The sequence below is a fragment of the Arachis ipaensis genome, chromosome B7, assembly GCF_059453495.1.
Source record: "Arachis ipaensis isolate K30076 ecotype BB chromosome B7, ASM5945349v1, whole genome shotgun sequence".
NCBI classification, from domain to species: Eukaryota; Viridiplantae; Streptophyta; class Magnoliopsida; order Fabales; family Fabaceae; genus Arachis; species Arachis ipaensis.
In genome coordinates this window covers 121697198-121840661 of record NC_142442.1, presented here as the reverse complement: position 1 = coordinate 121840661, position 143464 = coordinate 121697198, and the positions used below count along the sequence as shown (strand labels likewise).

Here is a 143464-nt window from a genome sequence, read left to right as displayed (position 1 = left end):
TGAAACTGTTAGTGGTCTGCTAGTGAAAAAAGGCTTTGCATATCAGATAATGGCACCTGATGATCTCCATGTCTTCTCACAGTTATCAACAGCAAGCATTGCTCAGAGGATCACCATCCCTTATTCAGGTGCCTTTAGTATTATACAGCATAGACTAAAACAGATATATGAGAGTGTGGAGTCCTCTGTGGATGAAGAATCTGGAGTTCCAACATTGCAAGTCCATGAGTGTGTGACGGTGAAGCATGAGTCCGAGAAGCATGTTTCCCTGCATTGGTCATCCGATCCCATCAGTGACATGGTATCAGACTCCATTGTTGCTCTAATTTTAAACATCAGTCGCGATGCCCCAAAAATAATAGACGATTCAGATGCCATAAAAATTGTAGAAGAGAATGAGAAGAAAGCAGAGAAGGTTATGCATGCACTTCTTGTCTCGCTCTTTGGAGATGTAAAGATTGGAGAAAATGGGAAGTTGGTGATTAACATTGATGGCAATGTGGCAGAGCTCAATAAAGAAAGTGGAGAAGTTGAGAGTGAAAATGAAGGCCTTAAGGAAAGAGTTAAAACCGCATTTCGGCGGATTCAAAGTTCTGTGAAGCCGATTCCTCCTTCTGCAGCGTAGTTCATTCCTCTTGTTGTAGCATGACTAACAGGAACTTAGACTCACCGTTATTTGCTGTTATTTTGCGGAACTGAAGAATGTCAAATGTTTAATCATTACCTCTAAATTTATTTTGTTATTTTGTCCTTGTCTCTTTGCTGCTTCGCTAATCGCTATGATACTTGGATTTAGTTGAACTTTTTGTTTGCATATTTTAAATTTGATTGAGCCTCGTGCGGTTCCCTTCGTTGAGTGATATTGAATTGGTTACCAACTTGCATAGAAACATAATTTGCAGTATAGACATAGCTTTTTGAAATGAGTTTTGGCTGAAAAAATTATTTTAATTTTTGTGAATAATTAAGGTGGGGAATAGTCACTTTCATGTTGACTTTTTGGAAATTCTGATTAAATTTAAAGCTACTACACTTGTATATATACCGTACAGTTCACATACTGTATACAACTCGCTGCTATAAATAGCATCATTTTTTTTCCATAAAATAATCACCTTATATACCATCTTAGCTGATACTTTGTTTTAAGAAATGTAAAGTATTTTGAAGTTCCACACAGCATCATCATCCCAAAAATCTAGTAACTATATATTCTGCAATTGCTAAACCCGACGTTAAACCGGGTGACTCGATTCCAAAAAGATTAACAAGACCAGGTATTCCGTGAATATTCTCCCCCTGCATAAAAGAGAGAAATCAATTAAGCCAGAATGCTAAAAATTTTGTTCAAATGTGGAAAATGCCCTCAACCTCGTGTACTGGTGTACATTACATCACAACAGTGAGTAACTAATTAGAGTAACAATGCATGCATGCACTAACCCACAAGCAGCTCAATCATTATGTTTAGTTTGTAGAAAAATGAAGAGAAGGAAAAATCGAAGCTGAATTGCTTAAGTTCAATAATTTGAGAATAATCATATACACCCATCAGTACTATACATTGATCAATGGGAATTACACTCTATTATTGTCAATGTCATATTCTTATCATTCCTGATACCATCCATAATCACATCCTACAATTACATTAGACACGTGTGTCAATTTGACACTTTCAAATCCTAAACTCTATAAAGATACATTGGGAAACATACAAATGCTGAATATGACAATAACGACAACACAATTTTACTGTCAACGATATAAGTCATTTTATCAGTTTGCCTTCTAGAGATGGTGAGTTTAAAACAATATACAATATACTATAAATACAAAATATGAGCAAGAAATTTCTTGATGGTACTGGTATTTAGCAAAATGTTAAATGGATACTAGCAATACATGAATTAAAGAGGACAGAAATCTTTTATGAAATGGTTTATGCAAATGATAGTTTTTGGACACTGATACCAATGAAAGTCCTTCCCAAACAAATTCTGGCATATGAACTTCAGCCAAAAGATATTAACCTTAAAGTGGCATAAGTCAATGGGCTAATTTGGGGTTTACAAAATAGCCATAAGTAGCACGAGGTAAACTGCATGTATCTAATGGGAGAAATGTAACATTGAACTATAAAATCACACAGAATATGATATCTCTGTTTGCAAACTTTGAGTCAGATTGGTCAACAGAAAGGAAGGGGCAAAGAAGAGTCTTAGACATAACCTGTACTACAAAATCAACAGGTGGCTGGCCAGGTCCTGAAAGTTTTGGTCGGATCCCTGAATATCCTGGCTCAAGAGACCCATCCTTTAGATTTGGGTAGTACTTTCTTATCTCCAGATAAAACTGCTCAGCGCGATTTGCATGTACTGAATAATCAAACCTAGCATCAATGTTTGCTTAAGTAAGCACCGAATCAATTTATTTATTTTATTTATTTTTATGCACGCATAAAAAAACATACCACGAAAGAAATGACAAAAATGAACTGAGTTTTATGACAAGAAGTTTCCTATTTACTAATAAGACCCATTATCCGGAAAGAAATTAGAGCACAACAATCAATATGAAAACATAATTTATGGAGTGAAGAGAAGCACTAGAGTAAACTAGAGCAACATTGTCTTGAAACACAAAAGTTGCATCTGGAAATTGTTTCTAGGGTATAAATACAGAGACAGTCAGTACACAGGCCTAGACATGTACAAAAAATAGCAAAGTCTTTCTTTCCTGGCATCTTGGAGCAGAGAAAATTTCTGTATTTTTGTCCCCCAAAAAATGGGGATATTGGAGACAGGACATTAAGACAAATTTCACATTTTTGTCCCTATTTCTATCTCCATTTTTGCGGTCTCAAGTGTCTCTATACATGTGTCCCAGATACAATTCATAAACACTACTGAAAAACACAAACCCATACTAAATGGTACAATAAATCCAAGCTGGACATTAGTTTCATTGATAGGGGCAAAAATTGACAGACAAAGCCCATAAAATGTTGCTGTAGTGGAGTGTGAAAACCCAAAAAAGAAGAAAGTGCACGATGTACATGGTAATGAACAGAAAACCGTATCAATGATTCACTACAGATACAACCAACATATGGAATGAAGTACCCCTGAACCATGAGATGTTACTGAAAGCATGCACCAGTAGGACAACATATGAAATATGTGTAGATCAACATTTATAAACAACTAATTGTAAACCATGGAATGGAACCATCTCATACAAAAGAGTAGACATGGCCAAGGATAATAAGAAGTGGGAAATGTATGACATAGACTAGATACCAGAAGTAGTCAAAAGCAAGCAAATGAAAGGGCATTAAGAAGTACTTATTCAGAAAACTTGAGATATCATCAATGCTGTCAATCCATTCAACATCCGGACCAAACTTGACCTGACCATTCAAGTCGAGAGTAACATGCATGCCAAGGCCACCATCCTCCGGTATAGGATGTATTAAATGTTCGAACGGAGTGGTTTTAGTGTTAGATAATGTGAAGTAGCAACCACGTGCATAGTAGGCTGAAGGAATAACTTCACTTGGCAAGCCAGTAAATCTTTTCGCTAGTGCGGGGGCACTAAGGCCTGCAGAGTTCACTACAAGGTTTGGAACTAGCACTAGATCCGGGTTCAGAGCTGTTGATGTCCCATTCCATTCTTTAAGGCTATTGGTTTCTGATACATGAACACAAATCTGATTTCCTTCAAGATGGCCACCAATGACTGCTGAATTATATGTGAAGGTTGTTCTGTGACTTTCGGCTTCCCCCTGGACCAGCATGTGTTTTTATTCCTGAGAATGTACAATTTAAACTCAAAATAGAGAAACTGATTAATTACGAAAGATTGAATTCAAAATTTAAGAAGCTACAAATGTGTACCACTAGAGCAAGCATTAAAGAATGGGAGTCAACAATCCCAGAGACAGGTGATAATACTGCTTTCACACATTGCAACTCTGGTTCCATTTTCATGGCCTCAATCCCGTCTATCATCCTCAAACTATCAATCCCATTTTGAATTCCATGGTTTAGAATGTCGTTTAGCTTTGGAATCTCTGAAGACCGAGTAGCCACTATAAGTTTACGAATTTGTTTATGTGGAATTTCGTGTTTTGTGCAGTAATCATATAACATATCTCTTCCCCTTGAACAAAAAATCGCCTGCAAAAATGGCCAACACAAACAGGTATACAACATTATATTCTACGCAATGGCCAATGAAAGCATTAACCAAACATCACACAGCGTGAACCTTCACTTTGGGTTAATAGTTTAAGACAAACAAAGGGTGCACTTCAACTTGGTCTTTCAAATTTCAATTGAAACACATTAGTAGTTAATTTCAATTCACGTGTAAACTTTGAGAAACCAAATCGATAAATGATTTACCTAATAAGGAAGAGTGACTTGCCTTCAAGGAATTGCGAGGGTAATAGATTCCAGCGTGGATAACTTCACTGTTTCGAGAACTGGTGGCTGTGCCAAAAGTTGAATCCGATTCAACAACGAAAACCTCTCTGCCCTTGAGTGCCAGTGCTCTTGCGATCGCTATGCCCACAACGCCAGCACCTATGACCAAGCAATCCACTTTCTCCCTTGGGACAGAGTACGAAGTTGTTGTGGCGGTTTGGGTGCTGCTCATCATGCTTCTCATCACGGTGAAATTGCTCGGTGAATGTAAATATTTCCATTTGAAACGAGCGTCCCTTCTTCTTGATGATGACGACGCAAATCCTTTCAAGCTTCTTCTGAAGCTTTGAAATGTTCGCTTCAGCATCGTTCTCCCTACAATTGGGATCGATGCAGGGTGAAAGTGGCACTGTGGCAGACTGGCAGGGCCAAAGCCCAAACTAGAATAAAAAGTAAATATGTTTAAAAAATAAAAAAGATATATACTCAACTGCAATTTTCTTGGCCTAAGTTGATGCTCAGTTACCAATTTGAGTTAGGTCAAATGGTAGTTGAGTGTATAAGTTCAAATCTTGCTTTGTGGGTATAGTAATTTATTAGCTAATAGTAAATTTTTTAATCAAAATTTTAATTCATAATAGAATAGTTTTTAACCTGAATTCAAAATTGATAATTAATTAATAACTAATTGTTAAAAACAGTTAAATAATTTTGTGTATTTGACTAAAGAAAAATATTATTTTTAGTCAACCTTTAAATTTAATATTTTATTATTTTAATTTTTTAATTAATCATATTTCCTATTTTTAAGGAACCACTCTTATTTTAAACTTTATCAATTAAAGAATCTCTAATTTCTTATTACTATAATAAGTATTTTCTTTATTTTTTTTTTCTCTTTTTTGTAACGTCATCATCATCAATCTCTCGTTAACACTCTTTGTTTCTCTCTCGTATAGACCATATTGTTTTCTCATATAGTAAAATTCTCTGCTTAAAATAAAAAAAAAAACTCATGTAAGTATTTTATCTACACATCCAAAACTAGAATATCATTATAAACTTAGTTGATCCAATTAAACACAAACACATTTAAAATTATGTTGCCTTTGATTATTCAGAAAAAAAAAACAAGATCAACATAAACACATTCAAAATTATGTTACCTTTTATTAATCGAGAGAAAAATAAAAAATAATATAAACACATCTAAAATTATGTTGTCTTTCATTAATTGAAAAAAATAAAAAAAGAAAGAGGAGACAAACCACTATAAATAATGCAGAATAATGAACAAAAATTATCTACACATCCAAAACTAGAATGTCATTATTCTTTCACGACAGTTTGATTACAAACACAGTTGGCTCCAATTAAACACATAAATACATCTAAAATTATGCAATTTTTCAGTAACCAGAATTTAAAAAAACAACAATATAAACACATTTAAAATTATACGGCCTTTCATTTACCAGATTAAAAAAACAACGACATAAACACATCCAAAATTATACTTTAATTAATCAGAAAAAAAGCAAGAACAATATAAACACATCTAAAATTATGATGCCTTTTATTAATCAAGAAAAAAAAAGCTAGCCACATCCAAATATCTGATGAGTGTTTCCGGTGCGGGGGAGTGGCGTGGAAGAGGAAGGCAGCCCGACTGAGAAGCGGCATGGAAGAGGAAGGCGGCACGACAGAGCTGCGCAGGGGGAGTAGCGCGACGTGACGGAGCTGCACAGGGGGAGGAGCGCGGTGTGCGAGAGCTGCGCAGGGGTAGGAGATCGACGCAGGAGGAGGAGAGTGCAGGCAGAGATCGGCGACGGCAACGACGAAGATGAACTTGGAAAGAGAGGAATGCGACGTTGTAGATGAGCGTCGAGGTGGAGGAAGGCAGCGTCGAGGATGAGGGCGGAGGAGGATGGTGGCGCAAACGAACAGCGGCGGAGGATGAATTCTCTGGGTTTTCAAAGTACACCGTTGAGTTTTGGATGTGCACTTCTGGGTTTTGGATGTGGGGTAAATGTGACTTCTCTACTTCTATGAGGGTTTTGAATGGGCTTAGTTAATAATGAGATGGTTTAAGGTTTATTTTATAATTTTAAAATTAAAATTTTGAATTTTGAATAATTTGATTTTTAGATGTGTATTTAAATTATAATATATTAATAATTAAATATATTAAATCTGAAACAGAAATTTAAAATTTAAAAATTAAATTTTAGTTTTATTTAGTTTGTATTTTAAATTGTATTTAATTTTAAAAGGATACTAAATTTATTCACAATTTTTAATTGTATTTATTTTATTTTTTTAAATTATTGTAATAAAATGCTGAATATTATACCATTTTTAAAGGATATTGTTCCTACCCTGACCCAACGCTATGGCCCAGGTCCAAATACACCAAAAGGCCCAATCCAAAGATTGGCCTTCGTTATCCACCGACCTCTTCAGAATAGGTCGGACTCAACACAGACTTCTTTTCAAAGAAGTCGGGCTCAAGAGATAGCTGGCAGATAACACTTATTCAAATAAGTAACTGTCCCTAAAATCTCTCAACCCACTTCTAGAAGTCATATCCCAACAATCCCTAGATAAAAGGGACGGTTATCCACCAATAGTGGATCCACTCCAACGGTGGTTATTGGCACATCACCTATAAATACACTGACACCCCTCAAGTATCTCTAAGTTCCAATACATTCTAAACCTGCTTAACCCCATGCTGACTTAGGTATCGAAGTGTCTTTGCAGGTACCACCCCCCATTCTTTCACATACACAACTCGGACAGCGGCTCCCAGACGTAAACCAAGTTGGAGACCACCCTCCTCTTGCGTTTTGACCTCACAAACAAGCTCAACCACCATCCGGTTCTAGGTAAGCCCCGGAACATTGGCGCCGTTGCCGGGGACCTGGAGCTCAACCCTTGATAATGGTGGATGATCAACAAGATGGTCAGACAACCACTCGACAGGAATAAGAGGCAAGCATATTAAAAAGAAACTGGAATACAATTTCTATGGATACCAGAAATCCTGTAAAAACTTCTCCCAATGGGTAGAGGATATCAAATAGGGATGATGATTCTACTTCTACAGTTAAATTGGATTAAATATACCAAATAGCAGAGACGAGGATAATGCACTCGTAGACACCAACCATGGTGGATGGGAAGCTACAAATTCATCACCGTCATAAAAAAAAGGGGAAAAAGGGAAACGTGATTGATCCCAACCTCTTCATGGAATATAATGGACAACGACATCTGTGCTGACTTACAACCTCGGAAAAATCATGATACCCACTCATGGTAATGAAGCAGTTGCATGTTCCAACTACACATCTTTTATCAATAAATAAAAATATCTCATAGTGGTCAGTAATTGAAGAAGGAATGGAAAATATTTTTTATATAAATAATGAAACCTTTCTTCCCAATTTATACCATCAAAATAGATGGCATTTAGAAAGAAAGCACACGACAACCAAAATAAAGGAAAAGAAAGCATCATCCCAAGGTTATTGTAGAAAGCAAACCAAGACGAAATTGAAAGCCAACTGAATAAAAGAATTTTCAATTCATAAATTTCAATTGGCAAAAGAAGATACGTGAAAAAAAAGGGATAAACAAAAGTCCTACTACTCCAGCAGAAGAAGCAACTAGTCTGATTAAAGACTTAATGGCAGAATCTACAAAAAAATGGAGATCCCTTGAAAAACGAGTTAGAACGACGAAGAAAATCGAGAGCCAACTCTGAAAAGAGCTTCACAACAGAAGAGAAATTAAAGATAAACTAAGAAAACTGGAATCCGAGCCAAGAAAAAAAAAGTCAGGATGACAAAGACTTAGTCTTCATTAGAGGGGACGATCTTTTCTCTAAAGAGGTCATGCGTGCAAAGGTTCCAAGAAATTTCCAACGTAGATTCCTATGTTGGACCTACTGATCCACATAGCCATCTCAACAATTTCAAAGAAATCTCCAGATCGGAAAATACTGTACAAATTCTGACCTCTTTTAGAACTCAGAGAAAAATCTGACTTCCTTTAGAGCCGACAAGGGAAAAAAATCCGACCTCTTTTTGGAGTTTGTGAAAAAATCTAACCTCTTTCATGATCAACTCTACAATGAGGTCGAAAACCTCAAAGATTATCAAAAAGAAATTCCAACTTCTTTTAAAGATCAGAGTCTACAATGAGGTCGAAAACCTCCAAGCTTAGAAAGAAAATCCAACCTCTTTCCAAGTTTAAAAAGAAAAATTCGACCTCTTCTAAGGATCCAAGCTTATGAAGATAATCTGACCTCTTCTAAGGATTCAAGTCTACAAATGAAAATCCGACTTCTTTTAGAGTTTACGAAGAAAATCCGACCTCTTTTAAGGGTCAGACTATAATGAGGTTTAAAATCTCTGAACTTGCAAAGAAAAATCCGATCTCTTTAAGAGCTCACAAAGAAAAATCTGACCTCTTTTAAAGGTCAGACTTTATAACAAGGTTGGATAAGCTTAGAACTTACAAAGAAAAGTCCGACCTCTTTCTCAAGGTATGACTTCAAGAGCCAGATCCCAAGCATAAATGGCCATAAAGAGGTCATACGAAGAAATTTCTCAACTGGCAACCTCGTCTTGATCCAAAATGACATCGGGCCAAAATCGAACGAAGAAAAGCCAACACCAAAATGAAAAGATCCCAACAAAGTCACTTAAGACTTGGAAAAGAACTACTAAACCATACTCGAAAACAATCTACCTAGATTGTGCCATGTCTACAACAAAAAGGATACTACAGCTAGAAAGTGCACCTTACTTCCTAAATGCACACTTTTTCTGACTTGAAGTGACAAGATCTAAAGTGGTGTAAGAAGTTATAAATACAAATCGTGGTCTGACCTCATTAAGCCACTTGTACTAAAACAAGCTGGCAAGGGGCAAACCTACAACGAATCGCAAAAATAACTTGAGGATAGCGTGATGATAATCAAACATTAACACGAAGAGAATGTAAACCCAACCTCACAACAATTTGTTTAAAACAAATTGAAAAAAGATGGTGATTTGTAAGAATGCCTCCTCAAGTCAAGAGATAAGTATTCGGCCTTACTAGGTTGACACAACAAGTATAAAACAAGTTATCCGACCTCCTATAAAGAGAGTCCAAAATAACTTGTAAAAATTACATAGCAACAAATAGTAAGATTCAAAAATGGCATAACTGAATGCTCGAGTCCGACTTCATGAAGCTCGACCTCGAGTAGGGGCACTGGCTTATTATGAGAGCCAAGTCCAAAATTATTAAAAACCAAAGACAACATTCTACAATGATATCAGAGCATGAAAGAAAAGCTTGACCTCCTTCTAGAAATTCGAGAGCAAACTCGGATAAGAAAAGAGCTTTTGAGACAAAGGATGGCTACGAGATTCGCCGCAAAAGACCTCATCTTGATAAGAAATAATATCAGGCTACTGAGTTCGGGCGAAGGAAAGCTGACAACAAAAAGGACAGGACCCTACAATATTATTGAAGTCTTAGGAAAGGGCAACTACAAAGTGTCTAACCTCAAGGGTGAAAAACTGCCAAGGTCGCGACACACCTCCAATATAAGGAGATACTATAATTTCTTATGGAAATTGATTTTCTACAATTAACACACACCAATTGAAGCTCGATAAACCGTGAAAATCACAGGCCGATCATATAGAAATCGCCTGGATAAAGCGACGAGGAACCAATTGGTGGAAAGAAGTTACATACGCGAATTGGAAAGAAAACACCTCGAAATAGCTCGGGCCAAACAGGTTGAAAAAGTTGTGTTTAGAACAATTCGCAAAAGTAACTTAACTAAATATGCCCTTCGAGGCGTAAATACGATCTAACAACTCGACCCATACGGGTAACAAATGAATCGTACAAAATCTCAAGCCCACGATCTCATCTCTACAAGTTCTAAAAATAAATGGCCTAGTTGTATAAAATGGAACAATTTCACAAAAACAAGTTGTTCAAAGAAAACTTGTTCTAGCATTCACAACAACATAAGGACAACTCGGATTAAACAAGTTGTGCCAGTCAACCATATTTTCAATGAAATTGTGTCAAGCAGAAGTCATGTCTATCTAAAAGCAAAGCTTTAAAAGTGATTTGTATCAAAACAAATCATTAAAGCAAAGCATTAAAAAGTGATTTGTATCAAAATGAATCACTAAAGTAAAATAAAAACAAAAATTCTTCGACCAAATGATTCGTATAGAAACGAGTTAAAAAGGAAAGAAAGGATTATAAACGTTTTTTAACAAAATCGAAACGTAAAAACTATCCTCCAAAACAACTTGGGTAAAATGAGTTGTATCATACACAAGGATGAAAACCTTGTAAAAACTAGAAAGGGAAGGGAATAAGCATATAATCCCTTCACCTAAGGCGCCAATTTATGCTCGACAAAGCGCAAAAATCACGAGCTGACCTTTTCAATGGTCGCTCGGATAAAGCGACAAGGTACAAATTGGTGTCCAATGGTTATAATACGGCTTGATGATTTAAAACAATTCAAGCTCATGAGTTGAATAAAATCGAGTAAAAAATAACCATATAATCTAAGCAATTTGTATTAAAACAAATCGTGCAAAACAACTTGATGTATAACTAGTTGTGCTTCAAAAGAGTGACTTGTATAAAAAATAAGTCACCTAACTTGAAATGAACGAGTTGAACAAAACATTGAAAGGCTTCATTCAAAAATCCTTTCTGCTTGATTGCTCAAGTCCGACTTCATAAAGCTCGACCTCGAGCAGGGGCACAATGGATAAAGCAACGAAGTCCGATGGTTATAAAGATGATCTGATACTTTAAAATGACTCAAAATAAACAAGTTGTACTTGAAACAAGTTGTGAAGTCCTAAAAACAGTTTGAATTTAAACGAGTTGTATGAAATTAGATCAAGAAATAGCCACGTTTTAATTAAACTATTTGAAATGAAACAAATCGTAAGACCTTAAAACTACTCGCATCGAACGAGCTAGATGAGGTTATACTCATAAATAATTACGATTTTTGAAATAAACGATTTGTATGAAAACAAGTCGTAAGAAATCAGAATAAGTTTCTGTTCCGAGGGTTACCTGAAACTGCAGGTCGATCTCGGATGAGATCTTCTGTATCGGTCAGAGTTGACGTGTCCGGCTGGTGGATGGCGACCGGAGCTGTCGCACCCGATTTATTGGCTGGCTGTGCTGCTGATCCTTTGTCACCAGAGGGGGGTGGTACCTGCAAGGGACTCCGATGCTTAAGTTAGCAAGGGTATTAAGCAGGTTTTTAGTAGAATCAGAGCATGAGTTATACCTGGGTGCTCCAGTGTATTTATAGTAGTGTGGAGTGACCTTTTTAGATAAGATAAGTTAGTTATCTTATCTTATCTTATCTTATCTTTGGGCGAGGTCAGCTTATCTTCAAGGGAACCGCCCTTCTCTCTGTAGGCTTGGGCTGCCTTAGGATTTGGGTCGTGTTCCTTGATTTTGGGCCCCTCTTTGGGCTTTCCTGTCGTTTTGGCCGAGCTCTTTGAGAAGAGGTCGGATAGTCTGACCTGAAGAGGTCGGTCGCCTTGTTACTGAACATCCCGGGTCGGATAGCTCGACCCAGGGTATGAACAGTGCCCCTGCTCGAGCTCGGTCTTTCTTTTTGACGTTGAGTCCTAGTTCTTAGGACTTCGATCCTTCTCTGGTGAAGCCGAATTCGAGCATCTTGTCGAATTCATCTTTGAAGCGTTCTCATTTTTGAATATGGAACGTTTTCTTTTGCTTCTTAAAAGCGCGCGCTTTTGCATTAGCGCTCTTAGCCTTCGGAATATGCAAGGGGTTTAATATCCTCATTAATTGGTTTTTAATTACCCCGTTTCTTTCAGCCTCATTATTTTGAATTTCACACAAAAAAATGGTTTCTCTTCTCCGTAATTTCCCCTTTCTTTCTCTCTTTCTGTTTTTCTGAAGTTTACGGTTTTCGTATTTCTCCCCTGTGCCGTATTCTTGGCGATCATTAGTGCTTTCCTTGCTGTGAAAGGGTGACTCTGAATTCCATCTTCCATTTTCTACTTCTGTGAGGTTTTCTGCTCGAGAGGTGGCTCTAATGCCTGTCTCTTCTACTCTCAGCTTTTTTCCAGAGTTTTCTGCCACTTTCCAGGTTAGTTCTTTCTTACTTTCTTCGTCGCTTGCATTGTGCCTTTTTTTACTTTAGAAAGTTTGAATCTTTTTGTATTGTCGTGCATCTGCTTGCTTATTGTCATTTATTTTTCTTCTTCTGTGATCTGCACGAACCCACTTGCTTTTTCGAAAGGTTGCTCCTTTGATGTTTTGTTGACAAATTTTGCAAAAGATAACTTCTATTTTTTATTATTCTTGAAAAAGGTTGTGTCTTCGATGACTTCCTCTTGAGCTGTTTATTTGGTTGCTTTGTTTGTTGACTAAACTGGGACTGTGGGTCTGGAGGGTAGTTTATTCTGATGGTTTTACCCGTGCCTCATGGATTTTTATTCAAAGTGTCGTTTTAGTTGAAAGGGGTTGTTATCAAGGTGTGAGCTTGTGGGTTTTCCTGAGTCCTTGTTCTGTGCCTGCCTCCAAAGGATGCCCCTGGATCTTTGGTGTGGGTCCTGGGGTTTCCTTTTGTTGTTTGTATTGGTGCTGAATTATATTGGCCGAGTTGTTTTGTCTTTCATCCGAGATATTTTTAGTAATCCGATCTTCTTTTCTTGTTGTAGGATTAGTTGACCTCATGTCTTCTCGTAAAAATATTGTTGAGACATCTTCCCAAGTCCCTGAGGGCATGGCTGATTGTGTGGATTCCATGGTTCTTCTGTGTGTTTCGTTGGTTGACTCTGAGTTTTGTCAGCAACTTAGGCAATTTCATAGGATTTGTGGTAATGGTGGTGATGAAAAGAACTATGAGCTTGTATCTCCAAACTCTGAGGAGAGGGTCTGTTTTTCTACCCGAATTGCTGGAAAGTGCCCCTTTTTCTATGCCTACGACTTGTTTTTTAGTCAAATGAATATCACTCTTCTTTTTACCGCTTTTGAGACCAACTTATTATGGTCCTGTAACGTAGCTCCATCCCAACTTCACCCCAATTCCTGGGGTTTTATAAAAATCTTTCAGTTGTTGTGTCATGAGTTCGGTATCCCTGCTTCACAATCCCTCTTCTTTTATCTCTTTGTTTTGACAAAGCCTGGGGTGGTTAAGAAGAAAGCCGCTTGGGTTTCTTTCTGAGCTTCCCAGGGAAAAAAGGTTTTCTCCATGTTTGATGAATCTTTCCGTCACTTCAAGAATTACTTTTTTAGGGTCCAAGCTGTTGAAGGAGCTCGGCCCTTTTTTCTGGATGAGAATGATGAGCCCGCCTTTCCCTTGGAATGGCAAAAGAATGTAATGGTATCTAAATATACGTGGGAGATGTTAGATGAGGCTGAGCAAGCTTTTGTGACTGTGCTGGAAGAAAACTGGGGGCAGCCTCCCCATCTCGACACAAAAAAAAATTTAGCCAACCCCTCTCTCCTCCGAGCTGAGCTGGGTAGTGGTCAATTTTTGGTTTTGATTGTTTTGTCGATTTTATCTCTTGTAAGCTCTTTTCTGATTCATAACTTAGTTTCCCGCTGTTGTGTTTTGTCTGCAGAGATGATTAAGAATAATGAATACATGAAGGCCTTTAAGAGGGCAAGGAAGGCTACTGCAGCTCAAAACGTCTCGGCTAAGGCGGCCGGGGAGGGATCATCTCAGGTTCAGTCGAAGCCGGCCGCACCGAGCTCACCGGGGGCGAGGAAGGTAATCCCTACTCCCCGGGTTCGTTTGGTTGATCCTCTACAAGCTTCTGTTACTGCCTCTAGCGCTCCTCCAAACAAGAAACAAAAAATAATGGAGCCTTTTAACCTTGATGCCCCTGACTTTGATGCGGTTGAGTTTGTCGATCACCAGATTGGTCCTTATGGTACCATTCCTACCGACGATGTCTCTCTCCTTCGCCACTTGGATTTTATTACTCGGAGTAGCGTCAAGATGGCACATAAGGGATCTGCCTTGTACCGAACTACCCAAGACCTTCCTCTTCATGCTACCAAAGCTTTTATGGAGGAGGCTAAGCAAGAGTTCGACCGTATGAAGGGTTTGAAGGAGGAGCTCCAAGTGAAAGTGACCAAGCTGGAGAAGGAGTTGGGGACCGAAAAGGCTAGTTCTGTTGCCTTGGCGGCTTCTGTGAGGTTGGCTGAAGATACAACATTGAGGCACAAGGATAGCTATGTCACGGCTTATAGGGAAGTGATAGGTCTCAGGGAGGAGTTGGAGTCTGCCCGGGTTGATTATGCCGAGCTCCAGGGTCACCTTGTAGGCAGTGTAAATGCTGCTTATGAGAACCTAAAGGAGCAAGTTCGAGTTCTTGCTCCTGAGGTCGACCTTACTCTCTTCAGCTTGGACAATGTTGTAAAGGATGGCAAGATTGTCTCTGACGACCCTGATGATGATGATGTTGAACCTCCCTCTGTGCTTGCTGCCAAAGCCTCTGTGGTGCCGACTTCTTCAGCTCCTTCAGCTGAGGCTGGTCATCCCGTGTCGGAACCTGACTGTCAAATCTTGAATCGGGATGATGGGACTGTGGATGTTGTGCCCATTCAGACTCACCCTCCTTCACCTCGTGCTGCCGAGAAGCCTTCGGATCTTCCCTGATTATGTAAATGTTTTGTGTAGATAGCCCGGCTTGTGGGTTTTTAAACTTTCTTTTTGTAATGTTTGCTGACTGTTGACACTCTTTTAGTTGCTTATTTAGCAACTTTGTTTTGTAAAACAAAATAGCTTCCAAGTTCTTGGGGCTGATTTGGGTAGCCTCTTGAGCTTGTTCTTATTATAACTCTATGCTTTTCATATCATGTCGGTTTTTATCTATCTTGGTACCTTTTTTAGGTTTTTTGGTAGTGTTAGAGCCTTGTTGCTCGACCTCTTTGGATTGCCTTTGCGTTTCATACTTGTGGCTTTGATTCCTTTGAGGTTGTGGATGTTATGTCGACTTCTGAAGTTATTTCTAGTAATCCTGTTTTGTTTGGACCTTTTGTGAGGTCTCTGCTAGGAATTACTTTTTATAACGTTAGGTTTTTTGGGAGGCTGACTTCGTCATGTCGGGTCCTTCTAAGTTATTTTTGTAATCCTCTTTCTTGGACCATGTTCAGGTCTCTTTCAGGGATTACTTTTATAACTTTTATGTTTTGGGCCGACTTCATCATGTCGGGCTCTTTTAAGATATTTTTGCAATCCTCTTTCTTGGACCTTGTTCAGGTCTCTTTCAGGGATTACTTCTATAACTTTTATGTTTTGGGCCGACTTCATCATATCGGGCCCTTCTAAGTTATTTTTGCAATCTTCTTTCTTGGACCTTGTTCAGGTCTCTTTCAGGGATTACTTCTATAACTTTTATGTTTTGGGCCGACTTCATCATATCGGGCCCTTCTAAGTTATTTTTGTAATCCTCTTTCTTGGACCTTGTTCAGGTCTCTTTCAGGGATTACTTTTATAACTTTAATGTTTTGGGCGACTTCATCATATCGGGCCCTTCTAAGTTATTTTTGTAATCCTCTTTCTTGGACCTTGTTCAGGTCTCTTTCAGGGATTACTTTTATAACTTTAATGTTTTGGGCGACTTCATCATATCGGGCCCTTCTAAGTTATTTTTGTAATTCTCTTTCTTGGACCTTGTTCAGGTCTCTTTCAGGGATTACTTTTATAAGTTTAATGTTTTGGGCCGACTACATCATGTCGGGCCCTTCTAAGCTATAGTAATCCTCTTTTATAGGGCTGGCCAGACCTCTTTCCAGGGATTTACTTATAACTTTGGTTATTGCGACTGGTCCGACTTCTTTACGTTGGCCAGTCTTTAAGTTATTTTTTAGCAATCCATTTTATTAAGTCCTCGTCAGGTCCTTTCTATGGATCACTTTCCATAACTTCTTGCATTATTCTGTTTTCACCTTTGCCGATTTGTAGAAATTGGGTTTAATCCACGTTTGGTCGACCTTTTAATGAACTTGGTTTTCATCTATGTTGGTCTTTATCATGATCGTGCAGTGAATCTAATTCTCACTTTATACCGATCTGTAGCTTTATAATCGGACGATGAATGTTTTAGATTAATGCGGCTTGCGAATTTGTAGAAGATCTAAACATATTTTATTCAAAAGAAAATGCAAATATATACATGTGGAATCTTTATCCCTCTATGTTGGGCAATTTATAGGTCTTGGCTTGGCGCCTCATTAAAAAACCTTTTCAGGAAAAAGAGTGCGCCTTATCCTAAGATTCTTTATCATCCCTAACTATAGTACCTTCTTAGGTTGCAGGCGTGCCAGGACCTAGGAAGCTCTCGCCCATCGAGTTCGGACAGTCTGTAGTAGCCCTTTCCAAGTACTTCTATAACTCGGTAGGGTTCTTTCCAGTTTGCTGCCAGCTTTTCTTCTCCAGGTCGAGTCGTTCCGATATCATTTCGAATTAGGATGAGGTCGTTCTCAGAAAAACTTCGCGGCACTACCCTTTGATTATATCTTGAAGCCATTCGACGTTTTAATTCCTCTTCCCCGATCCGAGCTCTTTCTTGGACTTCTGGAAGTAGGTCAAGGTCTTCCCTTTGAAGTTGGGAGTTGGCTTCTTCATTATAGTGGATCACTCGGGGCGATCCTTCTTCAATCTCCACTGGGATCATTGCCTTCGTTCCGTACGCTAATCGGAAGGGTGATTCCTTTGTGGTGGAATGTGGCGTTGTTCGATATGCCCATAGGACTTGTGGGAGCTCTTCCGCCCAGGCTCCCTTTGCGTCCTGTAATCTTCGTTTTAGCCCAGCCAATATGATTTTGTTGGCAGCTTCGGCTTGTCCATTGGCTTGGGGATGTTCTACGGAAATGAACTGGTGTTTTATGTTCAAATCGGCCACTAGCTTTCTGAAACCTGCATCTGTGAATTAGGTGCCATTGTCTGTGGTGATGGAGTATGGAACCCCGAACCTTGTGACAATGTTCCTATATAGGAATTTTCGACTTCTTTGAGCAGTGGCGTTAGCTAGAGGTTCTGCCTCGATCCACTTTGTGAAATAGTCTACCTCTACTATGAAGAATTTGACTTTTCCCGATCCCTGAGGGAAGGGTCCGAGAAGGTCGAGTCCCCGTTTTGCGAATGGCCAAGGTGAGGTCACGCTGATGAGTTCCTCTGGCGGGGTGATGTGAAAGTTGGCATGTTTTTGACATGGTGGACATGTCTTTACGAACTCTGTGGCTTCCTTTTGTAGAGTTGGCCAATAAAATCCTGCCCGGAGTACTTTTTTGGTAAGTGCTTGCGCTCCGAGATGGTTGTCACAAATGCCACTGTGTATTTCTTCTAGAACTTCCTTTGTGTTGGAAGTCGGCACACATTTTAACAACGGTATTGAAATCCCTCTTTTGTATAGAGTATTATTTATGATAGTGTAGTATTGTGCCTCCCGTTTTAACCTCTTTGCCTCCTTTTCATCTATGGGGAGTATTTTTGCTTTGAGGTAGTTAATTATGGGAGTCATTCATCCTTGATCCTGACCTGTTATGGCTAGGATTTTTCCTTCTTCCGAGATTGACGGGTTCTGCAGCATTTCTTGGATGAGGCTTCTATTGTTGCCCCCTAGTTTGGTGCTGGCTAGTTTTGATAGTGCGTCGGCTTGGGCATTCTGTTCTCGGGGTATGTGACGGACTTCATATTCTCTAAGTTGTCCGAGCTGTTCCCTGGTTTTGTACAAGTACTTTTTCATGGTGGGATCTTTGGCTTGGTAGCTCCCTGGTATTTGTGAAGTGACTACTTGCGAGTCGCTGAAGATGATAAGCTTTTGAGCTCCAACCTCCCTAGCAAGCTTCAAACCAGCTATTAGTGCATCATATTCTGCTTGGTTGTTTGAGGCAGGGAACCCGAATTTGAGGGAGAGTTCGATCTAGGTTCCTTGGTTGCTTTCAATTATCACACCCACGCCGCTTCCAGTTTTATTTGAGGAACCGTCCACGTAGAGATTCCATTCTGTGGGGAGTTTCGGGGTGTCTGTAAATTCTGCAATGAAGTCGGCCAGGTATTGTGATTTGATGGCTGTCCGAGCTTCGTATTGAAGATCAAATTCGGACAACTTGACTGCTCATTGCAAGATTCTGCCTGCTAGGTCTGTTTTCTGCAAAATTCCTTTTATAGGCTGGTTGGTCCGAACCCTAATGGTGTGAGCTTGGAAGTATGGATGAAGTCGTCGAGATGTTAGTATGAGGGCGTAGGCAAATTTTTCTATTTTTTAGTAGTTCAGCTCGGATCCTTGTAATGCTTTACTGATGAAGTATACGGGTTGTTGCCCACTGTCGTCTTCTCGAACTAGTGCTGAGGCTACTGCCCGACTTCCTACTGTGAGGTACAATATGAGTGGTTCTCCTTCCTGCGGCCGAGTTAGGATAGCTGGTTGTCCCAGGAATCTTTAAAAATCTTGGAAGGCTTGCTCTCACTCCGTTGTCCATTCGAACTTCTTTCCCTTACTTAGAGTGGCGTAGAAGGGGAGAGATCTTATTGCCGATATGGCTAGAAATCTGGACAAGGCTGCCAACCTCCCGTTGAGTTGTTGTACCTCTTTGACACAAGTCGGACTCTTCATGTCGAGTATGGCCTGGCATTTATCCGGATTTTCCTCGATTCCTCTTTGTGTGAGTATAAAACCCAAGAATTTGCCAACCTCTACTGCGAAGGTGTATTTTTCAGGATTGAGTCGCATGCCATGCCTTCTTATAGTGTCGAACACTTGGGTCAGGTTGGACAATAGCGTCTCTTCACTTTGCGTTTTTATTAACATGTCGTCCACATAGACTTCCATGATTTTTCCGATGTGAACCGTAAAGACCTTATTCATTAATCTTTGATAAGTAGCTCCCGCATTTTTAAGACCAAAAGGCATGACGATGTAGCAGTAGTTTGCCTTTGGGGTTAAGAACGAAGTTTTTTCTTGGTCGGGTGGATACATTGGGATTTGATTGTATCCTGAATATGCGTCCATAAACGAGAGGTATTTATATCCAGAGGAGGCATCTACCAGAGCGTCGATACTTGGGAGTGGATAAGGATCTTTTGGGCAGGCTTTGTTGAGATCAGTATAGTCGGTGCACATTCGCCACTTCCCATTTGAGTTTTTCACCAAGACGATGTTAGCTAGCCATAGTGGGTACTTGACTTCTCTTATGAATCCTACCTCCAGTAGAGCTTGTACCTGCTCTTCCACAGCTTAGGATCGTTCTGGCCCGAGCTTTCTTCGCCTCTGTTGTACTGGCCGAGATCCTGGGTAGACCGCTAACTTGTGGCACATTAATTTAGGGTCTATGCCCGGCATGTCTGCAACCTTCCATGCAAAGAGGTCGACATTATCTCGTAAGAACTGTACGAGTGATTCTTTTATGTCTCCTTTTAGGATCGTACCGATATTGGTTGTTTTGTCCGGGATATCTCCGATCTGGACTTTCTCTACTTCACCTTCAGGTTGTGGGCGGTGTTCTTCCCGCCTCTGAACTCCACCGAGTTCGATTGTGTGAAATTCTTCTCCTCTGCCTCTGAGTTTTGGACTTTCGTTGTAACAGCGGCGCGCCGTCTTCTGGTCTACTTTTATTGTAGGTACCCCTTCCGCAGTTGGGAATTTCATGCATAGATGTGGAGTCGAGATTATTGCGCCGAGCTGATTTAATGTTGTTCGACCTATTAAGGCGTTGTAGGCAGAACTCACGTCGACCACGATGTAGTCTATCTTGAGTGTTCTTGACTGGTTTCCTTTTCCAAAGGTTGTATGTAGTGAGATGTATCCAAGTGGTTACACTGGGGTGTCTCCCAGTCAGAATAGGCTGTTCGGATATGCTCTAAGTTCTTTTTCTTCCAGGCCGAACTTGTCAAAGGCAGTTTTGAATAAGATTTCGGCAGAGCTCCCTTGGTCTATCAGTGTGCGGTGGAGATTTGCATTTGCCAGTATAATGGTGATGACCATGGGATCGTCGTGTCTTGGGATGATACTTGTTCATACCCTGAGTCGAGCTATCCGACTTGGGATGATTGGAGATAAAGTGACCGACCTCTTCAGGTCAGACTATCTGACCTCTCTTCAAAAGAGGTCGGCCAAATCGATAGGAAAGCTCAAAAAGGGCCCAACTCAAGGAACACAGCCTAAATCCAAAGGCGGCTCAAGCCTACAGAGAGAAGGGCGGTTCTGTTGAAGATAAGCTGACCTCACCCAAAGATAAAGATAAGATAAGATAACTAACTTATCTTATCTAAGAAGGTCACTTCACACTACTATAAATACACTGGAGCACCCAGGTATAACTCATATTCTGATTCTACATAACACCTGTTTAATACCCATGCTAACTTAAGCATCGGAGTCTCTTGCAGGTACCCCCACCCTTCGGTGACAGAGGATTAGCAGCACGTCCAAATCCAAACAAGTCGGACGTACCAGCTCCGGCCTCCATTCACCAGCCGGACACATCGGTTCCGACCATCACTGAGGATCTCGTCTGAGATCGACCTACAGTTTCAGGTAACCCTCGGAACATTGGCGCCGTTGCCGGGGAACCTGGAAGTCATCCCAACACCATGGCGGACAACCATGACAACGATCACGATTCAGATCTAGAAAACAGAACGCCACACAAAAACACGGACACCCCACTAAAAGACACCCCGGAATCCAACGGAGACAAAAATCCAGCAAACCCGGGGGAAATAGAAGTACTTCAAGATCACTTGAAGCAACTTGAAAAAGAAACCCAACAACAACGAGAAATCGGAAAGGATCTACAAAGAGAGATACGGCGACATCGAGAATTGGAAGAAAAATTACAGCAATTGGAAGCCAATCTCAAATCGAAGGCCCCTCGGATCACTCCTGAGGAAAGCTCACGTAAAGAACAGGATCCATTCACCAGAGAGATCATGAAAACCAAAATCCCAAAGGACTTCAAACTCCCAGATATGACTTTATATGATGGCACCACAGATCCCAACCATCATCTCAGCAATTTCAGAAGCAGAATGTACCTTACCGACGCCTCAGACGCCGTTCGCTGCAAAGTTTTCCCAACAACTCTCACAAAGACAGCAATCCGATGGTTCGACAACTTACCCCCAAAGTCCATCCCAAACTTTGACGACCTGGCCAAAAAGTTCCTGGCCAGATTCTCCATCCAGAAAGACAAAGCCAAGTACGCTCCCAGTCTACTGGGGATCAAGCAAGGAGATCGGGAGAGCCTCCGCAACTACATGGAAAGATTCAACAAAACATGCATGGACATACAAAGCTTACCAACAGAGGCCGCCATCATGGGACTCATCAATGGCCTACGAGAGGGGCCATTTAGCCAATCTATATCAAAGAAGTACCCTACCTCATTAGACGAAGTACAGGAGCGAGCAGAAAAATACATCAACATGGAAGAAAACGCTCGATTAGGAGAAACCTCAAAATCTGGGAACCTTTACCGAGATAAAGACAAAAAGAAAGAAGACCGACAAGGGGAGAAAATTAAAAAATACCATAATTATACTCCCCTCAGAGCATCCCTAGTCGAAATACAAAGAGGTCTGCCATACAGAAAAGATTCCCCCAGCATGGCCCCTCAAAGGAAAAAGAGGAGGAGAAAATCGGAAGGAATATTGTGAATATCATCGGGTCAGAGGACACGCCACCAACGAATGCTTCGACTTGAAAAATATCATAGAAAAATTGGTGAGGGAAGGAAAATTAGATCGATTCCTGGCCACCCGAGATGATGATCAAAGAAAAAGACGAAGGGATGAAGATACCGAACGAGCAGAACGATCACCTCGGACACCAGAAAGACACGTCCACATGATACATGGCGGATTCGCAGCAGGAGGGATCTCCAAATCTTTCCGCAAAAGGTATCTCAAAGAAGTATGTCATGTCGAAGGAGAGGAGGAAGCACTCAACATCCCGGCGATAACGTTCACTAAGGAGGACGCGTCCAGCATCATCACAGGACACGACGATCTCATGGTCATCACCATCATATTGGCAAACGCCAACCTACACCGCACCTTAATAGACCAAGGGAGTTCTGCCGACATATTATTCAAGACAGCCTTTGATAAACTCGGCTTAGAAGAAAAAGAACTTAAGGCATATCCAAACAGTCTGTTCGGGTTAGGAGATACCCCGGTTCGACCACTAGGATATATATCACTACATACAACCTTCGGAAAAGGAGACCAATCCAGGACCCTCAAAATAGAATACATCGTAGTCAATGTAAGTTCAGCTTACAATGCTCTCATAGGTCGGACAACACTCAACCAACTCGGCGCAATAGTCTCGACCCCACACCTATGTATGAAGTTCCCAACGCCAAAAGTGATAGCCACGATAAAAGCTGACCAAAAGATGGCACGTCGCTGTTATAACGAAAGCCTAAACCTCAGAGGCAAAGGAGAAGAGTTCCACGCAATCGAGTTGGGCAGAGTTCAACGACGAGAAGATCTTCGCCCCCAACCAGAAGGTGAGATAGAAAAAATTCAGATCGGGGACACCTCGGAAAAAACAACTAATATCGGCACAATCCTCAAAGGAGGATTAAAAGAATTGCTAATACAATTCTTACGAGATAATGTCGATCTCTTCGCATGGAAAGCCGCGGACATGCCAGGCATAGACCCTAAGCTAATGTGCCACAAGTTGGCGGTCTATCCAGGATCTCGACCGGTGCAACAGAGACGAAGAAAGCTTGGGCCAGAGCGATTCCAGGCTGTGGAAGAGCAAGTACAAGCACTGATGGAAGCCGGATTTATAAAAGAAGTCAAGTACCCACTATGGCTAGCCAACGTCGTCTTGGTGAAAAAGTCAAATGGGAAGTGGCGAATGTGCACCGATTACACCGATCTCAACAAAGCTTGTCCAAAAGACCCATACCCACTTCCAAGCATTGACGCTTTGGTAGATGCTTCCTCTGGATATAAATATCTCTCGTTTATGGACGCATACTCGAGATACAACCAAATCCCCGTGTACCCACCAGATCAGGAAAAGACCTCGTTCTTAACACCAAAGGCAAACTACTGCTACATCGTGATGCCTTTCGGTCTCAAGAACGCAGGAGCTACTTATCAAAGGCTAATGAATAAAGTCTTCTCAGATCACATCGGAAAAATTATGGAAGTTTATGTGGACGACATGTTGATAAAAACGCAAACCGAAGATACATTATTATCCGACTTGGCTCAAGTGTTTGACACCATAAGGAAACACAACATGCGACTCAATCCCGCAAAATGTACCTTCGCAGTAGAAGCAGGCAAATTCTTAGGTTTCATGCTCACACAAAGGGGAATTGAAGCAAATCCAGACAAATGTCAAGCCATACTCAACATGAAGACCCCAACCTGTGTCAAAGAAGTACAACAACTCAACGGGAGACTGGCCGCCCTATCCCGATTCTTAGCAGGAGCTACGATAAGATCTCTCCCCTTCTATGCCACTCTAAGAAAGGGAAAACAGTTCAAATGGATGACAAAATGTGAGCAAGCCTTCAAAGACTTCAAGGAATTCTTAGGACGGCCACCTATCCTATCTCGACCACGAGAAAGAGAACCGCTCATATTATATCTCGCAGTAGGGAGCCGGGCAATAGCCTCAGTACTAGTCAGAGAAGACGAAAATGGGCAACAACCCGTCTACTTCATTAGCAAGGCACTACAGGGATCCGAACTGAACTACTAGAAAATAGAAAAATTTGCCTATACTCTTATCCTAACATCTCGACGACTCCGCCCGTACTTCCAGGCTCACACCATTAAGGTTCGAACTAACCAGCCCATAAAAAGAATATTGCAGAAAATAGATTTAGCAGGCAGAATCCTACAATGGGCAGTCGAGTTGTCATAGTTTGACCTCAAATATGAAGCTCGAACGGCCATCAAATCACAGTATCTGGCCGATTTCATCGCAGAATTCACAGATGCCCTAGAAACCCCCACAGAATGGAATCTTTATGTGGACGGTTCTTCAAATAAAACTGGAAGCGGTGCGGGCGTGATAATAGAAAGCAACCAAGGAACCCAGGTTGAGCTCTCCCTCAAGTTCGGGTTCCCGGCCTCAAACAACCAGGCGGAATATGAAGCGTTATTAGCTGGTTTGAAGCTGGCTAAAGAGGTCGGAGCTTAAAAACTCAACATTTACAGCGATTCACAAGTGGTCACATCACAAATAACAGGGAGCTACCAAGCCAAAGATCCCACCATGAAAAAGTATTTGGATAAAACCAAGGAACAGCTCGAACAAGTTGGGGAGTATAAGATCTGCCACATACCCCGCGAACAAAATACCCGAGCTGATGCACTCTCAAAACTAGCCAGCACCAAACCAGGGGGTAACAATAGAAGCCTCATCCAGGAAATGTTGCAGAACTCGTCAATCTCAGAAGAGGAAAAAGTCTTGACCATAACAAGTCAGGACCAAGGATGGATGACCCCTATAGCCAACTACCTCAGAACAGGAACACTCCCCACAGAAGAAAAGGAGGCAAAGAGGTTAAAAAGAGAGGCACAGTACTACACCATCATAAACAACATCCTGTACAAAAGAGGAATCTCAACACCTTTACTAAAATGTGTGCCAACCTCCAACACAAAGGAAGTGCTAGAAGAAATACACGGCGGTATTTGTGGCAATCATCTCGGAGCACGAGCTCTCGCCAAAAAAGTACTCCGGGCGAGATTTTATTGGCCAACTCTACAGAAAGAAGCCACAGAATTTGTAAAGACATGCCCACCATGTCAGAAACATGCCAACTTTCACATCGCCCCGCCAGAAGAGCTCATCAGCGTGACCTCGCCTTGGCCGTTTGCAAAATGGGGACTCGATCTTCTCGGCCCATTCCCACAGGGATCAGGACAAGTTAAATTCCTCATAGTAGGGGTAGATTACTTTACAAAGTAGATCGAGGTAGAGCCCCTGGCCAATGCCACCGCTCAAAAAAGCCAGAAATTCTTATATAGAAACATTGTCACAAGGTTCAGGGTTCCATATTCAATAACCACAGACAATGGCACTCAATTCACAGATGCAGGCTTTAGAAAACTAGTAGCCGACTTGAATATAAAGCACCAGTACACCTCCGTCGAACATCCACAAGCCAATGGGCAGGCCGAAGCTGCTAACAAAGTCATATTGGCCGGATTAAAATGGAGATTACAAGATGCAAAAGGAGCCTGGGCAGAAGAGCTTCCACAGGTCCTGTGGGCATATCGAACAACGCCACATTCCACCACGAAGGAATCCCCCTTCCGATTAGCATACGGAATAGAGGCGATGATTCCAGTAGAGATTGAGGAAGGGTCACCCAGAGTAGTTCACTACAATGAGGGAGCAAACTCCCAACTTTAGAGAGAAGAGCTCGACTTATTACCCGAAATCCAAGAAAGAGCTCGAATCAGGGAAGAAGCTCTAAAACGCCGAATGGCTTCCAGATATAATCAAAAGGTAGTGCCGAGAAGTTTTGCAGAAAATGATCTCATCCTAATCCGAAATGATATCGGAACAACTCGACCAGGAGAGGGAAAGCTGGCAGCAAACTGGAAAGGACCCTACCGAGTTGTAGAAGTACTTGGAAAGGGCTACTACAGACTGTCTGAACTCGATGGACGAGAGCTTCCCAGTTCATGGCACGCCTGCAACCTCAGAAGGTACTACAGTTAGAAAAGATAAAAGATCTCATCATTGGATGCACTCTTTTTCCTGAAAAGGTTTTTTAACGAGGCACCAAGTTGAGACTCAGACAAATCCCATATGTATATATTTGCATTTTTCCTTTAAATAAAATATATTTTAGATATTCTACAAAGATTTCAAGACGCATTAATCTGAAGCATTCATCGTCCGATTATAAAGCAACAGATCGGCAGAAAGTGAAAAACAATTTCACTGCACGATCATGATAAAGACAACCGTCCGATAAAGGTGAAAACGCGATTCACCCAAAGGACGATATAGAGACGACAACCACTTTCTACAAATCGGCAAAGGTGAACACAGAATAATGTAAGAAGTTATCGAAAGTGATCTAAAAAAGAACCTGATGAGGTCTTACAGATTGCTAAAATAATAACTTAAAGACTGGCCGACGTTGAGAAGTCGGACCAAGTCAACCCAAGTTATAAGTAAACCCTGGAAAGAGGTCTGGCCAACCCTATTAAAGAGGATTACTTTAACTTAGAAGGGCTCGACATGACAAAGTCAGCCCAAAATGAAAAGTTATAAAAGTAATCCCTGAAAGAGACCTGACAAAGGTCCAAGAAAGAGGATTACAAAAATAACTTAAAGGAGACCGATATAACGAAATCGGACTCCTACTACTAACAAGTTATAAAATTAATCCCTTAAAGAGACCTGACAAAGGTCCAAGAAAGAGGATTACAAAAAATAACTTAAAGGAGACCGATATAACCAAGTCGGACTCTTACTACTTAAAAGTTATCAAAATAGTCCCTGAAAGAGATCTGACAAAGATCCAAGAAATAGGACTACAAAAAATAACTTAAAGGAGACCGGTATAACCAAGTCGGACTCCTACTACTTAAAAGTTATCAAAGTAGTCCCTGAAAGAGATCTGACAAAGATCCAAGAAAGAGGACTACAAATAACTTAAAGGAGACCGACCTAACAAAGTCGGACTCCTACAACTGAAAAGTTATAAAAGTAATCCCTGAAGGAGACCTAGCAAAGGTCCAAGACACAGGATTACGAGAATAGCTTAGAAGGGGACCAACGTTAAGAAAGCATACAAAGCAAAGAAAACCAAAGAAACAAGTTGGACCCCCACAACCACGACCTCAAAGGATTCAAGCTACAAATAACATAACAAAAACAACCCAAGGAGGTCGAGCCGCAAGATTTCGACATCAGCAGAAAACAGAAAAGATGCCTAGTCAAAAAACTACTTTTTACAGAGTTATAAGGCCTCGAAAGGCCACCAAAAACTATTATAAAAAAGATAGCGAGCTATTGTTTGTTTTTCAAAATAAAAGTTGCTAGATAAAGCAACTAAGAAGTATCAGCAAATAAATAAAAGAGTTCTAAAAAAGCCCACAAGCTGGGCCAACTACACAAATTTTAAGAAAAGATCAACAAGCATCAGGAGCCTTCTTGGCAGCATCAGAACAAGGAGAAGGAGGGCGAGTCTGGATCGGCACAGCATCCACAGTTCCATCTTCCCGATTCAGGATCTGGCAATCCGGGTCGGGCACAGCGGGAGAAACCGAAGAGGTCGGCACTTTGGTAGAAGACACAGGAGGAACGACATCATCATCATCACCCTCATCATCAGGGACAATCTTGCCATCCCTAACAATATTATCCAGGCTAAAAAGGGTGAGGTCGGCCTCGGGAGCAATGACCTGAACTTGCTCCCTCAAGTTCTCATAAGCAACAGTCACGCTGCCAACGAGATGACTTTGGAGCTCAGCATAATCTTCCCGAACACTGTCAAGCTCCCCCCTCAGGCGCATTACTTCCCGATAAGATGAAAGGTAACTCTCCTTGTGCATCAAGACTGCGTCCTCAGCCAACCTCAAAGAAGCCGCCAATGACTGAGAGCTCGCCTCTTCATTCTTCAAGTCCTTCTCTAGCTTGGCTACCTTTGTCTCAAGCTCCTCCTTTAGCTCCTTCATCTGATCAAACTCCTATTTTGTCTCCTCCATAAAAGCTTTAGTAGCGTGGAGAGGGAGATTCTGAGCAGTCCGATATATGGCAGCCGACATGTACGCCATCTTCACATGATTTCGGGCCATGAATTTCAAGTGATGGAGGATGGACACATCGTCCATGGAGAGAGTGCCATAAGGACCGATTTGTTGATCCACGAATTCAATAGCATTAAAATCAGGAGCATCGAGGTCAAAGGGCTCAGCAATCTTTTGTTTTTTATTGGGATGAGCAACAGAAAGAGCAGCAGAGGTGACGTGAGGATCTACCAAACGAACTTGGGGTGTAGGGATCACCTTCTTCACCCCGGCGGAACTCTGCACCGATGGCTTCTCGCGCACGTGGGAAGATCCCTCCCCAGCCGCCTGGGCAGCAGCATTTCTGGCAGCAGTCGCCCTCTGTGCCCTCTTATAAGCTTTCATGGATTCATTATTCTTCATTGCCTCTGCAAACAAAACAGAAAACTCAGCTACAAGTCGGATAAGTCAGAAAGGACAGCTACAAGCAACATAAACAAAATAATAAAAGAAACACAAGATACCCAGTTCAGTTTGAAGAAGAGTAGGATTGGTTAGAAATTTCTTTGTGTCAAGATGGGGAGGTTAACCCCAGCGTTCTTCCAAGATAGTCACAAAGGCTCGCTCAGCCTCATCCAACATTTCCCACGAATACCTGGAGACTCTCACATCTTTTTGCCATTCCAAGGAAAAAGCAGGTTCGTCATTCTCATCTAGAAAAAAGGGCCGAGCTCCTTCAACAGCTCGGACCTTGAAAAAGTAGTTTTTAAAATCACGGAACGACTCGTCAAACATGGAAAAAATCTTCTTCCCCTGGGTAGAACGAAAGGAGACCCAGGCCGACTTCTTTTTTACCACACCGGGCTTAGTCAAGACAAACAGATAGAAAAAGAGAGATTGGGAAGCAGGAATACCAAAACCATCGCACAGCAATTGAAAAATTTTTATAAAACCCCAGGAATTGGGGTGAAGTTGAGAAGGGGCAACATTACAAGACTATAACAGGTCGGTTTCGAATTTGGTAAAAGGAAGGGTGATACCCAGTGATGAGCGGATAATTTATACGCTTTTTGGCATTGTTTTTAGTATGTTTTTAGTAGGATCTAGTTACTTTTAGGGATGTTTTCATTAGTTTTTATGTTAAATTCACATTTCTGGACTTTACTATGAGTTTGTGTGTTTTTCTGTGATTTCAGGTATTTTCTGGCTGAAATTGAGGGACTTGAGCAAAAATCAGATTCAGAGGTTGAAGAAGGACTGCTGATGCTGTTGGATTCTGACCTCCCTGCACTCAAAGTGGATTTTCTGGAGCTACAAAACTCGAAATGGCGCGCTTCCAATTGCCTTGGAAAGTAGACATCCAGGGCTTTCCAGAAATATATAATAGTCCATACTTTGGCCAAGAATAGATGACGTAAACTGGCGTTCAACGCCAGCCTTCTGCCCAAATCTGGCGTCCAGCGCCAAAAAAGGATCCAAAACCAAAGTTGAACGCCCAAACTGGCACAGAAACTGGCGTTCAACTCCACAAATGGCCTCTGCACGTGCAACACTCAGGCTCAGCCCAAACACACACCAAGTGGGCCCAGAAAGTGGATTTATGCATCAATTACTTACTCATGTAAACCCTAGTGACTAGTTTATTATAAATAGGACCTTTTACTAGTCTTTTAGACCATCCTGGATTGTATTTTGATCCTGTGATCACGTTTTAGGGGGCTGGCCATCTCGGCCATGCCTGGACCTTCACTTATGTATTTTCAACAGTAGAGTTTCTACACTCCATAGATTAAGGTGTGGAGCTCTGCTGTTCCTCAAAGATTAATGCAAAGTACTACTGTTTTCTATTCAATTCTTCTTATTTCTCTTCTAAGATATCCATTCGCACCCAAGAACGTGATGAAGGTGATGATTATGTGTGACGCTCATCATCCTTCTCCCTTATAAACGCGTGCCTGACAAACACTTCTGTTCTACATGAATTAAGCTAGAATGAATATCTCTTAGATCTCCTAATCAGAATCTTCGTGGCGTACGCTAGAATGATGGCGGCATTCAAGAGAATCCGGAAAGTCTAAACCTTGTCTGTGGTATTCCGAGTAGGATTCAATGATTGAATGACTGTGACGAGCTCCGAACTCGTGATTGCAGGGCGTTAGTGACAAACGCAAAAGGATAGTAAATCCTATTCCAGCATGATCGAGAACCGACAGATGAATAGCCGTGCCGTGACAGGGTGCGTGAGCATATTATTCACTGAGAGGATAAGATGAAGCCATTGGCAAGGGTGATGCCTCCAGACGATTAGCCGTGCCGTGACAGGGCATTGGATCATTTTCCCGAGAGATGACCGAAAGTAGCCATTGACAGTGGTGATGTATCACATAAAGCCAGCCATGGAAAGGAGTGAGACTGATTGAATGAAGATAGCAGGAAAGCAGAGGTTCAGAGGAACGAAAAGCATCTCCATTCGCTTATCTGAAATTCCTACCAATGATTTACATAAGTATCTCTATCCCTATTTTATTATATAATATTCGAAAACACCATTATCACTTTATATCTGCCTGACTGAGATTTACAAGGTGACCATAGCTTGCTTCATACCAACAATCTCCGTGGGATTCGACCCTTACTCACGTAAGGTATTACTTGGACGACCCAGTGCACTTGCTGGTTAGTTGTATCGAAGTTGTGACAATTATGAATTAAGATCAGAGCACCAAGCTTTGGAGCCATTACCAGGATTTGTTCGAGCCTGGAGATCAAAATTTCGTGCACCACCCAGCTGACCAAAGAAAAAATCATAAGCATAAAAGAAAGGGCGACCATCAACAACTCGAGTCGAAAAGCAGACTCTCTCGTCAGAAGAGGGAGGGACAAGTTCATAGTTCTTCTCATCACCAGAATTACTACAGACACTGTGAAACTGCCTAAGCTGAGTACAAAATTCAGAATCAACCAGTGAGACACACATAAGAACCATGGAGTCCACCCAATCAGCCATACCAGCGAGAACCTGGGAAGGCATTTCGACAACGTTATTTCGGGAAGACATGAGGTCAACTAAATCCTACAAAAAGAAAAGAAGAATGGATTACTCAAAAACATCTCGGACAGAGGGCAAAACATCTCGACGGGCGGATAAACAAAAAGGGAAAACCCCAAGACTCAAGACAAAGGTCTTGGGGCATCCCTTGGAGGCAGTAAACAAGCAAGGTTTTCAAGTTATTTCTACGGCCTACATCCCAGCACTCATCAAAATAAAATCCAGAAAGAAAACAAAAGAAAGCGAAAATGCAAAAGGTCCACTATCATACAGTTTATCAGAAGAAAGCACTATTTCTACAGTTTATCAGAAATGGCCAAGCGGAAAGGCGCAAACTTTTTCGAAATCAAGTAAAAAATCATCAGCAAAGAACAAGCACCAACACCAAGCATACCAAACAGAAATCATCAAAAGCACAAACGAGAAATAACATGCAGAAACCCTAAGCACATTAAAGTAATAGGAAAGGCGAAAAGATTCATACAAAAGGATGAAGAAACTTCAGAGCACGCATTACGACAGTAACCAGGCACAGTAAAAGCAGAAAGATCCAAACTTCCCTCAAAGCAAAATCGCAACTTAATCACAAAAAGCCAAAGCAGCGAAAGAGAAAGAAAGTACGAATGGAACTCACCTGGAGAAGAGAAAAGCTTCAAAGGAAAGAAGGAGATATAAAAATGAAAGTTGTCCCGAGAATCGCCAAGCGACGCCGCAACGCAGGAAAAGAAGAAACGTAGGCGAAAAATAGAGAACGAGAAAAACGGAGGAAAATGGTGAAGAAGTTACGAAAGAGCAAAGAAGAGAAACCATTTCTGAGTTTTCAAAAATCAAAATAAAGAGCCAAAGGAAAAACGGGGCAATTAATACTAATTAATTAGGGTATTAAACCCTCGCACGTTCCCCAGGACAAAGCGCTAATACAAAAGCGCGCGCTTTTTGAAGGAAAACGTTCTACATTCAAAAGCTACTACAAAGAAATCGACAAAATGCTTGAGTTCGGCTTCATTAAAAAAGGACCGAAGTCAAAGACTCGTCCCCAAAACTAAAGAAGACCGAGCTCAAGCAGGGGCACTGTTCATACCCTGAGTCGAGCTATCCGACTTGGGATGATTGGAGATGAAGCGACCGACCTCTTCAGGTCAGACTATCCGACCTCTCTCCAAAAGAGGTCGGCCAAATCGACAGGAAAGCCCAAAAAGGGCCCAACTCAAGGAACACAGCCCAAATCCAAAGGCGGCTCAAGGCTACAGAGAGAAGGGCGGTTCCGTTGAAGATAAGCTTACCTCACCCAAAGATAAAGATAAGATAAGATAACTAACTTATCTTATCTAAGAAGGTCACTTCACACTACTATAAATACACTGGAGCACCCAGATATAACTCATATTCTGATTCTACATAACACCTGTTTAATACCCATGCTAACTTAAGCATCGGAGTCTCTTGCAGGTACCCCCCACCCTTCGGTGACAGAGGATTAGCAGCACGTCCAAATCCAAACAAGTCGGACGTACCAGCTCTGGCCTCCATTCACCAGCCGGACACATCGGTTCCGACCATCATTGAGGATCTCGTCCGAGATCGACCTATAGTTTCAGGTAACCCTCGGAACAATACCGGATGCGTCTTCTTTGGTGAAAGTAATTGCAGGGATGTCGGGTGCTTCCTCCTTTCCTTCAACATGATAAACTTCTTTAAGATATCTTTTGCGAAATGATTTGGAGATTCCTCCTCCTGCAAACCCTCCATGTATCATATGGACGTGTCTTTCTGGTGTACGAGGTGATCGCTCGGTTCGTCCAACATCTTCGTCCCTTCTTCTTTTTCTTTGCTCATCGTCCCGAGTAGCCAGATACCGATCTAATTTCCCTTCTCTTACTAGTTTTTCTATGACATTATTTAAGTCAAAACATTCGTTGGTAGAATGCCCACGAATTCGATGGTATTCGCAATATTCAGTTTGATTTCCTCCTCCTTTTTTGCCTTTGAGTGGTCGAGCTGGGGATATTTTTTCAGTGTGGCAGACTTCTCTGTAGACATCCACAAGGGACACCCGAAGAGGGGTGTAATTGTGATATTTTTTGTTTTTCTCCCTTTTCCGAGTGTTACATGAAACTGTAGGTCGATCTCGGATGAGATCTTCTATACTGGTCAGAGATGACGTGTCCGGCTGGTGGATGGTGGCCGGAGCGGTCGTGTCTGACTTGTTGGACTACTGCACAGCTGATCCGTTGTCACCGGAGGGTGGTGGTACCTGCAAGGGACTCCGATGCTTAAGTTAACAAGGGTATTAAGCAGGTTTTTAGTAGAATCAGAGTATGAGTTATACCTGGGTGCTCCAGTGTATTTATAGTAGTGTGGAGTGACCTTTTTGGATAAGATAAGTTAGTTATCTTATCTTATCTTATCTTTGAGTGAGGTCAGCTTATCTTCAAGGGAACCGCCTTTCTCTCTGTAGGCCTGGGCGGCCTTTGGATTTGGGTCGCGTTCCTTGATTTGGGCCCTCTTTGGGCTTTTCTGTCGATTTGGCCGAGCTCTTTGAGAAGAGGTCGGTCGCTTTGTCGCTAAACATCCCGGGTCGGATAACTCGACCCAGGGTATGAAAAGTGCCCCTGCTCGAGCTCGGTCTTTCTTTTGAGGTCGAGTCTTTTTACTTCGATCCTTCTCTGGTGAAGCCGAACTCGAGCATTTTGTCAACTTCATCTTTGTAGAGTTCTCCTTTTTGAATACGGAACGTTTTCCTTTCCTCTTCTGAAAGCGCGCCCTTTTGCATTAGCGCTTTTATCCTTGGGAATGTGCGAGGGTTTTAATACCCTCATTAATTTGTTTTAATTGCCTCGTTTCTCTTAGCCTCTTTATTTTGAATTTCACATTCAGAAAAATGGTTTCTCTTCTCTGTAACTTCCCTGTTCTTTCTCTCTTTCTGTTTTCGCCTGGAGTTTGTAGTTTTTGCCTCTTTCCCTGCGACATTGCTTGGTTATTGCTTTTTTCTGGCTGTGGAAGGGCGATTCCGGATTCTGTTCATCTCTTCAACTTTCTCTCAAAGCTTTCTGCTTTTTCCAGGTTGGCTTTTTCTTACTTCTTGTTCTCATCATTTTTCTGGTAAAGCTTTGATTCTGAATATATGTTGGAAAGCTTGAACCTTTTTGTAGTCTTGTGTTTTTTCGTCACTGTGATGTATTTTTTGGCTTCCTTTTCATCTTTATGCGTACTCCTAGTACTTCTGTGGAGGCTTTTTAGGGCTTTGCATGTTTTGCTTCTGGTTGTTTTTTTATACTCGGAAACTGCATTTGTTTACTTCTGCAAAGATTGCCCCTTGATTTTTGCCCTATTGGTAGCTTTCCTTGCTGCTGAACTTTTTAAAAGAAGATCGGTGCTTGTTTTGACTTTACTTCGTTTGTTTGGGGGGGTTTATTTCTCTGAAGACAAGGTTGCATCTTTGATGATATTTTGTTGCTTAGTAGCTTCGTTTGTTGATTGAAACTGGGATGGTGAGTCTGGAATGTAGTTTATTGGGATGACTTTGCTCGATTTGTGGCTCGTAACTTTCTTTTCGGAGTGTCGCTTTAGTTGCAGATTAAAAAAAAGGGTTTATTGTTTTCCTGTTAGGATGTATGTGAGCTTGTAGGTTTTCCTGAATCCTTCTCCTGTTAAATGCCTCCAAAGGATGCCCCTGGATCTTTTTTGATGTGGATCCTGGGGCTTTGCTTTTGTTGCTTGTATTGCGATGGGTTATGTTGGCCGAGTTATTTTGGTTTCGTCCGAGATGTTTTTTAGTAATCCAATCTTCTTTTCTTATTTGTAGGACTAGTTGGCCATGTCTTCCCGCAAAAATATTGTCGACGCGTCTTCTAAGGTTCCTGAGGGGATGTCTGATTGGTTGGACTCCCTTGTGTTGCTGTGTGTTTCTTTAGCCAATTCTGAATTTTGCGTAGAGCTTAGAAAACATCACTGCCTCTGTAAGAGTAGAGATCAAGAGAGGAATTATGAATTGATAGCACCTGACTCCGAGGAGAGGGTCTGCTTCCCTGCCCTGACTCAGGGGGAGTGCCCTTTCTTTTATGCTTACGACTATTTTTTCAGCTAGTTGGATATCACTTTTCCCTTCACTTCCTTTGAGACTGATTTGTTGTGGTCATGTAATGTAGCTTCATCCGAACTCCTGGGGCTTTATTAAGATTTTTCAGCTTCTTTGCCGAGTTTTGGATGTTACCCCTTCTCAAACTTTTTTTCTTTATTTGTTCGTTTTAACTAAACCCAGGATTTCTTCAAAAAAGAAAGCCTCGTTGGTTTCTTTTAGATATGCACAGGGACATAAGGTTTTTACCATGTATGACGAGTCCTTTAGAGACTTCAAGAATTATTTTTTCAAGGTTCGAGCTGTTGAGGGAGTTCGTCCCTTTTTTCTGGAAGCGAATGATGAGCCATCTTTCCCTGTGCACTGGCAGCAGAATGTAGTAGTATCCCGATATACGTGGGAAATGCTCGATGAGATTGAACAGGCCTTTGTAACAGTTTTGGAGGACCTTTGGGGCGAATCTCCTCATCTGGATACTAAAAAATCTTTGGGGGGACCCCTCCCTTGTCCGAACTGCATTGGGTATTACTTGATATATATTGCTTCTTGCTTTACTTTGCTTCCTTCTTCTTTCCTAGTCTGTAAAATTTCTGGTTTTCATTTTTACAGATATGGCCAAGAATAATGATGCGATGAAAGCTTTCAAGAAGGTGAGAAAGGCTACTACAGCTCAGAACATCTCGACCAAGACAGATGGGGAAGGGTCTTCTCAAACAACATCGAAACCGTTCGTGCCGAGCTCTCCTGGACCGAGGAGAATGATCCCTACTCCTCGAGTCCGCTTGGCGGATCCTGCACAGTCTTCTGCTGTTGCCTCTGGTGCTCCTCCAAACAAAAAACAAAAGACAACTGAGTCTTTCAACCTTAATTCCCCTGACTTTGACGCGGTGGAGTTTGTCGATCAGCAGATTGGTCCTTATAGTACCATTCCTACTGACGATGTCTCTCTCCTTCGCCATTTGGACTTTATTACTCGGAGTAGCGTCAAGATGGCACATATGGGAGCTTCCCTGTACCGAACTGCCCAAGACCTCCCTCTTCATGCTACCAAAGGCTTTATGGAGGAGGCTAAGCAAGAGTTCGACCGGATGAAGGGTTTGAAGGAGGAGCTCCAAGTGAAAGTGACGAAGCTGGAGAAGGAATTGGAGGTCGAGAAGGCTAGTTCTATTGCCTTGGCGGCTTCTGTGAGGTTGGCCAAAGATATAGCATTGAGGCACAAGGATAGCTATGTTACGGCCTACAGGGAAGTGATGCGTCTCAGGGAGGAGTTGGAGTCTGCCCGAGTTGATTATGTCGAGCTCCAGGGTCACCTTGTAGGCAGCGTAAATGCTGCTTATGAGAACCTGAAGGAGCAGGTTCGAGTTCTTGCACCCGAGGTCGACCTTACTCTCTTCAGCTTGGATAATGTTGTAAAGGATGGCAAGATTGTCCCTGACGACCCTGATGACGATGATGTTGAACCACCTCATGTGCATGCCGTCAAGACTGCTGTTGGGCCGACTTCTTCGGCTCCTTCATCCGAGGCTGGTCATCCTGAATCGGAACTGGATCACCAAATCTTAAACAGGGATGACGGGACAGTGGATGCAGTGCCTCTTCAGACTCGCCCTCCTTCACCCCGTGCTGCTGAGAAGACTTTGGATCCTCAATGAATTTTCTAGATGTTTGTGTGAATAGCCCGGTTTGTGGGCTTTTTGAACTCTATATTTTGTAAATGGTGGTTCTGACTTTTGCTACATTCCTAGTTGCTTGTTTAGCAACTTTATTTTAGAAAACAAAGTAATTTCCAAGCTCTTGGGGCTAGTTTTGGTAGTCTCTTGATTTTGTTATTATAACTTGTATTTTTCGTAACATATCTGTCTGCACTCGTTTTAGTACCTTTTTAGGTTTTGGGAGTGTCGGAATTTTTGTTGTCTGACCTCTTTGGACTGGCTTGATTCCTTTGCGCTTTTGCCTGATGTTATTTCTAGTAACTCGTTTTGTCTGGACCTTGTTCAGGTCTTTATTAGGAATTACTTTGTATACCACCAAGGTTTTCGAGAGGCCGATTTCGTCATGTCGGCTTTGTCCGAGTTGTTGTTAATATCCATTCTTTTTTGGGACCTGGTTTAGGTCTCCTTCCGTAATTACTTTTGTAACCTTTTTCGAGCCGACTTCATCATGTCGGGCCCTTCTAAGTTATTTTTGTAATCCTCTTTCTTGGACCTTGTTCAGGTCTCTTTCAGGGATTACTTTTATAACTTTTATATTTCGGGCCGACTTCATCATGTCGGGCCCTTCTAAGTTATTTTTGTAATCCTCTTTCTTGGACCTTGTTCAGGTCTCTTTCAGGGATTACTTTTATGACTTTTATATTTCGGGCCGACGTCATCATGTCGGGCCCTTCTAAGTTATTTTTGTAATCCTTTTTCTTGGACCTTGTTCAGGTCTCTTTCAGGGATTAATTTTATAACTTGTTTGTAGGAGACCGACTTCGTCATGTCGATCTCTTATAAGTTATAGCAATCCTCTTTTATAGGGTTAGCTACAATCCTCTTTTATAGGGTTAGCTAGACCTCTTTCCAGGGATTTACTTATAACTTTGGTTATTGTGACTGGTCCGACTTCTTTACGTCGGCCATTCTTTAAGTTATTTTTTAGCAATCCATTTTATTAAGACCTCGTCAGGTCCTTTCTATGGATCACTTTCGATAACTTCTTGCATTATTCTGTTTTCATCTTTGCCAGTTTTGTAGAAATTGGGTTTAATACTCGTTTGGTCGACCTTTTAATGAATTTGGTTTTCATATCTGTTGGTCTTTATCGTGATCGTCCAGTGAATTTGATTTTCACTTTCTGCCGATCTGTAGCTCTGTAATCGGACGATGAATATTTCAGATTAATGCGTCTTGAGCATTTGTAGAAGATCTGAATAGATTTTATTCAAAAGAAAATACAAATATATACATGTGGGAACTTTATCCCTCTAAGTCGAGCAATTTATAGGTCTTGGCTTGGTGCCTCATTAGAAAACCTTTTCAGGAAAAAGAGTGCGCCATATCCTAAGATCCTTTATTGTCCCTAACTATAGTACCTTCTTAGGTTGCAGGCGTGCCATGACCTAGGAAACTCTCGACAATCGAGTTCGGACAGTCTGTAGTAGCCCTTTCCAAGTACTTCTATGACTCAGTAGGGTCCCTTCCAGTTTGCTGCCAGCTTTCTTTCTCCAGGTCGAGTTGTTCCGATATCATTTCGGATTAGGACGAGGTCATTCTCAGATAATCCTCGTGGAACCACCCTTTGATTGTATCTCGAAGCCATTCGTCGTTTTAATGCCTCTTCCCTTATTTGAACTCTTTCTTGGACTTCTGGGAGTAGGTCGAGTTCTTCCCTTTGAAGTTGGGAGTTGGCTTCTTCATTATAGTGGATCACTCTAGGCGACCCTTCTTCAATCTCCACTGGGATCATTGCCTCTATTCCGTACGCTAATCGGAAGGGTGATTCCTTTGTGGTGGAATGCGGTGTCGTTCGATATGCCCACAGGACTTGTGGGAGTTCTTCAGCCCAGGCTCCCTTTGTGTCCTGTAATCTTCGCTTGAACCCCGCCAGTATGACTTTGTTGGCAGCTTCGGCTTGTCCATTGGCTTGGGAATGTTCTACGAAAGTGAACTGGTGTTTTATGTTCAGGTCGGCCACTAGCTTTCTGAAGCCTGCATCTGTGAATTGACTGTCATTGTCTGTGGTGATGGAGTACGGAACCCCGAACCTTGTGACAATGTTCCTATATAGGAATTTTTTACTTCTTTGAGCAGTGGCATTAGCTAGGGGTTCTGCCTCGATCCACTTTATGAAATAGTCTACCTCTACTATGAGGAATTTAACTTGTCCCGATCCCTAAGGGAAGGGTCCGATAAAGGTCGAGTCCCCATTTTGCGAATGGCCAAAGTGAGGTCACGCTGATGAGTTTCTCTGGCGGGGCGATGTGAAAGTTAGCATGTTTCTAATATGGTGTACATGTCTTTACGAACTCCGTGGCTTCTTTTTGTAGAGTTGGCCAATAAAACCCTATCCGGAGTACTTTTTTGGTAAGTGATTGCGCTCCGAGGTGATTGCCACAGGTGCCACTATGTATCTCTTCTAGGACTTCTTTTGTGTTGGAAGTCGGTACACATTTTAACAATGGTATTGAAATCCCTCTTTTGTATAGGGTATTGTTTATGATAGTGTAGTATTGTGCCTCCCGATTTAACCTTTTTGCCTTCTTTTCATCTGTAGGAAGCATTTCTGTTTTGAGGTAGTTGATTATGGGAGTCATCCATCCTTGATCCACGCCTGTTATGGCTAGGACTTTTTCCTCTTCCGAGATTGATGGGTTTTGCAGCATTTTCTGGATGAGGCTTCTATTGTTGCCCCCTGGTTTGGTGCTGGCTAGCTTTGAGAGTGCATCAGCTCGGGCATTTTGTTCGCGGGTATGTGGCGGATCTCATATTCCCCGAGTTGTCTGAGCTGTTCCCTGGTTTTATCCAAGTACTTTTTCATGGTGGGATCCTTGGCTTGGTAACTCCCTGTTATTTGTGAAGTGACTACTTGTGAGTCGCTGAAGATGATAAGCTTTTGAGCTCCAACCTCCCTAGCCATCTTCAAACTAGCTAGTAGTGCCTCATATTTCGCTTGGTTATTTGAGGTGGGGAACCCGAATTTGAGGGAGAGTTCGATTTGGGTCCCTTGGTCGCTTTCAATTATCACACCCGTGCCGCTTCCAGTTTTATTGGAGGAACCATCCACATAGAGATTCCATTTTGTGCGGAGTTCCGGGGTGTCTGTAAATTCTGCAATAAAGTCGGCCAGGTATTGTGATTTGATGGCTGTTCGAGCTTCATATTGAAGATCAAATTCGGACAACTCGATTGCACATTGCAAGATTCTACCTGCTAGGTCTGTTTTCTGTAAAATTCCTTTTATAGGCTGGTTGGTCCGAACCTTAATGGTGTGAGCCTGGAAGTATGAACGAAGTCGTCGAGATGTCAGTATGAGTGCGTAGGCAAATTTTTCTATTTTTTGGTAGTTCAACTCGGATCCTTGTAATGCTTTACAAATGAAGTATATGGGTTGTTGCCCACTGTCGTCTTCTCGAACTAATGCTGAGGCTACTGCCCGACTTCCTACCGCGAGGTATAATATGAGTGGTTCTCCTTCTCGTGGTCGAGATAGGATAAGTGGTTGTCCCAAGAATCTTTTGAAATCTTGGAAGGCTTGCTCGCACTCGGCGGTCCATTCAAACTTCTTCCCTTTCCTTAGAGTGGCGTAGAAGGGGAGAGATCTTATTGCCGACCCGGCTAGGAATCTGGACAAGGCTGCTAACCTTCCGTTGAGTTGTTGTACTTCTTTGACACAAGTCAGACTCTTCATGTTAAGTATGGCCCCGCATTTATCCAGATTTGCCTCAATTCCTCTTTGTGTGAGCATGAAACCCAGGAATTTGCCAGCTTCTACTGTGAAGGTGCACTTTGCAGGATTAAGTCGCATGCCATGTCTTCTTATGGTGTCGAATACTTGGGCGAGGTCGAACAGCAACGTCTCTTCACTTTGTGTCTTTATTAACATGTCGTCCACGTAGACTTCTATGATTTTTCCGATATGATCCGTGAAGACTTTATTCATTAATCTCTGGTAAGTAGCTCCCACGTTTTTAAGACCAAAAGGCATGGCGATGTAGCAATAGTTTGCTTTTAGGGTTAAAAATGAAGTTTTTTCTTGGTCAGGTGGATACATTGGGATTTGATTGTATCCCGAATATGCGTCCATAAACGAGAGGTATTTATATCCGGAGGATGCATCTACCAGAGCATCAATACTTGGGAGTGGATAAGGATCTTTTGGGCAGGCTTTGTTGAGATCAGTGTAGTCGGTGCACATTCACCACTTCCCATTTTATTTTTTCACCAAGACGACGTTAGTTAGCCATAGTGGGTACTTGACTTCTCTTATGAATCCTGCCTCCAGTAGAGCTTGTACCTGCTCTTCCACAGCTTAGGATCGTTCTGGTCCGAGCTTTCTTCGTCTCTGTTGTACCGGCCGAGATCCTGGATAGACCGCCAACTTGTGGCACATTAATTTGGGGTCTATGCCTGACATGTCTGCAGCCTTCCATGCAAAGAGGTTGACGTTATCTCGTAAGAACTGTATGAGTGATTCTTTTATATCTCCTTTTAGGCTCGTACTAATATTGGTTGTTTTGTCTGGGATGTCTCCGATCTGGACTTTCTCTACTTCACCTTCAGGTTGTGGGCGGAGTTCTTTCTGCCTCTGAACTCCACCGAGTTCGATTGTGTGGAATTCTTCTCTTCTGCCTCTGAGGTTTAGACTTTCGTTGTAACAGCGGCGCACCATCTTTTGGTCTGCTTTTATTGTAACTATCCCTTCTGTAGTTGGGAATTTCATGCACAGATGTGGAGTTGAGACTATTGCGCCGAGCTGATTCAATGTTGTCCGGCCTATTAAGGCGTTGTAGGCTGAACTCACGTCGACCACGATGTAGTCTATCTTGAGTGTTCTTGACTAGTTTCCTTTTATGAAGGTTGTGTGTAGTGAGATGTATCCAAGTGGTTGAACTGGGGTGTCTCCCAGTCTGAACAGGTTGTTTGGGTATGCTCTAAGTTCTTTTTCTTCTAGGTCGAGCTTGTCGAAGGCAGTTTTGAATAAGATGTCGGCGGAGCTCCCTTGGTCTATTAATGTGCGGTGGAGATTTGCGTTTGCCAATATAATAGTGATGACCATGGGATCATCGTTTCTTGAGATTATACTAACTGCATCCTCTTTGGTGAAAGTAATTGCGGGGATGTCGGATGCTTCCTCCTTCCCCTCAACATGATATACTTCTTTAAGATATCTTTTGTGAGATGATTTGGAGATTCCTCCTCCCGCAAATCCGCCGTGTATCATGTGGACATGTCTTTCTGGTGTACGAGGTGATCATGCGGTTCGTCCGACATCTTCGTCCCTTCTTCTTTTTCTTTGCTCATCGTCTCGGGTGGCCAGGTACCGATCTAATTTCCCTTCTCTTACTAGTTTTTCTATGACGTTCTTTAAATCAAAACATTCGTTGGTAGAATGCCCACGGATTCGATGGTATTCACAATATTCAGTCTGATTTCCTCCTCCTTTTTTGCCTTTGAGTGGTCGAGCTGGGGGTATTTTTTCAGTGTGGCAGACTTCTCTGTAGACATCCACAAGGGACACCCGAAGAGGGGTGTAATTGTGATATTTTTTTATTTTCTCCCCTTGTCGATCTTCCTTCTTTTTGGATTCCTTGTCCTTATCCCGAGAGGGGTAGGTGAATCCGGATTTTGCGGTCTCTCCTAGTCAGGAGTTTTCCTCCATGTTGATGTACTTCTCTGCTCATTCTTGCACTTTGTTTAGAGATTCGGGATGTTTTTTCGATATAGATTGGCTAAAAGGTCCCTCTCGTAAGCCACTGATGAGGCCCATAATGGCGGCCTCTGTTGCTAGGCTTTCTATGTCCAGGCATGTTTTGTTGAATCTTTTCATGTAGTTGCGAAGACTTTCCCGATCTCCTTGCTTGATTCCTAATAGACGTGGGGCGTGCTTAGCCTTATCTTTTTGGATGGAGAATCTGGCTAGAAATTTCTTAGCTAAGTCGTCGAAGCTTGAGATGGACCTAGGAGGTAGATTGTCGAACCATCTTATCGCTGTCTTTGTTAAGGTAGTCAGAAAGGCTTTGCAGCGAACTGCATCTGAGGCGTCGGTGAGGTATATTCTACTTCTGAAATTGCTGAGATAATGACCAGGATCTGTAGTGCCATCATATAAAGGCATATCCGGGAGTTTAAATTCTTTAGGGATTTTGGTCTTCATGATCTCCCTAGTGAATGGATCTTGATCCTTGCGAGAGCTGTCCTCATGGATGGATCGAGTAGCTTTGGTTTTGAGATCGGCTTCGAGTTTTAGAAGTTTATCTTCTAATTCCCGGTGCCGCCTTATCTCCCTTTGTAGATCCTTCCCAGCTTCTCGCTGATGTTGGGCTTCTTTTTCAAGTTATTTTAAACGATCTTGAAGCGTCTCTAGAGCTCCCGGGTTTGGTGAGTTTTTGTCCCCGTTAGATTTCGGGGTATCTTTTGGTGTAGTCTCCGCATTTTTGTACGGCGTTCTATCTTCTAGATCTGAATCATGGTCGTTGTCATGGTCATCCGCCATGGTGATGGGATGACTTCCAGATTCTCCGGCAACGGCGCCAATGTTCCGAGGGTTACCTGAAACTGTAGGTCGATCTCGGATGAGATCTTCTATACTGGTCGGAGATGACGTGTCCGGCTGGTGGATGGTGGCCGGAGCGGTCGTATCTGACTTGTTGGACTGCTGCACTGCTGATCCGTTGTCACCGGAGGGTGGTGGTACCTGCAAGGGACTCCGGTGCTTAAGTTAGTAAGGGTATTAAACAGGTTTTTAGTAGAATCAGAGTATGAGTTATACATGGGTGCTCCAGTGTATTTACAGTAGTGTGGAGTGACCTTTTTGGATAAGATAAGTTAGTTATCTTATCTTATCTTATCTTTGAGTGAGGTCAGCTTATCTTCAAGGGAACCGCCCTTCTCTCTATAGGCCTGGGCGGCCTTTGGAGTTGGGTCGCGTTCCTTGATTTGGGCCCTCTTTGGCCTTTTCTGTCGATTTGGCCGAGCTCTTTGAGAAGAGGTCGGATGGTTTGACCTAAAGAGGTCGGTCGCTTTGTCGCTAAATATCCCGGGTCGGATAACTCGACCCAGGGTATGAACACTCCCCATGTCAATCTTCTTTCTTTTTGGATTCTTTATCCTTATCCTGGGAGGGATAGGCGAATCCGGATTTTGAGGTCTCTCCTAGTCGAGAGTTTTCTTCCATGTTGATGTACTTCTCCGCTCCTTCCTGCACTTCATTCAGAGATGTGGGGTATTTTTTCGATATAGATTGACTAAAAGGTCCTTCTCGCAGGCCATTGATGAGGCCCATAATGGCGGCCTCTGTTGGTAGGCTTTGTATGTCCAGGCATGTTTTGTTGAATCTTTCTATGTAGTTACGAAGACTTTTCCGATCTCTTTGTTTGATTCCTAATAGACTTGGGGCGTGTTTAGCCTTATCTTTTTGGATGGAGAATCTGGCCAGAAACTTCTTGGCTAAGTCGTCGAAGCTTGAGATGGACCTAGGAGGTAGATTGTCAAACCATCTAATTGCTGTCTTTGTTAAAGTAGTTGGAAAGGCTTTGTAGCGAACTGCATCTGAGGCGTCGGTGAGGTACATTCTACTTCTGAAATTGCTGAGATGATGGCCAGGATCTGTAGTGCCATCATACAAAGTCATATCCGGGAGTTTAAAGTCTTTTGGGATTTTGGTCTTTATGATCTCCTTGGTAAATGGATCTTGGTCCTTGCGGGAGCTATCCTTATGAGAGGATCGATTAGCTTTGGCCTTGAGATCGGCTTCGATTTTTAGGAGTTTGTCCTCCAATTCCCGGCGTCGTCTTATTTCCCTTTGTAGGTTTTTCTCATCTTCTCATTGATGCTCCGCCTCTTTTTCGAGTTGCTTTAAGCGATCTTGAAGTGCCTCCATGGCTCCCACAGTTGATGAATTGTTGTTTTTGTTAGGTTGAGGAGTATCTTTTGGTGTAGTGTCCGCGTTCTTGTGCGGCGTTCTATCTTCCAGATCCGAATCGTGGTCATTGTCATGATCGTCCGCCATGGTGATGGGATGACTTCCAGGTTCCCCAGCAACGGCACCAATGTTTCGAGGGTTACCTGAAACTGCAGGTCGATCTCAGATGAGATCTTCTGTACCGGTCAGAGCTGACGTGTCCGGCTGGTGGGTGGCGACCGGAGCTGTCGTACCCGACTTATTGGCTGGCTGCGCTGTTGACCCTTTGTCACCGGAGGGTGGTGGTACCTGCAAGAGACTCCGATGCTTAAGTTAGCAAGCGTATTAAGCAGGTTTTTAGTAGAATCAGAGTATGAGTTATACCTGGGTACTCCAGTGTATTTATAATAGTGTGGAGTGACCTTTTTAGATAAGATAAGTTAGTTATCTTATCTTTGGGCGAGGTCAGCTTATCTTCAAGGGAACCGCCCTTCTCTCTGTAGGCTTGGGCTGCCTTAGGATTTGGGTCGTGTTCCTTGATTTTGGGCCCCTCTTTGGGCTTTTCTGTCGTTTTGGCCGAGCTCTTTGAGAAGAGGTCGGATAGTCTGACCTGAAGAGGTCGGTCGCCTTGTTACTGAACATCCCGGGTCGGATAGCTCGACCCAGAGTATGAACAGTTTCAGAAAGGTGATTTGTATTAAAACAAGTCATGTATCCTCAAAACAACTCGAACCGAACGAGTTGTACGAAACTAGGACAAGAAATATTCTTTGGTTAAGCAAGATGTGCTAAAACCAATCATACAGAGCCTACAAGCCTTAAATAACTCGGAAAAAACGAGTTGTACAAATCAATTCTAGAAAAAAGACTTGGCCAAAAACAAGTCGTTTAAAGAGGGAAAAGTATTTATAACACGCCAGAGGCATAAGGGTAAATTGTCGCGATCATTAAAGAAACACGCCGTTACTAATGTAACTGCTCCCACGTGTAAATACAAAAACCCCAACAGACGCGACATTTGATTAGACTTGGCGGTTAAGAAATTTGAAATCACGTCAGTTTTAAAAATCACGTCAGCTACAGACCCGAGTTCAATACTCGAATCCAACTCATAAGCAAAAGAGATCGGACTCGAGTAGGGGCACTGTTCCTAACCTGACCCAACGCTATGGCCCAGGTCCAAATACACCAAAAGGCCCAATCCAAAGATTGGCCTTCGTTATCCACCGACCTCTTCAGAAGAGGTCGGACTCAACACAGACTTCTTTCCAAAGAAGTCGGGCTCAAGAGATAGCTGGCAGATAACACTTATTCAAATAAGTAACTGTCCCTAAAATCTCTCAACACACTTCTAGAAGTCATATCCCAACAATCCCTAGATAAAAGGGACGGTTATCCACCAATAGTGGATCCACTCCAACGGTGGTTATTGGCACATCACCTATAAATACACTGACACCCCTCAGGTATCTCTAAGTTCCAATACATTCTAAACCTGCTTAACCCCATGCTGACTTAGGCATCGGAGTGTCTTTGCAGGTACCACCCCCCCCCCCCATTCTTTCACATACACAACTCAGACGGTGGCTCCTAGACGTAAACCAAGTCGGAGATCACCCTCCTCTTGCGCTTGGGCCTCACAAACAAGCCCAACCACCATTCGGTTCTAGGTAAGCCCCGAAACAGATACCTAGTTGAATTATTGACTAAATCACGGTATAACAATTTTCTAACTAACAATTTCGTTTAAACACAACCATTTTCATTTTTTACCAGGCTCATTTTTTTCGATATTGTAGGAGTGTGTGAGTTGTGCTTGGTTATGGTGTATACAGGTGTTAGACACAGGTGTGGGATAGCCTTTTCTAACAATGGCAGGGAGAAATCGGACCGTCCGAATTCTTTGTTAGGAAATTTGTTGACCACCAATCGGACGGTCCGAGTTAATTGGAGGGAGAATTTGAATTTGGCCAAGCTAATCGGACCATGCGATTAGTATATTTTTTTTATTTTGGTGAGAGTGAACTCGGAGGGTCCGAGTTGTTGAAGAATATATTATTTAATTTGCCTAAGACTAATCGGTGGGTCCGAGTTGTATATATATATGTGTGTGTGTGTGTGTGTGTGGAACTCGGGTGCAACTTCTCAGATCTCCTTCTTTTTGTTCTGTTTCTTCTTCTTTCACCAACTCTTGCATCTCTCTATTCTTTCGTATGAACTTCAAGAATATGAAAGTGTAGTTCATATTTATGAGAGTGTGAGAAATGGATGATAGAGTTCCGCTTAGAGTATATCATTTTGGTCAGATTTTATTACAAACATCTAAAGGAGTGAGATTTAGTTGCGAGAATCCGTTAGATATTGTTATTCCATTCACAATCTCGTTTGAAGAGCTAAAAGGTGTGATCTGTGAGAAGATAGATTCTGAGATATCAAGAAAAATATCGTGTATTTTATACAGATATCCTGTACCGGTATTTGGTGGATTCGTGCTGTTTCAAACCAAATATGTAACCGACGAAGCGAGTATGCAAGAAATGTTTTCAATGTATATTGAAACTCGCACTCAGATATCGGTCATCGAGTTGTACGTTGAATTCGAACAATTTGAAGCCGACCGAAATATTGAACGGGAAGATTACAATAGTGACAGTGAGGAAGAGTTTGAAAGCAATTACAAAGTTGTTGCTCCAAACTGCGCGACACGTGGCTGTCAACCCACAACTCGGACCATCCGTGTGGAAGCTGCAAATCGGACCGTCCGTTTTCCCTTCCCCCTGGCGCACCGTCCGATTTCAGTTGAACTGACACTACACCCCGGTAAAACACACATGCATCCCATATGTGTAGCCTACTCCACCAACGACTTCATATGAAAATTAAAAAGCGTTTTTAACAGTTTGGTACTTAATTAAAAAAAAGTTTACAAGCCTCTCTTACACATTCTTTATTTTTATATTAAAAATAAAAAGAGTGCTAGAAGACCAATAAATTTTATAATTTGTAATTATCAATTAGTCATTATTAATATTTTTAATAGTGTGAAATTATATCTAATGGGGTGAGATTTTTTTTTTTTTTGATTAAATGCTAGCTATATTTTAATAAAAAATTGTTGGCCCTAAATTTTTTTTAAAAATAATTGATTAAAAAAAGAAATAAAAAATTTGTTTCTATACCATAAAAATATATAAAGAATTGTACAAATATTATTTTTTAACCCAAATTAAAAAATCATTATTTTAAAAAATAAAAATCACTAAATACTGAATTTTTATTTAATATTACTTTTTATTTAATTATAGTTTGACTCCTATAGTTATTATACTTATAAGCCCCAAATTTTACGTAATATTAATAAGATAAAAGTAAAAAAAGAAAAAAAAAATAAAGAAAGAAGAGAATTGAACCCTGCTCATTATAGAATAAATGAATATAAAATAGGTATGCCAATTATTGCTTTACTTATAAAAGAATTTAAAATAAAATGTTCTTTATTTAGTAAATTAAAAAGTTAGAGAGACACTCAGGAATTCTCTAATCATGCATATATCCTTCAATCATAAGATAAGAGGATATCAACTGTAGCAACGAAATACATCAAGAGGAAGCAGCTCCTCTTAAAACCTCCCCATACTTGGTGCAAACAATAATAGCAAACAGAGTAAGGAGATTTAGACTTCAGTATCAAGCTAAAACCCTTCCTAATTTTCCCACAACACCCTTCAATGGAAATTGTTTAATTTTCTTTTTCCCTCTCTGTTGATCTCCCAAATCTGAACAAACATAGCAAAGAACAATTAGCCAACTCAGGATTCAGGAGAATGGTTATCTTCGTTTCAAATCCTTCAAACATGTAATGGCATACCTAAGGAAGGGACTGAGAATTATGTCCTACATTTTAGATGGCCATCTTCATCTCAATCTTCTGGTGAGGATTATAGTCACTGAGCTCGAAATCAGAAGCCACAAAAGAATCTATATCTTTTTTCTCTGGGTTTATCTTCAAAGTCTGCATTGAATCAACAAAGCAAAACACAATTTGAAGAGTACTAAATGGTCAAATTTTGCATCCAATTACATTGTGGCAAGGATTTTCTTCAAAATTACATACTGGAAAAGGCGTTGGTAAGTTCTGGAGCTGCTCCTGCAAAGGCTTCACATGATTTTGGTAAACATGTGCATCTCCAATGACATGGATAAAATCACCTGGAACTAATTCTGACAAGAGGAGTGAAAATAAAACATTACATAGTTTTACAACAAAATAAAATCAGGTTTTCAAAGTTCAGCACATTAACAAGCGTGAATAATTCAGAGAACTAGGGAAAAATAATTATTCATAGAGGATCACCACATATTAGCTTAAGCCATTCACAACTAAATATATTGGCAAATAGGATTAGGACCCAACAACGACGAGACTTTGAGATTTACAAGGATATGTAGATCTGAATATATAAAGTCCACAAGAGATGCTTCAAAAATTTACATACCACAAACATGAGCAATTATGCAGGTCAGGAGGGCATAAGATGCAATATTAAATGGCACGCCTAGGCCCATGTCAGCAGATCGCTGATACATTTGACATGATAACTCCCCATTTGCTACATAGAACTGGAGGGGGAAAAAAGAATAAGCAGCAGCAGAAAGAAAAGAGAGATTTGTTTAAAGAAAAACTAAAAAAGAGCAGACCTGTGCAAACATGTGGCATGGTGGAAGCGCCTCCAATTTAAGATCAGCTGGATTCCATGCAGAGAGAATGATCCGCCGATCATTAGGATTGTGCCTTATCTTGGTAATAACATCTAACAGCTGATCAAATCCTTGGCCAGAGTAGTCAGCATGCATATTAGTATACCTAAAGAGTGTAAGATGAGGGATAGAGAGCTAAGCAATCCAAAACACAATAGTCTATAGACCTGCTCAGGAAAAGGTATGATCAACCTACCTGGCACCAAAGTGCCTCCACTGAAACCCATAAACAGGTCCCAAGTCACCCTCCTCCCTGTCTGTCAAGCCAAGTCTATAATTTAAAATAGAAGCCACTTAGTAACTGCAAGAAGAAAAATGTACAATTGTAGTTAAGACAACTGTCATGCTTGCCTATCTAGGTATTCTCTCAATGCATTGCCATCCCATATATGGATCCCTTTTTCCTGCAGCAACTGCCAATGTAACATAACTTTCAGAATATAAGTTAATAATGATCATATCTACTATAGTAACAGAAGAATCTTGGAGAGTAACAACCAAAAAGATGAATATCTCATGAAAATGAAGTGCTATGGTTGAAAGTTAAGTTGAGAACCATTTTTTTAATAATGTTGAGCATCATTCAAGATACATTTATTCACTTCTGAGTTCTGAGTAAGGCTGCCCCCATTAAAACCCAAGCTCAGATAGTGTTGATTGGAATATTTGGTTAATATCAACTTGTTTGTTACATAACTAGGAAAGGATATGATTCATTTGTGTGAAGAAAACGATTGGATGAATATATCATTACCTTGGCATTTGTAGACCCACTAATAAACCAAAGAAGCTCTTCAACAACCCCTCGCCAAAATACTTTCTAGGAATCAATGAAGAAGTTGTGTCAACTTATCTATCTAAACAAAATGAACAAATAAATACTCCTCTTCCCCAATAAATCCTACCTAATAAGAACATAAAATAAATAAAAAAGAACAATACGAAAAGGAAAATAACCACAAGAATGGCAAGTTATTTTGTGCAGTACATTAAGTACATGTTTTAAACTATAATAATAAGTATAATGTCTATGTACCTTTGTAGTAAGAAGAGGGAAGTTTCTGCGCAAATTGAACCTCATCTGTAAAAATATGGATATAGATGTCAGAGTACAAATTACAGCAACCCCTCAAATATAGCCATCAACATGTTACCTGGCAACCAAATTTTGACAAGGTACCAGTCCTTGTTCTATCATCTTTGGCTGTACCCTCAGAGATGATTTCTTCAACCAGCCTAAGATACTTGTATTCTTCATGTCTTTCAAGAATCATTTTAGGAAGAAAAGAAAAATCCTTGAACTCAAACTTTACAGTATCTGAATTGTTATCAAGAACTGGATCAGTATTCTGAGTTGCACGCTCCACCAAATGCCTTACACGCACATAAGTTGTGAAAGAATAGCGGATGTTGTTTTCCACCTTAGGAAAAGATGCGTACCACAACTGAAATACAGAGGAATCAACTGGAGGCATAAATGTGTCACACTTGATCCTTGTCTGAATTTCAGTGATGTGGATAGCTTCACATCCAGGTGCATTTAAAGTCTCCCTGTAAATGAAAATTATCATCAGTAATTGAGAAAGAGCCTAATACAAACAGGAAGAATAACGCACAGAGAAAGAAAAGGATATACCTAAATATTTGTCCACCTCCTATAACAAATATTTTCTCAATTGACAAACTATAAGGAGGTTCAGCTAACAATTCCAAAGCATAAGCCATACTTCTACATATAACAACATTCTCTGCTATTGCAATATCAAAGCTATCTGAGCGAGTAAGAACAACATTAAGACGGCCGGGAAGAGGCCTGTATTTATGAGGGATACTATCCCATGTTTTTCTACCCATTACAACAGCATTCTTCTTCCCTGGATCAGATGTTGTTACAGTAACCTCCTTAAAAAATTTGAGATCAGTAGGTAACTTCCAGGGTAATTTCCCATCTTTACCTATCCCCATATCTGGTGTAGCAGCCACTACCACTTGGTAATTCCTCTGCAGATTTGGCGGTGGGTTGAGTTTTCCATTGCCATTGCCACTGCCGGTTCCATTGGGGATTACAAAAGAATTACTGGCCATAATGGAACTCAAGAGCCGATAGAAACTTAAAGATGGTGTATCAAAACAAGGACTGCACAACCAATTCTTTTGGAAGTGCAGTTGAATCTGAAACCAACAAAGCATTACATTAAAACTTATATAATTAATGTCATTGCTCATACATATCACATTTTAGTTGGAACACTTCAAAAAGAATAACCATAGAGAGGGCAAAGCTTATTATTAACTATCACTATAGTTGTACAAGATTTTTTCAACTCCATGAACAGCAGATACAACAGGTCGTATTTACACTGAAATGCAAGAATTCAAGACAAAATTTGAAGAAGTAACTGACCAGTTTCAGACTGAAGCGCAGAATTTTGGAATTTTATGACCTTAATAGCTTGCGAGAAATTTCATGAACTGCTTTCCAACCTTCCACAGTATTGAAATCCAAAAAGAGTATTATTGTTATTTTATATGATAATTTTAACGAAGTAAAGACACAATGAAATATATCTGGGTGCAAGGAAGAATGTTTGAATATCCCAGTAAGTGAGAATGCAAGAACAATTTCCCAATTGTTTCAGAAGTAGAAATAACAAAAGGATCAATCTTGCAGATAGGACACACTACCCACTCATATTTCTAAGAAGGAAACCTGTTAAAAAAAGAACTATGGAATCAATATAACTCTGGCCTTTTTCTGACCCTTATTTTCCTACTCAACTTCTTTATACCTGACCCTTCCATGTTTTTTTTTGTTGCACAATGCATATTCCTGAGAAGCACATATATACAACATCATCATTTGGTTCAAGTTCAAATTTGCCTTCTTTTCTACTATTAGAATTGCACTGAAGTTTTCATGAACTGAGCGAGCATTCAGTAATGACCACCGATTCATATAGCAGTAGTAGCAAGATTTTCCCTAATGCTTCTTCAAAGTAATATAATATTGAATGCTTCGTCAATTCATCACATAAAATTAATGAATAAGAGTTATTAATAAATTCAATCAGTAAGGAACCTTTTGATTTTTGAAAACATTGAAGACTCACCAGAGAATTTGGTACTGGCGGCTCAACGGAGGTTTGCGGAATTCACGACCATCACCCACTCTCCTCGTTCTACGCTTCGATCACCACCATCGAGGAGTCAGAGCCCCCACGTCTGGACAGCGCCGCCACCAGGGACCTTCAAAAACATTTCACTGCTCCTTCTTCCCCTCTCCCCTTCATAGCATCGTCCCCTCCATTCCTTGTTCGGCGGCGGCGGCGGCGGCGACGGTTCCTCTATCTGCCACTGCTGTCTCCTCCTCCATCCTTTCCTTCTTCTCTTCTCTTTTCCCTCTATTTCGCCTAAGTTCTTCTCTTTTCTTTTGTTCTGATGAGAGAGAAGGAAAGGAGGGACAAGTTGAGGATGATTATGGCAGTGATGGTAGAGCCGTAGAGGTGTGATGGTGGGGGTGAGACTTGAGAGGTAGGGTGGACTGGTGGAGTTGGGGATGAGAGGTGGACGCCGTGAATGAGGGATAAGGTTGGAATATGAGGTTTGGAAGGAGGGTATTTTAGAAAAAAAATATTAATAAACTTTTAGTATCCGGTCCCTACTTTTTAGAGGTAACCAAGGATTAAAATTTTGTATTTTATAACTGAAATTTTAGTTTCAGTTTTTAATTATTAAATATGATATTCAATTTCTAATTTCAGGTCTAATATTTTAAAACAAACGGAAGTTTATAGTTGTTATATAAATTACGATTTACACAATTTTATCACATTTTATGGGAGTAAATATCCATAGTAGTCAATGAGATTCACGCAAATACTCAATGTAATTCTCAAGATCCTGATTTTTCTATTGTAGTCCTCCAAATAGAACTCCGAGCACTCAAAGTGATCCCTATGCATATTTCTGGTGATGAGTCATCCCGGAACGCTGATGTGGCGACGTTTTGCCAGGCTGGAGCTGAGCTGGCTCATTTTCAATTTATACCCACCTTGGTCCCTCGCAGTTGGTGTTATTGTACAAAGTCCCACTCATGCACGCTTTGCTCTTCCTCTTCATCGCATTCTTCAGGCTCCCAATTCTCTTCTTCTGCGCTCTTCAAACCTACATCGACCTCAGAAAGCACCCGAAGAATAAGGACAAGCTCAATTTCGACGAGAAAAATGCCTAGATCTTCACTCAAGCTCGACCATGCTCACCTGTGCATAATCACTACTTGTGCCTTGTGGTTTTGCAGTTCCTTGACCCACCTATGCTGATACTTCTCAAATGGGTACCTTCCAGAGACCTTCTTGGTCAACACACTACTCAATATGTACGTCAAATTCCACCTCTTGGAAGAGGCACACAAGCTGTTCGATGAAATGTCCGAACAAAATGTTGTTTTATGGACAACTTTGATATCTGCTTATTCTCAAGCTAAGTTAGGGATGCAGGCCCATGTCCATGTGCTGAAGTATGATCAAGATCTTATCCTTAACAATGCATTGTTAGATATGTATTGCAAGTGTGGTAGTGTGAAAGATGCAAAGCTCATTTTCAATAGGATGGCTGAGAAGGATGTTATTTCTTCATGTATGTTCTTTCTGCTTTTGTAGATATCTGGACAATGTGTGAGGGAAGATTTCACTTTGGCAGCTTAAGATATAAAGGGAATAATACAAGTAAGGTGGCTTATTGTAGTAACACAAATTCTGTTTTGGAACTTGAGTCAGAGTGGATAAAGCACAGAAAATTATCTTCTTATACCGCTCATGTTGTTCGTTCTTCCACATCTTGTATGCCTTGGTCTTGTAGAATCCCATGGGTGAAGAGTATTTTGAGTTCCTATAGTTTGGTGCTCTACTCAATTATACATTTTTTACACTATTTGGTTGATTAGTCACAGTTGCAAACAAAATTTCTATTCATGGTAATATTATATCTGAATGTGTTAATGATCATTTCAAAAATGCCTGGATGCATTGCTGGTAAGAAGTAGTTCACAGAACCGAATATGTGTTTTTCTAATTTACCCAATAAGAAAAATCAAACACTTTCTAAGAGCAAGCATTATGTGCGCTCTTGAGTTATCGGATGAGGATGATGATAGCTCGATTCTACCTCGGCTGCCTGATGATGTTTCCAAGTATTGCTTAGCACTTGTGCCTCATTCGGACCTCCCGGCTATGGCCAGTGTTTGTAAGAGATGGAGGTGTTTCATTCAGGCAGATAAAGAAAATTGGCTTGTTTTATAATGGTAAGAAAATTGGCTGGCTTGGTTGAGGAATGGCTTTTCCTGTTAACTGCAGATAAAGAAGGGAAAGGAAGCCATTGGGAGGTAATGGATTGTCAGGGTCAGAATCGTCGATCTCTTCCACCAATGCCTGGTCCAACATTTTAGGTTGGGTGCCAATATGCCTGCAAGAGCAGAGAATGAGCCATTTGACCACTTATCACCATGGAGAGACTAGCGATGTTGTTCTATATTTTGGGATTATTAACATCTTGCAAGACTATGATATCAGCAAGAAGCTGGAGCATGCGATGAAGAGAGCGATGAACAAGAAGAAGAGATAAATTTTATGAAAATTTGGGGATTTAGGGTTAAATATAATGGGAGGGACTAACGTGGGTACAAATTAGAAATTAGCCAGCTCAGCTAGCTGTTGGAGCCCTCCAGCGTGGCAAAACGTCGCCACATCAGCGCTCCGGTGATGACTCATCACCAGAAATATGCATAGGGACCACTTTGAGTGCTCAGAGCTCTATCTGGAGGGCTACAATAGGGAAATCGGGATCTTGAGGATTACATTGAGTATTTGCGCGAATCTCAGGGACGACTATGGGTATTTACTCCATTTTATGGAGATAAATCTCAGAGTAATTCCTGAAGTTACATTCGTACTTTATAATAGTCCTTGAATTTAATAGTTACCTATATTAGTCCTTGAAATTGTATCTCGTCCTTCCGGCACATTTCCTCAAATTGGTGTTATCAGAAAGCTGATCTGGATAATAGGGTGACACGTTGGCGAGCTAAAACGACGTAGTATTGCTGGTGGCGCGTAAATGCCCTAAAACGCCGTCGTTTCACTCCAAAATTGCTTTTGAAGAATCCTCCCTCAAACGTTAATATAACATATTGTCTCCCCCGTCTCAAAATACAATACAAACAGAGTCTTTCCTTCTCCTCTATACTCGTCAATGGCGGTGGTGTGATTGCTGTAACTGCAGAGATTTCGTTGGAACATGACTACTCTGAAGGATCGGTTTTGTTATCTACATCAGACAAAGACTATACTAAAGGCTGGTCTCTCTAAAAGATGTAAGGAAAAAAATTATGTGATAATAGGTGTGCTCTGTTTTTTGTTATTGTTGTTAGTTTAATATCTTCAGTAGTTAGAAATAAGTTTTTGGAGTGTAATGTGTGGGTATGCATGTTTGTGTTTCACAATGTTTGCTAGGGTTTGATCGCAACTAGCTTTCTGAGTGGTTACGCTAATAAAATTGTTGATTGGATAAGGGATGTTTATCATGGTGGAAATCTGTTTCTTATCTGTTAAGGTTTACTGCATTTACAGGAGTAAACATGATTTTATGTTTTAGTTATGAAGTTTTCAATTTGTTAATGTGGTTGAAGATGATGAGTTTGATCATGAAATTTTGTTTTTAAATTACAGATGCATGATCCTTTGATTACCATCATATTTCACCATGGAGGGTCATTTATCACAGAGCGTGATGAAAGTGTGAATTACAATAGTGGACAGATTTCTGAGTTGCCGAGAATTGACATAGACACACTAGATGTATTTTTTGTCCGAGACTACTACAAGAATATTGGGTATGACAATGTGACTCACTGTTGGTGGTTGGTGTCTAATAGGCCGTTGCAAACTGGTCTTAGAGCTGTGACACATGACAAAAAGTTCATGGAGATGTGTTACCTAGCTCAGAAGAACAATGAAATTATTCATGTGTACTATAAACATGGAGTCTCTAAACCTGTGTTTAATGAGAAAGCAGAACCAGCATCATCCAAAGGCAAGGAGTTAATAGTGCTACAAGACCTTATTCCACATCCATACCCCACCATCAATGTCACAACCAATACAATTTTCACCACATCACCATCAACTCCAATATCAGAGCCAACTCACACCACTAGCTCCAAAACAATTCCCACCACATTACCACCAATTCCAAGTTCAGAATCAATACACACCACTGCTGCTCCTACTACTAACCTCACCCCACCACCAAAAATAATGGCACAACCCATAGCTGCTCCTAGTACTAAGCCCAACCCACCACCAAAATTAATGGTAGTAATAGAAGATTATGAAATATAACTGCTGAGTAGTAAATCCCTTTATTGTTGTTTATTATTAGATATCTTAATTATTGTTGTTTATTGTTATATATGTGTACTGAGTAGTAAATCTGTTTACTGCTATTTAGAACAGTTGAGTAGTTATTGTATAAATTAGATGCTGCATAGTTGATGGTTGCTATATATGGATAGTGTCTGTTTACTCTGTTGAGGGACCAATGTGATGTCACTTACACAACTTTAGGGACCATTCTGAGTTTATTAATACAACATGAGGGACCTTTTTGAGGCTCGATTATAAACTTTTTGTACTGGCATTTTTGGTTATGCAGGGACTTATCCATGCAGTTTAGGATGTGTTCCCAAATATCCATCACAGATTCTGTGTTTGGCATTTATGGAGGAACTTCAACAAACAGTGGAAGAATAATCAGTTTAGAGGTTTAATTTGGGAGTGTGCAAGGTCTACAACTCAAACACACCAGCTACTACCACCCAACCAACCAGCACCCCACCTGCAAGTACTCTATCTACAAGCACTCCATCTGCAAGCACTCAACCAGCAAGCATAATGAGATTTGTGCCTAATCCTGGATTCAAGCCATCCAGAACCAAGAATGAATGACTTAAATTATTATCTTTAGGGACAGATGGTGTCTTTGTTTGTCTGTTTTAGTGAAGGAATTTACTTTGTATGCTTTCTTAATTAGGATTCCAGTGTTAGAGATTTTAGTATTGGAAACTTATCAGACTTATATTTTGACAACTCTGGTATACATGGTGACTATTGTTCTGGCTTTATAATGCCTTATTTTGAATGTATTTTTTACATTATGAAACATGAATTATAACTTTCTTGAATTGATCTGTGTCAAATTTTTAATTTTATTTTGTCCTCTTATATGCTATTAAGATGCATTCCAAACACTGTTCATTTCTATTTTATTTACAAGAATTATATTTTGGATGAATATATTAGTAGTCCATATTGTTTCTCCAATTTTCAAAATATGTAAGCACAACAGTGTTAAACACTTTAATTTGCATTTCTTTCAAACAAACTGATAGGTACAACTATAGGAATAACATATGTATGTCATTTGTTTTTTGTTAGATATAATTAGCTAAATTGCCTATCTAACTTTAAGAGAAGAACAGCTACTGTAATCAGCAGCATAAATACAAGCACCAAAACTCCACCCACTTTTAGAACCCTAACTTCAAACTCTAATCTTCCAAATTTTCAAGCAATCTTCATCTTCCATTCTTCATTGTCAATTGAAGGGCTTGTTCTACCATCACATGTTATCACATCTTCTTCAAAAATTTTATCTAGCCACAGAAACAACCCACACCACCTCTTACCAACAGTCTGCACCTAAGAAAGTGAATCAACCAAGTTTATATCCAGAATTACAACAAACAACAACAACCACTTACATTGTAGTTTGGGCAACCCACAAATGGTCTTCCTGGATTAGAATCCGTTGCTGACCATCGCAGCACTAGTCTCGACCTACACCCACACCATTATGGCAAACACAAATTCCTGTTTTTGTTCATTCTCCTCATAATGCTTCCAAACGATCGTGGGTTGTTCGAGCTCCCAACTGCGTTGCTCGCGCTAGCCATTGCCATCTGGCTATGAAGATGCTGAAGAGAATCTAAGGGAAGAGAAGAGAAGGGGCACTGGAGATTGATCTTCAAATTTGGGAATTAGGGTTTTTAACTTCAAAATAGGGACCAAATTGACTCAACAAAGTTTACTCATCCACATCAGCTAGCCGTTAGCCTCGCCAGCGTGTCACCCTATAGTCCAAATCAGCTTTTCGATAATGCCAGCTGGAGGAAATGTGTCGGCAGGACGAGACTGAATCTCGGAGTACAATTTCAGAGACAAATATAGGTAACTATTAAATTCAAGGACTACTATAAAGTACAAGTGTAACTTTTGGGACCACTCTGAGACTTAACTCCACTCTATGTGAGACTTGAGCTTAATCCTTCTAAATTTTTTTTCAATTAGTAAAGTATAATCTCTCAAAAAAATATATAAAAAAATTAAATAATAAAAAAATTATATTTTAAATTTTTAACAAACAATTCAGAAAAAAATTACATCCACTTTCGGATAAAAATTTATTAAGATGAAAATCTTTTGTTTGGGCTTAGGCCAGTTTCAGTTCCCCAAGGCCCAAAAAGAGCATTGTAGTAGCAGTCTAGCAGAAAAGAGGAAAGCAGCTGCACTGGGCCTTGTTGCAAGCGGAAGGAAAATGATGTTGAGTCGGCGGGTGGCCGCAGCACTGCCGTTCCGGTTCGCCGCTCCTGCCGCGAACCAAGTTCCCATGCCAAAGCACCACCTTCCTCTTATATCCTTCCATCCCGAAAACGTTGCCGTTTTATGCTCCAGATCCAACTCCAGCTTAAGTCAACAATCGGAAACGGAGCATGTTGACTACTCACTGTTTCGGACGCAGCAGACTAACCTCAAACCAGGCCTTTATCTCGTTGGAACACCAATTGGAAATCTCGAAGATATCACCTTTAGGTACGTACCCTTCTCAAATTCAATTTTTCTTTTCTTCAATCTTCTCTTTTCAAATTTTTAGTTTCTTTCTTTCTTTTTTTTTTTTTTTCCCAGGGCTCTTCGCGTGCTGAACTCTGCAAATGTGATTCTCTCGGAAGATACGAGGCACTCTGGCAAGTTGCTTCATCACTACAACATCAAAACTCCCCTCGTATGCTAAACCTCCGTTCTCTCTTCTTCTTTGCTTTCTCCGATCCCTCTTTGCAATTGTATTCATTCTGATTGTGTTCTTTAGAGGTTCAGATGAGTTATCACAAGTTCAACGAGTCGCAAAGGGAGCAACTTGTGTTGAAGAGGCTCAAAGAAGGCGAGATTGTGGCCCTCATATCTGATGCTGGAACTCCAGGCATCAGTGATCCTGGCATGGAATTGGTAACTAACTACTTTGCTCTCTTTCTTTCTTTATTTCTTTGTACAATGATTTTCAATCTCTCAGAATGGATTAGTGCAGGCCAAATTATGTATTAGTGAAAATATCCTTGTTGTTCCAATCCCTGGTCCCTGTGCTTTGGTATCAGCTCTTTCTGCTTCGGGTTTGCCTACTCACGAGTTCACATTTGGTAATTTACTAACTGCATAAACCCTTGCTCCATGCACTCTTTGAGTAGCTTTGCCATTATGGGACCTAACATGTGAACATCATGACATCTTTTTGTTTGTAGTTGGTTTTCTTCCAAAGCATTCAGGATCAAGAAGGAAGAGGCTTATGTCTTTGGCAGATCAAACAGCTACACAGATATTTTATGTTCCTCCTCACAAGCTTTCCCAATTTCTTGAAGAGGCTTCTTCTATATTTGGTGATGCAAGGTACCCTTGACTTCTATGAACTTGAAAACTTGTTTCTCTAGTTTTATAATATATTAATCTTTGAGCTTGTGGACCACGTCTTTTTACACAGTTTATTTTTCTTCTAAATACTTGTTTGGGTAATAAAGGAGGAACAGAGGCACGTGATGTTGTGAAGTAATATTGAGGCATGAATTGGCTAACTCTTCATTTTGATGATATTTCAGGCAATGTGTCATTGCTCGGGAAATGACCAAGTTACATGAAGAGGTAAGTTTCGCATTTATGCCTCTGAAGCCAGCATTTAATTTAAAACTTTATAGTAAGGCAATTGTTCCGGTAGCTTCCAGAAACTGGAGGATATACATTATTACATGATAAATCTGATTGTGTATGTATTTAACCATAAAGTGAATTCCTATGCATATTTTATTTAATTCTAGAATATTGTGTTTGAATTAAACTTTAAATAATTAACTTACAGCATCATTTTTATTCTTATAGGAATATAAAGCTTAAGAAATACATGCGTAATCCTAGAGTACATTTAATGCGTGTTCCAAAAGCTTATTTTTATCCAAACCTTAACTGTAAGTTGAATTGGTTAAGACTTAAGGGTGAGTTATGGTGCCTTCTGTGTTGGCTAGCTGCGATCTGTGGCTAGCGTGGCTATGGGAGCCTGACCTGTGATGATACGACACATGATGGGTTGACTGGCGAGTTGGACCACAGGACTCCAGGTTTGAAGGACGGTAACTCTCCTAAGGAGGACGGTAATTATGAATGTCTGTGCTTAGCCTTGCCATTTAGTTAAACTTGTACAAAAATAAAGGAAACTACTTGTGGAAATTAAATTAAGCAAAGAAGTAGTGATGAAAGAAAAAAAAAAACTTGATGAAAGAAGTAAATTTTGAAGAAAATGAAAATAAAAAATATCATGAATGAAACTTAAGCGGCAGAGAGAGCCCTGAACGCTGGCTTCCATGGAAGAAAACGTAAGGTTCCGACTGTCACAGGTGTAGGTGACTGGCTTGTTCCGATCGGAATTTTCTGGCTGTGGCGAAGGGAGGACCTTCTGGCAACAGTAGGAGCTGGTTTTGTCAAGGTAGCTGATCTTCACTTTCCACATGAGCGGTTTCAATTTCTGTAAGAAGCCATAGTCATGGGGTTAGTAATATGTTGGACTCTCGATTTGCAGGGGTCAGGAATTTGTTTTGTAAATGGAAAGTGATCTGGAAGGGGACTTCGATTTTTTAGGCCATTGGACGAATGAGTGGAGCTCGGACTCCGGGGATGAGGAGCAGGAGATGGATGGGCTCGATGTATGGCATCAGAGGAAAGGGAGACTGATATGTGTTATGAAAGAAGCAATCCTACCCCACGGTAAAAGATGCAAAATTATCCGTGCTTAATTTGCTAAACATGCCTTAAGGAAACTAACTACGAAGCCACGCGTCAGCATCCCATTGGACGCTCATCTTATAGCCACCGCTAGCCACGACTACCGTGGCCACCAGAGACGCAGCCTTATTTCGTATGTTAAAAATGTATATTGAGATCATGTTATGTGATAATGCATGATAGAAGACAAATTACCCTCTAGTTTCCGGAAGGATACTGGAACAATTTTGTTAAAGTAATCATCTTATTTCAATTATGGTTCTTCTGAAGCAATTGATTTTACAACTACTTTATCACCAAACCGCTGGTTAACAAGGTCAACCAGGGCTATACTTTCTTTTTCCCTCGTTTTTACATGGAAGACATTTCTTCTGCAGTTTTGGCGTGGTACGGTAAGAGAGGCCAAGGAAGTCTTTTTGATGCGGCAGCCGAAGGGAGAACTAACCATATTGATTGAAGGGCAAACAAGTTCTAAAGTGGAACCTCCATCAGACAGTGAGCTTGAAGATGAACTAAGAGAATTGATTGCAAGTGGCGAGACTCTATCCACGGTAATAGCTTCCTTCCATTAGGATGCTGGATTATTTAAATATACTCATTAAGCTGCTGAAGTCGGATACATTCATATGTTTCATGGGAGCTTGATATAATTTAAACATCAAATTATCCATATGATCGTCCAGATCATGCTAACAAAGGTTGTAAATCCTAGCTTTCATGGTTTGGTGTGGCCTTGTAAAAGTAATTTTCTCAAAGGGTTACTTGCAGAATAAAAGTAAAAGCAACAGAGACAAAAGTAACAATCCATATTTTGTATTCCATATAATAGGCTGTTAATCATTTTTAGCGGAAGTTGGTCTTCATCTTTTTTTTGGTTAATCTGCAGTAGTTCATTTTCACCATTAAAACACTTAATTACTGTATCATTTTGAGCGTTTGATTGTTAAATGAAAACTGCTGATGTGAATGTAGGCTGTGAAATTGGTTGCTGGCAGAACATCAGCGAGTAAAAAGACTATATATTCACTTGCATTAAAAACATTTGGAAAGCAGCTTCAAGGGGAAGACGATTCAAACTAGTGGCAACTTTTTATATGGTAAGGTTGATGTTACTGTGCTACTGTTTTATTCATGCCTTTTCTGGTGGCTCAATCCATCAATTGGGATCGATGGTGTTCTACCAAAAGGAACGATTTTCCACCCTTGTTGAAGCATTAGTAGTGATCATATCTACAATGATTTGATTGGTCTCCTAGAGTGCAAGTTGTTGCCTTGGCTCTCCAGGGTCCAGTAGCAAAAAATTGGTTGTAACGTAGGCGAGGAAAATCCGAAAATGTCAAGGCGTAATTTCTTATTTATTTTTGTAACCAATTTGCTTCATCTGATTGTGGTGATTGGCGAAACGGTGTTGTATTTATCTGCCCTGAATTGAACCTCTGTATTATGCAGAATGCTAAATTCGAATGTACATATTGGACGACTGATGAGCTGCGTCTTGAACGAAGAACTAGAAAATATGCCAATACTTCAAATGGCTTAACCTAATAATGTTGATATAATTCTAAATAGTGAAATTTACATAGTGGTAAAACCCCTTTGTTGTAGATGAGAGAAGTAAAAGATAGATAACCCTAAAATTATGTGGGAAAAATGATGTATGTACATGGAAGGGGATGGGGTAAAAAGACAAGGAGGTCGGGATCATGTGTGTAAAAGAACCCTTTCAAAAAAGAAAGAAGAAACCCCACCCGCCCTCAACTCCCTATTGCATTGCATTTGCATTTGCATGAGGATGAAACTCAAAGATCCTCTGGCCCGTTGCTAAGATGCGCCGGGGGTCGAATTGCATCTTCCTGGAGTAGAATTGGTCCCACCTATCTCCAAAGTGGTCCATCCATTCCTGTTGGGTTGTGTAATGAGGCAGGTACTGTTTGGCGTTGATCTCCGCATCATTGCAGAATTCCAGGATCCGACGGTTCTGATCATTCAGGTACTCCAGCGCCTCATCGTCCAGCGCTGATCTCAGAAATGCCACCAGGTAAAACACATCCTCCTCTGGCGTCACCACCGAGTTCCTCTGGTCCCACCTGTACATACAAATAACCCTCACCAAATTAAACACACGTTTACCAGGTGATGCATGCAAATGCAATACACACACACACACACACACACTCACTGGTGGTTAGTTGTTGCTACTTACTACGTTAATTGTTAAGAATGCCTCTGCTCTTTGACTTGTCATAGCCCTTTATTATTTATGAATTGGTTACCCCTTATCAAGCAATCATTAGAATGAATGAATGTATGAATTAATTAATTAGTTAGGGGTTGTATACTAGTCCTACTAACTGTTGAAGGAGAGTGTCCCAATGGAAGATCATCTGACACTAGAATCTTCCCGGGCCAGTTGGATGAATAATCACAGCCATCCATTTTGTTTGAATATGATCCATCTAGCTGGCTTTGATGCACATGCTTGCCTACAACCCTCGTGTCTTCATCCTCTCCTTATCACAGCACCGCTCTATCTTTTTGCTCCTTCAACCATTCTTCTATTATTTCTTTACTCTAATTAAGCTATGCCTATTTATTTTATTAATTCATGTTTCAACTAATAATTCTTGACCCATCTAAGGTCTCATCTTTTATCTTCAATTATTCCAAGAAACAGCCATGTCACCTAATTCAGGAATCGTTGCAGTGCAGGACGGGACCTCGATATATATAATCAAATGTATTATACTAATATCTGATGTTTCAATAGTGAAATTTTTAAAGATTATGATGCGTGCCACGATTATTGCCAATAATGTTGGAGTATAAAGTATGCATATAATAATTTCTCATTTCTTATTTCTTGTTTTATCAATTATACGCATTATATATGAAGTGGGAAAAGGATATGACCTGAACACTACGACACTCGGAGAAATGCTGTCGGCAAATGATATGTCGTATGTGAAGGGATGCATTAATATGTGTTATATTGTGTGATAGAAATAGAACAGACCATAGCTCTATGCCTCTATGCATGCATGAAAGCATGCATTGTGGTTTTATTCTAGTTGGTTAGTTCGTTCTAGATATAAAAATGGCATGCATGAATATGATCATTCATATATTGAAATATATAAGTTTAGCAATTAATATTTATATATCCGTGGGCGGAATTAATTAATTCTTACTTGTCTTTGTTCATAGGGTAGATGAGAATTGGCCCACTAGTCTTATTTCCAAGAATGCCCTTGAACACCCCCTTGTCAAAGTCCACTATTCTAGATTTTGGAACAAAAAGGTTGAGCCATGGATGGGGAACCTCCCATAAACCCTTGGACCTAAGCTTGAGCTCTGCCTTATGTACTCTGTCCAAAAAATCTACATAAGGCAGGTCCGTTGTGAACACCGATGCTGGTATAAAATCCAACTTTATCAATAGAGCTTCTATTTCCTGCAGCATTAACACATCCAAATTAAAAAAATAATCATGTATATCACATCTAATTTAAATATAATGATATAATATATGAGCACAGAGTCACATAGAAATTAAATAATATTAATCGAAAAAGAAAGCTGTTAGCTAACTAAGGTAGCTGCTGCTTTTGTCGGGATGATGAGAAAGGGGGTATTATTTTAATGAGTTAATTAAGGTTGGAAAGCATGAAAAGAAAGGTTAAAAAGAAGCTAGAGAATAATCTGGTGGGCGGGCGGCGTACTTTAAAGTTAAACTAAAACGTGGAATAAAGTATTGGAAAGGTTGCCTTCAGTGTTGTGATTGAATCGAGATGATAGATTGCCCAAGATCTTCTGTGTTTTCTTGTGTATGTATTATTGCTTTCTGTTGTGCAAATTGGTCTTTGTTTGTGTACAGAGAATAAACATATATACGAGGACAACGATGCAAGAAGCAGCTATTCCTTCAACTTCAATAAATAGTGACCACGTAAACAGACAAAGAAAAAAGACTTGTCTGGTCATAGGATTTAAGGTAGAAAAGATAACATATTTTAATTAAAAATTAAACAGCAAATACCTGATCAATAGAATCAGCTTGATGTTGGTGGTAATTCTTGGTAAACTCCAGGCAGTATAAAACACCACCATCGGCATTTTTATTGAGGGAACTGATCTTGACAGGGTTACTTGGTGAGAAAAAAGAGGACCTCCAATTATTGATCAACCCTTCATCTACTATCACAAACCCCTCTATATAATCCAACCTCTCTTTGTTACCTTCCACAGATATCAGGTACTCCTGATCCTTAGTAAACTTGGCAAAATTCGAATACAGCACTCGTATCCAACGAACCTGATGATAATCATCATTAACCATTCAGTTTACCTTTTGGATAATTTAATTTAATGGTAAAATATATAATAATAAGGTAGCAGATAGAATTGAGTGTGGCCCAGATAGAGAAGGGACACGTAAACAAGATGGGTGATTTTATGCTATGGTTAGGCAAAAGCATCCCATCGAAAACGACCCTTTTCAGGTTTTGTCTCTGATTGATGATGTGAAGAAAGATTTGCAAGAAAAGACGTATCATGTGCCCCACGTTGCAACCAATGCTGCTTTTTGGTTCATGGCAAAATATGATGACACAGTTACGCACTACTACTGTACTATTTCAACCAATTTGCTTTTCTAACTAGTTATTTTTAATTAATTAAGAAGTTTGAAGTATATAGACATACTCTTTGTGGAGCTGGCTCGAGAGCAATTCTAGCTCTTGTGATGATTCCAAACTGACCAAGACCACCAAGAACAGCATGGAACAACTCTGAGTTACTCTCTTCCGAACACGTCAACACCTCACCTTTACCTGTTACAGTTGTACACATTATATTCAAAGTTAAATTATTAAAGTAGCTCTAATAATGAACCATATATGCTGCTTCAGGTACCTGTAACAACATCGAGCTGATGGACATTGGAGATTTGGGGGCCGTGATGGAAGGCTTGACCACTGATGCCAGCGTTGGAGAGGGTACCACCCACAGATAAGTACAAATAATCAGTCCAAGACATGGGTGCCAACCCATACTGGAGAGTGGCCTTCAACACATTTATCCACAACTCTCCACCCCACACGTCCACATACATTCCCTTCTCACACACACTTGGCGCTGGAGGACCACCTCCAACACCCTTCTTACTCCCCATATCTATCACCACTCCCTTCGTCCCTCTCTTTATCAATCCCTGCCCATTTATGGAGTGCCCGTGCCCTCTTGCAGACACTGAAAACCCTCCCTCGTACGCCGCTCTAACCAACTGAGCTATATCATCTGCCGAACCAGGGTGCATAACTGCCAGAGGCTCCCCTTTATCAAGCATCCCAAAATCCACCGAAGCCGCTTCTACTTCTGAGTTGTCCACGCTGAGTTGGCTCTGGAGTTCGGTTGGGACCACGGTGAACCCAACCGTGACTATCAACCGGCATATGGCGAATGTTAAGAGGACAAGCCTCACGGCCATTTTCATTAATTAATTTGCTTCCCGTGTATGTGTATGTTGTTTCTCTAAGAACTAATAACAAGTAACCATCATAACATTATGTATATAATATCTATGCATGCCTGGATTGATGAGTACTGAGGAGTCATCGTAAGCAGTGCAGGATTTATTTGGCTTTAAAGATTTTGTACACAACCATGCACACAAACACACATCAAGATTCTCCGATCCCTTTTTTCTATTTTTTTGGATTCCTAATCTATCTCTAACGTCAGCAATAATGGAATTGAAGGAGAGAGAGAGAAATGATGAGCAGTGTCTAAGAAAGAAAGATGGGGTGTTAGTTGAAACAGAAATTGTGAAAGACTGAAAGTAAGAAGTGATTACTGTGTGTCTAGGATTTAAGATACAGGCTCTCAATTTATAGGACAGGCAACCACGAGAAGCTCACCATGCTTCACACTAAAACCACGTGGATCATCACGTGACCTGTGCCACCACACACGTGCCCCATTCTCCAATTTTATTGTGTATATTCTTACGACATGATGTAACACTGTTTTGACTACTTGTTCTACCATTCGGAATGGTTAAAACTTAAAAGCAAAACAATTGGAGAAAATTTAGGGTCAACCATTTATATTGATTAGTATATTTAGTTAATACTTCAAATATTTTTAGTCTAATAATATAGTATTATATTTTTTGTTAATATTTTTAAATGTTATTGGCTAATTTTTGGTAAAAAATAATAAAATATTAGCCTTTTAACATTGTTTAAAAAACTAAATTGAATCAAACAGAATAAATAAATTAATAAGTTACAAGAATGTTATTGCTCTTTAAAAATATTGATTTTAATATTTTTTTAATTTAATAAGTAATTACTCTTGATGGATCAAATTAAGAGGTTTTATAGAATATTTTCTAGATTTTAGGATATAAATTTTATTGTTATTTAATAATAATAATAATAATAATAATAATAATAATAATAATAATAATAATAATAATAATAATAATGTGATTTGAGTGGGTCCAAGTATGGATACGGAGGATCTGTGTGGGGCATGAATTCTACATTATTCACGTGGGTGCAGCCACTGCCACTGCCACGATCCTTGTCAAGTTCATATGCAGATGCAAAGTAGAAACTAGAAACCAAACCCGAGTCACATTAATATTAATATTTTTTTCTCTCCTCTCTCTGAATTTCAATCCCCTCTATTTATATACCATAGTTTAATTTATTATTATTATTATTATTATTATTATAGCAGTCATCAGCAATATTGAACACTCAAACAGACGCAGATGTACATGTCTGCCGCGCTAGCTGTATATATATAAATCATAACGTCAAAATCATCACTGAAATTATTATGTATATGTTCCCATTTCAAGTGAACCGCTTGTATATTAGCTATCCCCGACTCTCTCAAGGGTAGGGTCCCAAAATAACATACAAAAATCACAGGATCTAAGGCTTAGATTGCATGGCGCTACGTAGTTATTAACTTATTATACTTATGTACCCTTCATTATTTAATATCTATTTTTTAATCAAATTAATTATAAAGCCAATCACAAAGTGCAATGCGATGCCACTGGATAGATCGATGTTGAGAGATTACTTTAATTAACCGGCCTAGTGCATGCTGCATTATGCATGCTATATATACGCCTAATTTAATTGTTCAACGACCGAGATAGCCACTCCTATGGACCCACACTCATCCAAATCAATTTTGAGAAAGATAGAGAAACATATATGTGTTATTCTGCACTCATTAATTTGTTACTTTCTGTTGCAATGCTGCTACCTCTCTGAAATCACTACAAGAATTCCAGCAGATAGTAACGAATATTTTGCGATAGCTAAAAAAATCACTGCAAAAAGAAAGAAAGTGGTGGTTAATGCGCCGGATTATGACAGCACTGCTTGCTATGCTGTCAGGGTTTAGTAACAGTTTGGCACAAATTACTGCAAAAAGTGATATTTAGCACTGATTTTCTTTTTAACCGTTGCAAAATATAGAACTTTTTGTTTTTCGTGTGAGAGAGAAGAGTGTATTTCTCAATGATGTGAGAAGAGAAGTGTTTAACTTTGTTATGAGAGCTACAAATCGATGCCTCTGATTTGTTTTATTTTTTTCCTAAACAATCACAAATCCGACGGTCCGATTTGTGATTTCGAAAATAAAAAATTTTTTAATGTTAAAATCGGATCGTCCGATTTTTATTTTAAAAAATAAAAAAAATACAAAACGGACCATGCGATTTGTAGTTTTCTTTTTTTTTCCAAACAAATCGGAGGATTACTTTTTTCTTCAAACAAATCGGACCGTCCGATTTGAATAAAACACCATATAAAAAAAAACACCTAATCTTCCAATAACAATGTATTACACATATATTTAAACAATATAAAAAAAAATAGCCCAAAATATACATTACTCTTAGGAAGGTTTCCAGGAATATCGGTATTCCAATTGTTTTAACCATTGATTTTTTTTTTTGGTGACTAAATAGAAAAGAAAGAAAAAAAAGAGACGAAACCAAATTAATTGGCTAGGGCCATATCTAAATCTATTAGATGTTGAAGCTCACTCCATGGTTGGCTCCAATTCGAGTGAATGTCCGCGACAGAAGCACCTGCTTTAGCCATACAATCTGCAACACTATTTGCAGTCCTCTGAATTAAAAGAATAGAGACTCTCCAATTCCAATTCATAACCTCCTGTATATGCTTTGCCAAATCCCATTCCGTAATATCCTTACCAAACATTCTTTGGTTTACCAAGAAAAAAGCTTCTAAACAGTTTGTTTCACAAATAACCTCACGAAATCCACTCTCCCAAGCAAGAAGTAAGCCTCTCCAAATTGCATACAATTCAGCAAAAAGAACACTGCACACTTCGACTTTCCCAGTGCAACCTTTCAACCAACATCCATCAGGATTACGAATGATACAACCAAAACCAGCATAGCCAGAAGGAGGAAACCAACTAGCATCACAATTCAATTTAACAGAATAAACTGGAGGTGGAACCCAATGCAAACAAAGTGAAGGAGGAGACAGAGATTGATGCATAGCAAAAATAGTGTGAAACTTCCTTACTGAACTACGAATCAAACTCACCACTTTACTAGCACTCCATGAATCATCTATATTAAATAAGTCATGATTCTTGCTTCTCCAAATCCACCAGATGGTCGAAAAGAAAAGAAAAATATTTTCACTCCTTGCACCTCTATAGAGCCAATCATGTAAATTCAAGTTATCTGAATACAGGCCTAAAAGGTTCCAGACCTCCTTGGCACTAGGGCACTCCCGAAGACAATGAAGAATTGATTCAGAACCATTCTGACATTGATGACAGGTGCTAGATAAAGCTAAACCACGACCCAAACGAAACTCTGCCGTAGGAATAGCATTATGAAGACTGAGCCAAATCAAGAACTTGTACTTCTCAGGAATATGCAGTCGCCATACCCACAACCAATTGTCATGCTCATTCCAGTCAAACTTTCTTTTGGCTAGCCAACTGTACCCACTCCTAGCTGAGTAAAGTCTAGAAGATGCCACACCCCACGACCAACCTGAACTCTCTCCAGCATTCAAATCCGGATTATAAGCATTCAAACGCTGTTTGACATCTTCTGGAATGATAGAGAAAATATCATGGAGATTCCATTGACCATCTTTCCAAACGTCTCTAATAGTTAAATCAGAGTCAGATATATGTACAAAAGGGACATCTTGAGCAATTGGACCCTCAATACTCCAATTGTCAAACCAAAAAGATTGATCAAGTGACCCAACGCACCAAGAGAAGGCATCCTTAAGAGCACCAAAAACCTTTGAGATACTCTTCCAAACATGAGAAGCATTACAAGGGACAGGGCCATCTAAAACTCCCTCATTCCTCATATACTTCGCCCTCAATAGAGCAACCCAAGGCTTGTCCTGACAATGAAAAAGTTGCCACACCAATTTACCAAGTAAAGATATATTAACACACGCAGGATCTCTAACACCCAGGCCACCAAATTTTTTTGGAGTGATCACGGTCCTCCAATTAACAAGAGAAAGACCTTTACCATCAACTTGACCCTTCCAAAGGAACTGTCTCATCATAGAAGATAATTTATCACAAACCCAATTTGGAAAAAAAGATACCTGCATATGATAGACATGAATGGATGCTGCAACAGAATTGATCAGGCAAAGTCTCCCTGCTTTATTTAGAAGCCTTCCTTTCCAATTAGCTAATCTTCCCCTCACCTTTTCAATTACCGAATGAAAAGAAGCCCTACTGGTACGGGAATGATTAAGGTTAACTCCAAGATATCTTCCTAAGTCCAAAGCAAAACGTATTGAAGAAACACTAGTAAAAATATCTCTTCTACGAGCAGTCACATTTTTAGAACAAAAAGCTTTAGACTTTTCAAGATTCACTTTTATGCCAGATGCCTTGCAAAAAATGTTAAGAGAATGCATGACCATTTGGACCTGACTCTTTGTAGCCTGGCAGAAGAGTAAGAGATCATCTGCAAACATCAAATGAGAAAATTTTGGGCCACCCCTAGTGACAGAAACTGGTTTCCACACACCCTCGACCACCTTATGAGATATATAGCAAGCAAGTCTTTCCATACAAAGCACAAATAAGTAAGGAGACATTGGATCGCCCTGTCTAAGCCCCCTTCTAGGGGCAAAACTATCCAATCTATTCCCATTCCACATAATAGAAAGAGATGATGCACGGACACAAGTCATAATCAAATTAACAGTGATGATAGGAAAACCAAAAGCAATGAGAGTACTCTCCAAAAACCTCCAATCCACCCTATCATAAGCTTTTTCAAGATCAATTTTAAAAGCAAGAGTACCTTTCTTGGATTTTGTGTGCTTCATGAAATTCAGAATTTCTTGGGCCACAATAATATTATCAGGAGCACCACGACCCGGAATAAAACCTCCTTGTAAAGGACTAACAATATCTGGAAGAAAAGGCCGAAGTCGGTTAGTCAATACTTTTGTGATAATTTTATAAACAACATTACACAAGCTAATAGGCCTGAAATCTTTCATAAAGGTAGGGTTATCAATTTTAGGAATAAGCACAATCAGAGTTTCCATGATGTTAGGATTTAAGAACTCTCCCAAAAAAGTGCTCCGGACAATATTCCAAATCTCAGTGCCTACTATCTCCCAATATTCTTTAAAAAAATAAGCTTGAAAGCCATCTGGACCAGGAGCCTTAAAAGGGCTCATACTGAATACTGCTGACTTGACTTCCGTAAAAGAGACAGGGTCAATTAACCTAGCACAAGCCTCAGTACTTAGAGTGGGCATCGGAACATCCCCTAAACAATCAACATCAACCTCTTCTGTTGTACCAAAGAGATTCTTGTAAAAAGAGAGAGCTTCTTCCTGGAGAATATCTGGATTAGTAGACCAAGACCCATCTCTAACATATAATCCATGTACTCTATTATGGTTTCTACGTACCAAAGTCTGAAGATGAAAGAATTTAGTGTTTCTATCCCCATACTTGACCCACTGCTCTCTAGATTTCTGGTACCAAAAAAGTTCCTCTTGCAACAAAAGCCTATTGTAATCTTCCCTCAGTTCAGCTTCTTTAATTCTCAGAGATAACACATCGGTAACCTCCAAACGCCGTTGAATCTGATCAATCTGATATTCCAGCTTATTTTTTCACACAAAAATATTTCCAAAAATCTTTGAGTTGAAGTCCAAAGAAGCCTGTTGAACCATCTTAAGCCTTTCGGTAACGCCTCCAAACTCTTGATTCCAAGCCTTACTAATAACATGTTTATAAGAAGGATGTGTTGCCCACGCAGCTTGAAACCTAAAAGGACGTGAACCTTTCACTCTGGGGCTACCATGACAACGAACTAAAATAGGACAATGATCAGAATGAAGCCTGCTAAGAATTTCAGAATAACCCTCAGGAAACATTGTCATCCACGCCTCATTAACTATAGCTCTATCCAACCTTTTAGCCAAGTCCCTGCCAGCCTGAACTGCTCTATACCAAGTATATCTCCTACCAGTCACTTTAAGATCAAAGAGCTCACAGTCATCTAGAGTAGTAGCTAATAGACTAGCTCTGTGAGAAGAAAAATAAGCACCTGTACTCTCATCTGGTGCCACAATCTCATTAAAATCACCAACGGCCATTCATGGTCTATTATGGCCTGAATTAATAGAACGCAAATGATCCCAAAGCATACATCTTTTTTCGAATTGAGGACTCCCATATACGCACTACAAAGCCAAACTAAGTTATCCACACTCACTTTTACTGTGATACATTGGTCAATTTGATCAATAACCACACAAGAAGCATTAGCAATAGAAGATAGAAACCAAATGCCACCCCTGTGTCCTACTGCTTCCTCAATACCAACACAATGAAAACCCAACTTATCCCAAAAATTCTTCAAATTATTAAACATGGTATGAGTCTCAAAGAGAAAGAAGAAAGATGGTTTATATATTCTCACCAAATTTTTGCAATGCACACGGGCCATCTTGTTAGACGCACCCCTCACATTCCAGGCTATGATATTGAAACTATCCATAAAAACAGCAAAAAGAGAGCTCCAATAACAAACCCGAGACTCAACATGATGTCTCTGTCTTCGACGATCCTGCCTTTAATGGACTCTCAAGTTGCAGCCCAATTTTCTCCGTCGAAACTTGCACCATACCCGCCGTCGATGCTCCATCCTTATCTACTGGTGAATTCTGCAAAGAGTTTGGGCGAGGACGCTTTCGCACAGTGCCATTTGTTGTCTCACCTTGCTGCTGATGATGAACATTGTGCCGGGTCCCCGAAGAAGCCACACTAACCGGTTTTCCAATATTGATGCCCCTGCTTAATTTTACTTTGGATCCAGTTGCATGTGTTGTACGTTGGTGATTAGGCCTTGTCCAAGTATTGGTAGCCTTGTTAGGAGTCTTCTTTACTTTTGGTTGGACCTGATGGGTGCTAAGAGAAGGCTTTTGACCCATTTTATACTTTCCTTTCCTAATCACTTGAGTCCAACCTTCCAAATCCTCATGTTGTGCATGGTCTACATGAACAGCATGCAAATCACTCTCCACCAAATTCGGGACAGTAACATTTACAGTCTCATCTCCAAGATTCTTGCCAAAATGAAAACTTGCCTTTTCCACATGTACTGGATTTTTTGAATTTGAGCTTTCTGGCTGCTTTGCTACATCGCTGATCACCTTGGCATTAGTTCCTCCTCCTGCATTGCTGTCAGTCTTGCATACCTTCATATCATGACCAAACTTGAGACAGGAGCCACAAATAAGGGGAAGACTTTCATATTCAACCTCATATTCAACACCTTCAACAAGAATCTTCTTAGTCACTGGCAATCCTAAATCTATCTGAACACAGGCTCGAGCATATCGTCCTCTTTCAGCTAATTTTGTTGCCAAATCAACCTTAACGGGAATGCCAACTGTAGCCGCAACACGGAGCATTGCATCTTCTTGGTAGCACCAAATTGGTAATCCAGAAATTCTAATCCACACTAAAGTTGCTCCAAAACAGTTTTCACTTGATCTAAACTCTTGATCCCAAGGCTTCACAGCCACATAATTTCCCTCGATCATCCACGGACCTCCTAAGAGAACATTTTCTCGCTCCTCAGCTACATCAAACTTCACAAGAAAGTAGTCAAATCCCACGTCCAATAAATCTAAACTTCCCTTAATCCTCCATACCGTTCGGAGTTTATGAGACAATGCAGTGTAGCTATAATGTTTACCTAGCACCTTAATCACTATAGCATCCTTATAAGGTTCTGCCAAGCAATTCTTAGCTTCTTGGGTAAACGTGACACTCGGTGGCAAGAGATCTCCTTGCTTCCCAGAAACTACCGCAATGTTATCTCCTGATAAAGTTTTAACAAGTGAAAAAGCTTTAGCAATCTTGGAACCCACAACTTTGTCCCTGAAAGAAACCTTCAAAGGCTTAGAAACCCCTCCCGAAATATAATCCTCCTTTTCCCCTGATGCAATCCCTCCCCCGCTCTCCCCCTTATCTCTTCCGCCGACATTACCGGCTGCCTCACCGTGTTTCACCCTCAAAGTCTCTTCCCCGCTCACTCCACTGCTCATCTTCGATTTTCACTCCACCCGTTTTAACCATTGATTTAAATTATAAAAAATATATATAATATATATTAATTAAAATCAACGGTTAAAATAATTAGAACATTAGTAAAAATCAACGGTTATATTTTGTGGCGTCCAATTATTATCATATTTTTCCGTCGGTAAATTTCACAATAGTTTTTTTTGCCCAATTAGCCCACAATTAGTAGTTAAATTAAAATTTTTGTTTATAAAATTAGAGGATAAATTCAAAATTACCAAAAATTAACTAATAATTTTATTAAATATCAATGATCTGAATATAATAAAAAGTCAAAGAAGTTGAATATAGTGAAATAGGCATAAAATAAATTAAATTCCTTAATTTTACGGATCTTGGTAATCGTTGTTGTCGTCTTTCCCCTGCTAAGGCAGTGGAGTAGATGATGATGTTGGTGCCCCACTAGTAATATTGCCGCTGGTACCAACAGTGCGCATCTACTCGTTGTACATCTCCATCTACTATAGTAAACGCTCTAGCCACTCTGTAAAACCCTGAAATTAATAAATACTTGACTAATAAATTAATTATTATTTAAAAAATTATAAAATTTAATTTTATAATTTGAAGAGGTAAAAATAATTAAAATACGAATTTTAACATTAATTTTAAAGATTTTAGTCCAAAAACGGGCCAACAAACTGAACCGATTGAACCGGACCCACATTGGCCCAAATCCCAACCTATTTCTCTCTTTCATTAATGAGCTTCAGCCACTTCCCTTGTTTCATAGATGAAACATGCTAGGAAGTAACGAGGGGAGCAAAGAAACACAAAACCCTAACTTTCATTTCACTTCCAACTTTAATTTCACACAACTTTCAATCTGGAGTTTTGATTGATGAGCCATCAGCGGCTACGCGTTTGTCTCAAAATTCTCTACAAAATCTACCGAATAGTTTGGTAAGAAATTTCTGATTTCGTGTCCAGTTCTTTCTCTTTCAGTTTCGTGACTTGGGTGTTAATTTTGAGAGATTATGTGATTTTGGTGTTCTAGGATTGAATTAGCCTTGTGATCTTGCAGGGTCTTGTCCCAAACTTCCGTTGAAAAGGTGAAAATCCTCTAACTCTTGTGAAATTATTGGTGTAGCAAATCATATGTTGATTTAGTGATATTTATATGGTATTAGATTGATCTATGAGTTTTGGATAGTCAACTCCTAAGGAAAGACTAGCTTTAGAGGCATTCAAATCAACTAGCAACTTCTAATTATTAATCAACAAAGAAATTAGATAACTCAAGAGTCACTAATTACTCTACCTAGGCCAAGAGGAGAAAAATCTATACTAAAATCTAACTAAATATTTCATCAAACACTTGGAAGGTATCTACACTACTCAATTGCAAGGAATCAACAACAATAAAGCAAATCAATCAATAAAGGAAATCAAAACATGAATTGCATTAAAATGAAAATGGAAGAACAAAAGTACATCAACATAAAAGTAAAGAATTACAAGAATTAAATGCTAAACTAGAGAGAGGAGAAGTAGAAGAAGAAGAATTACAAAAGAAAAAGTAAATCAAAGCATGAAATTAACCTAGATATAAGAATTCTACTCTAGATCTATCCTAATCCTATTTCTAGATAGAAGAGAGAGCTTCTCTCTCTAAAACTAACTTTTCCTCCAAAACTAATCTAAACTAAACTAATGTGATCCCCAGTTGTGATTCCCCTTCAGTCCATGGATTAAATAGCATCAGAGATGAGTTGGATTTGGACCTAGGAAGCCCAGAAATCGCCCCCAGCGTATTCACTTTAAGTGGGTCATGTGCGAACACCGACGCGTACACGCACAGCACGCGTACGCGTCGCTTGATAATTTGCGTTCCACGCGTACGCGTCATGTACGCGTACGCGTCGCCATGCGACCTCATCGTTTCACGCGTGCGCGTGGAGTGAATTTCTTCCAATCCTTGATTTTTCATGATTTCTCCACTTTGCATGCTTTTCTCTCCATTCCTTTGATCAATTCCTAGCCTTTTCAACCTGAAATCACTAACACATACATAAAGGCATCTAGTGAAATCAAAGGTGAATTAAAATTAACCAATTAATGGCCTAAAAAGCATGTTTTCACACTTAAGCACAAATTAGGAGACAATTATGAAACCATGCTATTTCATTGAATAAATGTGGATAAAAGGTCATAAAATCCCCTAAAATCACTACAAGATAAACCCTAAAAACGGGGTTTATCAACTGTAAGTGACACGTGTCACTCCATGATTTGGCCACGTATAATGATATGATGATGTGGTGACCAGTGACACGTGGCATGCTGATGTGGATGGTTGTGCCACATGTCACAATGTTATTTGGCCACGTATTCGTTTGTGCCATGTGTTGCAACAATATTCGTCCACGTGTCGTCCATTATGTCATCATTGTAGATGTACCAAATTAGTCCCTCACTTTGCGTTAAGTGACTTATTTTAGTCCCTGAAATTGAATGTCGTGCACCAAACTAGTCCTTTCACCCGTTTTTTCTCATTTTCTTCTATAAATTCAAAATTCTCAATATTTTTTAATGCATTAATTTCAATTCTATTTTTTCACATGTTAATCAAATAAGAGTACCTTTATAAAATATTTTTTCTCTTGCGAATACTCTAACCGCCGACTTGGAGTTGACGTAAAGCCGTGAAGGCATTTCAAGCACCTTCACTACCATCTCCGACCTCTTTTAGTGCTTTTATAAAATATTTTTTCTCTTGCAGATACCTCTAACCGCCGTTTTGGAGTTGACGTGAAGACATTTTAAGCTTCCCTCATTATCATCTTCGACCTCTTTTGTCTAGACTGCAGAGGTCGGCGATGGTAGTGAGGATGCTTGAAGTGCCTTCAATCTAGCTCAGTTACACATAACAAAAACGTGTTTTTCATATGACCAAAAAATATGTTTATTTTAATTATTGATTTTTTTGTTAAAAACACATGTTTTTTTATGAAAAAAATGTGTCTAATCATTCATATAATTTTTTTTATAACAACATACTTATATATTACAAAATTTACCAATGTTAAATTATTAAAAAATTATATAATTAAAACTAAAATCTTAAAATTTTTTATGAAAGCACTTGTATTTAAACGATATATGAAAAAATAGAAATGAAATTAGTGTATCCAAGATATTAAAAAATTTTAATTTAAAAAAAATAAAAAAATTAGTGAAGGGACTAATTTAGTGCACGACATTCAATTTTAGAGACTAAAACAAGTGTAATAACTTGTGCCATGCACGTGATAAAACTGAAATTATAATTTTAAATTATTCTATTAAAATTAATTTGAATTGTAATAATTTAATTAATAAATAAATAATATGATGTGTATTGTTCGTATTTTTTTAAATATAGTATTACATGTATTAACTCGAATGTAGCTATTAAGTGTATAAAAATTATGTTTGAATTATGAATTCTCTAAATGAAATTATCCCGTTTAAAATATTTAAATTATGATTTCAATCATAAATTACAATTATGATTTAAAAAATTTTTTTTATATAATATTACATTTTTTTTCATTTTACTATTAATATGTTGATATTGTAAGTCTAAATTACAGTATTTTACTTAATCTTGACTGAAAAAAAAATAGTTACGTGTTTCTATCATTTAATTTATTTAATACACAATGTGCTAACATTAACGATATTTTTTAAAAAAATATATTGATAAAAATAGATATAATATAATTACAAATATAACATAAATAAATAAAATATATAAATAAATGCGAAACCAATATGTTTACCAATGTCTTTGTTAAATTTTATAAATTAGAGAATAAATTATGTATTTGGTTGCTTGGTGATCACATAAATGATCAAGTAATTGGATTGTAAATTGATCTCATAGTGTACATCTTATTTTTTTCTCATTTTTGAATGAAAGCGAGAATTAAGGGAGGAAGTAGTAATATATAAAGAAAAAAAAATTTGCACCACAACACATAATTATAACCTAAAGAAATATTCATATTAAAATTTTACATACTACAAATCATGAAGATCAATCACAATGCAATGTACTGGTCACCTCTCTCTATTTTTGACCATGATATGAGTTTTTCTTTTCTAGTCAAGAATCTAACAACATCTAATTGAACAAAAAAATGAATTAAAATTACCAAATTAAGGACAAATGAGTGAATAATATAAGAAATTATAACTTCGAACGTGTATAAAATAAAAAGAATTTACTGATTTATTTTATATTAAACGATAAAACTAACAATAGTATATTAATAAAAAGATATACCTTTAAAAAAAAGTTACAATACAATTTTAAATATTTTCATAAATAAATTGTTAAAATTTTTGTTATCGATAAAATGATGCTATTATACAATTTTTTGGTAAAACTTAAAATCAAAAGAAAAATAATTTTGTGTGGGTTAATATAAATTAATTACGCACCAAATAAGTAGAATCGTTTATTTGTTTGTTTCAATATATCAGCATGAGGAAGCAAATTAAAATGATTATCCAAAATTTTACGATCATCGACCAAATGTACTATACCTGACTCTATCTTAAAAGATATTTTGCACGTGTGTACAGTCAGAAGATATATTCCGCTTGATTTCTCGATCACAAAATTTGAGAAGACATAGACTTTCCTTTCTACCAATTCATTCTCAAATATTTTTGTCAAATAATTCTTGATTGAACAATGAATTTTATCGTATTGCAAAATAAATTAAATATAAAAGCTATTAGCATTTACAAAGCTATTAAAAAGAATTGTCTTTGACTTGATTGAACAATGAATTTTATTGTATTGCAAAATAAATTAAATATAAAAGCTATTAGCATTTACAAAGCTATTAAAAAGAATTGTCTTTGACTTGTGAAATGGTGTACTTATAAAATTAACTTAAAATATGAACTACAAATATTTATAAGAATTTAATTTTGATGCACTGACAGTGTAAAGTAGTTTTACACGTGTATCCAATTACGTAATGACACATCAATAAAAATAAATACATTTCACATTGACCGCGTAAATGGTCATCCAAAAGAACGGATGTGATTGCACGACTATGTAAAACGCTTTACACTGTCAGTGCATCAAAATTAAACTCTATTTATAAATTGAACTTAGAATTACTTGAAAAAATTTAGTAAATGAATCAATGAATCTTATCATCTATTAGAACTATTTCTATGTAAACCGTCTTACTCTTGTCAAACTTGAATGGAACTTTTTATAGCCTTATAATTCTTATCTTTATTTTTCATACTTTCTCTTCGTATAATCTACTATAAGTGATACTATTAATACTTAATGAGATCGTAGTCAATAATCATTAGGTATGAAAAAAAATAGAATAAAGCCTGTGTGAAAATTATAAATTTTTTAAATAATAAATATGAAAGAAAATTTACTGCTTATTATATATACTAATAATATGTCAATAATTTTAAAAATTTACTAATAATACTAATAGTTTAAAGATAATTTTACTATAGTTATAATAAATTTAGTTATTACTCTAAATAAATAAAATAAATAATATATTTAAAAACTAAAGAAAAAAAGATTAGCGGTAATCATGTTTAGAATGTTCCCATGTTTTTTTTTTGTTTTTTTTTTTGCTTGCTATTTTTTCACTGCAATGTTAGATTAAAGAAACTCTAAATTTGAAATATAATAATAAATATGTCATATAATGAAAAAATAACAAACTATATATATATTGCTATATAAGGAGTCAATGCACAAAGATATGTTATCGTAATAAAATATCACACTATGAATAATTATATTTGTCAAGTAAATTTATTTATACTCTATATCTGTTATATTATTTTATATAAAATTAAAATTTACTTTTATATAATTGTACCTTAAAAGGATCAACTTCAATAAAAAACGAAGAATGCATTTTTATTCTATGAAGTAAAAAAAAAATATAAAATTATGAGTTGACTCTCAAATTTAGATTCATGTACCACAGAAAAACACTATATATAGACTTTAGTAAAATAAAAATAAATATGTCAATTATTTATTATTAAGGTAATTTTTTATTATATACAGTAATTTTGCATTATATATTAATTTTGTTAAAATTATATAATTTTATCATATCATAATTAGAATCATTATCTTCAATCATAATTAGAGAAATCTCGGATAATAAATAAGAATATTATACCTAATATACACATATTGAAATAGAAAGGGGTAGAGATATATTATCATGGACGAGTATAATAACTAAAAATGTTTGAAATAAATATCATAAGAAGATAGAATTATAATGGGTTAAAGTAATAAAAAAATAACTTGTAGAATTATTATATGCTAATGCTAAAAATAATTTTACGTAACCCTATTATAATTTTTTCGATTACCAGTGATAAATTATTATAATTTTAAGATGTTACTTTACTCACGTGATAATTTCAATGTTATTATTATTATTATTATTATTATTATTATTATTATTATTATTATTATTATTATTATTATTATTATTATTATTATTATTGAATAATAAATAAGAATTAAAATTATATCAATATTTTTATAATTAATATAATTAAAATAAATAAAAATATTTAAATTAACGTGCGTTATTAATATTATAAGATTTGATCATTTTATAATTAGAATCAAATATTCTTATCATGATTACCACGACCGGACCGGTGCCATTATCATATCATTATCATATATTATTATTATTATTATTATTATTGTTGTTGTTGTTGTTGTTGTTAAAATAATTAAAAATATTTTTAATTGATAATTGAAAAGTAGTTTAATAGTGCATTAAATATTGACTTGATATAATAATAATGAAAATATGTTCCTAAATTGGTATAATTATATATTATTCATTAAATATTAATTATAATATAATTATAATAAAGATATTTTTTATAAAATAATTTAGAATAGATGGAAAATTTCATGCATTTTGGAGGGAAAACGGACTCACGAGAGATCGTTATGTCACCCTTATTAGCTGGGGAAAAACTCAGTTTTAGTATATTAAGTAGATAGATGAGTCACTTAATGCAAAGTGAGTCACTTAATACCGTTGCAACACGTGGTACAAACAGACATGTGGCCAAATAACATTGTGACACGTGGCACAACCATTCACATCAGCATGCCACGTGTCATGGTCACCACATCATCGTATCATTACATGTGGCTAAATCATGGAGTGACACGTGTCACTTAAAGTTCACGTCATTAAGACATGTCATTACGTCGTTAATGGAAAATGGGTTAGGGATTAATATGGTGCACTTTTGTCAATCACAGAAACGTAATTAGTGCAATTGAAATTTCAAGAACGATTTTAATGCACGACGTCAATCTCAAGAATCATTTTAAAGTTTAACTCCAACTAACAAATATAAATTTTAAAAGATATATGATACTATTATGAGTTTTATTTATTTTTAATATTTACCTAGTAAACTTCGTAAATATATCATATATTCCTGTACATATTATGATATCATAAGTTAGTCGGTATATATTTGTTTACATTCAAATATCAATATTACTACAACTACATCACAATAATATATGATAACAAATTCTTAAAGGGAAGTTCTATGGTGTGGATGAAGAAAAATATCTACATGTGTGAATTCTATGTGTCTATCTTGTCTAAGCGACATATATTTTCTGTCGTGTCTGAAATTTTTCAGTTGAAACAGCAGGCTCCGTGATAATAAAGATAGGTGACAGATTTTGTCTTTTTCAATGATAATTAGTTGTTGTAATTTCATGTTAATTAGTGGTATATTTTTTGTTGGGCTTGTTATTTTCCTGGGCTATAAAAAAATAAGCTTCTCTTTGATAAAAACCTAATTTCTAAATAAATAGAATTAAAATATTAAGATAATAAATTAAAACATTAATACTACACTTTTCATAAGTTAAAATAAAAAAAAAGTCACTTATGAACCTATTCAAACGGGACCGTAGAAGTAAATATTTTGTTCATAACTAAAACTAAAAATATAATTATTCAGATTTAGATTGTAGAAGAATAAACGTATAAGTAACAAATAATCTATTTTATCATGCATATTATAAATTAATGAATTAAACTAACTGATATAATGAATTATAATTAATTAATTGGTATAAATTATAATAAATTATATGATATTTAAAAAAAATAAAATGAATAAGAAGAAAATAAAAAGAAATAGAAGAGATAAAAGACTACAATAAAATAAATTGAGTGTGAGAGTTTTATTTTTTTTTTTACAAATTTTATATCACATCCGTTTTAATAATAATAAATAAAAATACATCAACTTGATATCTAAGAGAAAATGATGAGATAAAATCATAACACAGTTCTAAAACAAAAGCTTAAATTAAACCATAATATCATTGCACAACACAAATTAAAAGTAATTTCACACTATAATATACCACACAAACAGGTAAATGACTTAAACTTAATTACAAAATTTTTTTTATTTATGCATACATGATAACACCATGGTCTATAAATGCTTCATATGGATAATATATCATATATTGCTCTGAATGATGAGCACGGGAGTTGAAGAGTGTGTGGTGGTTTGTGTCCACGATAGTTGACTTCTTGCGACGACGCCTTATAGGAAGAAAAAGAATTGTTGTAAAAGCTAATATGGTCTTTTATAGTAGTCAAATAAAAATGGAAGGAATAAAATTTTATATTTTTATATTCAGAATAGAATTTGATATTTATCGTAATAAAATTAAATAACTAATTAATTATAATTCATGTATTTAAATAAATAAAATAAATTAAATAAAAATATTTTTAAGAATTAATCAAATCAGTTAGTTGATACAAATAATTAGTATAATTGATTTTATTTGATTTATTGAATTCAAAAAAATAAATTAAAAAATAATTGATTGAATTAATTAATTGATATAATTAATTTATTATAATTGATTGGATTTAATAAATTAAAAAAATAATAAGAAAACATATGAGACAATAATTTTTTTAACTAAATTAATCTGTATTTATTGTATTTAATCATTATAAATAACAAATCATTTATGCTATTATATATGTACCTTATAAATTAATGAATTAAAATAATTGATATAATAAATTATAATTATTTGATTGATATGAATTATAATAAATCGTGTGATATTTAAATATCTAATCAAATCAATTAGTTGATATAATTAATTTACTGTAATAAATTATATTCAATGAATTATAAAAAATAAATTAAGAAACACGCTCAAAAGTAGTAACGAATCCATAAATTTTAAATAGCGGGGGTAAACATATAGCATATAAAAATAATAAAAAATATTTATAAATATATAAAAATATATAAAAAATAATATAAAAATATTAAATATTAAATAATTTGTATGTAATCATTATCAATATTAATATATTGATAAATAATAATATGGTTATTAATTTATCTTTCTGTAAATTAAATATAATAATAATAATAATAAATGAAATTAATCAAAATATAAATAGGTTATCTTCTAATCAATAATAAAAGTGAAATATATTTTTTTATGAATTATATACAATAAATGATATTTTAAATAAATGATTTTTTTATGTTATATTTTTTTCAATAAATGATATAACGGGTAATTATCATTATCATATATTATTATTATTATTACTAGTGTATGTTTCCGTACCCTGTACGGAATAATACATAAAATTATATAAAAAATTTATTAAAAAATTAAATAATATATATAGTAATTATTATAAATATTTTATAAAGTTATAATTAAAATCAAACTCTGAGAATTTTTAATATTAAAATATTAAAAATAATTAATATTTGTCTTAATCAATTTGAGTTTGTTAAGTGATCATTTTACTCGTCCACTTAAATAATTATTAGGAGTTAGAATCTCGTCTTGTGTATATAGCAATTCATTGGCTAGCGATAAACCCTTAATAAATGGAGTATCAATGCGTGGTTAGACTTAGCAGGAGTTTCCAAATACGTGGGTACCCGACCCATCCATACCCGGATGAAGAGGGTAATAACTTCACTCCAGTTGGGGTAGATTTTGCTCATGACAGGAGGGTATACCCGCCCTGAATATATACATATAAACACTTTTTAGAAATTAGGATTTGCCTCACATCACAGATGTAGTGATTCATAGCTTCAGTCTATACTCTATAGCTATGCAAGATAAACTTAGTCATCCTCATCCAAAATCTTCTTCTTCACAAAAAACCGCATAGCTCCCGTCATCGTTGTTGCTGAGTCCATCGCCGCCTACCCCTTCACAACTCCCATCTTCCTTCACAACCAGGGACGGACCCACGTTTAATATAGAGGGGGCATTTGCCCCCACAAATTTTTTTTTAAAAAAAATAAATACTTATATACATATATACCACTTTATTTGTCTCAAAATAAAATATAAATAGTTCTTTTGTATTTGATGTTAAAAAATATTTTGTTAAACTTAACACATAATAATAATTATATTGTTAAATTTGATTTAGTATGAAAAATAAATAAATAAACTCAAAAAATAGTGATAATTAATTTTATTATATTAGTTAATTAATTAATAATTAAATTAAAACTTAGTTTTCTAATTAAATACAACTTAAATTATTAGTGATTTTTTAAAAATTTCTATATATTAATATATTGTAATTATTTTGGTAAAAAATTTATTTATACTATAAAAATTATAATAAGTAGATTTGACAATTAAATATGAGATAATAAAAAGTAAAATAATTGTTTAAAAATATATAAAAAAAAATAATATTTAGTCATGTTAAAAACAAAAAAAAATCCTTATAAATATTTTTTTTGTTATTTTAAATAGTATACTATGTGTATGAAATTATATTTTTATTATTTTAAATATTATAATAATGATTGTGTGTATATTTCTAGTTTTTATCATTATGTATTAGATAGTTCTAATTTTAAATTTTGAATATATCTAAACAAATTTTGTAACAATAACTAATTATTGTTACGAAAAAATCATAATTTATAATAATTTTAAATTTGATACAAATTTTTTGTTACAAATGCTCCATTTTCTTGTAGTGATAGCAACTCGTTGCCGGCCAATTATAGATTCTTAAATGAAATTCAAATTCATGACGGATTAGTCCTTAACTTGTTGAGTGTCGTGGGAAGCAAAAAAAAAAATATCTATACCTAAATTTTATTATATTTTTGCCCCCATTACTAAATTTTTCTGGGTCCGTCACTGTTCACAGCTCATGTCATCATTGCTGCTCATCTCGTTACCATCGCTGTTGAGCCCGTCGCCACCTTTCTCCTGCCGAGTCCTTTTTCTCTAGGTAAATTTCACTCTCTCTCTCTCTCTCTCTCTCTCTCTCTCTCTCTCTCTCTCTCTCTCTCTCTCTCTCTCTCTTTCTCTCTCTCTTTCTCTCATTGTGAGTCTATTAAGTTCTTCTCTTCTTCCACAAACTCATCACTTAGTCCCCGTCGCTATGAGCTCGGACGTTGCCGTTGCAGTTTCATCTGAGTCTGTCACCGAATAAAATAGAAATTTTATTCAAGTTAAAAATAGACATGCATGAGATCATTTTTGCATGTAATTTCTAAATTTTCTCATCCAAATTTGATCTATGTGATTGAGTATTTTAGTATGGGATTATCGTAGTTTTGTTGCGACACTAATGTAATAAAAGTTTCAATAATTTCATAACTAATATATGAGATAGACCATATTATTAAAGTAATAGAGAAATAACATTCAGATTTGCGCGTAAAATTTATAAGAGGTGATTATCTCAGGAAAATATATATTTATAACCGAAGTAGAAGATTGTTAGGAAATTATTATTTCTTAATATATATATGGATAATACATATATTAATTATAATCGCAAATTAAGTAATTTCACATTAAATGACTTATATAACAGTGATCTCATTTATTGTCATAAATGTTGAATTAAATAAGTCATTATTACTTTTGATTTGGATAAATGAGATTAAAATCATAGGTACTATTTTATTTGAGTTTTAGGGTTTAATGAGTGTCACACTCAAATATAAATAATGACTTCAGGATTTTGGTCTCCAAGACATCAAACTCGCCTTGGTAGCTCTTTTCCCACAGTAAAATTGTGATTCAGACCTATCAGAAATACATAAGATTTTGGTTGACGAAGATCAAAGAACCACAAGAGGCAAGCTCTCTGATTTCAATCATACTCTCGAATGAAGAGACGCTTCTACGTTCTTAGTTATATTTTTTTATGCTTTAACATGGATGATCTTGAGATTGAGAAATCCTAAAATTTTCTGCTAAAATAGAAATTTTATTCAATCAAATGATAATAAATAATTTTATTGAATTAACTTATATTAATGTGATTATTGGATGATAAAGAATGCTAGAAAAATAAATAAATAATATTTTAAGAGTAGAAATATTAAATTGTCATTTCAATTTACTTTTTTAATCAACGATAATAAATATCTTAAATTAATTAAATTTTTACAAAATTATACACCTAAAACTATTTCATTTTTTCAAAAATCTTTTGAAAATACAATGGTTCAATGAGGAGTTAATAGTCAAAATCGTCCCTGAAAGATACCCCGATCTCCATTTTAGTCCTCGAAAGATAAAATTAATCAAAGTCGTCCCCGAAAGTTAATCACGTTGGTCGAGTTTGTCCTTCCGTCATGTGAGGTAGTGACGTGGCTAACGTTTGGTGAGGTGGAACGTTAAGTGCCAGCGTGGAGAGGTCCAGCATGGCAACCGTTAATGCTGATAAGATATGTTTGATTAGTTAGATCAAATTAGTCCTAATGTTACAACCCTAACCCCCAATCTGAAGCATATATGTGCGCGATTCTCAGGTGGCGATGTATCTTTGAGGAGTCGCTGCTATGATGAGTGGAAGCCGGAGTGGTGACCTGCCGTCGCAGTCTATCGGTAGCCATGAGTCGAACTCTGCCATGCGACGGAGGAGGAAGATGAAGGACCAGACTTGCTTTTGTGGGTTGAAGACGACAATCAAGAAATCCGGCACAAGAGAGAATCCGGATAGGTTGTTCCACACTTGTGCCAGATACCCGGTGAGTTAGGTTATGATATATTAAGCTTGTTTTCAATATTCCTTTGTCTAGTATGCTGGGTTGTTGAAATTGATTTTATTTTTTTTGGAAAAATTCAGAAGGAAAGTCACTGCAACTTCTTTAGGTGGGTTGAGGAAGATGGGTATGTAGCAGGGGCGGAAACTGATGCAGAGGTTGGTGGGGACTATGATGAATGGAGACTGAATGTGTCATGGAGATTGGGTAGCTTGGAGGGTGAGGTTAGAGCAATGAAGATGCTGATAATGTTGCTGTCAGTTGCAGTGGTGGTGGCTACTGTATTGTGTGTATCACTGTTGGTCACATTAATCTCCAAGTAAAGCCACAATTGGAGTGTTATGTTCTTGTGTGTTAGAGGTGTTGTTATATCAGAGAAATTGAATTAGTTGATATGTAATGATGATGTTAATTATGAATGAAAGTATGGTTTAATTGTCTTTAATTTAACATAAACTTGTTGTTTAAGCTTGATGGGTTTCACTGAGAATACATGATGGTGATGTGTGAACTATTATAAGTATCTTTTCACCAAATATAATCATATATAACAGTAGACAAAGTAATTGTAATCCATAACAAACATCATAATTATATTGATATCATAATGTCTTAGTAGACACACCACAAAGGTGAGAAAGGATCCAGACAACACTGTTGAGACAACATTGTTCATGTAAACAAAAAAACATACTAGGCCTAATTTAAATGATCCTGAACACAGAGGCTGTTTACAGAGCCATGTTCCCAAAAAGCAAACTTTTCAACTACATACAAAATATATTTCCTAGTTAAACATATTAATCTTTCTTTCTTGGACGCTTGAACCCTGGAGTAGGCACGAATGTCATGAAGGTTTGCATCTTCTTTGCAGTGGCAGAAGTTGTTCCTTTCAATGTCTCAGCAGATATGGCCACAGGTGACTGGGTGGAGGCATTTGATCTTGCCTTTTTTTTTATTACATGCAGTTTGGGTGGCCTGCCTCTCTTTTCACCCTGCATAGGCCAGTTGCAGACCAATTAATTTCAAGTAAATAAAACAAATGCAATTGGGCAGAATAAAAAGCAGCAAATAAATAACCTGAATGTCTTGAACAGGCAGTTGGGTATCTTGCACTGGTTGGTTGACTTCCACAGCAGGTTCTGGCTGGACTGGGGGAGGAGGAAAAGAATGTGATTGAACTTCATTGTTGGTGTTTGGGTCATCTGTAAGGGGAGCAGGCCCATTAGGAAGGGCAACCTGAAGTTGCATTTGCCTAGCTTGATCCTCAGCATCCTCCTTTTTCTTCTTTGCACAGCTTCTCTTGTTGTGTCCAACTTCACCACAAAACATGCACCTAATTGGGTTGTACTTCCTCTTCATCTTGGTGCTTGACCCAACTGGCTGCTCTCCTTTGTCCTTTCTCCTCTTCTTGGTAGGCCTCCCAGGTTTAGGCTTGATTGGGGGTGGGACAGGGGCAGGTGAAGATGTTTTCTCCCACAAATCTTGTCCTTTAACCGGGTTAACATTGAAACAGTATGTCCTTTTATACGCCTCCATTGTCAACAACTCATGGCAATACTCCTCAATTCTCTTACCATTTTTGTCTTGAATTGCTGAAATTGCATGCATACATGGCATCCCTGTGCCAAGTGTAGACAGACAAAGTTAATGAGAAAACCAAAAGCAACTCTGACTAATTCATGCTAAGGGAAGCATCTATAGGGTCCGAATGAATTACCTGTGAGTTGCCAGAATCGACAGGTGCAAGTGTGCTTTCCCAGGTCGACCACCATGTTTGTGGGCCAGCCATGTACTTCAAACAGCTCCTCTTTTTCATCCCCGCACCATTGGGGAGCCCAATGACTAGATAACTTTGTCATGGCTTCTAGTCTGCTTTGCTGAACCGGGGGTAAAATTCCTTGATAAGTGCTCAACTTCAGTTTGTTATCGACCATGCTCTTCATGATTATTCTCCTCACCTCTTCAGCCAAAGTTAAAATCGGCTTGGTCCTCTCATGCTTTATCTTAGCATTGAATGATTCGCAAGCATTGTTGCAAATATTGTCATTCTTAGGGTCCTCACTGAAGTAAGCCTTAGTCCAAGCCTCCTTCGGCCACTTTTCAAGATACTGCCAAGCCTGTTCGTTAATCACTTTTACTCTCTTCATGTTCCTCTCAAACTCATTACGTGTCCTTGATCGAGCACACTCCCAAACCAGGTCTTTCAACTCCGTGCTACCCCATTGTTTTGAAAAATTCCGCCACAGATGCCACACACAGAACCTATGCTGGGCCATGGGCATGACTTCCTTTACTGTTGGGATGAGTCCCTGCCAGATACAAAGAAACCCAAAAAGATTGTTAGTCAAAAGAATCCCTCAATCATGATCATTAAATCAATTTAGTCCCAGAAGTATAACTAATTAAATCAATTTAGTCCTGACCTTCTGCATGTCTGAAATGAGGCACAAGTTTTTGCCAAGGAAGTTGCTAAGGTCTGATTGCAGGAGCTCCAGAAACCATTTCCAGTTGTCCTTGTTTTCCACATCCACAATTGCATAGGCAACAACAAATATGTGGTTATTGGCATCCTGAGCACACGCCGTCAATATTTGTCCACCATGCAGAGTCTTAAGAAAAGCCCCATCCAATCCTATCATCGGTCTACACCCAGCCTTAAATCCTTTTTTACAGGCATCAAGACACACATAGAACCTCTCAAACTGAGGAGGACCCTGTGGCATTGGGATTACACCAACTTGAACTGTAGACCCAGGGTTACTTGTAAGCAACTCATTTGCATAGTCCCAGATAAGTCCATACTGAGCAACTTCATCACCCTCTACCACTTTCCTAGCAGCTTTCAATGCTCTAGTGATGCAGGTGCTGTTCAGGTTTACGTTACACTTCCTCACAAACCACTCATACACTTCACGATGTCTCATTGTAGGATGCTTCCTAAGTTTTGGAACAAGTTTGCTTAGTGTCCACTGTTGGGTGGCTGCCCTGTTTTTTCGCCTTCTAGGACAGATATGGTTGTCAACCAGGGTTTTAATCTGCCACGACCCGTCTTGCTTACTTCGTGCACAGTAAACTACCCAAGGACAACCCTCAGCCTTACACACAGCCCTAACCCTAACATTGTCATTCTTTGTAAACAATATGTTTCTACCTAATTGGATTGTGTAGTCCCTAGTTGCATGCATAAAATGTTCCTTTGATTTGAATATCATACTAACCTCAAACTTGAGGTCCCCGAACTTTGCCTTGTCATTATACTGGGGATAGACAGTTGGTGATTCCTCATCAGAGTCTAGTTCCTGGCCCGAGTCCTCCGAGTGCCATGAGTTGAGATCCGAATCATTGTCCTCAAGGGGATTATCCTCTAGGTCTGCCAAATGGAAACCACAAATTAAGTAATCAATCATGTGACCAAAATTAAATCAACATCTACAAACCAATTGATTTAACCAAATACCTGAGTCACTTTCATCCTCACTCTCAGAAGCTTCATAGCTTGAATCGTCAGTCTCTATTTCTTTCTCTGCCAATCTGGTCTTAGCAGGCTTGTGCTTCTCCTTAACTTCCCTTTTTTTGTTCAGCCTTGTAGAGTTGACACCATCATCACTGTCACTGCTAGATTCATCATCTCCTAGCACCCTTGGAGGTTTGTAAAGGCTGTCTTCAGCACTCTCATAGGAGTCATGAGAGTCACTGTCTTCCTCAACCTCTATTGCCTTCACATGCCTGCCTGCCCTTGTGGTGGTAGTGACCTTGGCCTTACCTTTAGGCTGAGTTGTAGCAGGGGTAGGTTTGGTAGGCTGACTATAGGCCTTTCTCTGCTGTGATGAAGTTTGCATGGGTTCATGTGACTTCTTGGTGGGCTGAGATGATGGTCTGCTGGGCTTAGTGGTTGGTCTAGTGGGCTTAGTTGATGGACCTGTGGGCTTCAATGATGGTCCAGTGGGCTTAGTGGGCTCCTTAGTGGGCTGCATTGGTTGCTTAGTGGGCTGGGTAGGCAGTTTACTGGGCTGACTTGGTTCCTTTGTGGATTTGGTAGAAAATTTTTTGGACTGAGAAGGCAACTTTGAAGGCTGAGATAATCTGCTTCCTTCAGCTGATGCCTTCGTGGACTCAGAGCTTGCTTTTTGGTGGGATGGTAACTTGGTGGGTTGAGACTGATGTCTCTTGGTCTGGGTTGGGTTAATTTTAGGCACATCTCCTTCCTGCTCATCAACCACACATGGCTCTGAAACACCATGCTCGAAATACAGGTTGATCAAGTTGAAGTTCCTCCTGCAATCCTTCACCATTGCAACCAAATCATCATCTGTGGCCAGCCTCCTCAGCCCATATTCAAGGGGAACTCCTGGAGATTTCCACCAGCACTCCCTAGCCTCAGCATATCCCAGTTCGACATAGTACCCCCTCACAAAGAACACGTCAAGTGTGTCAGCTTCAACTCCCATTAACACCTCTGTGTGATCCGGTTCATAGTACAGATATCCACCCTCATCCTTTTTAAACTTCCCCCATGGTGAAATACAAAAGTCATCGGAGGACCCTCCATCTACAAGTGCAAATAAATGTAGTCAACATCAAAATCTAAAATAACTCCTCTCTTACAACTGCATGTAAACACACAGCAAACTACAAAATCATAACCATCGCAAACCCTCAACTCCCAGAAAAACCCACCACATAAGGACCAGGAAACCCCTAACAAACGCATACAGAATATTGTGTAGCTAGTCCAAACCCTAGCCTCACTAGATGGTTCTTAGAACTAAGACACCCAAAACCAACGGACACCAACATTGCAAAATCAACAGAAACTGTGAAAAAAATTAAGCCTTACCTATGGCAATTACTGTTCCTTCCTCCAACTACGAAACTCCTCAGCGACCTCCTCCAACGTAGCAGGGCCTACTCTTCTACAAGCCTCGCACACACGAATGCTCGATAACGCCACCAAGTTCTGATCAAAGGATCTTTGTGCAGAGTACCAGGGTAGAGAGAAGACGAGGGATTTTGGAGCGAAAGTGGAAGAGGTTTGTTACGAGAGAAGAGAAGGGCAGAACGTTTGAATATCCACATGTGGCTCATAAACGACGTCGTTCCACTGATTTGGGGCTGAGGATATGAAACTACGTCGTTTTGCACCTCTCCACGCTGGCACTTAACGTTCCACCTCACCAAACGTTAGCCACGTCACTACCTCACATGACGGAAGGACAAACTCGACCAACGTGATTAACTTTCGGGGACGACTTTGATTAATTTTATCTTTCGAGAACTAAAATGGAGATCGGGGTATCTTTCAGGGACGATTTTGACTATTAACTCGTTCAATGAGAGGTTGACTATTGAGAATTGAATATAATATTTTTAAATTTGTATTTTCAATAAAAAGATGTACTTAGTGCTATCCATCCTAAATAATTCTATATTCACTATTACTTATCCATCTAAATAATTTTAACATTGATAGAATATTATTTTTAAATGCAAAAATTTAAAATATATTTATTCTATTTCAAAAATTAATATTCATATTTAACTTAGAATTCCAACAAATATGACAAAAAATATTATATTTTTTAGTTAAAAAATTAAAGTAAAATATTTATAAATATATTTTTGTGCTTTAGCTTTACATTTTTTAAAAAAATTTGGCAAGTCAATGGAATCAAATCATATTTCTATAACATATATAAGAATGTATATTACGCATAAATAAAAAAAATTAGGTATAGTCAGAACAAATACATAAATTAAAATAAAATTTAGAAAAATAAGAACCAATAAAATATTGAAGGAAAAAAATATAAATAGAAGAGAAACAAAATTATTAGACAGAAGAGAAATAATTTAATAAATTTTATGTGTATATAAAAGAAGAATAAAAAGAAGATATACAATAACTTATTTAATTTAGCAAGATTTATGAAAATAAATACATAGAATAAGAGAATAAAAAATAATAACAAAAAGAAGCTAAACATCTGAATTAATATAAAAAAATAAAATAAAATAAAATAATGATAATCTATCATAATCTTAATCTTTTAATATAATTAATTAATAACAATATAATTTGTCTACCATAATCTTAATCTAATCTTTTAATATAATTAGTTTTAATTAAATAATCAAATAAATTGAATATAAATATGTCTAATCTAATCGTATAAAAAAAAGTGAATTTTCTATAATTAGACATATATATATATATATATATATATATATATATATTTTGGGAATAAAATATCACTTTAAAATAAAATTATTATTATTAATGACATATAAATATTAAAATTATATTAATACATTAATAGAAATACATTATTATAATAAAAAGTTGCAAGAATTAAAATAACTAAAACTTATTAACTTTAATTAGTTAAATTAGCATAAAATAAGAAAGAGATGATTAATCAGATTAAATAAATTAAAAAAATATTACTAAATAAAGTAAATGTCACAATAATTATATTACTAATTGAAAAAAATTAATTTAATCAATTCAAATTTTTATTGAAAATAGATAATTAAAGATCACCAATGAATAAAAATAAATAGGATATAATACATTAAAGAATAATTTTGGTAGTATAAATAATAAAATTAAATTATTATATACAATTTTTACCTTTTACCTTATTATGATTGAAGTTAACATTAATGGTAAAAAAATAATTTTAGATAGTCCCAAATTGTATTTTACAACATAATTAAAACACAATTCATAATTTTTTATTTTGTGATTAATTAATATTTTTTAAATTTTTTGGTTAAGTCTTCTGTAATTTATGATTGATAAATTTTTTCTACAAAATATAAATTTATGATGAATCATTACAATTATAATTAATTAAAACAATAAAAAATTATTAAAAAAAATCAAATAAAAGATAAAAAATAGAGTAAACATTTATTTTGAAACTAAAAATTTGTTAATTGTGCTAGAAATTCTAAAAATTTGTATCTTATTATATAATCAATTTTGTTACTCACTTTAACTTTATTATTCATTTATTGTATCTAAAAAAGTATATAATGTCACACTTATTTTAAAAAAAGATGAAACTCTTCAAATACACGGTATAATATATAATTTAAGAACAATAAAATAAAAATTTCTAGAATTTTATAATAGTATTTAAAATTTTCAACGACGATAATGCAAAGTGTTTAAATCGACCAAATGAATTCAATAGTTATCATTTGCACATCTTATTTAAATTTGAATTTTAAAATTTAATTTGTATCTTTTTTTTCTAATATAAATTATTTTTGACAAAAAATAGAGAAAAAAAATTATTAGACCAAAAAAATATCCTATCAAAAAATTATTATAAAGAGATTTATAATTAGAGAAGAAAAGAATAAAAGAATAAAAGTATTAATAATAATTAAAAAAAAGAAACAAGCTTGTATTAAAGAATATTAGAAAAAAAATAATAAAATTCATATTAATAATAATAATGCTGAGAAATGATGTTGTTGTTTTAGACTTCTAACCTTTGTTTTTGGCTATCTTTTTTTCTTTTCTTTATTTTTTTTTTAAATTATCAAGTCATAAAAAGATAAAGAACAATTCAAGAAAACAAAAATAAAAAGATCGAAAACAGTAAGATCAATCACTACAATACAGGGTGTTCACTGCAAATGGGTTGATGCTTTCGATCAGTGTGTTACAGTTGAGGTTCAGGTAAATAATGTGATTTGGAGGTGCAGTGGTATCTATGGTAGTCCTCAATTTAATACCAGAGTTTTGCTATGGGATTATCTTGTTACTCAGTCTTCGTCTTTCTGCGGGCCATGGATTGTTCTTGGTGATTTTAATGAAGTACTATTCTCTCATGAATCTAAGGGTTGCCTCTTCTCGAGTCATCATGCAGATCGGCTTGCTGCCTCTCTAGGGGATAGTAATCTGTTTGACTTGAAGACTATTGGAAGACAATTTTCTTGGTACAGAAGGGTTAAAAATGGTGTTGAGGTGGCGAAAAAACTTGACCGGGTTTGTATCAATAGTGGCTGGCTATCTCTATTTCCAGAGGCTTACGCAGAAATTTTAAATAGGCTTCAATCTGATCATTGTCCTATCCTAGTACGCTGTACAGGTCATCCCCAACCGAAAAAGAATAGACCTTTTCGGTTTATTGCAGCTTGGGCAACTCATCCGGGGTACAGAAATATTGTGAACCAGTCATGGCAGGCTGGCTACAGAGAGATGCACGGCAAGCTTTCAGAAGTGCAGAAGAACTCTTTGGAGTTTAATTCTAAAGTGTTCGGCAATATTTTCGTTAGGAAATGCAAATTGGAGAGACAGATTAATTTCCTTCAGAAGCGACTTGAAGTAATGGAAGATTTGTCTATGCGGCAAAAAGAAAAATAGCTGATTGAGGAATTTAATAACACGCTTGTGCAGGAGGAACTTCTATGGTTTCAAAAATCCAGAGAGCAGTGGGTAAAATTTGGGGATAGAAATACCAAGTTCTTTCATGTCCAGACTCTTGTGCGGAGAAAGCATAATAAGATTCATGGTCTCTTTCTTCAAGATGGGGTGTGGGAAACGGACCCGGATGTCCTTAGAAGAGAAGCTGAATCCTTCTATAAACGCCTATTCTGCCAGTCGGAGGATGTAGACTTAGGTTGTCTTGGTGATGTGCCACTGCCTTCCCTGAATGATGAAGCCTGTTGTAGCCTCACAGCGCCAGTTACTCTGGAAGAAGTTAAGTCGGCTGTTTTCAGTATGCATTCTTTTAAGGCGCCGGGCCCTGATGGGTTTCAGGCTTTCTTCTTTAAAGAATACTGGAAGATTGTTGGTTTTGATATTTGGACTATGGTTCGTCATGCGTTCTCTGGTTTGGATATGGATCCAAGGATGATGGAAACTCTTGTGGTTCTTATTCCGAAGGTAGAAAACCCGGTTTCCATGAAGGATTTCCGACCAATTAGTCTCTGTAATGTGGTTTACAAAGTTATAACGAAGGTCCTGGTCAATAGACTTCGTCCCCATCTCAAAGAAATTATTGGGCCCCTTCAAGGAGGGTTTATCCCGGGGAGAGGAACCCCTGACAACATCATTGTAGCACAAGAGGTTCTCCATTTCATGAAGAAGACAAAGTCAAAGAAAGGCACCCTGGCCTTTAAGATTGATTTGGAGAAAGCGTACGATAGAGTGGATTGGGGATTTCTGAAACAAACCCTGGTGAGTTTTGGCTTTTCTCCTCCGACAGTCAATCTGATTATGCGTTGTGTCACTGCTTCCTCACTGTCTATCCTCTGGAATGGGGATAGATTAAATAGCTTTACTCCGAGCAGGGGTCTTAGGCAAGGAGATCCTATATCACCGTATCTGTTTGTGTTGTGTATGGAGAGATTGTCCTGTTCTATTAATCAGCAAGTTGATAAGGGCGTGTGGAAGCCAGTTGCGGTTTCTAGAGGGGGTCCAAGAATTTCTCATTTGATGTTTGCCGATGATTTGCTTCTTTTCTGTAAAGCTGAAAAACAGCAAGTTCAAACTGTAATGGTAGCTTTGGAAAATTTCTGCAGAGCCTCTGGGATGAAGGTTAATGTGGAAAAATCTAAAGCGCTATGCTCCAAGAAAAGAGATTTTCACTGGAGTCTCCTCCATCAGATTCGTTCAGAACTTGGGCAAGTATTTAGGGGTGAACCTTAATCACTCTCGGGTGACACGCGCAACTTTCAACGATGTTTTGGACAAGATTCGGGGAAGGCTAGCCAGCTGGAAAGGAAGATTGCTTAATAAGGCAGGCAGACTCTGTTTGCTCAACTCGATAGTGACTGCGATTCCTACTTATCGCATGCAAGTATCTCTCTTCCCTAAAGGGGTAACTAATAAGATAGAATCCATGATGCGAAACTTTCTATGGAAGGGTCAAGCTGATGGTAGAGGCCTGAATCTAGTTAACTGGAAAGTGTTGGTCACTCCTAAGAAGTTTGGAGGTCTGGGAATTAGAGATCCCTTTTGTGCCAATATTGCTCTCCTTGGAAAACTAGTTTGGCAACTTTTTCACCATCCCAACAAGCTATGGGTTCAACTGTTGACGGAGAAATACCATTCTTCTAAGGATGATTATTTTAGTCGGTCTCGAGGAAGTGGATCTTATGTTTGGAAGAGTATATGTCGAGCTTGGGATATCCTAAAGGAAGGTTTTAGTTGGTGCATTGGGGATTTGGAACAGAACTTTTGGTTTTCTAAATGGAGAAGAGAGGGGCGACTGTGTCAGGAGATGGATTATATTCACATTTCTGATTCGGATCTCAGGATCTTGGACCTTTGGTCATCTGGACAGTGGAACCTTGAGAATATCTATTCTCCTCTGAATCAGTCTCTGCAGAGCAACATTAATTCTTACAACCCAGATGTTCAAGCTGGTTCAGAGGTCGGTTGGTGTTGGACTGGTGCGGCCTCAAAGGTTTATGATGCTCATAGTGGTTATTTATGGCTCAGTAAGAAGATGTTTAGTTGGGAGGATAGGGGTAATTGGCTTTGGCTTTGGCGTCAACATGTTCCAGAAAAGCACAAATTTTTTGGCCTGGCTATGTCTTCGGGAGGTTCTTCCTACTGCTGCATTTCGTTTTAGAAGGGGCATTTCGCACACGGATAGCTGTCCACGATGTTTCTCAAGTCAGGAGTCGGTTTTACATTGTATTCGGGATTGTCCAAAAGCCCAACTTGTTTGGCAAGCTTTAGGGATCTCCGCTCAACCAGTGGATTTGATGAGTTGGTTCTTACATAATAGCAAACAGCGCCCCTTTAGATTCTTTTCTGGTCTCTGGTGGATTTGGTGTTCGAGAAACAACGAGATCTTTCATCCTCACGAGCATTGGACCACAGATAAGGTGATTGGTATGGCTTTGTCCTTAGAAAAGGAGCTCCGAAATATTTTTGAGTTGCAACGACTATCTATCCCCTCAACCATTAGTGGCTCTTGGATTCCCCCCTCAGTGGGTACCTTTAAGATTAATTGTGATGCTAGCTATCCTGGCAGTGGTGCTCAAGTTGGTTTTGCTTGTGTTAGCAGAGATTGGAAGGGAAGGTGGCAACGAGGCTGTCTGGGAACAATTGAGAGTCGTAGCATTTTGCAAGGAGAGTTGTTTGCTATTTGGAGAGGCTTTCTTTTAGCATGGGACTCGGGACAAAGAGACATTATATGTGAGACAGACTGTGTGGAGGCTTTCACTATTGTCAATAATTTACAAGATTGCTCTGGGTTTACTGATCCTTTGGTGTTAAAAATCCGAGATATCATGTCTTGGAAATGGCGTGCTGATCTTCGGTTGATCTTGAGAGATGTAAATACAGTAGCAGACATCATGGCAAAGACTGCAATGAGGACTATTTCTCCCCAAGTGGAGCTTCCATTGCCTTGGAAGGAGTTTAAGAGTAGTATTCAGCGGGACTACTTTTCTTAAGCAGTTTCTTATTTTTTTTTTTTTTTTTTTTTCTTTCTTAGTTTTTGTTTATTTTTCTTTTAAGTCACAAAAAAAAAAAATCACTACAAAATAAAAAAGTTAAAATGGCATGGAGATTAAGGCGGTTTTAAAGAACCGCCATATTATCGAGTCATTATGGCAATTTTTCCTACTGCCTTAGATGGTTTTATATATTTTGGCGGTTCTGATGATTATGGCGATTTTGAACCGCCGTTTTCACGCACATATAAAAAGAGAAAAATTGCAATCCCTGGCTCATTCAACGCCGTTCTTCCTTTTAGCTAGGGCTTCTATCCTCTCTGAACATACAACACTCTCATTTCCTCAATGTAAAGAAGCTCTCTGACAACGCCTTCTTCCTTCTAGGGCTTCTCCTCTCTTCGCCGGTTGCGATCTCTCCAGGTACCTCTCCTTCTCAAGTTAAACCGAAACCGAAACCGAAATGCTGTTTTCGTACATAGAGAAGCCGAAATCGAAACTGATGCTGTTTTATTTTGTTTTTTCTTTTGTGCTGTGGAGACGAAGATTCCGGCGAGAGGCAAGGCTCTGGTGGCTACTGACCTCAGCATTTCGATTCCAGAAGGCACCGATTTCTTTGTTTTTGTTTGGGTTAGGATTTCAAAATTGCTTTTGGTGCTGATTTTTGGGGTTTTTGTTTCTCTGCAGCTCTGTTAGGGATTTTTGGCTCTTCCGATGAAGCATTGGATTGACGTTGGTGCGGGGGTGATTGACGACGATCTCAGGTCTTCTTTCGCTTACTTCTATTAAGGTGTTTCTCTCTCTCTCTCTGAACTCAGATCTTCTATTGCTTACTTCTATTAAGGTGTTTCTTTGATCTCTGATCTCAGATCTCAGATCTCAGAAAAACCTTGCCATCGATGTGTTGTTGACTGGGATTAGACTCTTGCTTACCGGTTGCGGCCTTGCCTTCAGTTACAGGGCAAGCAAGCAACTTGTGTGGATCACGCTCATGCAACACATGAAATTTAGCTTCATTTCGATACTGTGTTTGAAAGTTCAGTGTATGCCCGTATTTCCTTTTCACAAATATCAAAATTATTGGCTAACCTATCTTCATATTCCCTTAAAAAAGGGAAAAAAAGTTCTTCTAAGTTATAATACAGACCTATAATGGATAAGGAAAGAGGGTGTTTTTAGTGTGGAAGTGATTTGAATTATTTGTGTGCTAATACAGACAGAGAGCTCACTGAACTTTTATTCATTATTATTGATTGATGTTTGTGTGCCTTGTAAGGCTGGCATCTCATTATTCAAACTATTAGTTTATCCGCCTCTTTTGCCTAGTTAAATAGTTACTTTATTTAGCATATAATAATTATCTATAGTAGTAGAACTACAATTACAACCAAGTTGCCTGCATGTTCAATGGCTCAAATTGATTAATCATTTCAAAAAATGTTAGGAGATAATAGTTTTAGTGTAAAATAGAAGATAATTGGCTAATATTAATTCAAATGTAAAGTAAAAACAAAGAAAAAGTATTAGTCTAGTCATCCAAAATTTTTTTATGTGACTTACTCTTTTTTCCTTTTGCTATTGCTTCTATTAATACGTGGACTGTGGTTCTGGAAAATGAAAACTTGGTAAGAGTTAGAACAAAATTGATTATGGATGGTCGTGGTTTATATGTAAAAGAAGATTTTTTCTTTGAGAAAAAATTCACCACTTTTTTGTTATTTTGATGTGTGTATTGGACACTGGTTGAGCTGTTTCTTTGATTTTGGACTTGCTTCTTAGGCACTTAGAACCATTTTGTTTTGCAGTTTGGGAACTAGTTTATGAGGCAATAACTGAACTATGTTTGCTTTGTTTTGCTTACTTCTATTTAGTTCTCTTTATTTCTCAAGCAAAAGGAAGCAACTCAAGTAGTGTAAAGGTGTTATTCAAATTGTGTGTGTTTTTTCTTCTGAAGTTGATATGTTTTGCTACTCAATTTTGTCATGCGTTGTTGAAATATGAGTGATTATGTTGCAGTTTGTGTAGTATGTTGCAGTTTGTGATATCCAACTATATTTAACTCAATTTTGTAGAATTCTGCACTCAAGGTTCATATCTTCTTCATTATTAGGTAACTTTCTTTTTCCTCTGCTAAATTATTCTGAGTATGCTTCTCTGTCTTGACTCTTGACCTTAAAGGGTAATCAAATATCTTTTCTTTTTGTGCTGTGTTTTACTTCCTGGTGTTTAATTTTGAACTTGTTTGAGGAAAGACACTCATATACATACATACACACACAGATGGTTATCATTTCTAGTAGTTGTTTGTTGTGTTTGTTGCTGTATCAATGAAAACCTAACCTTCTGTTTCCCTTCAAACTTAACCACCTGAACATATCATACCATAATGCTTGACAATTTGCAATAGTGAACGACTTATTGCAACTTTTCTGTTTGTTCTATTTTTCATTTTTCTGCAGGAGGACTTTGATGAATTCAGCGATGTTGATGAACTATACAGCTCATTGCCTTTAGATAAGGTGGAGACTCTTGAAGATCTTGTTACAATCCCCCCTGGCCTATCTAAGGTATTTGTTTGCTCACGATTGTTTTGTTGCAAGTATACAAGGGATCATTTAGTAATACATATTGAAGCATATGTAGATTCAATTTACCACATTGGGTCATTGATTAATTTTTCACGGCAAATTTTGCTGGATTCCTTGCTGGGCTATGCAGTTTATGATGGTAATGTATTATAGAAGTCTAACATTTAATTGATGGGTGATGCGGATTTTAATTTCGGAAGTGGTTAACTCTTTACAAGATACCCTCCATGAACCTCTTAATTGTGGGAGTCTAATGCACTGAGTTATCCTGTTTTTATTGGTTATTTTGACCCTAGGTTCCTATAACATTCTCTTTAACTTGTAAGAACAATTCCTTTTGGAACTCCTGATTTGTTTTGTTTTCTGGTAGGCTACTCCTAGTCTCAGCTTGAAGAATACTTTGGCTGTTTCAGCATCACAATCAGCATCAGCATCTGCCTCACAAACATCTGTATGTATTTCATGTTTATATTTATATGGAAGGATGCAGGAGTCAATGTTGTTGATATGAAAACATAAGAATGGTTTTCAGAAACCTTTTGAGGGATTATATGTTAGGATGTTATTTTTTTCATCCCATAAAAAAAGGGCTATCCCGTTCTTTTTATGTGGCCTATAAGCAATTTTGATGATGTGATCTTAAAGCATCTGTCTAATTAAGAGTAATAGTAGTTAAGATTTTCAGATAATTATTGGTATCTCACCTAGTGGGTGTAGAAACAAGCGTGCATCTGCCATTTTAGTATGTAGTACCTAACATTAAAAACTTTTTTTTTTGTTATTGGAGTGGAGATTTCTTTTGCCAGTTTCCTTTTTAACCCAAAAAATGAATCACATAACATGTTGGGCCCAATCCAAACAATCTGAAAATTCAATCGTGGACTCTCTTCAAAGCATTACTAAATTTCATTCAAATTGGGCTAAGAGAAATAGAGATATTTAGCCAAATACAACACCAAAAAATAAAAGATTGTGGATTTAGTTTATGTCTTGTTTAAATTGTACTTTATGAGAAGTCCTTATAGGTATGCCGTTTCGCTATAAGTCCTTTGTTCACTTATTTATGTCTACCTACCCCATTTTAGCATTGGTAAAAGTGTAAATCCTTATTTCAAACCACAAATATATGTGCATCAATATACTAATTATCTAAATTAAGTTAAATATATTTAGATATAATATATCTATCTATATTTCATCTGTCAAACACAATTTTATGTTTCCGTATCCCTATCTCTATGTCCTGAAATAAACAGAGCCTAATTGTCATTTACTTACTTAATACCCAAAAAAAAAAAAAAGATTTGGATCCTGTATTTTGCTGACACTCTTGTTCTTCTTCACTACTCACCGAGTCATCATTGATCAGGTTGAAACTATCACATTCTCCCGTTCGCAGATCGAAATCTAAAAGATCCCATCTTTCACGAACCTGAATTATATCCATTCTCGTTTCCAATGCCAAATGCCTGGAAAAGAGACAAACCCACGAGGCTACTCTCCCCAAAGTTCCTCTTTTTACTCTTCTCCTCCACACTCATCCTCATCTTCATCTTCCTCTCCTCTTCTCGCCCCTCCAGCCCTAACCCTAACCCTAACTACTTCGCCCTCAACAATCGCCTCTCGTTTCATGCAATCTCCCCCTTTGACTGCTTCAATTCCCCACAGGCCCACCCTGTTATCGCTAGCACCGTCGAAGGGGTTCGCTACCCATTCCTCTTCTCACTCTCCGATTTTGGAACCCTTCCCGATAAGCCCCACAAGAACATCGTCAGGATCCTCAAAGGTAAGCCCTTTCGGAAGCCCGACATATCCGTGACGGTTCAGGACATTCTGGAGAAGGCCAATACCGAAGGGAGAGATGGCTTTTTCGTCGACGTGGGTGCCAATGTCGGCATGGCCACCTTCGCCGCTTCGGCTATGGGCTTCCCGGTCTTGGCCTTTGAGCCCATCTTTGAGAACTTGCAGAAGATCTGTGAAGGGATTTTCTTCAACAGGGTGACCAATTTGGTTACGTTGTTTGAGGCTGCCGCTTCTGATCGGCTTGGTAACGTTACGGTTCACAAGGTGCTATTTTATTTTTAAATGTAATTTTGTTGCTTGAATTCAATTTTGGTTCCTGTATTTGGCGTTGATTTATTTGTTTAGTTGTTTACTTGAGCTATAATTGTTGAAGGCTGATACTAATATAATAGCTCAGAAAATAATCCTTTAGGTGTAGGGTGAATTTTGGAGAGTAGAGTAGGAAATTGCAGCTAATGAGGATAATTGAAGAGCTCAATTGTGTCGCATTTACTCTCTAAAAGTGTAAAGTAATTAGAGTGGTTAATGTATATCAGGAGTTAGTTTGAGTTTAGTAACTACACTAATTACTAATGGAAATTGAAAATGCAACTGTGAAGTTTTACATGTTAATCCTATGTCTTATGTAATCATAATTAATGGTGATGTCTCAGGGTTGCTTCTAGTTTAGTCATAGGAAGCAATGAGTGATATTTCAGTTATAGTCATTAGTTTATGTTGAAATAGATTGCGAGTTCTGATGAGATCAAATTTTCTTTTACTTGATTCATCAGTTGGTTGGTAGGCTGGACAACAGTGCTATCTCTGCCACAGGTGCAAAGTTGGCATTCAAGTCTAATGAAGAGGTTGCAATTCAAGTAAGGACTGTTCCTCTTGATGAAGTGATTCCGGAATCGGAGCGAGTGCTTCTGCTTAAAATAGATGTCCAAGGCTGGGAATATCATGTCCTCAAAGGAGCAACAAAGTTGCTCTCAAGAAAGGGAAGCCAAGCACCATATCTCATATATGAGGAAGACGAGCGTTTGTTAGAGGCCAGCAATAGCACTTCCAAAGAGATCCGAGACTTCCTAAGTAGTGTGGGTTATAATGATTGCACCAAGCATGGCACGGATGCACACTGCACCAAGAAGGATGTAAGATGATTGATTGTGTAATTTTTAGTTTTCAGATTTGCAGCAGCACCTTGATGGAAAACCAAGTCATTGCTCTTTTTCTGGAAAAGCTACTTCTTGAATGGTGAATTTGATTAGAGATGCTGATGGAAAGAAGTTAAGATGGGAGGCAAAACTACGCCGCCAACGGCAAACTCGGTAGTTACTTGATATCACACGAAAGTATATCTCTCTGTAGAAATTGGGAGGGAATATGTTCTAGACATGAAATTCTCGTGATTCTTGTGTACATTAATATATCTGTGGGTGTCTTTGAGGCTTGTATCCTAGATTTTAAATGTGAGCACTGAGCAGTGATTTCCAGCTACAATTTTTTTTAAATAGAAATTCAAATTTTCATTGAAATCTATTTATAACAGGTTCATACATCAGTCTATGAAAAGGATTTAAAAATTAAAATTCATGATATCATTTTTGGTGTCATAAAACAATATGGACGTATAAATTATAGAGTGAACCTATCATCTGTAGCAGCCAACAGAACAGAATCTATACATAGGTATTGTGTACGTTATTCGATACACCTTCTATGATGGCAAATAGCCAAATACAATTGATCAATATCAATGGAAACCGAAAGTATCCACATATGTTCCAACAAGACTCCAGAATATTATTGAACGAATTTTATCTTCTTGGTCAACATTGAATGAATTCTTTAGCTTCAATTTGTGTGCAATTTGAATCAACAGAGAGCAATGTGCAGGAGTAACAGGAACTCTTAATATCTGCAATACAAACACCAATATTCTTATCTTCAGAAGCCTTTTTACAAGGACCATACTCACCATAAGATTTCTATGGTTTCCGAGGCATCCTAATTTTAAAAACATTTACACTTAGGAAATTTTAGAACCCTTTTGTTCTATGGTGTCATGATCAAATACCATTTTGTGCAGGCATAGATGCTACATATACAAAAATTCTGTTGATAAATAACATGTTTTACATTTTCACAAGTGCCATGTAACTTGTGGGTTGTGGCAAACCAATTTGGTAACTACAGCTTTGTGGTAATAAATACAGAATATGGGATTGATACCTGAGGATCTAATCACACAGCTAGCTCTTTAGGATTCTTTTGGACCACTACTTTTTGAAGGTCCTGCTCTTTCCACCATAACATCATAAAGCTGCTTCCCATTCTGCTTGTCATACACAATAAATCATCAAGAAACAGTAAACATGAAGAAAATGTTGAATCTGAAAATAAATATAAAATTTAAGTAGCTGGAAATGATTTCCTATATTTATTATACTTACAAAGATTATTGGGAAGAAATGAATTTGTCGCTCAGGCTTTGTTTGTGTCTCCTTGAAGTAGACTAAAATAGGGAAGTTAGGCCACCAGAATTCCCAATTAACAAATGTTGAGTACCTGAACAGCAAATAAAAGCAGGGTTTTCATTCATGCTACTGCTCTGAAACTCCAATTGGTATATACAATAAATTTGATTCTTACTTCCAGCGGTTTTTTCCTCCCACAAATGCATTTTCTCCTGATTCCTCAAGCTGGTCACCTATCCTTACTTCCTAAACCATAAATTTTCTCTCACTCATATATACATAATTAAAACTACAAAATCAAAAAGCATCAACAATACATTTAGATGAAGACAAGATCACAGAAATAATATGCAGATTAAGTTATACATTATGATTATATTGACTAAAAATGAATGGCTATTTGATTTTGACAGAAGCGAGAGGCGAGAAGGCAACAAACCAGAGCCTCATCACCAAAGACGAATCTCACTCTAGTGGCCTGAGGGAAAGACAAATAATAAAAGAAAAAGTCAGCTGCCAAAAATGGAATGGAAAAGATGATACATATTGTAGTAATCAGAGTGGTAAAAAAGCAGCTAAGAAAATGATACAGCTTCTTTGAAACAAAGTACTTATATCGTTATGCAAGTTTGTGAGACCCTCTTTATTACACCACCATTTACTGATAAATAATAGTTACCTGAACCAAGAGAAGCAATCCAAGAAGGCCAACAGGAACTGCAGGTACCAAATTCTCTGTATAGGCCAACCCACCAGCAACTCCTGATAGTACAATTTTGAGTCAAACAGTAATCTAGGGAGAAATTGAATTGGCTCATTTAAGTAATGGTAAAAGTAGTTTGCAAGATATGCTTCCCTTTCATTCCTCTAGATTTTAATCCACCTTGCTTCCAAGAACATATGCACATTCAACTCGTTATGCCATCCACCATAAAATTATGTGCTTAAAACACATACAAATAAAGAATGAGAAGAAGTAACAAGTATCTACCAAGTAGCACAATTGGAATCCTATAATCTGGTTCTGGAACCACTGTTTCTCTGGTCCTACTCTTCACCCTCCTTCCAAGCTGTCAACGAAAGAAAATTCACCACAGACCACAGCTAGAATTCAATAGTTCATGTTATCTCAATTACATGCAAGAAAATTAACATAAGAGCCATAGAAGGGTGAAGCAGTAACCAGTGAGTTAACAACTAAACGGTTTCCATGGTTGTTAATAGCTATTTGTGTCCCACAGAAACTTGGATTACACAAAACTTGTCCGCCAAATGAAGTCCTGAAAGCACTCAACTTTCCAATCTCTTCCCTCCTCCCTGAAACAAACACATAAGACATTTAACTGAAAAGGGAAATGAAATCTTGAAAACAAACCAGGGATTATGCTTACTATGGATCGGAAAAAAGCTGTGTAGAGACAACAGAGTGCTCGCCATTTGTTTATGTTTCTCAAAACCGAAGTGTAGCAACAAGAGGAGTGTGTATAAAGTGGGGGTGAAGTGTGATTACCGTTATGCCAACCATTTTGTGTCATCAAAGTTGTCGTCTTTGGAGGTAAATCAGGTAATTGGAACATGCCCAAGGGCATTGAAGGAATAAAGGAATAAACTTTTACCTTACCCCACGAACTTGAGGGCCTTATCTCAGTTATCTGCTTCAACTCTGTTCTTTCGTTGCCACCAAGAAGTTGAGAACTGAGAAGAACTCACTCTCCTTCTTCGACCTTGAGATTTTGAATGGCGCACTCTCTTTGTTTTGCTCCTATTTGTTCCTTAAAGTCCTCGAACCGACCAGGTACCTTTAACTTTCTCTGTGAGTGTGCTTTCTCGTGTTTTGCTGGTTGTTGCAGTGTTTATGTAATTGAATGCGACTTCGTTTTACTTGAAATAGGAGTAGTTACTGGAAATTCGGTCGAAAAGCTTTTCCGATAACAGAAGCATGCCAGAATGCTAAAGCTCGAAAATTTCAGTCTTTGGAGGTTAAGGTGAGATTGAATTCAGTGTCCCATTTATAAAGTATGATGCTTTGTCTTTTCATTTGTTTTATATCATAAATGATAATTTGTTCGCAGCAGAGAGAGACCATTGGAGCTGAGCTTATCAGTTATTTGTGTTCAGTATTCAATCTTGTGATAATTAAATTTAACTGGCTGGGAGAAAGAAAACTTATTCAGCATTGAACTTTGTTGTTAGGGACCTTCATGACATTGGGCGATCAATTTCCATTCTTTGTCAAAATAGTGGAAATTCGTTAATTGTGAAGGGTTGAATTTCTATGAAAGGATTTTGGTCATTTGAATTTCATAAATTGATTCTTCAGGACATGAGTATATATTTAGTTTTTCTTGAAAAATTTGATGTGGTAGAGCATGTATCAAACGTCGCTAGTTTTCTATTTATTGTGTATTGCAATGCAAGCACCTTGAATTCCTTTCTGAGCTTGATTGAATACAGGCTGCGGAAGACAACAGTCAAACCACCACAAAAACAAAGACCATTGTTTGTCCTGACTGTGACGGAAATGGTAAGTGGAAATGTTGGATTAATTGCCTTTCTATGTTGGTTTTCCACTTTTTTATACTTTTCTTAATGAGTACCTTTATCTGGTTTCATATAGCAATTGCTAGTTTCATTTATCATCCCTTTTCCTCGACAAGTGTTTGGCAATAGTGATGGAAATCTGCACCAAATAATGATATTACCTTACAATGACAATGGTATGCTAGTTCTATTAGGGATCTTGTACATTTGGAAATGTGGTAGTGGCTCAGCCTTTATCATTTCATTCTCCATGTGACAAAGCAATTAATTAGCCTGGACATACCTTCACATAGTATTGGTAATCCATTGCCAATGATAGTCCTCTCCTTTTTGTATTAGTGCAGAATATTTATCATTCTTGATGATAAATCATGGTTTCTCACAATGCTTACTTGATGCCAGCTTCTCTTTCTTTTACTTTTTATTTTTAATTTTATATATATATATGTTGGTCACAATTAGAACAGATAGTTCTAATTTCTTGATAGGATGAGCTGGCAGATGTTTAAGTTTGTTCTTGATAGCGTTCCATTAGAAATATCTTCATTCATGTATAAATCTTTTGCACTGGTTTATTATGCTTTTGTTCTACTATCAGGTGCAATCTTATGCACTCAATGCAAAGGCACTGGAGTTAACTCGGTAGACCACTTCAATGGACAATTCAAAGCTGGTGGATTATGTTGGCTATGCAGGTAATTAGATCAAAATGTTCAAGTATGAGCATGTGTTCTGAGCTATTTTTTCTGTGGTATTTGTTTTTTTGCTATGCCATTATGTACTTGTATGTATCAATTTCCAATAGAAATATTGAGTGTATGTATAAACATCATTGTCGCTGCCACATCTTGCTTGCATCATGCGATTTCAGCAATACTGTAATAAGAGTCGGAGACTGAGAGACAGACTGAAATAAGTTTCAGTATTGTGTTTGGTGTAAAGTGGGAGACAGAGACTGAAATAAGAATGAAACTCTAATTTAATTTGTACAAAGGGTAAAGTTTGAATTAATTAATTGAAATGGAGGTATTTTAGATATAAAATGTTATTAAAGTTTCAGTCTCCGTCCCAAAAAATTTTAGTCTCCTGTGTCCCCACTGAAATTTTGGAGACAGAGACTGAAATTTTAGTATCAGTTTCTGGGCCAACAAACATGATACTGAGTCTCAGTCTTCCAGTCTCCGTCCCAGTACCTCAAAACAAACGCTACTTTAGTCTCAGTCTCTCTTCCAAATGCTACCTAATTGTGTTGGTATGGATTGCCTGTCCGACATGACTAATATACTTCTCGTATTTGTATGACTTCTCTTCCCCTCTTCATAACATTGTTGAAAATTTGGGTACGAAAAGCACTCAGAATATAATACTTTGTTCAAGTCTATTAAACATAATGGCAAATCTCTTCTTTGTTTGTGATTAGCTACAATGGAATCCTATCAAACATACATGTTTCTTGCAGGGGTAAAAAGGACATTTTGTGTGGAAATTGTAATGGGGCTGGCTTCATTGGTGGATTCATGAGCACATTTGATGATTAGAAGATTGCCTACATTGAATTTTTGAAGATTCCCCATGGCTAAAGGAAGAGAAAAGCAAGTTGGAATCCGTTTGTTCATTTTCTTTTTTGTTGTATGTGTGATCAATGTTATAGTACTCTGCAGCTGTGACAATAAGATTTTGTTTGAGTTCATGATTGTTCCTTGGTCGATTAAATAATCTTCAGGTTCTGTATAATTAGTATATGCAATTTGGAAGATGTTCAATTGATATTTGATAATCACTTTTCAATGTCAGACTAATAGTTTGAAGAAGTTTATTTTTCTTTTAAATGAATTTTTAAGCAAGTTTCAGTTTGGTTGGTTCCAACCAAAGGGATACTCAGTTAATCATAAAAAAGAACCTCATGTGCATAGTTAGCAAACCTATCTCTGCTTGAATTGAAAATTTAATAGCATATACTTCACAATCATCATAATATAAAGGATATTGTTGTTAGATACATTTCATAAAATGTTCTTAGCTTGCAGGGCAATGAATGCTCATTCTCAAAGTAATGCACCAGACAGACAATATTTAATTATATAATTATAATGACAGTACAACTCCAATATCTGAGTTACATGTTGCTTTTTGATTTCATTGGTATATTATTACAGGTGAAGATGGATCTCAGCCAATATTATGAATTTAAATCCTTAAGATAGTCATTGCATGTATTTACTTTCTGCAAATCGCACCAGATGGAAGCCGCGTGCACTGATGTGTCCTTCATTGTTATTCTGAGAGTGCATAAAGGTTATAAATGAACACATTATTTACAGAGGTATCATGGCAGCAGCGCCTATGATCGTGACAGTATCAAACGGAGAACCTTGCCTGACATCTTGAATGTTTTCTCCGTTTCAGCAAGACAACGATTCTTCTCTTCTTCAGTCCATCCCTGAGAAAATCACAAAGGAATCTATCAGAAAAACTGCACGGCAATGTAGTAAAAGGATTATGAGAGTTAAAGAAACTTACTTCAGTAACTTTGTTCAGCTTGTCCCTCACGTTCTGTAACAACTGGGAAAGGTTGCCATCCCATTTATAAAACTCTTAACTCTTTCTTGTTAAGCAACTTTTCAGCTACCTGCATTAGTGAAGATTAAGATGCAAGAAAATCTTGAGTACAGAACAGGTAAACTATCATATATTTTTTCAGTTTTTCTGCCAGATGTTTATAGTTTGAGATAGATTTAAAATGTATAGAAATATTACACCCGCTAAAGCTTTATATGCTGCTGTTATGAAAAGGATCAACCCTGCAGTGGTGGGATACCACACACATGCAGAATTTTGTTTAGTCTATTCTTCCTTATTTTAGTTTTAGTCTGCTACGTCTACATCCTTTATAATATACACTCTTTTGACACTAATATTTTCTTAACAATCAAACATATATTCTCTTTGTTTTGTTAATTAAAAAATAATTTAAATACAAAATAAATTAGTAGCAATCATATTTTTATACGAATATCAAGAATATTTGGTGTATAAATAGCATTTTTCTTTTAGTTTGGTCATTAATTGGAAGTGACATCATTTGAACCTTTGCCAACAGGTGAAATAAAAAATGTTATATATACATAAAAAATCATCCACCAAATCAATCAGTATATATGTGTATAATTACATGTATAGTTTCACTCATTTTTAATTTGTATTTTGTATTCCAATATGTATTTCATATGATTACGAGTGACTGATTTAGTGGCTATTTTTTGTGTATACCTAGCATGGTTGGGTTGAATTTCAAAGGCTAAGTGAAACAACATTACATCAGTACTATTGATTAATTACCAAGAATATAGCATAGAATATAACAGAACTATGCAGAGATATCTGCAACTTTGACATAAATGGAGTTTTACATGTATCTGATCTGTTACCTTTTTCCCAATCATTCTTCCACCGGCTGAATGTGCGAAGTAGATGTTGTAAAAGTGGCAGATAAAGGCTTGCTCGTCGCTCTCCGACAACTCCTTGAGATACTTGGCATAGTTAAGACCTGGTGAAGAAGGTTCTGGGATGGCATGACCTTCTTCCTTGAACCACTTCAAATCTTTTGCCAAATTTGCACACCTTTCCAACCCTGTGTTCCTGAATTCATCATCTGCACAAGGACATCAAGAGATTCAATCATGTAATAATCATAATCGGTCCTGCTAAGGAAACAATAAGAATGATTTTTTAATTTGAATCATAACGATTGTAACTAACATGAAGGGTAAAAAGCATGTTGATGATCTTCTCAAGAGTGTCAAAAACAACCATGCTATCCACAAGAAACTTGAGGTATCCATCAATGGTAGGGTCCCATTTGGAAACTGATCGCTCCTCAGGTTGCTTAGGTTGCTTCTCACCATCCCTAGCCTGCTCCCTTGTATGCATCTTCATAGACACAGACTTCAGTTCCTCCACAAACATCTTCCTGGGTGGAGCTTCAGACACACAAACAAACTCCATAGACATCCTTAACAATCACAAAACTTAAAGGATATTTGATTTTCAACTCTTGTTGAAGTTGCAATGAAATGAAAGAATGAGTGCACGGAACCTTTAAATAAGCCAAGGAATGGAATGTTGCACAAGTAACAGTTTTAATCTTCAACTAATTATATAATAATAATAACATTACTAATAATATAAATGTATTGTAAACCATGTAATATAAAACTGCGTGACGTTGAAATTGTTCTGACTAATGGGTATGTATATTAGCAAAGAATTTTTTTAATCAAATATGAATAGAAGTTTTTTATTTGATATTTTTGCGACTATGTTGGATATAATTTCTTTTAATTTTGTGCAATCTATATTGGTATCTATGATTGGAGGATCATATTTTATATTCTATATTTTATATCTTTAACTTCATCCTTATCAAGTTATCGGGTTTTTCTGCTCTCTATCATCCTTGAGCTTTAAATTTATCCGCTTATTTGTTTTATTTTAAATTTATTTCCTAGAATTTCTTTTCCTTAATTAACTTCATGAAAATCTGGGGGATTAAAAGGTTTAGGTACTTGTTGGCTTGTTGCATGTTTAGGTAAGAATATTTATTTGGGAATTGGGACAAAAGTCCTTTTCTTTTTTATTTTATTTTCCCCCTCCCTTGAGGGCTGAGGCCTTAATGACGTTTACAACTTTGTTAGATCTTTTTGTGCTGAAAATTGTTTTATACTTTTGCGCAAAAGTATAATTATCAAACTTGTGGAATAGTTTACTCATTCGCTTATTTAACTAAGTGCTAAAGGTTTAAATATTATTTTGTATATGTAATAATATATTAATTAATAAAAAATTTTAAATAAAATTTTAATTTATAATAAATTAATTTTTAATCTACTGAATTAAGAGATATTTAAGAAAAAAAATATCAAACTTACTAATTGTAATTCCTACTCCTTTTAAATACACATTTTGATTTTTTTAAACTACTTATTCTTTCTTATAAAATTAGTAGGCAAACTTTTCATCCCAACAAATTTAATGATTTTTTACTTTTAGTTTAATATTTTCATCTTTAATGCTTTTTTTTACTTTTCTTCATTTACCATAATTTACATCCCTTTAGTATGTTTATTAATATAAATTAAAATGAGTTTTTTTTCTCTCGTTAGTCTCTACTCTTAAAACATTCTTCTTGACTTTTAAGTATTCATTAATCATTTAAAAATATTATTGGTATACAAAAATTAGTCACTAAATAAGTAAATTTTTTAAATAAATAAATTAAATATTTTAATTATAAAATAAATAATTTGTAGTGTTTTTATCGATTTATATTGCCTTATCTCGTTTATAGTATAAATAAAATAAGGTTGTGCATATCTCTTTTACATGTTTGCAAACGTGATACATGCAACAATAAACGTGCCAATATAAACGAAATATGCACAACCTTATTTCGGTTATACTGTAAATGAGATAAAACTTAAACGCGCCTATATAAGTAACTCGTTCACAACGCCCTTTTTGTCACTTTCTTTGTCCATTACCTTCATTTCTCCCTTTCTCGAACGCTTTTCTTGATATTTATAAGATACTCGGATTTTATGGCACGCACGGACACACAAAACGGAGGCATCAACCACTTGAATGTGACTTGGCACATTGCGAGAGGGTCACAGGATCTCTATTCAGCGCTTCACAGATTATCAGCCTATGTAGGAGTACTGGGCCTGGTATCAGCATGATTGCCACGTTAGACATCTCTCTGGCGAGGACGTACTTGATGATCCCAAGCTTTCGACACTACCGGATGGTGTTCAGTCTACCGCTAGTTAGCCCAAGGACATGCTTGACCTTCCCCAGGATGTTCCTAATCGTCGTAGACGTGCCAGAGAGGTTCGAGCAGACACTCGGAGGCCAACTAGGAGGGAGAATGGTGTGAGGGACCGTGGAGCAGCGGTGGATCCTCGGAGGGAGCGGGTCAAGCCTTATAGAGAGTGACTAGATGTCGAGTTTGAGGAGGAGGCAAAGTATGCGAGATAGGAGGACCATGGTGACATGCCAGTCGAAGGGAGGACTCACCACCACTACCACCACCACCTACAGTCTCACAGACGCATCAGGTTCGAAATGATCATTTTACCTCCCCACCTGGTTGGGTGGATCTAGGTGCATCGACGAGTGGTCATGATAGATCCATGATAGAGGAGATCCAGTTTGACAAGGTATTCCAGATTCACACGACAGACCAGCAGACCATGCATTGTCTTGCGAAGCAGTTCTGCACAGGCAAAGAGCGGAGTATCGCCCAGGAGTCTCATTTTTCATTAGCTCCTACATCTACCTCATTGTGGGTTCCTTCCTAGTCACCGGGGTCCAGCACCTCGTATGGTACCAATCTCCCCCCAGGTTCTCATTGTGTGACACCCCCATCAATCAATTACGAGCGATTGATGACTGCATGCCCTTGGACCTGTACCACCATAGTATCCACCCGTAGAGCTTCGGTACCAAACACAACCATATGCTCTTGGCCCATACGATCCTTCTCAGGTGTACTCACATCCTCCACCACCATCGCCGCCAGTACCACTGCTACCAGTACCATCGCACACACGGGCTCCACCGACTCCATGACCTGTCAGACTACCTCGTCGGGCACAACCTCCAGGTTGTGGCATTAGGCATCGGTTGCATTACTTGCACGACCAGCACCGATGATGTATTTCAGATGCTTTTCATATTATTCAGTTTGTATTTTATATTTTATTTACCAGTTACTTGTACTTTATTTAAATTGAGTAATGAATTTTGTTTATTTAGGATGTTTTTTGTATGTTACTTACTAGCTTCATGAACTTTATGTAGTTTGTGTACCGAACTTTATTTAGATTGTGTGATGTTGTTTACTTAGTACAGTACCTCATTTCAAGTATAATATAAAGAACGAAATAAACATTGCATTCGATTTATAATAAACGAAATCAACAACACAAATGGTATAACTAAACTATATGACTACAAGACACAACTAGAACAAACATTATAAGCCAACAAAAAACACACTTCTAATTATCCTCTGTTGGTTGGTTGGGACAACCTCTACGGGTATGTTTGGTTTACCTGCAGAGCCCACACCGTTTCTCTTGGTGCTTAACCTCATCCATATCATTAGGAAACTCCGTGGAGACTGGTTGGCCAATTGCTTTCCTGCGCATGACGGGATTAGGACGTAAATGTGTCCCGTAACACTCCGGCCATAGTTTCTTGTCCAGGATCGGGGGAACTCAACCTCGTACAACTTGAACACGGCCTCCTGTGTGTACACTAGATCCACATATGTCCCCCACTCGACATTTGTGGCGGCACAAGCAGCAAGTGCATGATGACAGGGGAAATGAAGTGACTGGAAAAGACCACAGTCACATGTCCCCTCACTCAACTCCACATGGAATAACCCTTGCTCCAACCCTCAAAAGGCTCTAACTCATCCACCGCAAAGACTAAGGCCCTCCTGTTGCAGTGTGTAGCACGCATCTTCGAGATTCCCTCCCTATTCTTCTTAATAGCTGCCAGTAGCTACTATGAAAATCGATTATTAGCCGCCATTTGGGCCTGTGCCTCCCAACCATTTCTGACAAACAACTGCTGCAGTCTCTCGTAAGTGCATCTGATGATGGCTAAAATTGGTAAATATTGTGTACCTTTCAGAATTGCATTAATGCACTCAGACAAGTTGGTGGTGATGTGCCTAAATCGTCGACCACTATCGCAATGTTGTAACCATATTTTCTTGTTGACTCTACCAGCCCAGTCTTCCATCTCTCACGACAGTGTCCTCAAAGCACCCATGTACCACTCGTACCTAGCCTTACTTGGACCATAAGCAGCATTCATTAGATATCACTTTCCCTCGATAGATTTGAAACGAGACATGAAGTTCGCCGCCATGTGCCTCATGCAATACGCATGGAATGCACTAGGAGACAGCCACCCGCTCTCATTGATCGGCTCTAAGTGCGGCCTTGATCGCTTGCGATCTATCAGAAATAATCAAAAGCCCTTCACATGTCATCTCAAGTTGGTAAGAAAGAACGACTAGGACTCCATATTCTCAGACTCAACAATTGCAAAGGCCATAAGAAGGATGTTAATGTTACCGTCTTGTGCCATTGCAATTAGCAACATACCCCTGTAACACCTTTATTACCAGAATGTCACGCTTCTGACTGCGCCACTCTGATAGTGAGGATATTACGACCACTTCTATATATAACTATAATAAGTAGAAGCCTTTTGTAAGATCCCTAAAATACTCTTACTTCTCTTTTTTCCAAACCAAAATCCTAACCCTAATTTTGACACAACACACTCCCTCACACACACTCACCAAAACCCTAGCCACTCTTACCCCTTACCCAATAGCAGAACAAAAGAACAGAAAGGGAAAAGAGAAGAGGGGGAGAACCGGAGAGGGAAGAGAAGAGGAAGGAAGGGAGGTGGCGCCGGTGGGCGTCACTGCCACCGTCGCCACCGTCATGTCGTCGCGAGGAAGGCTAGAAACGACAGAGAAAGAGAGCTGTGCGAGGAGAAGGAGGCGTCAGCATCTCGTGGAGCCCGCGTTGCCGTCGTCACTGTCGAGGCCTTCATCGTCGCCATCCATGGAGGTTCGCAAACAGAGGGAAGATGCACTGTTCTACCCAGAGCTGTCGCAGGAAGGGTCGTCGTTGTCAAGCCCAGCCACCATCGCCGCCATTTGTGCCTCCGTTTTGCGCTGCCAGATCTGTCACCGAGAGAGAAATAAAACGTGCGTGGAGAAAGAAGGGGTCGCAGGGAGGTTCCGTGGCCGTTGGAACTCTGTTGCTGCTGCCATGGCCGCCGCGCCTCTGCCACCAAGAAACGCCTAGCCGCCGCCGTCGAAGCCAGCCTCGCCGTCGTTGTCGTAGTTGCAGATTTGGAGCTTCGAAGAGAGAGGAGTTCCCAGAGAGAGAGAAACGCCAAGGAGGAGGGACCATCCGCTGCTGCGCTGTTCTTGTCGCCGTTCGGATGTACCTGAACCAAGCCATCGTCGTTGCCGCCGGAGTTGTTGGTGCTGCTGGAGCTAAACCGTTCCTGTCATTATCCCGATTTCCAGGACTATCGCCAGCTCCATCTTGTCGCTACTCCGGTCCAAATTCTACACTCATTCATTTTGTTCGACTTCAATCCTCCTCATCTTGAATTTGGCACTCCGGGTTTGGTATCTTCGGTCCCTTGGGACCACATTGTGAGTAAACTTTACATTTATAATTGTTTGGCTATACGTCTATAATTATTTTGATATACGGTGCTTTGAACTTAGTTATACTCACAAAGATTATTATCAAAGGATTTTAAATTGGTTTTACTAATTGATTTATTAGAACTAAATATTTATCCTTGTTAAGCTCATTTTAATATGCACATGAGACTATATATTTTTATGAGACTATATGTATATTTGTTAAGTTTTATATTATTTTAAAGCATTGATTTTACTCAAATATGTATTTTTGAAGTATTGAAATTTGGTTGGTACTCACTTATTTTGGAATTGTGAAAAATGTTTGAAATGCCTTAAGATTGAGAAAATATGATTGAATATGATTTGGATAAGAAAGTATTATCTGATTTGATTTGATTCGATACCTTATATATTTGAAAGATCAAAGATTTGTTGTATTTGAAATTATATGTTTTGAATTGGTTTGGGAGGCTCGTATTAGAAAACCGTACTTAACGGCAGTTATGACGTTAATCTAGATGCATCTGGCTCAGACCTCATCTAGCAGGGGCATTGCTAGCCTAACGTGTAAGCCACACGTTGGATCTGTTATTCCGTACGGACACACTAGAGGAAAGGGCTACCCATAGAGGTGGAGCCGCCCAAGTGTGGATTTTTTATTTGATTTCTGTATGAGAACTCCCTTATTGATTCACTTATTATTATCAACTATTATTTTCTAATTAAAATTACTTTGATGATTATGTTTGTATAGTCTTATGTTAATTATAGACGTATTGTGTAGTCACTGAGTTGCAAAATTCACCCTTTTTTTTTTATTTTCAGGAACAAATATTTGACTTTGTGAGACTTTCTATTTAAGAGTAATGGTCTGCAATGAGTACCTTAGGGCTGGCAATGGGTAGGGTAGGGTAGGGTTTGGACCCTACCTGCGGGTTGAAAATTTTATTAAAACTCTACCCTACCCTACCCGCGGGTTGTGAATCTCTCAACCCTAACCCTACCCGCAGAAATATCAAAATTTTTCAAAGTAAATATAAAATTCAATCATTTCGAATTTTATACATATTAATAACATAAAATATAAAAAACTAATGCCTTAAATTACTAAATTAACTAACTAGTTTAGTGGTTGTTCACTTATTGTAAGTCATTATATAAGGGAGATTGTGGGTTCAACTTTTACTTCCTTCACTATATACTTAATTTTTAAAAAATACGTGTTATATATAAGGTGCGGGTAGGGTAAGGTAGGATACACCCTAAACCTGTACCCTACCCTACCCGCAGGAATACCCGGACCATACCCTACCCTACCCGAACGGGTTGGACCGGATTGGGTACCCGCGGGTAGGGTATGAATTGCCAGCCCTAGAGTACCTATTCTTTGCCGAATTTCTAGAAGTATATGCTCCATATGTCACAGGCAGGATCCAACCATTCTTAGTTATTTTAATTTTTTTTTGTTAAAAATATATAACTATTTATTTTAGAACTTGTAAAATATTTGTAACTTGCTTAGTCAATTTATATTTGAGTATGTTAGGCTTACTATAGGATTATTTTCCTGAGCGCCGGTTATGACTCATTTTGGGTCGTGACAAAGTGGTATCAGAGCTTAGGTTTAATCTGTGTAATATGGAGCAAGTGTCCTATGGTAGGATCGCAATTGTATAAATAGAAGCACGCCTATTTGTACAAATTGTGGTACTATCAGAGGCCTATAGAAATGTCATCGTTGTCCTCTGTGTCATTATTGTCTTCTGATTATTGTGATCATGTGTCATCTGCCGCTTTTGCTACTCCTATCCTTTTCATCTACCCAATCTTCAGTTATCCTTTGGTAGGTTTCTTTAACATTTTTTTCAATGGCTTCGGTTTCGGCTCCGGTTCACAATTTCTCTTGTAGCCAGTTCTAATTTTTCTCGCTTTTGTAAATGCATGCTTTAATCTTCTTCATCTTCGTGTTCTTTACGATTCCTGATGACAAGGTTTTATGCATTATTTAGAAGATTCGATTGGTGTTTGATGTGCTTCATTATCTAATTCCTTTATAGAACTTTATTTGAATTTACGAATTGCATAAATTTGCTCAGTTGTTGATCGAGATGCTTTGTTCTGGATATTAGAGTTTGTTCTTCTTATATTAATAATCTTTGAAGTTATGAGGTTTGATTTGTTTGTAATTCTGTCTTTCTTTCGAATCAATAATTTTGAAAATTGTTATTCAATTGCTCAAGGAGAAGAATTATACGATAAATATATGAATGAAGTGTTATTGTTGTTTGTTAAATTGATGATTTTCTTTGCTTAGGTGTAGTGAATTATTTAGGTGATTAATTGGCTGGATTGAAAATGTTTTTCAATCTAGAAGTTCGGTTGAGCTTTTCTAATTTACTGATCTAGTTCTATTATGGTACTATGTTGTCAAATATGGATTTTCTGTTATGGAACTATTTTTCTGATTGTTCAGGTGATATCTAGATTATGAACGCTTGCTTTTTGTTGGTGATTAGATGATGAATTTTGCTCTTGGCTAAGATATAAAATTTGAGAATTTTTTCGACCTTAGTTTTTTTGAAAATTTCCTTGCTCTCAACTAGTTTTTATTCTCAGAGGTTTAGAGAGATTAGTTTTCTTAGTTTGTAGTGCTTTGTGAGATTGGAATTATAGATCTTACATATTAAAAAGAATTTCTACTGATTTTCGACGGAAAAGACTAAATATCTAAATCCTCAGAGCAGAACAAATTTTATATACAAGTTTTTTTCCCTTGTTATATTCAACTAATGATTATAAAACATATGATGATTATCTTGAATATGTGTTAAATTGTAGCTTGCATGTGAGTGTTAGCCACTAATTTAGATAGTTGCTTGCTGATATATGTTGCTTGATTAATGATTATTATAGTAACTAACATAACAAATAAGTAATCTGAGTTAATTGCTTTTGAGGGATGCATGAGGTTATTGGTTGCTGCTATAAAGTTGTTCAATAATATGTAATTATTACTGAATTGATGATTGATATGGTTGTAACTTGATGAATCTTGGTTAAAAATTGCTAAAATTAGTTAATAGTGAGCTAGGAGATTTTCATATCTTATCTTGTTCATAAAGTGTTTATGGTTTAAACTTGACTTTCATACTTATGCAATTATTTATTTATTTATTTTTGTTGTTATTCTTCCATGAACAAAGAGTGAAAGAACTAAGTTCTAATTGCTCAACTTATACGTCATTGGCTTTATGATATAGTGATGACTCTCGATTAGTTGATGCTATTTCCTTTAGATATTTCGCTTTTAAGATATCAAGGAAGAATTTTTCCTTTTAAATTCATATGATTAGTATGGTAATGCTCACTTGAGAACCATGTGCTTGTACAACAAATACTATATTGAGGCATAAACTCCTATATGTTACATATGTTTTCTTTTATAATTATAGAATTAGTCAGAAATATTTTAAATTGTCAGCCCATCTGTATTTGACACCTTGCACTGAAATTGTGGGCGATGGAGATTGAAAAATTTCTTGTTTGTAATGTATGAAAATTGGGGATGTCTAAACTCTAAATAAATTGATGAATGAATTTTTGTACTGAGTTCTTTTTTAGTCTTTGGGTTTGATCTTGAGTTGTTCCACCATTACTTGTTAACCTAGGAAATAATGGGTATGGATTGATTATAGTTTGATCTTGAAGATGTAAAATTTATCATTATTTTTTTTCTTTTTATGAGTTTTCTATTTTTAATTAGTTCATTTATTTCGGATTTTATCATATGTTGCATTTGCTTGTTTTGAATCTTTCCTTTATCAGTATGATTTGATTGATTGTGTTTGAATATTTCGTTTTATTATGGTTGTTGATGTTTAGAAGTAGAAATTTTCAAGTGATACTATTTTTTTTATATATGCTAGCTTTTAATTTTGGATGCAACATCTATGTCCTTCTCCTAATTTACTCTCAATTATTTGCAATATTCTCATTATTTTTGGCCTTTTTAGAGTCATGATGATGATGTTGATGAGGAATGGTTATGGAATAAGGAATATGGTGAAGCTTTTTCGGTGATTTCAACATTTACTTATGCCCTAAAGCCTCTTATGCTATGATGATATTGTTTTGATGGTCTTTATTTTGTTTTGTTCACTTTCTAGTTTTGTTGAAAAATAAATCTATATTCTATCTAGCACTGTCACATCTTATGGTATGATTGTTGAGCATGGTGCATACGGAGAGATAGAAATTATAACCTGCGAGAAATAGTTCTTCTAAACTCTTTCATTTCTTTTATTTAAGTAATGGTAATCGTTAGGTTTGGGAACGTTAAATGTTCTTCTTGGGATGGTTTGTGTTGAAGTATGCGCTATAATCGTGCTGCGTAATTTGATGTATCGTTCATTCCGCTATATTTCATATCGGGAGTTCCTTGTTTTAATTCTTGTTGAAATGAAATTTGATTATTTTGTTTCATGTCCTACATCTTGCGCATATCTAGATGTTATCGTGCTTTTGGCTATCCCATAGATTCTCGACAACTAGGTGCTGACGTTGCATTCCTTTACGTGAATTATATAACTCCTTGATGTAATCTGAACTTGCTTTATTATGTTACATCATATCTTCTAGTATTCTCCTCGAATTCTTATTCCAGATCTTCTTTGAAAAGGTTTTTGATTTGATTCTTTTCTTGCCTTATTGTGTCCCTAATCATCCACTTAAATCTTTCTGAAAAAAAAAACTGCCATTGACTTTGGTTACCTTCTTTTGGTGAACTTTGTACTTCTTTGATTCAACTTAAACTTGTTTTGACCTAATGCACTATCTTTTCATTTATTATTTCTATCAAAATTTCTTGATTCAGATTTTCTCGTTAACATTCAATTGACTCTTTCTGGCATACTTCATTCATTCTGTACATCATTGTTTAATTGAAATGTTAATGCATCCTTCTACGTTCGTGTGAATACCATCTGTGATGTTTGCTCTTCTCTTCCTAGATTTTGAATCCTTTTGAGTAAACTCGTGCTTGTTTCGGTGTCACGTGCAACTTTCAGATAGCAAACGATACGTTAGTTCATTAAAAAACAACTTATCGATGTTGAAGTTCAGAAAGTTATGATTCTAAGGCTTGACGTGGGTCTGGTTACTACCAAGGAGATGTACAATAGAACCAAGAGATTATGAAGTAAAAGTGTATTTTGAGGAGATTGATAAACTAACTGAAAAGTGCTATGTATATCTAAGTTGTTAAGGGAGCGAGAGTAGGTGAATGCCAATCGCATCGTTTTAACAGAAACCTATCTTGTAACTTTTGCACCTCGTTATACTTCTTTCTCATGTTTAGCGGCTGATCTCAAGGAAGACCATGGAGTATGCACGAGAATATGCAAGGGTTCCAAGAGGACAAGCCGAGGAAGAGGCTCAGCAAGCACCTTGGTGCGGAATTTATAACCCACAAACTAACCGGCAAGTGCACCGGGTCGTACCAAGTAATACCTTACGTGAGTAAGGGTCGATCCCACGAGGATTGATGGATTAAGCAACAATAGTGTTTGATAGGCTTAGTTAGACAAACAGAAAAGAGTAATTGAGAGTTCAAAAGCATTAAACAATAAAGAAGAGTTTGAAGACAGACAGGTGAATAGGTGAAGAATAAAATATGGAGAAAATAGTTAAGGCTTCAGAGTTATCTATTTTTCCGGATTAACTTTTCTTACTAACTATTTTAAACATGTAGGATTTAATTTATGGCAAACTATATGTGACTAGACCCTAATTCCTTAGACCTTCCTAGTCTCCTCTAAAATTCATCAACAGCCAATTCCTTGGTCAATTAATTCCAATTAGAGGGTGATAATCAAATTCTAGTTATATGCCACAGAAATTCTAATTATCCAAAAATAAAAGGATTATATGTCACATATCCCGTTAAGTCCAAATAATTAAAATTTAGGAGAATATGTTTTCAAGCTGTTGTTCAAGTAAAGAGCTTTTCTAAGTTTTACAAGAATTCAATTAGAAAGAGGGTCATACTTTTGTTCCACCCAAATTCATAAAATAAAGAGCAAAAATAATTCTTAAATTATAAATCCATACATAAATTAAAATAGAAAAAGCAATAAAATTAATCCATAGAAATAGACAGAGCTCCTAACCTTAACAGTGGAGGTTTAGTTGCTCATAGAAAAGAGAGAAAATTAGGATTGTCAATTATGTTCCCCTGATGGGATGAGGTGGAATCTCCCCAGGACCTCCCCAAAAGAAGGAAAGCTTCCTCCTTTTATAACTAATCATAATAAATTTAAAATCTAATATCTAAAACTAAAAATTAAAATAATATCTTTTCCTAGAATTAAAATTTGAATTTAAATTTGAATTAATTTGAATAATCAAATCTTCAATGGATGGATGGGGACCACTTGAATTGTCCATGCTGCAGCTTCTAATCTGTATTTTCTGGGCTGGAAACTGGGTCAAAATAGCCCAGAAATCGCCCCCAGCGTTTTTCTGCACGTGGCGCATGTGACGCGTCCGCGTCATCCATGCGTTCGCGTCATTTGTGCAGATTCCAGTCCACGCGTTCGCGTCAGGCACGCGATTGCGTCATTGCGATCTCCTCCATTCCGCGCGGTCGCGTGAGCCATGCGTCCGCGTCGGTATTTGCTGGTCATCTCCTTGGTTTATTCTCTTTCTCTGCAGAAACTTCATCAAATCCATCCGAATGCTACCTAAAATAAATAAAATTGCACAAAACTCAAAATAGCATCCATAGTGGCTAAAATATAATTAATTCTTAATTAAACTCAACAAATTAGATGCAAATTCACTAGGAAAAGATAGGAAAGATGCTCACGCATCACAACACCAAACTTAAACTGTTGCTTGTCCTCAAGCAACCAAAACTAATATAAGCTTAGGATGTGAATTTCCATGAGGATGAGAGTTCGATTAAGCCCATGTCTTCTCTTATAGTGTGGTTTACAACTGCAATTCTGAACAGTTTTGGCATCTCACTTTATCCTTTGAAGTTCAGAATGATTGGCATCCATAGGAACTCAGAATTCAGATAGTATTATTGATTCTCCTAGTTCAGTATGTTGATTCTTGAACACAGCTTCTTTATGAGTCTTGGCCATGACCCTAAGCATTTTATTTTCCAGTATTACCACCAGATACATAAATGCCACAGACACATAACTGGGTGAAACTTTTCAGATTGTGACTCAGCTTTGCTAGAGTCCCCAGTTAGAGGTGCCCAGAGTTCTTAAGCACACTCTTTTTACTTTAGATCACGACTTTAACCTCTCAGTCTCAAGCTTTTCACTTGACACCTTCACGCCACAAGTACATGGTTAGGGACAACTTGATTTAGCCGCTTAGGCCAGGATTTTATTCCTTAGGGCCCTCCTATCCATTAATGCTCAAAGCCTTGGATCCTTTTTACCCTTGCCTTTTAGTTTAAAGGGTTATTGGCTTTTTCTGCTTGCTTTTTATTTTATTTTATTTTATTTTATTTTTTTCTTTTTTTTCGCAAGCTTTGTGTTTTTCACTGCTTTTTCTTGCTTCAAGAATCAATTTTATGATTTTTCAGATTATCAATAACATTTCTCTTTTTCATCATTCTTTCAAGAGCTAATAATTTTTAACATTCATAAACTTCACTATAAAAAATATGCACTGTTCAAGCATGCATTCAGAGTCACAGAAAATACCACCACATTTAAGTAAATAAGACTACTCTAAAAATTAAACTCAAATTCTCATGCACTACATCACTTCTTTTCTTTTCTTTTTAGGTTCAAGTTCAATGAGTGGTACATGAAACATCTTTTCAGCATTAAAGTAATTAAAAGAAAACTAAACTAGTCCTAAGATTCTAACTAATAAATGATCATGCAACAAACAAAGAAAAATAGCAGAAAACCGGCATATAACATAGACAAAGAGGGGAGGAATAAAAAAAATGAAAGAAACTCAACCACCTTAGTTATCCTAGCAATCGTTTATTCTTCAGGTTGTGCTCCTCAGTGAAGATGATTCGCCTCCCTTTTGGTGCCATCGGAATAAACAGAAAACCCTTAAGCGAAGCGTCAACACCAAACTTAAAGGTTTGCTTGTCCTCAAGCAAATAAGAACTGAAAATAAAAGAGACAAATGTTAAAATGAAAGAAAAAAATAAAAGGATAAGAGAATAAGAGAGAATTAGGATTGGGAGAGAGAGAGAGAAGAAAACTGGGTGGTGCAAGCGACGCGTTCGCGTCAATGACGCGATCGCGTGCGTCGCGCATTCTTCATAATGACGCGTTAGCGTCAGGCTCGCGATCGTGTGGATGGCCATATGTGTAACTGACACGAACGCGTCAATCACGCGTCCGCGTGACTAAATTTGTGCGTTTAGCACACTTCTTGCCCCAAGCTGGCACAACTCTCTGCCCAAAATGCTCTGTTACGTCGAATTTTCAGGTCACGCGATCGCGTCGGTGACGCGACCGCGTGAATGACAAAAATCACAAACGATGCGAACGTGTGGGCCACGCGTCCGCGTGGGCTTGTTTGTGCGAAAAACTTCATTCTGGCGCCACTCCCGTGCAACTCTCTGTAACTTTTTATTTTTCTTGCACCCCTAGATTTCGCGTACGCGTCAGCGACGCTTTTGCGTCGGTTTTTTTTTTTTTTTTAGCCTTAGGTGTTCGGTTCCTGTGATAAAATAGCTGCATGATCAGAAAATTAGTAAAAACTTAATAAAAATCAACTAAGTAAAAACTACTACTACGAAAAACAACTAAGAATGAAAAAGAACAATCATACCACGGTGGGTTGTCTCTCACCAAGCACTTTTAGTTAAAGTCCTTAAGTTGGACATGTTGTGAGTTTCTTGTCATGGTGGCTTGTGCTTGTACTGATCCAGGAATCTCCACCAATGTTTGTAATTTCAATGGCTACCGGGATCCCAAACTAGGCGTATAACGCCTTTGAGCAAGTTGAAGCAAGTGACAAAGCCCCAAGAGTGTTGATTATGGGAATGAATTCCAGGGTCCCAAACCTTGCTTTTACACCCGTCTTCTTGTGTATCACTGGTGCACGAATTGTGAATCACACTTTTCACAACTAGTACCACTAACCAGCAAGTGCACTGGGTCCTCCAAGTAATACCTTACATGAGTAAGGGTCGAATCCCACGGAGATTGTTGGTTTGAAGCAAGCTATGGTTATCTTATTATTCTTAGTCAGGATGCCAACAACAGTGTTTTTTCAACTTCAATTGTAAAGAGTCAAAGGGCATAAATATAAATACTTATTGTGCAATGATGGAGAATATGTTGGGGTTTTGGAGATGCTTTGTCTTCTTTATTTCAGTTTTTCTCTTGTACTCCTCTTCACACACGCAAGGCTCCTTCCATGGCAAGCTGTATATAAGGTGTCACCGTTGTCAATGCCTACTTCCCGTCCTCTCAGTGAAAATGGTCCAAATGCTCTGTCACAGCACGGCTAATCATCTGTTGGTTCTCGATCATGTCGGAATAGAATCCCTTGATTCTTTTGCGTCTGTCACTACGCCCAACAATCGCGAGTTTGAAGCTCGTCACAGCCATTCAATCCTTGAATCCTACTCGGAATACCACAGACAAGGTTTAGACTTTCCGGATTCTCATGAATGCCGCCATCAATTCTAGCTTATACCACGAAGATTCTGATTAAGAAATCTAAGAGATACTCATTCAATCTGATGTAGAACGGAGGTGGTTGTCAGGCACATGTTCATGGATTGAGAAAGGTGATGAGTGTCACGGATCATCACCTTCTTCATAGTGAAGCGCGAATGAACATCTTAGATAGGAACAAGCGTGTTTGAATGGAAAACAGAGATAATTGCATTAATTCATCAAGACGCTGCAGAGCTCCTCACCCCCAACAATGGAGTTTAGAGACTCATGCCATCAAAGAGTACAAAGTTCAGATCTAAAAATGTCATGAGGTGCAAAATAAATCTCTAAAAGTTGTTTAAATACTAAACTAGTAACCTAGGTTTACAGAAAATGAGTAAACTATGATAGATAGTGCAGAAATCCACTTCTAGGGTCCACTTGGTGTGTGCTGGGGATGAGACTTAAGCTTCTCACGTGCCTTGGCTGTTTTGGGCGTTCAACGCCAGGTTGTAACCTGTTTCTGGCGTTGAACTCCAACTTGTAACTTGTTTCTGGCGCTGGACGCCAGACTGCAATATGGAACTGGCGTTGAACGCCAGTTTACGTCATCTATCCTTGAGAAAAGTATGGACTATTATATATTGCTGGAAAGCCCTGGATGTCTACTTTCCAACGCAATTGAGAGCGCGCCATTTCGAGTTCTGTAGCTCCAGAAAATCCACTTTGAGTGCAGGGAGGTCAGAATCCAACAACATCAGCAGTCCTTTTTCAGCCTGAATCATATTTTTGCTCAGCTCCCTCAATTTCAGCCAGAAAATACCTGAAATCACAGAAAAACACACAAACTCATAGTAAAGTCCAGAAATGTGATTTTTAATTAAAAACTAATAAAAATATACTAAAAACCAACTAAATCATACTAAAAACTAAGTAAAAACAATGCCAAAAAGTGTATAAATTATCCGCTCATGACAACACCAAACTTAAATTGTTGCTTGTCCCCAAGCAACTAAAAACAAAGTAGGATAAAAAGAAGAGAATATACAATGAATTCCAAAAACATCTATGAAGATCAGTGTTAATTAGATAAGCGGGGCTATTAGCTTTTTGCTTCTGAACAGTTTTGGCATCTCACTTTATCCTTTGAAGTTCAGAATGATTGGCATCTATAGGAACTCAGAATTTAGATAGTGTTATTGATTCTCTTAGTTCAGTATGTTGATTCTTGAACACAGCTACTTTATGAGTCTTGGCCGTGGCCCTAAGCACTCTGTTTTTCAGTATTACCACCGGATACATACATGCCACAAACACATAACTGGGTGAACCTTTTCAGATTGTGACTCAGCTTTGCTAAAGTTCCCAATTAGAGGTGTCCAGGATTCTTAAGCACACTCTGTTTTTTGCTTTGGACCTCGACTTTAACCGCTCAGTCTCAAGTTTTCACTTCACACCTTCACGCCACAAGCACATGGTTAGGGACAGCTTGGTTTAGCCGCTAAGGCTAGGATTTTATTCCTTTAGGCCCTCCTATCCACTGATGCTCAAAGCCTTGGATCCTTTTTATTACCCTTGCATTTTGGTTTTAAGGGCTATTGGCTTTTTGCTCTTGCCTTTTGGTTTAAAGAGCTTTTGGCTTTTTCTGCTTGCTTTTTCTTTTTCTTGCTCTCTTTTTTTTTCATATTTTTTTTCTCTGCAAGCTTTGTTCTTCACTGCTTTTTCTTGCTTCAAGAATCATTTTTATGATTTTTCAGATTATCAAATAACATTTCTCCTTTTTCATCATTCTTTCAAGAGCCAACAATTTTAACATTCATAAACAACAAATTCAAAAGACATATGCACTGTTCAAGAATTCATTCAGAAAACAAAAAGTATTGCCACCACATCAAAATAATTAAACTATTTTAAAATTTGAAATTCATGTACTTCTTTTTCTTTTTCAGAAAACAATTTTCATTTAAGAAAGGTGATGGATTCATAGGACATTCATATCTTTAAGACATAGACACTTAGGTACTAGTGATCATATAGTAAAGACACAAACATAATTAAACATGAAGCATAGTAAACGAAAAACAGGAAAATAAGAACAAGGAGATTAAGGAATGGGTCCACCTTAATGAGGGTGGCGTCTTCCTCTTCTTGAAGAACCAATGGTGCTCTTGAGCTCCTCTATGTCTCTTCCTTGCCTTTGTTGCTCTTTTCTCATAACTCTTTGATCTGCAGTCAATTGCTCTACCACTGAATTATGGAAAAACAAAAGCAATACTTTTGCCATACCAAACTTAGAAGGTTTGCTCGTCCTCAAGCAAAAGAAGAAAGAAGTGGAGAAGATGGAGGAGATGGAAGTGTGTGAATGAGTGGGTTTGGGAGGGAAATGGTTTGAATTTGAATGGTGAGGTAGGTGGGGATCCTGTGGGGTCCACAGATCCAGTGGGTCAAGGATTTAGCATCCCTGCTCCAATTAGGCGTACAAAATGCCCTTACTGTGCAATCCTGGCGTTTAACGCCAGACTGCTGCCTGTTTCTGGCGTTAAACGCCCAAATGTAGCCTGTTTCTGGCGTTTAACGCCAGACTGATGCTTGTTTCTGGCGTTAAACGCCAGCTTGGTACTTGTTTCTGGCGTTAAGTGCCAGACAGATGCTTGTTTCTGGCGTTTAAACGCCAGAATGATCTTCCTCCAGAGTGTGCTGTTTTTCATGCTGTTTTTCATTCTGTTTTTGAATTTTCATTTGTTTTTGTGACTTCACATGATCATCAACCTAAAGAAAACATAAAATAGCCATAGAAAATAAATAGATATAATTAAATAACATTGGGTTGCCTCCCAACAAGCGCTTCTTTAATGTCAATAGCTTGACAGTGAGCTCTCATGGAGCCTCACAGATAATCAGAGCAAGGTTGGGACCTCCCAACACCAAACTTAGAGTTTGAATGTGGGGGTTCAACACCAAACTTAGAGTTTGGTTGTGGCCTCCCAACACCAAACTTAGAGTTTGACTGTGGGGGCTTTGGTTGACTCTGCAGTGAGAGAAGCTTTTCATGCTTCTTCTCCATGGTTACAGAAGGAGAACCTTGTGTCTTATAGTTTGAAATGTCTACAAACCACAGAGCTTCCTGAATAGCAAACAATTGCTCATCCGGAAAGGTTTCAGAGATCTCAGTAGGAGGAAGGGATGCTCCTGCTACTGGTTCTATCCGGGACAGGTGATCAGCTACTTGATTCTCTGTCCCTTTTCTGTCTCTTATTTCTATATCAAACTCTTGCAGAAGCAACGCCCATCTTATGAGCCTGGGCTTTGAATCCTGCTTTGTGAGTAGATATTTAAAAGCAGCATGGTCAGTGTACACAATCACTTTTGATCCTACTAAGTAGGATCTAAACTTGTCAATGGCATAAACCACTGCAAGTAATTCTTTTTCTGTGGTTGTGTAATTTTTCTGGGCATCATTTAAAACACTGCTAGCATAATAAATGATATGCAGAAGCTTGTTATGCCTCTATCCCAATACTGCACCAATGGTATGGTCACTGGCATCACACATTAGTTCGAATGGTAATGTCCAGTCTGGTGCAGAAATAACTGGTGTTGTGACCAGCTTAGCTTTTAGGGTCTCAAACGCCTACAGACACTTTGTGTCAAACACAAATGGCGTGTCAGCAACTAGCAGATTGCTCAGAGGTTTTGTAATTTTTGAAAAATCCTTTATAAACCTCCTATAGAATCCTGCATGCCCCAGAAAGCTTCTGATTGCCTTAACATTGGCCGGTGGTGGTAATTTTTCAATTACTTCAACTTTAGCTTGATCCACCTCTATTCCCTTGTTTGAAATTTTATGCCCAAGGACAATCCCTTCAGTCACCATAAAGTGACATTTTTCCCAGTTTAAAACTAGGTTGGTCTCTTGGCATCTTTTCAGAACAAGTGCTAAATGGTTAAGGCAGGAGCTGAATAAGTCTCCAAATACTGAAAAGTCATCCATGAAGACTTCCAGAAACTTCTCTACCATATCAGAGAAGATAGAGAGCATGCACCTCTGAAAGGTTGCAGGTGCATTACACAGACCAAAAGGCATCCTTCTGTAGGCAAACACTCCAGAAGGACATGTGAATGCTGTTTTCTCTTGGTCCTGAGGATCTACTGCAATTTGGTTGTAACCTGAATAGTCATCCAAAAAGCAGTAATATTCATGACCTGCTAGTCTCTCTAGCATCTGGTCTATGAATGGTAAAGGAAAATGATCCTTCCTGGTGGCTGTATTGAGCCTTCTGTAGTCAATACACATACGCCACCCTGTAACTGTTCTTGTAGGAACCAGTTCATTCTTTTCATTATGAACCACTATCATTCCTCCCTTCTTAGGGACAATATGGACAGGGCTCACCCAGGGGCTATCAGAAATAGGATAGATAATCTCAGCCTCTAGTAACTTAGTGACCTCTTTCTGCACCACCTCCTTCATGGCGGGATTTAGCCGCCTCTGTCGTTGAACCACTGGCTTAGCATCATCCTCTAATAGGATCTTGTGCATGCATCTGGCTGGGCTAATGCCCTTAAGATCACTTATGGACCACCCAAGAGCTGTCTTGTGTGTCCTTAGCACCTGAATTAGTGCTTTCTCTTCCTGTGGCCCTAAAGCAGAGCTTATGATTACAGGAAAAGTGTCACCTTCTCTCAGAAATTCATATTTCAGGGATGGTGGTAATGGTTTGAGCTCGGGTTTAGGAGGTTTCTCCTCTTCCTGAGGAGTTTTCAGAGGTTCTTTTATTTCCTCTGGTTCCTCCAGATCAGGCTGAACATCTTTAAAAATGTTCTCTAGCTCTGATTCGAGACTCTCAGTCATATGGACCTCTTCCACCAGGGAGTCAATAATATCAACGCCCAGGCAGTCGTCTGATGTGTCTGGATGTTGCATAGCTTTGACAACATTCAACTTAAACTCATCCTCATTGACTCTCAGGGTTATCTCCCCTTTTTGGACGTCAATGAGGGTTCGCCCAGTTGCTAGGAATGGTCTTCCTAGAATGAGAGTTGCACTCTTGTGCTCCTCCATTTCCAACACTACAAAGTCAGTAGGGAAGGCAAATGGCCCAACCTTGACAATGATGTCCTCAATTATGCCTGATGGGTATTTAATGGAGCCATCAGCAAGTTGAAGACAGATCCGGGTTGGTTTGACCTCTTCAGTCAAGCCAAGCTTTCTGATAGTGGATGTAGGAATTAGGTTGATGCTTGCCCCAAGATCACATAGAGCTGTCTTGGTGCAGTTACCCTCTAATATGCATGGTATCATAAAGCTCCCGGGATCTTTAAGCTTTTCTGGGAAGCTTTTCAGAATGACTGCACTGCATTCTTCAGTGAGGAGAACTCTTTCAGTTTCTCTCCAATCCTTCTTATGACTCAAGATATCTTTCATGAACTTGGCATAAGAGGGTATTTGCTCAAGTGCCTCTGCAAACAGAATCTTTATTTCAAGAGTCCTGAGATAGTCTGCAAAGCGGTCAAACTGCTTATCCTGCTCCTCTTTGCGGAGTTTTTGAGGATAAGGCATCTTGGCTTTGTATTCCTCAACCTTAGTTGCTACAGGTTTATTTCCTACAGAGGTAGGTTGAGAAGCCTTCTTGAGGGATTTATTATCAGCACTTGCAGGTGTCTGATCCCTCACTGGCATTTGAAAGCCAGGGTTGGAAGCTGGAGTGGCGTTAGACGCCAACTCCTCATCTGTTCCTGGCGTCTGAACGCCAGAACTGTGCTTCCTTTGGGCATTCAACGCCAGTTCCTTGCTTGTTTCTGGCGTTGAACGCCAGTCCTAAGCATGGTTTGGGCGTTCAGCGCCAGCCTTCCACCCAATTTCCGGCGTTTTAGCGCCAGAATTATTTTTCCCCGGGCTCTTACTGTCTTCAGATGGAATTTGGGTAGTTTGCTCATTTCTTGGCTTCCTGCTGCCTTGAGGTGGGGTATTTAATGTTTTCCCACTTCTTAATTGAACTGCTTGGCATTCTTCTGTTATTTGTTTTGACAGCTACTGCTTTGTTTTCTTTAATTGTTCTTCCATATTTATATTAGCCATCCTTGTATCTTGTAGTCTCTCCTTGAATTCGGCTAACTGTTTTGTTAGAAAATCCAATTGCTGATTGAATTCAGTAGCTTGTTCAGCAAGACTGAGTTCAGTAGTCACTGTTTTAGCCTCTTCTTTCATGGAAGGTTCGCTGCTTAAGTATAAATGCTGATTTCCGGCAACTGTATCAATGAGCTCTTGAGATTCTTCAATTGTCTTCCTCATGTGGATAGATCCACCGGCTGAGTAGTCTAGAGACATTTGAGCTCTTTCTGTAAGCCCATAATAGAAGATGTCTAGCTGAACCCACTCTAAAAACATCTCAGAGGGGAATTTTCTTAGCATCTCTTTGTATCTCTCCCAGGCATCATAAAGAGGTTCATTATCTCCTTGTTTAAAGCCTTGGATGTCCAGCCTTAGCTGTGTCATCCGTTTTGGAGGAAAGTATTGATTCAGGAATTTCTCTGTCAGCTGTTTCCATGTCTTTATGCTAGCCTTAGGTTGGTTATTTAACCACCTCTTGGCTTGGTCTTTTACAGCAAATAGAAACAGTAATAATCTGTAGACATCCTAATCTACTTCCTTATCATGTACTGTGTCAGCAATTTGTAAAAAATGTGCCAGAAACTCTGTAGGTTCTTCCTGTGAAAGACCGAAATACTGGCAACTTTCCTGCACCATGATAATGAGCTGAGGATTCAACTCAAAGCTACTGACTCCAATGGAGGGTATACTAATACTACTCCCATATGAAGCGGTAGAGGGGTTAGCATATGACCCCAGAGTCCTTCTGGACTGTTCATTTCCACTTAGATCCATGATGGAGAAAGGGAGATGATGTAAAATAGAGAAGAAATATTTTTATTTATTTAATTATTTATTTATTTCGAAAATAAAATAAATTAAAATAAAATAAATAAAAATAGGTGAAGATTTTCGAAAAAATGAGAGAGAAAGTGGTTAGGAAGTTTTGAAAAAGATATGTTTTTTTTTAAAGTTTTAAATTTTGAAATAAATAAATAAAAATAAATAAAAAAATCTGAATTTTAAAATTAATTTCGAAAAATTGCTTTAAAATAGAGGGAAAAGATATTTTTTGAATTTAATGAGGAAAGAGAAAAATAATAAAATAACACAAGATCTAAAATTTTTAGATTTAATGCTCCTTGTTTTCGAAAATTTTGGAGGGAAAACACCAAGGGACACCAAACTTAAAAATTTTAAGATCAAGACACAAGAAAAACTCAAAAACACCTTGAAGACTCACAAGAACAACAAGAACATGAAGAAGGAACACCAAACTTAAAATTTTTAGAAAACCAAATTAAAATTTTCGAAAAACAAAGAAAAATCAACAAGAAAACACCAAACTTAAAGTTTGGTACAAGATTTAATAGAAAAAAAAATTATTTTTGAAAAAGAAGATTTTGAAAAGAATATAAAAGATTCTAACCCAATTACCAAGAACACAGACTAACGCTCTAGCCAACTGAGTTATGAATGTAACACTTGTTTTGAAAAAGTATTTTTAAATAACTAAGAATGAGAAAAAAAATTTTTTTTGTGAAAACTAATGTTTTGAAAAGGCACAAGAAAAATAAGAAAAATCACAAAACAAGAAAAACTAAAGATCAAATAAGAAAAATAAACAAGAATAACTTGAAGATGGAGAAGAAACAAAGAACACAATTTTCGAAAATTTTTAAAAGACAAAGAAAGGCATGTAATTGACACCAAACTTAGAATATGACACTAAACTCACAGAAAAACTAAAAACTAATAAAGAAAAATAATATTTTTGAAAAATTTTTGCAAGGAATATAAAAGACTCTGACCCAAAAGACAAAATTTTCCTAATCTAAGCAACAAGATAAACCGTCAGTTGTCCAAACTCGAACAATCCCCGGCAACGGTGCCAAAAACTTGGTGCACGAATTGTGAATCACACTTTTCACAACTAGTACCACTAACCAGCAAGTGCACTGGGTCGTCCAAGTAATACCTTACGTGAGTAAGGGTCGAATCCCACGGAGATTGTTGGTTTGAAGCAAAGCTATGGTTATCTTATTATTCTTAGTCAGGATGCCAACAATAGTGTTTTTCAACTTCAATTGTAAAGAGTCAAAGGGCATAAATATAAATACTTATTGTGCAATGATGGAGAATATGTTGGGGTTTTGGAGATGCTTTGTCTTCTTTATTTCAGTTTTTCTCTTGTACTCCTCTTCACACACGCAAGGCTCCTTCCATGGCAAGCTGTATATAAGGTGTCACCGTTGTCAATGGCTACTTCCCGTCCTCTCAGTGAAAATGGTCCAAATGCTCTGTCACAGCACGGCTAATCATCTGTTGGTTCTCTATCATGTCGGAATAGAATCCCTTGATTCTTTTGTGTCTGTCACTACGCCCAACAATCGCGAGTTTGAAGCTCGTCACAGCCATTCAATCCTTGAATCCTACTCGGAATACCACATACAAGGTTTAGACTTTCCGGATTCTCATGAATGCCGCCATCAATTCTAGCTTATACCACGAAGATTCTGATTAAGAAATCTAAGAGATACTCATTCAATCTGATGTAGAACGGAGGTGGTTGTCAGGAACATGTTCATGGATTGAGAAAGGTGATGAGTGTCACGGATCATCACCTTCTTCATAGTGAAGCGCGAATGAACATCTTAGATAGGAACAAGCGTGTTTGAATGGAAAACAAAGATAATTGCATTAATTCATCAAGACGCTACAGAGCTCCTCACCCCCAACAATGGAGTTTAGAGACTCATGCCGTCAAAGAGTACAAAGTTCAGATCTAAAAATGTCATGAGGTGCAAAATAAATCTCTAAAAGTTGTTTAAATACTAAACTAGTAACCTAGGTTTACAGAAAATGAGTAAACTATGATAGATAGTGCAGAAATCCACTTCTGGGACCCACTTGGTGTGTGCTGGGGCTGAGACTTAAGCTTCTCACGTGCCTGGGCTGTTTTGGGCGTTCAACGCCAGGTTGTTACCTGTTTCTGGCGTTGAACTCCAACTTGTAACTTGTTTCTGGCGCTGGACGCCAGACTGCAACATGGAACTGGCGTTGAACGCCAGTTTACGTCGTCTATCCTTGAGAAAAGTATAAACTATTATATATTGCTGGAAAGCCATGGATGTCTACTTTCCAAAGCAATTGAGAGCGCGCCATTTGGAGTTCTGTAGCTCCAGAAAATCCACTTTGAGTGCAGGGAGGTCAGAATCCAACAGCATCAGCAGTCCTTTTTCAGCCTGAATCAGATTTTTGCTTAGGTCCCTCAACTTCAACCAGAAAATACCTGAAATCACAGAAAAACACACAAACTCATAGTAAAGTCCAGAAATGTGATTTTTAATTAAAAACTAATAAAAATATACTAAAAACCAACTAAATCATACTAAAAACTAAGTAAAAACAATGCCAAAAAGCGTATAAATTATCCGCTCATCAATCACCATTATTCCCACCGGGTGGCAAGCAATCTGAATTCTCACAGAGACATCCAAACAACTTTCTAGACCCATTTAAATTAGCTCTACACCAATTCTTGCACTTCAATTCGGAGCATACAACCATGTTGAACCTTGCTTGACAACTCTTAGCACTAACCATCTTTCTCTTACTCTTAATGCCACAAAGAGCTCTAAGTTGACCATCCGTCTCCAGTAGCCCATATTCAAGTTGGAAAGTAAGGGTTAAGGATAGAAATTTTACCCACTTGAATGTTGTATTGGATGGTGATGGCTTTGGAAGAGGTCTTGCAAGCTCCACTTCCTTGTGTTCTTCTTTGAATTCTTCCACTTCTTTGCAGGCTTCCTCAATTTTAACCTCTTCCTCTTGGTAGCTGTCTTCTAATTCAATCTCTTCTTCATTGCTTACCAAGGGCATGGGAGGTTGTGCATCTTCCTCCTTTGTGGGTGCATCTTCCTCCTTTGTTTTTGCATCTTCTTCTTCTTCCATGTGTGATGATGGAAAGTTCTCTAATGCACTGGAGTATAAACTCCTTTGATTGATTTCCTCACTTTCTTCCATAGGATCTTGCATTGTATCTTTTGGGAAGGAATTTGCTTGTTCCTCTTCCTGGTACTTGATAATCGACTGCATATGCTTCTCTATATTTTTGACACTTGTCTTTATATCATGTAAACATTCTTTCATGAGAAGCTCAAGATCCGATGGTATTTGAGATGAATAAGAAGGAGGTGATGGTTCTTGATAAGTGTAAAAAGAGGATGGTTCTTGGTATGAATAGGAAGATAGTGGCTCTTGATATGGGTAGAAAGATGATGGTTCTTGATATGGATAGAGAGGAGGTGGTTCTTGGTATGGATAAGGGGATGGTGGTTCTTGATAGTTGGAACATGGAGCATTGAAGTTTCTTTGGTTTTGACTTTGCCAACCAAAATTTGGGTGGTTTTCCCATTCATAATGATATGAATCACTACTCGGGTGTGAGTAGTAACTCATATGATCTCTCTCCATTATTTTTCCTTAGCGCACAACACTAAAAAGGATTAAACGTACCATGTGGTAAACAGGGAAGCAAAGAAGAAAGAATAGAATTCTAAAAATTAAAATAAAAAAAATTAAAACTAACTAGAAGACGCCAAACTTAATTTCAGAAATTAAGAAAAAAATATTAATCCTAATTTAAATATATATATATATATATATATATATATAAATTTTTTTTAAATTATTATTTTTTTTTATTTTTTTTTAACTAAATACTAAAAGAAAAGAAAAAGAAAACGAAAGGAGCTAACAAAAAAGAAAGAAACGCAAAGAAAAAATATGACGTAAAGAAAGAAAGAAATAAAATAAAATAAAAACAACGACAGAATAAAAGGGGAAGGGGTTATGAACGTACAGGGAATTTTTTTTTTTGAAAAATAAAACAATATTTAAATAAAATTAAAATTAAAATGTCTAATCTAAACAATCAAACAACTAATAGTTGTTAATCACAGTCAATCTCCGGCAACGGCGTCAAAAACTTGGTGCGGAATTTATAACCCACAAACTAACAGGCAAGTGCACCGGGTCGTACCAAGTAATACCTTACGTGAGTAAGGGTCGATCCCACGAGAATTGATGGATTAAGCAACAATAGTGTTTGATAGGCTTAGTTAGACAAACAGAAAAGAGTAATTGAGAGTTCAAAAGCATTAAACAATAAAGAAGAGTTTGAAGACAGACAGGTGAATAGGTGAAGAATAAAATATGGAGAAAATAGTTAAGGCTTCAGAGTTATCTATTTTTCCGGATTAACTTTTCTTACTAACTATTTTAAACATGTAGGATTTAATTTATGACAAACTATATGTGACTAGACCCTAATTCCTTAGACCTTCCTAGTCTCCTCTAAAATTCATCAACAGCCAATTCCTTGGTCAATTAATTCCAATTAAAGGGTGATAATCAAATTCTAGTTATATGCCACAGAAATTCTAATTACCCAAAAATAAAAGGATTATATGTCACGTATCCCGTTAAGTCCAAATAATTAAAATTTAGGAGAATATGTTTTCAAGCTGTTGTTCAAGTAAAGAGTTTTTCCAAGTTTTACAAGAACTCAATTAGAAAGAGGGTCATACTTTCGTTCCACCCAAATTCATAAAATAAAGAGCGAAAATAATTCTTAAATTATAAATCCATACATAAATTAAAATAGAAAAAGCAATAAAATTAATCCATAGAAATAGACAGAGCTCCTAACCTCAGCAGTGGAGGTTTAGTTGCTCATAGAAAAGAGAGAAAATTAGGATTGTCAATTATGTTCCCTTGATGGGATGAGGTGGAATCTCCCCAGGACCTCCCCAAAAGAAGGAAAGCTTCCTCCTTTTATAACTAATCATAATAAATTTAAAATCTAATATCTAAAACTAAAAATTAAAATAATATCTTTTCCTAGAATTAAAATTTGAATTTAAATTTGAATTAATTTGAATAATCAAATCTTCAATGGATGGATGGGGACCACTTGAATTGTCCATGCTGCAGCTTCTAATCTGTATTTTCTAGGCTGGAAACTGGGTCAAAATAACCCAGAAATCGCCCCCAGCGTTTTTCTGCACGTGGCGCATGTGACGCGTCCGCGTCGTCTACGCGTTCGCGTCATTTGTGCAGATTCCAGTCCACGCGTTCGCGTTAGGCACGCGATCGCGTCATTGCGATCTCCTCCATTTCGCGCGGTCGCGTGAGCCATGCGTCCGCGTCGGTATTTGCTGGTCATCTCCTTGGTTTCTTCTCTTTCTCTGCAGAAATTTCATCAAATCCATCCGAATGCTACCTAAAATAAATAAAATTGCACAAAACTCAAAATAGCATCCATAGTGGCTAAAATATAATTAATTCTTAATTAAACTCAACAAATTAGATGCAAATTCACTAGGAAAAGATAGGAAAGATGCTCACGCATCACACCTCCACCACCTTTCATGCCTTAAGAGAACTATTTTCCACCTCAAGAGTACTGGTAGCAATTGACCTCCTCACTAGAGCAAATGAGGGTCACTCAAGATAGCTACGGCGTCCTCCTCCATCAGATTGTGGCGAAACAAGAGAGTCAACGCCACGAGCTTCGCCAAGTGAGGCGAGACATAGGGCATCTGCGAGGACCATATGGAGCACAGTCAGAGAAGGGAGATGGCCACCGTCATAACTGAGGTGGTTGAGTTCTTTTCATCCTATTTTCGTTTCCGTTTTCTTATGTTATTTCCTATTTTCTATTTTCTAGTTTTATTGTTAATGCATGGCTCTTAGTTTCTATTTTTTTTTAGTTTTTAACTTGTTTTTAGTTTATGTTTTTAATTTCAAATGGTGTCTTATGTATCATTCTCAAAAAGTAAGAAAAAAATTAAAAAGAAAAAGAAGTGGTGTTTATGATTAAAAGTTGAGTTTATTTTACTATTGTCTAGTTACATTGCATGTGGTGGTATTTATACTTGTGATTGTGATTGCAATTATATATAAAGTTCCTTTAACAAGAGGAATGTTGACTCTTGAGGAATAAAAATTTAGAGAATTGTTATGAAACCTCCATAAATGAGAAGGAGGTTGAACATTGAACCAAAAGAGATTGAAAAGAAAAACAAGAAAAAGAGAGAAAAAGAAAGAGCAAGAAAAAAAATCATGATAAAAAGAAAATAAAAAAGAAAGCTAATTTGCAAAGTTCTGAGCATCAATGGTTGAGATCCAAATATGTGCCTGCGGTGTTTATTGTCCAAGGGCAGCTTGGGTGATTAGATTCGAGGGGTGCTTCATCACCCGACAACTTAGACCAACTGGTCCAGGATTGCCGATTGAAAACCCGTTACACAAGCCAACTTGAGACAAAATATTTAGCAGTTCAAAGAGGCTCTGGGCATCGATGTTTGGGTTCAAAATCTTGGCTATATGCTTGTGGTGCGACTGTGTCAAGGAGAGGTTTAAGTCACTAGATCCGCGGGGTGCTTTATCACCCTGTAACTTGGACCAATTGGTTCGGGATTACCAATCGAAAGCTCACTATCAAGAGTTGTCTTGAGACGGAGCATTTAGAGTTGTCAACAAAAAAATTCTCCCTAAGTTCAAAGCAAGAAATTCAAGGATCAATTCGAACTTAATGGGAGTGAGGTTTCATAATATTATGCGGGTTTTAGTTTCTTTGAGGTGTTGACATTCCCAAGTCCAAGGAACAATGAAGAGTAAGGATGTATTCATGATCACAATGTAGCTAAACCCCACTCCTAGGACAAGCATGAGCTTTAATGGAACTCTAACTTCTAACCAAACCCATTCTTAGTTTTCATTGTTCAAATTGCTTGAGGACAAGCAACATTTTAAGTTTGGTGTTGTGATGCGTGAGCATCATTAATATATTTTCTATGTAATTTACATGGTATTCTGTTGATTTATTAGAGTTTTCTAGTGGATTAGGCCCCATTGGATGATACTTTGAGTTTTTTTTTTGCTTTTGATTGATTTCAGGTAGCATTCGGATGAAGAATTGGTGGAAAAAGGCATGAAGAAGCAAACGAGGACCATGCGTATGCATCATTGGAGCAGAAAGAGGAGCCATGCATACGCATGTGCTGCGCGTACGCACGACTACAAGGGCTTAAAAGAGACAATTCTCCTCTGGATGGGTGGCGCTAAACGCAACGACTCGGTGTTTAGTGCCGAAGGCTTCGTAATGCGTGCCACACTTCAAGACACCTGGCGCTAAATGCCCAGCCACCGGCGTTTAGCGCCGAGACCACTTCTTCGCATACAAAGCTTGCTGTCTGGGTGGCGCTAAACGCCCATTACCTGGCGTTTAGCGCCGAATGCGTATACAACAATGGACTACACGTTGCAACAAATCAATGTGGCTTTTGAAGATTTGATTTTGTAAATCAAACAGCTGTTAGAAAATATCTCTTAGGGTTTTATTTAAGTTTTAAATCTATTTTTAATTAGGACTATAAATAGGATTTAGATCTGCCTTCGCGGGTACTTTTCTTCTCTTAATTTTCATTCCGCACTTTTATAACTTTTTCTCGACTAGGGTTTTCTACACCATGAGAAACTAAACCTCTATTGTTATGGTTAGGAGCTCTGTTTACTTGAATGGATTAATAAATAATTGTTCTTCTACCCTTGATTAATGTCTTGATTATTGTTTAAGGATTGGTTTCGTTCTTCATCCTAGGGATTAGTGATTATTGGAACATAACTCTAATTTAACTTCAATTCTATTTGAGTTTTAGAAAAGTTATATCATTAGAATTACAGCTTGAAACTAATTTCTCATAACTTCTAATTATCTGGATTTAGTGTGGTACGTAACATATAACTGCATTATGCTTTTGGGTTCTTAGGTTATGTGGCTTATAAATCGGAAATTGAACTTAACCTTCTAATATAATTGAGTGATCAAGGAATTGACGGTCAGTTAGATTAGAGGAGGTTGGATTGCCTAGAAATTGGAATTTAATCACCTGGGTTTGCCATAAACATAATCACTGCATGATCAAGGTAGTTGACATTGAATATTAATCCGGAC

General features: G+C 37.9%; 9 protein-coding genes, 1 long non-coding RNA gene and 3 pseudogenes across 22 annotated transcripts in view; 6 read left to right on the top strand and 7 right to left on the bottom strand.

The window, feature by feature from the left end:
* Positions 1-750, top strand: part of CPSF73-I (cleavage and polyadenylation specificity factor 73-I) — a 2838-nt gene extending 2088 nt beyond the window's left edge. The window contains exon 2 of the mRNA XM_016312135.3: positions 1-750. This exon is cut by the window's left edge and continues 1010 nt beyond it. Coding sequence (XP_016167621.1) covers positions 1-625 — 625 coding nt within the window. The 3' untranslated portion in view covers positions 626-750.
* Positions 751-991: 241 nt separating this feature from the next.
* Positions 992-4858, bottom strand: LOC107610063 (L-2-hydroxyglutarate dehydrogenase, mitochondrial). The gene is made up of 5 exons (XM_016312133.3): positions 4432-4858; positions 3900-4181; positions 3348-3787; positions 2233-2392; positions 992-1299 (listed from the first exon to the last, which is right to left on the bottom strand). Exons 1-5 carry the CDS (start codon positions 4795-4797, stop codon positions 1186-1188), a joined length of 1362 nt encoding a protein of 453 aa, XP_016167619.1. The 5' UTR covers positions 4798-4858; the 3' UTR covers positions 992-1185.
* Positions 4859-48409: 43551 nt separating this feature from the next.
* On the bottom strand, positions 48410-53332 carry LOC107610060 (bifunctional dihydrofolate reductase-thymidylate synthase). Its single transcript, XM_016312126.3, has 13 exons — positions 52802-53332; positions 52096-52175; positions 51328-51863; positions 50846-51242; positions 50728-50772; positions 50446-50511; positions 50043-50104; positions 49888-49962; positions 49632-49797; positions 49430-49553; positions 49048-49154; positions 48802-48945; positions 48410-48709 (listed from the first exon to the last, which is right to left on the bottom strand). The coding sequence occupies exons 3-12, from the start codon at positions 51774-51776 to the stop codon at positions 48835-48837; spliced, it is 1602 nt and encodes a 533-aa protein (XP_016167612.1). The 5' UTR covers positions 51777-51863; positions 52096-52175; positions 52802-53332; the 3' UTR covers positions 48410-48709; positions 48802-48834.
* Positions 53333-59255: 5923 nt separating this feature from the next.
* LOC107607567 (Tetrapyrrole (Corrin/Porphyrin) Methylase) lies at positions 59256-63322 on the top strand. The gene is made up of 8 exons (XM_016309503.3): positions 59256-59614; positions 59708-59804; positions 59897-60025; positions 60105-60213; positions 60316-60460; positions 60667-60709; positions 62218-62391; positions 62813-63322. The coding sequence occupies exons 1-8, from the start codon at positions 59340-59342 to the stop codon at positions 62918-62920; spliced, it is 1080 nt and encodes a 359-aa protein (XP_016164989.2). The 5' UTR covers positions 59256-59339; the 3' UTR covers positions 62921-63322.
* LOC148553939 (uncharacterized) lies at positions 61078-61775 on the top strand. Its single transcript, XR_015892154.1, has 3 exons — positions 61078-61212; positions 61456-61544; positions 61638-61775. It is a non-coding gene; the product is annotated as an uncharacterized LOC148553939 (long non-coding RNA).
* A 13-nt stretch (positions 63323-63335) lies between the features above and the next one.
* On the bottom strand, positions 63336-67700 carry CKX5 (cytokinin oxidase 5). The gene is made up of 5 exons (XM_016312124.3): positions 66752-67700; positions 66542-66669; positions 65877-66152; positions 65029-65291; positions 63336-63927 (listed from the first exon to the last, which is right to left on the bottom strand). Exons 1-5 carry the CDS (start codon positions 67329-67331, stop codon positions 63603-63605), a joined length of 1572 nt encoding a protein of 523 aa, XP_016167610.1. The 5' UTR covers positions 67332-67700; the 3' UTR covers positions 63336-63602.
* An 887-nt stretch (positions 67701-68587) lies between these two features.
* Positions 68588-73515, bottom strand: LOC148553938 (uncharacterized). The gene is made up of 6 exons (XM_088494924.1): positions 73087-73515; positions 72436-73008; positions 71178-71274; positions 70598-70967; positions 69960-70312; positions 68588-68640 (listed from the first exon to the last, which is right to left on the bottom strand). Exons 1-6 carry the CDS (start codon positions 73513-73515, stop codon positions 68588-68590), a joined length of 1875 nt encoding a protein of 624 aa, XP_088351050.1.
* A 557-nt stretch (positions 73516-74072) lies between these two features.
* On the bottom strand, positions 74073-75474 carry LOC148553937 (uncharacterized; annotated as a pseudogene).
* Positions 75475-88414: 12940 nt separating this feature from the next.
* Positions 88415-88941, top strand: LOC110264704 (uncharacterized). Its single transcript, XM_021106760.2, has 2 exons — positions 88415-88603; positions 88702-88941. The coding sequence occupies exons 1-2, from the start codon at positions 88415-88417 to the stop codon at positions 88939-88941; spliced, it is 429 nt and encodes a 142-aa protein (XP_020962419.1).
* Positions 88942-100318: 11377 nt separating this feature from the next.
* Positions 100319-105956, top strand: LOC107610052 (uncharacterized). 11 transcript variants are annotated; one of them, XM_016312118.3, is made up of 9 exons: positions 100327-100471; positions 100589-100652; positions 100736-100838; positions 101003-101091; positions 102121-102158; positions 102508-102615; positions 103007-103087; positions 104006-104703; positions 105213-105956. In XM_016312118.3, exons 8-9 carry the CDS (start codon positions 104095-104097, stop codon positions 105579-105581), a joined length of 978 nt encoding a protein of 325 aa, XP_016167604.1. In that variant the 5' UTR covers positions 100327-100471; positions 100589-100652; positions 100736-100838; positions 101003-101091; positions 102121-102158; positions 102508-102615; positions 103007-103087; positions 104006-104094; the 3' UTR covers positions 105582-105956. The 11 variants fall into 11 exon arrangements, with proteins under 11 accessions (XP_088348976.1, XP_016167603.1, XP_016167604.1 ...); XM_088492849.1 differs by having other exon boundaries at positions 102065-102158; XM_016312117.3 differs by lacking the exon at positions 101003-101091 and having other exon boundaries at positions 100326-100471.
* A 40-nt stretch (positions 105957-105996) lies between these two features.
* On the bottom strand, positions 105997-108452 carry LOC107610054 (uncharacterized). The gene is made up of 9 exons (XM_016312120.3): positions 108290-108452; positions 108082-108215; positions 107890-107968; positions 107578-107660; positions 107338-107376; positions 107074-107144; positions 106875-106989; positions 106654-106756; positions 105997-106339 (listed from the first exon to the last, which is right to left on the bottom strand). The coding sequence occupies exons 1-8, from the start codon at positions 108333-108335 to the stop codon at positions 106682-106684; spliced, it is 642 nt and encodes a 213-aa protein (XP_016167606.1). The 5' UTR covers positions 108336-108452; the 3' UTR covers positions 105997-106339; positions 106654-106681.
* Positions 108453-108499: 47 nt separating this feature from the next.
* Positions 108500-111186, top strand: LOC107610056 (protein BUNDLE SHEATH DEFECTIVE 2, chloroplastic-like; annotated as a pseudogene). Its single transcript, XR_015892071.1, has 5 exons — positions 108500-108693; positions 108790-108883; positions 109353-109422; positions 110038-110134; positions 110899-111186. The product of XR_015892071.1 is annotated as a protein BUNDLE SHEATH DEFECTIVE 2, chloroplastic-like (transcript).
* A 363-nt stretch (positions 111187-111549) lies between these two features.
* On the bottom strand, positions 111550-113591 carry LOC107610053 (heme oxygenase 1, chloroplastic-like; annotated as a pseudogene). The gene is made up of 4 exons (XR_015892070.1): positions 113199-113591; positions 112868-113091; positions 111960-112068; positions 111550-111879 (listed from the first exon to the last, which is right to left on the bottom strand). The product of XR_015892070.1 is annotated as a heme oxygenase 1, chloroplastic-like (transcript).
* Between the last annotated feature and the right edge of the window lie 29873 nt (positions 113592-143464).

Coding starts and splice junctions, on each gene's coding strand:
- LOC107610063 (XM_016312133.3), bottom strand. CDS start 4,797: ATGCTGAAGCGAACATTTCAAAGCTTCAGAAGAAGCTTGAAAGGATTT. Junction 3,788..3,899: donor CTTTAATGCTTGCTCTAGTG/GTACACATTTGT, acceptor ATGCTGGTCCAG/GGGGAAGCCGAAAGTCACAG. Junction 1,300..2,232: donor CTGTTGATTTTGTAGTACAG/GTTATGTCTAAG, acceptor TCTTTTATGCAG/GGGGAGAATATTCACGGAAT.
- LOC107610060 (XM_016312126.3), bottom strand. CDS start 51,776: ATGGCCAGTAATTCTTTTGTAATCCCCAATGGAACCGGCAGTGGCAAT. Junction 49,798..49,887: donor TGGAGGCACTTTGGTGCCAG/GTAGGTTGATCA, acceptor TACACTCTTTAG/GTATACTAATATGCATGCTG. Junction 49,155..49,429: donor CATAATTGCTCATGTTTGTG/GTATGTAAATTT, acceptor TCCTCTTGTCAG/AATTAGTTCCAGGTGATTTT.
- LOC107607567 (XM_016309503.3), top strand. CDS start 59,340: ATGATGTTGAGTCGGCGGGTGGCCGCAGCACTGCCGTTCCGGTTCGCC. Junction 59,615..59,707: donor CTCGAAGATATCACCTTTAG/GTACGTACCCTT, acceptor TTTTTTTCCCAG/GGCTCTTCGCGTGCTGAACT. Junction 62,392..62,812: donor GTGGCGAGACTCTATCCACG/GTAATAGCTTCC, acceptor ATGTGAATGTAG/GCTGTGAAATTGGTTGCTGG.
- CKX5 (XM_016312124.3), bottom strand. CDS start 67,331: ATGAAAATGGCCGTGAGGCTTGTCCTCTTAACATTCGCCATATGCCGG. Junction 65,292..65,876: donor AAGCTGATTCTATTGATCAG/GTATTTGCTGTT, acceptor TTAATGCTGCAG/GAAATAGAAGCTCTATTGAT. Junction 63,928..65,028: donor TACCCTATGAACAAAGACAA/GTAAGAATTAAT, acceptor TTGTATGTACAG/GTGGGACCAGAGGAACTCGG.
- LOC148553938 (XM_088494924.1), bottom strand. CDS start 73,515: ATGGCCGTTGGTGATTTTAATGAGATTGTGGCACCAGATGAGAGTACA. Junction 70,313..70,597: donor GTCTGGAACCTTTTAGGCCT/GTATTCAGATAA, acceptor TTGTGATGCTAG/TTGGTTTCCTCCTTCTGGCT. Junction 68,641..69,959: donor AGATTGTATGGCTAAAGCAG/GTGCTTCTGTCG, acceptor ATATATATACAG/CTAGCGCGGCAGACATGTAC.
- LOC110264704 (XM_021106760.2), top strand. CDS start 88,415: ATGATGAGTGGAAGCCGGAGTGGTGACCTGCCGTCGCAGTCTATCGGT. Junction 88,604..88,701: donor ACACTTGTGCCAGATACCCG/GTGAGTTAGGTT, acceptor GGAAAAATTCAG/AAGGAAAGTCACTGCAACTT.
- LOC107610052 (XM_088492850.1), top strand. CDS start 104,095: ATGCCAAATGCCTGGAAAAGAGACAAACCCACGAGGCTACTCTCCCCA. Junction 104,704..105,212: donor GTAACGTTACGGTTCACAAG/GTGCTATTTTAT, acceptor TTGATTCATCAG/TTGGTTGGTAGGCTGGACAA.
- LOC107610054 (XM_016312120.3), bottom strand. CDS start 108,335: ATGGCGAGCACTCTGTTGTCTCTACACAGCTTTTTTCCGATCCATA. Junction 107,661..107,889: donor GATTCCAATTGTGCTACTTG/GTAGATACTTGT, acceptor TTGTACTATCAG/GAGTTGCTGGTGGGTTGGCC. Junction 106,757..106,874: donor ATTTCTTCCCAATAATCTTT/GTAAGTATAATA, acceptor TATGACAAGCAG/AATGGGAAGCAGCTTTATGA.